This window comes from Centrocercus urophasianus, unplaced genomic scaffold (genome assembly GCF_019232065.1).
Source record: "Centrocercus urophasianus isolate 14NV4802_14NV808 unplaced genomic scaffold, USGS_Curo_1.0 seq_16, whole genome shotgun sequence".
Classification (NCBI taxonomy): domain Eukaryota; kingdom Metazoa; phylum Chordata; class Aves; order Galliformes; family Phasianidae; genus Centrocercus; species Centrocercus urophasianus.
In genome coordinates this window covers 45,417,830-45,557,301 of record NW_024884711.1, presented here as the reverse complement: position 1 = coordinate 45,557,301, position 139,472 = coordinate 45,417,830, and the positions used below count along the sequence as shown (strand labels likewise).

The 139,472-nt window shown below is 45.3% G+C and overlaps 1 protein-coding gene across 1 annotated transcript; it reads left to right on the top strand.

The window, feature by feature from the left end:
* The first annotated feature begins 31,258 nt into the window (after positions 1-31,258).
* Positions 31,259-83,081, top strand: WNT9A (Wnt family member 9A). The gene is made up of 4 exons (XM_042817317.1): positions 31,259-31,355; positions 65,331-65,590; positions 70,407-70,669; positions 82,475-83,081. Exons 1-4 carry the CDS (start codon positions 31,261-31,263, stop codon positions 82,946-82,948), a joined length of 1,092 nt encoding a protein of 363 aa, XP_042673251.1. The 5' UTR covers positions 31,259-31,260; the 3' UTR covers positions 82,949-83,081.
* Positions 83,082-139,472: the final 56,391 nt, after the last annotated feature.

Below are 139,472 nucleotides of genomic sequence, written 5' to 3'. Positions count from 1 at the left end.
AAAATAAAAAAAAAGAAAAGAAATAGGGCATTTCCCCCCTCCCAAACACACACACACACCCCAACCACGCACCCCCCTTCCCCACCACTCCAACCAACCCGAGATCCCACAGCTCCAGCGAAGATCTCTGCTCCAAAATCCTCTTCTTCCACGCAAATCCCAACGGGGTCCATCCACACCATCCCCGTTGCTGCAGTCCCAGCCTGGACTTTGCCACCGCTCCGCCGCAAACGACTTCATCCACCAGATCCACCCCACGGGGCTGCAGTCATTGATCTCTTCTTTCTTTTTGTTTGTTTGTTTGTTTGCTTGCTTGCTTTTTTAATTTCCATTTCTCTCTCTCTCTCTACGCATCGCCAACCGTTTCTGTCCTTGCGGGGGGGGGGGGAAGGGGGTGAGTTGGGTTCTGATACCCCTCATGTTTTCATTGGGGGTGGAAAGAAGGAGAAAGCCATCGTTGGGAATATGATTATAAAGACGTAGCTGCTCCGGCCGGGGTGTGCGCTTCGATTTGCTGCTCCTCTGGGACACATTGTTGGAAGCTGGCGGTGTCCGTCAGTGAGTGTCACCCAGCTGACAGCCGTTCCCCTTCCCCGGGGTCGTTTGAAAGGGGTTGGAGAGGAGCAAGCAGGAGGATGGAGGCACGCTGGATGGGCTTCGGGATGTTTTGTCCCCGGCATAACGACAAGGATCCCATTTTCCGCGACGTCTTTGGGGTCCGCGGTTGGGTTTTATTATTATTTTTTTTCCTTTAATATCTATATTTTTATTGCTATTATTTTTTAATTTCTTTGCTTGACGAGGTTACACTTTATCTGTGGATCAGAACATCTCTGTGGCTCACATGGAACAAAGAGAGGTACGGTTTTAATGACTCGGTTGGAGGAAGGCTCACAGCCGTGCCTTTGCTCAAATCAAAATGCGCTTTCTTTCTCATTAAGGATTGCATACCTATTTTCCCTTCGCAAGGAATATTTATATTTACACACAGAAAGCTTTATATGCATATATATAAAGACGTGTTTGTGTTTAGCTAGATGGAGAGATAGACTCATTCTAGTGAAATTACACCAGAAACGCAGTTCATACGGGGATATTTAAATCATTGGGAATTTGGCAGGGGTCGGGCCCTGATTATTTTCTTTAGGCTTGGATGACAAGTGATTGCAAATGGGAGCGCTGGCAAGTGTGCTGAGATCTAATCGCCCCGTGTAGCCGAGCTGCAGCCGATCCGAGCTTGCTGCTTCCAGAGGAGGGACCCATGCTCTCCCATTAAATCCCTGCAGCGTCGGTGCTGCTGGGTGCACTGGGGGTGATGGGATCTGGGGAGGGAGAAGGGAGTTTGGTCGCATAAGGTAGGGCGAGGAAGAAAGGAGGACGGTGGTGGTGGTGGCGGCGTGTGTGGAAAAATCATCTTAAGGACTTTCCCTCTGTATTAGAGAAAATCCCATCCAATTATAGCATTACTGGAAAGAACCAAACGCTGAGGCTTTCAAAGGAGGGGATTTCTCTGTCTTTTCAAGTGAAATTGCTCATACTGCAGACGGAACACACACACACACACACATACACACACACACACAGACCCCCAGACACCAGCCCTGGCGTGGGGGTCCCTGGTGAGGTGCAAACGAGGAGGAAGGGTCCGACATGCATCCCTCGCAGGGGTCGAGTTAATCTCCCCTCCTTTTGTTCCTGGGGAGAGACTTAAACATCCCCCAGAGCCTCTGCCCCTCCCACCTGGAAGCACCAAGCAACTTCACCTGAAGGGACACATTCAGCCACTCTCCCTTTTCCCTCTCAGCCCCGCAGCTGCTGGCGGGGCAGGATGGAGATAATCCACTTTGTCATAGGCACACACACACATACACAAAGCAGGATCACACTGATTCCTTTGGCAGGCAGCGCTGCCACTTGCTCTGACACCAACTGCTTTCAATCGTGCTGATAAAAAGGCAGTTGGGTGTATGATAGCTATTCTCTGAGCTGGGAACTACCCTAGGTTCATTAGCTTTTATCAGCAGTACTGTTGAATTAGTGCCCTTTAAGGGACAAATTGTGTTTGAGCTAGGAAAAAGGCTGCCAAGGGCTGCCGGGGTTCAGGACTTCTTGCATTTGATCGCTGAAATCAGCAGCATTTTCTTCCAAGAATGGTTTTTAGGGCCTGATGTCAAACCTTGGCTGAACTCTGCCATGCTTGTCCATTGGGTTCCATCCCATCCACATCTCTTCCAAATATTCAGACCAGCATTTGGAGACATGTTTCAGGGTTGGCAGGATCTGGCTTCCAGTGGGTTTGATGGTTGGACTAGGTGACCTCAGAGATCTTTTCCAACCTTAATGATTCCATGATTCTATGATTCTGTGCCTGCAGCATTGCCTTGGCTTCTTTGCTCTTGGCACTGCTTATGGAGAAGTTCTGAGTTGTGGATCTTCAGGGGTGGGCACAAAATCACAGTCCTGGTGGGGAGACAACCTGCCATGGTGCCCAGCAGGGTGATCACCAGATTTGTTTGCTGACTTCCCAGGCTGCAGCTGTCCAAACCCTGCTGCCAAACCCTTGGCTGCTTCTATGGCCAGTGGAGCAAAGGAAACCTGAGCAACACAGCTGACTGAAGGCTGTAGCCCATGGGAGGTAGGTTGGACTGCATTTGGTGTTGTACATCTCTCTATTTTGGATTTCATTTCCAGTTGGTGTTCAGTCTCCAGATGGTTGAAGTTCAGTGAGGTAACTATAGGCTATTGCTTCTTCTCCGGGCTCTGAGATTCTCAGCTCTGTAGGATGCAAGTTGTCCCCAGCTACACATGGACAGCGTACATCTGACAGTGCCTAAAATCTCTGACCCCTCTGTCCAGGTTCTTCTGTGCCAGCGGCAGACTGGGATTTTGGTTGCTCCTGGTTTCGCATCAAAGCATTTCTGTACTAAGTAGATGACACTGCTGCCCTCTGACCACAGAACTCATAGGAAAATGAAGGAAAGTTGAAAGCATGAGATCCAGAACCAAAGGTGGGAAGAGTTAAGACATAAGGCCTGCTTTTCTATTTAATAGAAGCAGAGCACCCAGAGAGCTGCAGAGCTGCTAGACCTGCTGCAGAGCAGAATGATGGATGTTCCTTCCCTATGGCCTTTTATACACTGGAGCTTCTGCCACCTCACCTTTGGTGAAGGAAACAGCTATCTGAGGGGAGGGTTCCTTTCTCCTGCTGTGTGTGCTTGCAGCTCTACCTGCTGGCACTGTTAGCTGCTTTAGATGGGCAGTAGGTGGTAGGACCAAGCCTTGAGCTGGCAATGGGGCTGTGCTGTTGCTCTTGCCACCAGTCCATGCCCAGTTGCTGTGCCTGAGATCGTCACTTTGTCAGGACAGGAGACCTCTCCATCTAGGGCCTATCTAACAGCACGGCTTGGGGTGAAACCAGAAGCTCCTTGACATCTTTCCCTGCTCCCTTCCTGCACCCCTGCCCTTCCTGTCCCTTTCCCCCATCACCTGCATGCCCGTGACCTGCAGGAGGTAGGAGAAAGCCTCTCACCGTGTGGCTCTGGCCCACCTAGTGGTACAGCAAGAGAACAGACCTGAGAACAGCCCAAATATGTAAACAGTGCTGCAGCACCAGGGCTTTGTTTCCTTTGCTCACTGCTCAAGAGCCCGGAAAGCCCCAGATGCTGAGGGGCTTGTCTCTGTGGTGGGCTGTCTGAAGGAAGGTAAGGTTATGGCCTTGGAGGATGAATGTTGGGTGCTATTTCTTCTCCAGCCTCACACATTCAGTTCTCTGAAGGCTCAGTGCTCCAGAACAGTGTCACTTATCAGCCAGGTCCTTGTCACCTGCACACAGAACAGCACAGGGTCGGTGGGATGCCAACCTGCCTGGCTCTGCCCCATTGAAGAGTAGGTACAGAGCAGGCAGGGAAAATATCCTCTGGGAGTGATGGTAACAACTGGTCACTGTCTATTAAACCCACTGACTTCGTCACTTTCCATCATCTTCTGCAGATTCCCCGTGGATGGTGGCAAGAGAAATGCTTGGTAGGTCCTGACAGCCAGGAAGGCTTTTTGTGAGGCTCTTCCTCATGAGGAATGTGGTCTGGGGAAAAAACAATTTGATTTGAAGGCAAGCTGACCCTTTGAAGGCAACCTTAACTCATGGGGGATGTAAGGAGCAATCCTGTGAGAACTCTAGAAACATTTCCAGTTAGGGACTAAAGGATCTGGTCGGTGGAAATCTTCCCTTGAGGACTAGAATTCAATAAACATATACCTAACCTGAGCTGTGTGTGTGCAATGTGTGTTTACTCATGTCAAATTTCTCTAGGTCAGATTCAGATTAAAAAAAACCCTGTTAATTATCAGTGGAAGCAGATTATCTCCAAGAGCTCGAACCTACTATTATATATACAAATAATCTTCTATAGGGCGATGCAGGCTTAGATGGTAGTAACTGAACACAATGAAATTCTTCTGAGGGAGTAGTAATTAATTTCTATTAACCACTTCAAAGGTCAGAACATTTTAGGGTCTCGGGGGTGGATGGTCCTGCATCCCTTTCTGGGGACATCCAGATGGTGACATCCATCGCCCCAAATCTCAACATCCAAAAAGGGCACTGCAACATGTGAATACTACAAATGCAAAGGGAGCTCTTGGCTGTGGAAGTGAAATTCCCCCAGTGAGTATAATCAAATGGCCTTAGGGAGTCCTTGTGTCCTGCAGCCACCACTCATTACACATAGAGATAGCCCAAGTAGCCTACCTGCCCAGTTCTAGAAAGTTAAAGCCAAGCAATTTGATTCTCACCATTAATTGTCAGTACTGCAACAAGCATAGAACAATAAAATCTTCAAGGTTGGAAAAGACCACTAAATCCCCAAGTCCCACCCCATCTCACCATGCCCACTGACCACAAGCCTCAGCACCACATCTCCATGGTTCCTGAACTCCTCCAGGGATGGTGACCCCACCACCTCCCTGGGCAGCTGTTCCACTGCATCTTTCAGAGCCAAAATTGTTCCTGATGCCCAACCAGAACCTCCCCTGGTGCAACCTGAGGCCATTCCTCTTGTCCTGTTGCTGTTACCCAGAATCAGATGCAGATCTCCTTTCAGGGAGATGTAGGGAGAAATAAAGTCTCCCCTGAGCATCCTCTTCTCCAGACTAAACCACCCCAGAATTTCAATAATACAGCTCATAGGAGGAGCTGTGGGGACTTAGGGGACTTTGGGGAAAAAAATCCCACTAAAATCACCCTCAGGATAAGGGCTGGCTTTAAAATTATAGTATCTTTACTTTGCTCCGTGCAATTCCTCTTTACAGAAGACAGTTTTGGGGATATACACTTGAATAAGAAAAAAAATAAGGATTTCAAGAATTGGTGAAACAGAAAGATCAGCAATAGAATCAGTTATTTACTGAAGCATTCAATCAGTGATGCTGCAGTTTTCTAATCGCCTTCTTACAAACCATTCAAGCAACCTCTTTTAAAAGGGCCTGGCACACTTCTCACTCCTCCTGCAGGTGAAAATAAAAGAAATTCAAATTGGAAACAGAGTTTTAACCCTCTGTGAATGCGCTCCTGATGCCACTCTTTCAAACGCAACGATCCTATCTATCGCCCTGGATGAGCATTAGGATTTAGCCTTCTGCTTGCAAATCAATGCTCATCTTAAACAGGGATTACTCCGTGCTGCTGACAAGTACAAGACTGGAAAACTACCCAGACTGGAGTGACTCCTCCTTGAGCATGGAGTAAGGCTAATTAAGGTATATTAAAAGCCGTAAGTAGAGTGCAATGTGAAAGCCTGGGAGCATCTCCTCTAACGCTCAGTATTGCAACGGTGCCCAGGTGGGAAGTTTCCAAACTCCTTTGTAATGTGCTTTAAAAATGAAGAGCATCAAGGCCGTTAGATTGCCTACTGGTTTGATGTCAGATTTATTTTCAGGCAGCTCACTGTGAAATACCACGACGGCAAAGCTGTTAAGGAAACGATCAGCTGTGTTGCAGTGGGTACTGCCAGCTCTGTGCAGTGTGAGAGGGGGGGGAGAGTGGAGAGAGGCTGAGGTTTGGAGTTGTGGATGCAAAGCTTGATGATCCTTGAGGTCCCTTCCAACCTGCTCTCATAGGAAAAGAGTGGGCAGGGGGTTGCCTGGTGTTTCTGCATTAGGAGACACTGGTGCCGCAAGAGAAAGCCTTGTTGCCAATCAGTGGGAAGGAAAGACAATCCCGAGCTCAGGGAAGGAAGAAGAATAGGCAGATTTGGATGAGCAGGTTAAAAAAAAAAAAAAAAAAAAAGCACAAAAAAACCCCACCAAGGTGCTAAAACTTCAGCCAAGGGAGGTGTTGACAAGGGCTCTGAATTGGGAAATAAACAGAAAGGAGCTCTCCCTTGCAGAGCTTGAATGACAAAGAGAGAAAAACAGTGCCTGGAGAGTGTCTCTTACCATTTTCATCACAAAAGCTGATGGTGGGGGGGAGGTTTTAATACGGCAACCAGTCTGACTTTCTCTCTCTTTCTCTCCCTCCTTTCTTTTTTTTCCTCCCTCTTATAAACAGAGAGGACAAGAGGTCATATCCCCAGGCTTTAAAGAGACATTTCTTCCCCTTCGAGGGAGGGTGGATGTTCTTTCAGCCTGTTTACAAATTAGTCCAAGATATGATGTCTTAATGCAGTTGCTGGGTGGCCACCTGTCCCGGACTTTCTTCTGGTGACTTTACTTATCGTGCAGGAGTGACACCTGCAGATGGTTTCTTGTCCAACTCCAAGGTCACTTGGCAAAATGGGGAAAACACTGGGACTTGAGGTTATGGTGAGATGCTTGTGCCTGTTTTGCTCTATCACAAGTGTTATTGAGGACTGAAGACAGGTGCAATACATGTGGGATGGTTTTGGTGAGGAATGGCTGTGATCTGATCTGGAGTTGTGCATTGAGTGCTGTAAGGATAGAAGGACAACTCTACATGAGGCTGCATTGCTCTACTTTGCTCTCAGCCTTCCATTTGCAGATCAAGCCTGGGCTCTTCCATTCTTCATGCCACTTTAAATGTCATTTCCAAGCTCTGGACATGAAGTGACATGGCCTACACAGCAAGTACCTCAGTGGGAGATGGTCCTATAGCCATGCTTCTTGTCCCCTCTGTCTTCCTCCTTCCTACATGGGCTCTTGGCTGGCAAGTAAATGTTGAGTTCGTATTGCAGCCCGTTTCTCCCAGGGGGAAAGGAGGGGAAACGCAGTAATAAGGTCTTTCTTCCTTACCTGTACACTTATTTTCATACAACTTAATCTCTCTGAAACTTTTATCTTTCTGCCAAATTTGGCTGGGATTGGCTGAGGGGTTCAGAAGTTGGAGGGGAGGAAATGAGCGGATAGAGACGTACAACATAATCAGCTAAACCAAGTTTCCCAAGGAAACCAGACTTCAAATGCAATGCAGCCCTTTACAAGTCTTGCAAGAGCACTTGCAAACCCCAGTCATGAGCCAGAACCCCCCAGTGCCAGGCACTGTATGAACATATTCCTTAACACAATCCTTTCCTCGGGCCACTGCTCAGGAGTTTAAAACAAGAACTTGAAGGCACGTAAGGTTGGCAAGCACCAACTTTTCAATATGAATGTAGAGCAACTCCCTTAATGTGGGTTGCATTTGGCTGGATTCAGCAAGACTGCAGAGCTGGACTCTGCTGGAGTTGATTTTTTCATGGGAATGGCAAGGAAATCTCAGGGCTTGGAGAACTCTGCCTCCTAACAGCCCTACTTGGCTTCGATCCTACCTAAAAATCCCATTGGCTCTGCAGAGTAAGAAGGGTATGGAAACTGCAGGGCTTGGCCCCATTGGCAGCTGTGCAAATTTTTTTTTCCAAGAAAAAGGGTTTATATTCTTCCTCTGCAATCAAGTCAGGTAGAGAAAGTGCTTAGGTCTTCATGGGGGACTGGATCACCTGTATGCCATTGCCCTGCTGGTGTTGCACCATGAATGAGCTGATCCAGCATCTGGAAATACATCTTTATCTGCTAGCACATGCTCCAATCTGGAGGCTGCAGTGCACTACATATTCTTTCTCTTTTTAGGGAGCTGTGGAGCTCCTATGGCTCCTCATGGCCCTGACTTTAGGCAGCACTTCCCAGGGACCAGTGGACAGGAGGGCAGAGGTACCCTAGGGCTGTGTTCCCATGGTAGGTAATATCTCTTCTATTTTAGGGAGATTTGTGTTGATTCAGAAACTCTTCTGGAAGTATTTGGCTCATCACTTCCCAACCCTGCAGTTCCCAGCAAAGGGATGTCTCTGCTCCCAGCCCTGGGACATGGTGGCAATGCTGCCTTTCATAAGCACCTGCTTGAGCACTGGGACCTTCAACTGCCACCTAGGAAAGCCCTGCAGATGATTCCAGTCCTCTCTAGTGATGCTTCCTCCTTCTCTCCCTCCATGTACTCCTCAGAGCTAAAGCTGCACAAGTCTGAGCCTGTACATGCAGCACACATTGAGTGATGACTCTCCACACACCAGTAGTCAGCTCTTTCTGCCTCTGTTTCCTCCTCCCAGAACTTGCAAGGTTTTAAGGAATCAAACACATTTGGGATCATGAGTTTCCTCCTAGTTTTAACTTTAGAAATAGATGTTCTGCACTGTCTCAAAGCATGGCAAAGTCTGGAGCTCCCTAGGATAGAAGGGACAATGAGTTTTAGGGTGGTTGACACAACAGTGTTCTCATCTCAGCTAAGCGACTGGAAAATGCCCTGAAGCAAAGGACCCAATGACCTTGTTTAAAACTGGCAAGGGTACTTCCCAGTGTAAGGTTACAGTTGAAGAATGGATGTAAGCAGCTTTTTAAGTGAGATGTGGATGACAAGAGAATGGTAATACCCTCCTCTCATAATGGTAGGGAAGAAGAGGAAAGGTCTCTTGGATCTGTGTGTCACAAACATAGCATTGCCTTGGATGGTTGGAGGAAATATTCTCCCATGAGCTTTGCACCATCAAACACCACATCTCTTCATTTGAACCTACGTTGACTGATAGCCATTTTAATGCTGTTGTCCATCATGAGGAACGTGGTGGAGCAGTGCCAGCTCTGCTCAGTCCTTGCTGTTAATCACTGTTGGCATCCTTGAAGAGATGCAACTCCATGTCTCTTTCCTGGGACTGAGGACAACAACCAGCAAAGCATAAAAAAGACCTCTCCAGCATTTTCAAGCTTTCTTCATCATCTTGTATGTGAAATAGCAGCCTGTCACCTCCTTTAGACTGCAGGGTTACTGCAACACCACAGACCATGACATATGGGCTAGATTTCTCAGGGTCCAGGTACCATGGAGGAACCATTGAAAGGCTCAGCCCAGAAGAAAAAAAAAAAACAAAATTAGGAAGAAAGAGCTGAACTCTGCTGAAGGAGATGGAAAATGAAAAGATGAGAAGAACAGGGAAGAGGAAAGGTAGAGGCATCTGGGCTGGAAGAAAAAGATCATTTCCTGTTAAAGGAGGTGAAGAAAGGAAGAGCTGTCCACGTCAAGCATTTTGGTTAGAGCATTGTTTATGGATGTGGCATCAAAGTGGTACAAATGTAGTGATGGTTTAGGCTGAGCAGGGCTTGATGGGCATCAGACAAATGGGACAAGTAGCCTTCAGGCTTGTTGCTTGTTTCCATGTGATGCCACTGAAGAACATACACTGATGGTCACCATCCATGGGCTGCCACCAATCTGAGTGCCCCTGATGGACAAAAACCAGAGAACCACAACAATATAAAACAAAACAAAAGGCAACACAATAAAATAACAGAGAAGGGGAGTCAATATATCTAGAAAGATAGTGAAAATAGGGCTTGGAGTTCTCATGTCCTAACAGCCCTCTATCAAAATTAAAGAAAGAGTGTGAGAGAGAGAGAAGAAGAGGAACAGATCAAAAATATCTGGGATTCCATTCCAAAAGGATTCCATTGCTGAGAGGTGATGAGTAAGAGATGCTCAACATGATGAACAGGATAGGAATCAGTCAGGGAGCTCTAATTTGTCCTAAGTCATGATATCATGATACCAAAACAACAGAATAAAAGCCACATAATTGAAGCCAGTAAAAGAAGACTTAAATGGAGATGAACTTGCTAATAAATTTCTTTTTTTGCCCCACTTACTCACCGTGCCAACATACAACCATCCATGGACCAGAAGGGATAGTTGTGGAATATCAGTGAATGAAAAATCCCCATCACAAATGATCTCTCACTGTCCTACACCTGTCTGGCATGTCAGCCTTGCATGCAGTTAGAAGATCCACAAAAACAAATCAGCCATTCTCTTTTATGTTTTGTTTTTAACGATAATATTTTATTCCCTGTTTGGATTTGGATACAAAGAAGTGTCACCTTAGTTTTGAGACCCACTTTGTGAAGCACATTTTCTCCTTCTTGGTAGAATCATAGAATCACCAAGGTTGGATGACCTTCAAGGTCATCCAGTCCAACCATTCACCTACCACCAATATTTCCCCAGTAAACCACATCCCTTAGTACAACATATAAATGTTTCTTCAACACCTTCAGGGATGGTGATTCCACCACCTCCTTGGATATTCCATTCCAGTGCCTGACCACTCTTTCCTAGAAGAAAATGTTCCTAATATCTAACCTGAGGGCAGACTCCTGAAGCCACCACGACAGCCTTACTCTGTGTGAAAGTGAAAGGTTGTTATTCAAAACAACCATTTAGAATCTGATGACTTTTTAAAACCTGGACTCTGAGTTTTTCTTAATGGTTCTCAGTGACAGTGACAACTGAGATCAACAAGGAATGTCATAGAGATGTAGAGATCTTGTAGAGATGGAAAGAGATGAGGCAGCCATCGGGTGGAAGACTGAGGCCTGAGGGACATGCACAGCCTCCACCCATGCTCTGTGTTCAAACAGAAAGACAAAATGTTGTGTTCAGGTATGGCTCTGACTCTTCAAAGATATCAGAGTGGTGGTTAACCAGAGAGAGAAAGGTTCCTCTATGTCCCAAGGCCTGGATTCTCCAAGATATTCCTGTCTAACCCAAAGACTTTCTACCTCAGGAGGTAAATAAAGTGGTGAGAATGCAACTGTTTGGCCAACCATGATTGATCAGATTAGTTATCTGCTTCATTTAATAGCCAGCTACAAACTGTGCCCAATTAAATGCTCTCCTTGGGGATGACTGTGTGGGAGATCATCCACTTACATGCAGACATAACAGGATGCTTTCTGCCCTGGAATGACAATGCTTTACACTGCTCATATATAGAAATGTGTAATTCATTTTGGTATTGAAATAAAGTATTGGCTGCTTCCTTCCTTCAGTGCTTTGCAGAGATCTGCTGGTAAATGGTGTACTGCTAGAAATCCCCTTATAGGCATCAGAAATGCAACTGCATCTCACACAGAGGCTGGAACAGCACTGCAAACTTTTAGCTGATAATTCCCAACAGCTGGTCCAGAATGTGACTATAAATCTGGCATTTACAGAGTAAAAGGAGAGCATTTACTGTAAAGTAAAATGCTCTGCAACCTCCCTTGCTCTTAGTGTAAGACAACGTTTGGGGGATCCCCAGTGTGGGTGTTGGTCAGCACCAGCCATGGTGCCCTCCACAGTTTTGCATGCAATTCCTGCACTGCAGAAAGAGAGCTAAGAGGTCAGACCTCTGTACAGAGGGTTTGGATCCACGTGTCCCCGGAATGGTTGAGCCCCACATCTCCTGCGCCACAGAGAATCCAAAGGAGCTCAGTCTCACGAGGCAGCGATTCCAGTAGGTTTCCAGTCACCATCCATCCCTGCAGCTCACCTTTGCTTCAAGGCACTGCGATTTATTTCTTATCATCCTCAGATGCCCCTCACATCGCTAGGTCTGCGGAATGCAAACAGCCACTGCCACCTAGTGCCCACGGGAGAGCTCACAGCTCCAGGAAAATGTCTTTGGGGACAATAGCGAAGGCTGTAGGAACGGAGGGGACCCGTCAGCCGCAAAGCCCCTACACCCGTGTAGGTACTTGCGATGTTAGGTTAGGTTTGCATCGGGAGAAAGTATCATTGCCCATTGATTTTCTTCTTCTCGGGCAGGTAGAAAGGGAATATGAGCTCCGGTAAAGTGCTCAGAAATAACTGTAGATGTTTGTACGATAGGCACATGGAACCAGCTGGAGATGTCTTATCTACAGACAGATGTTCTGCTGCATTTGGACACCTCTTGCCTTTTCAGCTCCTACTGTTGTCCTTTTGGATCAAACTTTCTCTGGACAGTGCTGGTGGTAGGTGGAAAGTTGGAGTAGATGATCTTAGAAGTCTTTTCCAACCTTAATGATCCAATGATTCTGTGCTTCCATGACCCACAGGCAATTCACCTAGCTGCATCCAACATCATCACTCAGCAGACTGTTAAAGTCGTTAAATTAATTGATTATTATGTCTTCTTTAGTGTAAGGGGAGCCCACTGCCTGGGAGGGCTCTGATTTAAAGGGTCTGCTTCCCAGCAATTCATCCTAGCATCTCGTGATGAGTTGCTTTAGGATGGTCTCAAGCCATTTCTCATACCCCAAGTTTCAGCCTCACTCTTAAAACAGTGGATAAACAAAATGGGACTGAAGTTACTACTGCAGTCCGGATCATTCATGGTGACATTTGAAGAGGGTCTGTGTTATCTATGTTGTACTGTCTCTGAGAAGCCAAAAATAGAGCTCATACAGCACACCACAATCACTTCATACTGCAATGAGGAGGAAAAGGGGGAGATTTTCAGGTCTCCCAGGTAGGGTCTACTTTTATATAGAACCTAGCCAAAAAAAAAAAACCCGACTTTAATACGAAGCATAAGTGTGGTGGCAATACAAACCGTGTTGGAACGCCTTCTAGAGGCTCTCTCCGTGTCTGAATTGATCTTGAAAATTGCTGCTAAACACGGGCGGGTCCCCAGCAGGGCACTGCTCGTCTGCTGGAACTGGTTGGGAAAGATTTCATCTGCCAGAAGATGGCACTGCTTCTCCATGGAGCATCGCATGGGAACAGGTGCATCCCCATAGGACGCAGCGCACGCTCTTCTGCCTGGCATAAAACCCATCCCCAGCGTGCTCCTAAGGGCCTCGTGGGCTGCTGGCTTGTTGTGTAGCTTTATCCAGCTTCTAAACGTCCACATCTTCTGCATAACAAAGGCCTCACATCCCAGATTCCCACATCCCAAGGTGGACTAAAGGACAAGCGATGCTGGGTTGAGGTGCTGTGCCAAGCAGACTCTGGAGGAGAGGAGCAACTTTCCTTGCCTGGCTGATGACTGACAGCTATGTTGCCAGCATTCCAAATTGCCATGCTCTGTTCCTCCCATTCTCAGCTCTTGCCAAATCCACCCAGGACTCTCTGCCTCCATGGCTAGGCAGTGGAGTGCTATGGGGTGCAGGTGACTCTACTGGGATGGCTGGGATGGCTTTAACCCCATCTTCCTCACTCCAGCTCCTCAAGGCCATGGAATTCCTCACCTCATGGATGTGCTGAAAAGCTGTCTCCTAGTCTTAGTCTTACTCTTACTGCTATTCTATTTCCTGCACCGTTTCACTGCCTCATCTCAATGCTCTGCCATACAGAAAAGCACTGAAATAATTGTATTACATCTAACAAGGCAATTTTTTTTTTTTTTAATGATGATTTCTCTTTGTCTCTACACTTGTAACCATTGAAGTTGTACAGTACAGATGTGTTCATTCCAGCAAATGGTGGGACCGTGTTTGGAGGAGCCCACACAACCATGGAAAAAGCAGGAGACTGAGGACTGTTATAGAATGGAATCATAGAACGGCCTGGGTTGAAAAGGACCACAATGCTGATCTAGTTTCAACCTCCCTGCTGTGTGCATCCATCAGTGGATGGGTATTTCCATATTATATCATCGTGTTTCATGATCTCTGTGTTGAGATCTCCCTTACAGCCAACAGATGGGGCCATTGCCACACCTACTGCCTTCAGCCTAGCAGAGCAAGTCCAACGAGTGCTCACCGGAAGGTGGTTCCTGAGCTCCTGGGATGAAGGCTTCCCATGGCTGTGGTGATGGAATGCTGTCTTGGGGAAAGCTCTATGTCTGGGGCCACCTTCAGCCCTTAGCAAAAGACCAGAAGACGTGCAGGAGAAAGTCTCCTATTATTCCACTTCTTTTCCATAGTAAAAGCCTGTTGGATATCCCAATAAAGCCTGGAGAACTGGTTCCTCAGAGGAGGCCTGGGGCTTTCCCTATCTTTCAAAGCAGGGGACCCCAGGGATGAACAGCACTGAGCTTTTCCCAGCGTCTTCCACACCCACCAGTGCTGAAGGCAAATCTGTCCATCCACTGTTTCCCTGAACTCTCCACATTCAGTGATACAGGCCTGAGAAAATGGAGCTATTAATAATGCAGTGACTCAAAGCACTTTGAAGAGGTCATCAGCTGCTCTTCCCCTGTCTACCAGTGAATCACGGGACTCCCAGAGCAGCTTTTAGCAGCAGCAGTAGATCCATCAGAATGGTGGAAAATCCCCACATCTGGGGGGAAAATGGAGAAACGCCACTCTGAGAGGAAGACAGGAATTCCTCTTTGGTTCCAGTTTCAGCAGTCGTTTTCACTCCCGTGTGCACTGAAACCTCAGCATGTAAAAGACAGAAACAAAGACACCCACGGCAGAGTTTTCCTGCTGATTAATTGTCCTTGGACATGATGCAATAATCAATTTGAAGAGAGTGATGCTCTGACTTACTTTGGCCTGCTGGCTACCATTTGGTGAGTGGGTTTCGTTCTCTGAACCTTAGAATTATTACTTATGCCCTGTGAAAAAAGGCATTGAAGAATAGCCCAGTCAGCTCAATTTCAATGCAGTACCACTAGTTCTGTATTTTCACAAGGCTATTGCTAGTCACACTTGTCAATTTCTGTTTCCAGCCTTGTGCTCATTAATGGTATCACTCTTTTTGTTCAGAAATTCCCACATCAGAAAGGAAAGTTCAGCTGGTTGAGATGGTCCAGGATGTCTCCATTGCCTACAATGTGGTGAGATGGTGTTGCTCACGAGCTAAGACCAGCCTTGCACAGGAAGCCATTCATCAACAGCAGGACTTGAAAACAGTTCTGAATTGCTCACTCGTTTACCTCTCACTAATGGCATTTTCAAAATGATGTTAGAGAATCACAGAATCACAGAAACACCAAGGTTGGAAAAGACCTACAAAATCATCCAATCCAACCATCCACCCATTGCTCAGACCTGCACACATACATCATTTACATACAACGTGCACCTATTATGCATTGCATAATGCCATGTAAACATCTGCAGTGCACAGATTTAGTTAAATGTTCAGATGAAGGATCATCCTTTCCTAGAGAATAAACAGCATTTGTTCCCCCAGAACAGGGAAAAGTGAGATTTCAACATAGCCATTCCAAGATCTGAGGGTAGAACTGTTCCTGGATGCCCAAAATAAGAAGAAACCTTTCCTTTCTCTGAATGTTCAAGTCTTGGGTTTTCCAGGGAGAAAATACCCATTGTTTTCACTGTAACTGAGAGACCCCGTCCAGCCTTTTCCTGCCTTCCTTGTGGTGTATGGAAACCCTGCCTAACACTATTTGAGCTGGGCCAAGCTGCACACTAATCAGAGCCACAAAGTACATCTCAGGTTGGAAAGGACCTCAGGAGGTGTCTGGCTGAGTGAGGGGTGATGAAAGATGTTGCTGGGGGGACAGATGTTATGGGGAGATGGATGGGATGGATGGATGGGAAACATTTGTTCAGCGTGGAGCTGGGACACAGAAAAAATGTAGAGCTGGAGGAAAGAGAGTCCCTGGGCTGATAAAAAGCTTAACAAGGGGATTAAGAAAGGCTTATGCAAGCTGACCACGGTGATCTTTGTATTTTCTGTTGATGATGCTGTTTACCTGGCTCCAGCTCACATTAACGATCAACACTGTGCTTAAGAAGCACAAAATCTCCCAGCAGATAACTGCTGATGGTCTGTGATGCTCCAAGTTTTGTTGTGTCTTTCCCATACAAACCACAAGCATGAGGGCATGGTCATGTAGTGGCCAAGTGGTTCTGAGAACCATTTGGTCTCACTCTTGATTGGTGCTGTAGGTGTGCTCTGTCATTCCTTTGACCATAGATGAAATCAGTATCTTCCATGTGCAAAACATCTGAATGTGACAAAACTGTATTTCTTTTCCCCTCCTGGAGCTCCCAAAAACTCCTCATTTCTCCATAGCTCCCTGAACTTGCATGAGGATCTGCCTTGGGAGTGCTGTGCTGTGGCTGCTCGTAAATCAGGGGTGCAATGGCATATTTGAGAGTGGATGCTTCATTGGTTAGTCCTTGAACTATGGCCTAATACGTGTGAATGCTGACAATGATTTACAGGCCAGGAGTGGTTTGCATGCTCACACACACACGGTTACAGGTGCCAAAATGCCCTTGTGTGCTGACAGCTATGTACTCCCCTCCATCCCCAGGGGGTCCTGGCATGGGACAGGCAGGTCCTGTCTCTTTGATCTGGTGCCACCAGCTGTGCAAGGTGAGGGGAAAGAGCAGAGCCCTTCAACCGTCTTCTAAACCCACTTTCAGGTTTAGCAGCAGGACAGAGGAAGTGATGGCAGGTAGGTGATGGTGAATCTGCTGTAGGAGGAACCTGGGGTGAACCCTGCACCCCAGAGAGAGGCCACCACATCACATGTGAACTCCCACAGTCATTTAGAGATGTTGTGTTTTGTCCTGAATTCATGTTTTCTCAACAACCTGAGGCCTGAGCAATACCTCTGACACTACATAGAACAGACAAGAGCAGGTTTCTCTTAGTTTAAAGACAAGCAGAATGGTGCAAAGCATATCCAGACATCTGCATGGCATCCCCACTCCAGACAGGTTGGCTGCCCCAAACTGACCAGATCTACATCATTAAATGTGGTTTAAAACCACATTTCCCCCAGAAATGGGTTAGAAAGTATAAAGTAATTCCAGCACTTACATACTGATGAACATACATATCTCATCCTTAGATACACACATAAATTAATTTCATGCAAAAATGAAAAACTTGGACAAATGTTTCAAAGCAAACCACCCAGTGTGTGACTTGTGTACATGTCCAGTGTTGTGTGATTCTGAATAACATAAAGAAATAGGACAACATGTCCAGAGTCTACAGTGCACACAGCAGAATGTTTTCCTACTAGCTTCTCTTAGGAAACTGACATTAATCCACAAAAAAAAAACAGAAGGTGGACAGTAAAAATAAACTGGAGAAATAGTGATCAGAATTACCTTAGCATCCTTGGCATACATGGAAGGATGCAAATGCAGAACCACAAACAATATTTTAGTGGCTCTTTTGAAGGTCAAAATTTGCTTTGCGTGGGGGTATCAGACAGTGGTGTGCAAACTAATCCATCCCTTGAAAGCTAGTGGGCCCCATAAAGATCCCCCCAAAATGCTATGCTGAATCCAGTAAATTCAAGTAAGATGAAGTAAAGCAGTCACTTATTGTCTGCCAAGCATATCTGACTGATTGCTCGTGTCCTTGGTGGAAATGCCATGGTAGCTGAGCCCCTTTCTCTGACACTGGTCCATGCTGCTCTCCCTGGCATGAGCAAGAGACTCAGAGATATGAGCATGTGCATGGGCAAACCACCCTGCAGTCCTCACTGATCAGATCTCCATGGATCTAGAGTTCAGTAATGGGAGTTCAGATATTGTTCAGATAGAGACCACAGAGCTTGGTCCATTTGCCTTAATGTGAATATCTAGTGCTATTTGAGGCACCCTGAGGCATTCAGGACATCCCTATGAACCTGGCCTTTGGAAACCTGCTTTCGGATGGAGTGGCAACTGGAGGTTATTATAGGAGATCCCACAGGGCATTTTAGATGGCATTACAGACTTGTGTTAAGCAACTGAATTGTGCCTCCAGATGTAGACAGCAAAAAAAAAAAACCCAAAACAAAACAATAGAATGTTCTTCAGTGTACAGCCAAACCCAACCTTTACTGCTTCTACAAGACAGAGGTTCATCCAAAAGCATCCCGTGATCAGCAGAGCTTTAACTGGCAGTGGCAAATGTCAAAAGAACAGCCAAGCTGGTGAATATCTGGTGACTGGGAGATGAAGGTGGGTCTCCATCTCAGCATGATTTTCCTGGATGAGAGCTCTGTGACCAGCAGTCTCCTGGCCAGCTATGAATGAGCAGCCCTGGGCTCTTGCCAGGCTTGCCTCTGGCCATATAGAGTTCATGCAAAGCACTTAGGAAGTTTTAATATAAAACTGCTTGCTATGGGAGAGTGATTGACATTCAGAAGGGGAATCACCGAAAATCAGTGTCTGGATAGCTTGACCCAAGTTATTTCTACAGCAATCACATTGGGAAGAGAAATGACATTGTATAGAAACGCATGTTTGAACTCTGCTGCTTTTCTTTAGCTGAAAAACACTTTGGGTCTGGAAGAAAAAGAAGTGTGGTTGGTGAGAGACCTGGTCATTTGCATCGCACTGCAATGTTCTGTGTTGGGCATTCTGGGGGGAGTTTTTCCTTTTCTCCTTTTCTCTTTTCAGTAAAATATTCTTTGTTCAACTGATTTATTCACCTCGGCAAGCAGGGGAATTTTGGCTCTCTGGGCACCAGAACGCTTAGTTGGATGTCCTGAAGTCCCTGGCTGGGGAGGCCCAGACTGGTGTTCTATAAGTGAGCCATTCCCACTGCAGCCTGGTCAGTGCTGCTCCTGGGTCTGCAGACAGGTCACACTAATGTTTAACTTCAGCCTGTGTTACTGCATTCAGAGCTCTTTGTTTCCTCACATCTAGATGAGCTTATTCTTTCCCTTTCTCAGCAGTGGATACACTGACCCCATCTCCTTCCTTGTCTTACAAGTCCATTCCTTCCATTGCCCTTCACAGGGCTTTATTTGAGACCCCTCTTCAACTCAGTTGCTGTCTCCTCTCTAGAGGAGTCATGCTGTTGGATAGGTGACCTTTAAATGTCCCTTTCAACTCAAACGATTCCATGATTTTATACTCCCATGAGTATAGAAAGCCTGAGACAGGTCAAGGCTTATTTTTGCTAGGAAGAAAGCACAGATTCCTGCCTTACAATGAGTAGAGCGTCCTGAGTTTTCATATATATTAATAGCACAAATCCTGGAATATAGGATGTAGGGCTCTGCTTCATGGCAGCTGAGCAAAACCAGAGTGCAGGTCTGTGTCTTTGTTACATTTAATTTTATGGAATTGACTATTTTAGCAAAGCCAAAAGGCTCATCTGCATCAGCAAGGCTGTGGGCTGTGTCCCACAGACTGCCCTCAACATGGAGATACTGGTGGCACAAGGACAAGTGGAAGAAGTTCTATGTGAAACCAGGGCAAAAAGATCCACGCCAGCTTAGGCCAGAAGTCTGAATCTATTTCCTTGCTGAGAAAATACAGGCTGCCCCCTGTTTTAAGACCATTTTGTCTCTGGAGACAGGGACTAACTTCTACTGCTGATCCTCTAACCTCATGGCCATGACCTCTCCCCGTCATCCATCACAGTGTTCGTTGACAACAGAAGAAGCTGGCGAGGCTGAAGAGTTGGTGCCTCTTCAGTTGGGAAGCAGACCTCGACTTCAAAGCCACCCATCCATGACCTGGAAGGCTGGAAGCACTTCCCAAGTGACAAGTATCCGCTGGGAGGAACAAACACTCAAAGTGTTTGTAGACCATTCTCCTATTACCTCTTACCACCCTAGATGATGACACAAAGTCAAGGCGGCTGTTCCTAAGTGGACTTGAAGTGCATTGAGTGTATTGAGTCATAAGCATTTCAAGGCTGCTGTGGGGAGCCCTTTGTCTGGTCTGTGAGCTGCTTTTGTTTGAGATGTGACTATTTTCATCTAGGAGTAAAATGCTTACCCAGTCTTAGGTTGCCTGGTTGTGTGATTTACGATATACAAAAGTCACTGCATCCTACCGAGGGAGATGAGAATGTATTAATGGAATTTACAGAGAGCATAACCCCAGCATACCAAAGGTTGGTGATTCCTTCCATCCCTTTTTAGAGACACCTGTCTTGGGATGACACTGGTCATGCTCTGGTAGTGACCACCTGGAGAAAGTGGGGCTGGATGTTCAGTTTAGACCAGACATAGAATTAACCCTCATCACACTGGAGTAGCTTAGACTAAAATCCCCATTACTCTCAACAAGCTAAAGTGCCCATTTATCAATGCTACATAAAAAGAGATTTTTTTTTTAGGTCAAGACATAATTATGTAGTTTGATTGACTGAATGTAGTAAGTCAGAAAACTGGACCCAGAAGCTCCTGCTTCAACCTTGGCAACATCTACCTTCTCATCTGGATGACTCCAGTGCTCCTAAGACTCAAAGAATTCACTGTTTTAAAGACGTCAAAGCAAAAGACACCTTCCAAATGACACCAGCAAATCAAAGATATTTGTGAGTAGAATTTGGCTACCTGACTCTGAGGTCCCAACAGTCTTTGCTGGGTCTGTGCAGACAGTGCATAGATACAATGCAGGGGTGAGATGTGTGAATTTGGAATCCAGAAGTATGGAGCCGGATGGTGCCTGTGCAAAAGGAATGAGAGGTACCAGTGAGACTCTGAAATCCTACATGTTGTTGGCTTTCAGCCTGACTTGGTGCATAAAAGATGCTGGAGTGAATTGGAGTGAATTGTGCACGGCAACATGCAGTCATTTCTGTGATATCTGGCAGTCATTTAATAGCTGCCAAATGTTCTGGGATTGATCCCATTTTATGTGGATCTGTGTCTGTGTGCCTGTTCGTGCACACATTTTTACATGTGCACACACAAATGGTTTTATGTGGACATAGATACATATTTATGCATGTCACTGCTCCAGATGTTTCCAACGGTTTGGAGCTTAGCATTCCTTCTCTCTGCTGTTCTCCCAGCACCAAACACTTTCCCTGCTCACAGCTGGGAAGCCTGTCACATGAACTGTAGGTACAGAGCATTATCTGCATGGGTTTACTCGCTGAACAATGCAAGTAGATGATTAACCATTAAAGCAACAGAATTTGCTGACCCATTAACCACAGAGGAAGGCTCTCTGATTTGCTGAACAATGGGTCCTATACAGAAAGCACCCTGACTTGTCCATCTTGCCAGTGCCGTGCGGATATTGCAATGGAATAGCTCGGTTTGGACTCTCATGTGGCCAATCGTACTCCCAAGGCCAGTGCTCCCAACATTTTCATTGTGTTGACCTTGGAAAGGAATCCTGCCCAAATCCATGCTCTGTATCAAACCCCAGGAGGCTTAAAAGCCTTCACCTTTTCTATGCCATCTGTCTGCATGTTGCTTTGCTGGGGATGCAGAAATGCGATGCCTGAGCTCCGTAGTCACAGTGGCTATGCCATAGATTTGCTCAGTGGGAGGCATTGGTGAAGCACCCTTCATTTCTTGCATGGGGCAGAATTAACCGTTCCTTTCTAGCCCATCAGTGCTAATTAAACCCTGCATTGTGTGCCTTGCCTTTATATGCATTCCTAGTCCAACCTCTCCTTTTGTTTTCACTGTATGGATTATCCAGTACTAATTGCCTATCATTTTCCTTGGGGATGCTGCTGGAAATTCAGGGTACTAAATTCTCCACTTCTCTACATTCTAAAGAGAAGGAAAAATTCTGATGTGGTGGTATGATGAGGGAATCTGATCCATCAGGATGTCAAAGTCATTATGAGATACAGATACCAAACACTGTGACATTTTTCTTCGGGATGCTACAAGGCATTGGAATGGGTGGATGTTCTGCAAGCTGTACATTTGTCAAATGAGAGACCTCTGTGTGTCTCAGGGTTCTAGGGAATAGTGAAACAGAAAGTTCCTCACTGCATGTATTATGTAGATCTCCAATAGCTGTATTGGAAGCCTAATCTATTTCTGATGGGGATGTCTACACTGCAGACATCTACACAAAACTCAGTGAATCTCATTCGAGGACAGAATGGAAATCATATTGCACAAATATATATCAACTGGCAGATCTGGGGCCAGTTCTGGAGGCCTGTTTATCATGATAGTGTCCCACAGTCAGTGGTAGCTGAATGCCTAAATATGAGGGCATCACACAGTTCAGCCCTGAGCCATGGCAACGGCTGTATTTGGAGACCACCCCAGCTGCACCAGCGAGCTCAGTACTGATATTCACATTTTCCCCAGAAGTGAGTTACCTATTGAGAGCTGGCATTTTTATTCTGTCTGCTACTTTAGATGGAAAGAAGTGGTAAAGGATTTCAGAGATGTGGTAGGCTGGAATAAGGTTAGCAAGAGCCTGAGCAGCAGCTGGCAAATTGCAAAATGATTATTTCATCATGTGCAGGGAGGTATTAAATACTGAACAAGCAGGCAGAGAGCCGGAGTAGCAACTGACAGATAGCATAGCATACATGATCCTTTACCTAGACAGTCCTAACCCTAGGAACATTAAAGTCTTTACAAGCAACCTGGGTGTCCAAGCTCCCTCTACAATGAAAACACTCAGTGCAGTCAACGAGGTGGGATTCAAGTGTCCAGACATGGTCATCTAGTGCTGTTTGAGATGCCCTGCAGCTGCAGAAGACACAGATCCCCCTTCATTCCTACATCATTCCTTCCAGACCCACCTGGATGCCTGAGGTTCAGAACCAATAGGTTCTGTGTTTTGCCCAACACCCATCCAGGAACATCATGGCTGACCAGACCCATGACAACCATTCTGACTTCTGAGCTTGACTTCTCTTTCCAAATGCTCCCATTGCTCATGGGAGTGGAGACTCTCTGATGGGAAACTTTTTCCAACTGGGAGCTCAGGAGCCAAAATCTGTCACTCTTCTCATGCCCAACTCCAATTGAAGACCAGACAGACAACAGCCTTCAAGACCACGACATTTCAGTTCCCTTAATAAATCATAAACCTGCTTCACTAATCTTTAAAATAAGACTAAACATCATCAAGGAAAACCCTTTTATTAGCATGAAATGTCCAAAAAGTGAAATACCATGACCAAAATCACCCTTCGTCTAAAAATAAAAGCAAAGAGAGAATTTCTGCAGTGTTGGAAAATACCCGACACAGGTTCAATGGGTGGGCTTGATACTGTGACTACAAAAATATTTTGCTCAGTTTGTTTCTGGCTGTTTTGCAGCTGATGGGTTGCCAGATCTCTCATGGCTGGATTCCTTCTGCTTCAGCACTCAAGAAGATGGGTTTGCTGGCTAACCTGCTGGCATGAATAGGTGGCCTACAGGTGGACTCAGGAAATGACCCCCAGTAAATATCCTAGTGATATTCCACTGTTCTGAGCCATCTCAACTCAAGCACAAGTAGTGAGTGGTTTTGGATCACGCTCTTGGCACCTCTCCACAAAACTCAAGCAGCCTCGGCATGACGTGAAGAGAGGAGAAGAAAGGGATCCTGAACCCCAAAAAAGAGAATTGGAAAGTGGGGACAGAAGTAAGTCCAGAGACTATTGCAGGGAAAAGGAAAAGGAAAAAGAAAAGGAAAAGGAAAAGGAAAAGGAAAAGGAAAAGGAAAAGGAAAAGGAAAAGGAAAAGGAAAAGAAGAAAGAGAAAGAAAAGGAAATATATACTATCACACTATCCAGATCTACTCTTCCTCCACTGTTGTTGGGTCTTGTTCTTTGCCATGTTAAAAAATGGACTAGCATCCTGTATCCCTTCACAGGGAAGGCAGTGGAGAGAGCTGGATCCAAATGAGCTTCTCCAGCCCCATCCACCCACACATGCTCTGTTCTTTCCTTCCTTCCCATGACCACTCACTGACACTCAACACATACCATCTCATCTCCAGCCACATCTGGCCCCATGCATAAGGGCAGTCCAGGAAAAGCAGATGCTATGGCTTGTCAGAGGAAAAAAAAAAACAAAAACAAATGAGATGGTGACAAGAAACTAGGAACAAATAAAAGGATGATGATGATGATGATGACGATGATGATGATAAAACACGGGCAGTAGCTATTTAGAGGAACTTGAAATATCTCATTGTGGATGGCAACGTGACAGGTATGGTTAGAAAGCAGTGGGCACCACATGTTACAAAACTTCAGCTGAAAATGCTCCAGGATTCCATGGGATTTCCTCTCAGGAGGGGGCACACATTTCTCTACACCTCCCTCTGAGGATAAAACAGTGATTACTGCCAGGACACACAAACAAGGTCCTATTGGGCTCCAAAAATGCAGTTCTTCTCCCTTCTCTCTCTCTCACCTGTTTTTCTTTCTCCTTTCCCTTTTTTCCCCCCACATTATCGTATCTCTCCCTTTCCCTCTCAGGACTCTTGCACAGTTAATATATGTTCAAGGTCAAAGACCCTTGACTTGTGCATATCCCTGGTCATTGCCATCCATCCCTACAATACAGTGGTTAGGTGTGTGACCTTAAAGATAGAGGAACAGGTTATCCCAGGGCAACTGTCACCCTAAGGATGAGATAAACAGAAAGCTTTACAGGAGCAGAGCTAATGAGGTTTCCTATGGATCTATAAGCAGTTTCCTGAACTCTGCCCTCACAGTAACCCACTGAACCATGGGTTCCCCTGAGGCCTCTTCTTGTGCAATCACAACCCCAAGTTTTCCAATTTCCCATCTCCTGCCCCTACCACCTCTAGCATCTCCCCAACCAGCTCACCCCCACGGCCAGGGGTTTATCAGGGATGACACTGCATGCACCACTTTTACCCAATCTGATACTGGTAGGACAAGGGGGAATGGTTTTAAAGTAAAAGAGGGGATATCTGGAATGGATAGGAACATCCAGAAGGTGATCAAGGCCAGGTTGAATGGAGCCCTGGGCAACCTAATCTAGTGGGTGACAACCCTGCTCGTGGCAGAGATTGAGGCTGGATGGGCTGTAAGGTCCCTTCCAAATCATTTTCTGCTTCTATGATTCTATGCACAGCGTTATCAGCAAGCTAAAAAGAGCTGCTGAGCTCAGCCAGGGGACTTTTCTTCCACTCTGCATGGATTCAGGTCTCTCTCTTCTATCTGGCAGTTGATTTTCCTAAGGAAGAAAACTATCAGTAAACACCCTCAAGTGTTGGCTGGTAACTCACTGTGTTTTACAGCATATCACAGAATCACAGAATGGCCAGGGTTGGAAGGGACCTCAAGGATCAGGAATTCCAACCCCCCTGCCACATGCAGAGCCACCAACCTCCCCATTTAATGTGAAAAGAATCCCTGCTTGCCTGACACTATTCCTTCAGGCCTAAAGAATACCTCCTGCAGCTTTGTCTAACAAAAACATTCATTCCTAGTATGTCTGATTGACATCAAGACAACAGGGCTTTACTTCACACTGGGACTAATTGCATTCAAAGTCACTCTGGCCCAGACTATGAAGTCCCTGACTCTCCACAAAATCACACCAGGAAGGTGCCCATGTTAAGGATAAGTTGTTTGGGTTTACTCAGAGGGATTTACATTGATGTTACCAACACATTATCAGATTGGTACAGGCTGCCCAGGGAGCAGTCACTGTTCCTGGAGGAGTTCAGGAACCGTAGAGATGTGGCACTGAGGGATGTGGTCAGTGGGCATGGTGGAGTGGGTTGGGGTTGGACTTGGGGATCTCAGAGGCCTTTTCTAACCTTTATGATTCTATGACTCACTTCATGCAATGCTCATAGACCACTAGGAGAAAGTATTCAGTCCCTCCATATAGAAAAGCCATGAGCTTGGTGCTGCCTTTAGCTGAACTCACCAACAGTAGCTTCAAATTAGGGAAAAAGAGGTGAATGTTCCCAAAGATCACCCTTCTTGCATAAGATGCAGCTTTTTTTTTTTCTCTTGGTGGCACAACAGGGCAAGATAATCATAGAATCATAGCATGTCCCCAGTCAGAAGGGATCCGTGAGGACCATGCGTCCTGGCTCCACACAGGACTACCCAAAAATCAGACCGTGTGTATGAGAGCTAAAAAATAAATAAAAATACAAATTAAAAAAAGGAGCTGGTCCTACTGTGGAGTGACCTTGGACCAGATGACCTCCTGAGGCCCCATATTTTATGAGATTGCCTATCGAGAGCTGGCAATGCTCAGAAAAGAACTGCATGAGCCTGTCACCTTGGGCCAGGAATAAGTGCTCACGCTTAGAATCATAAAATCATAGAATGGATGTTGGAAGGGACCTTCAAGACCATCTAGCTTCAACCCCCCCTGCTATAGGTAGGGATACCTCCCTCTAGATCAGGTTGCTCAAAAGCCCCATCCAGTGGACTATAGCTGCCATCTAACAGGTGCTTGGGGACCTGGTGGCTAAACCTCATTTTAAAATGGATTCTGTGATCAGTTAAGAGAAGGGATCTCTGAGGGGAATGAGGGTTAGAGAATCCTATTGCCTGTTGAGATTTGGTAAGGGGCTCTGCTTGGGATCTGTCCCAGGACAGCTTTCTGCTCTGGCCTGATTCTGTATGCTTCCACCAGATCAGCTCATTTTGGGGCAGAACCGGAGAGGAATGAGCAAAAACTCAGCAGGCATAGATCAATGGGCTATGGCTTGGTCTACCCTGGACCCCATGGCAGATGGATCTCAGGGGACAAAGCTGGTGGCCCCACCTCCTATAACATGGGGATACACAGACTTACAGCATTGCTGTGTCCCTGCATCTCTGCCCTCCTTAGGAAGCTATGGCATGATAGGCTCTTCTTTGCTTTTGCCTTCAGTAGCTCCAAAGCAACATACTGGAGTTGGTTTAGAGCCTTTTCTTCTCTTGAAGAGCTGGGGACACACCAGACAGGATCTATCAGGTCCAGCTTCTCCTTGCTTGCAGTGATTTGCACTACCCAGAGCACGGAGGGATGCTCTCAAACTGGTTCCCAATGGAAACAATGGGCATATTTGAACCACATCTCTGCCCTCTGAAAAAAAGCTGGCCCTGGGGGGCTGGGTGATGGCAGGTACAACAAAACAAAGTGCAATAAGCAAACACAAAGCAACGCAACACAACACAACAAACACAACAGAGCAACACAACAGACACAATACAACAAAACAACACGAACAACAAGCATAAAGCAACACAACACAACTCAATGAACACAAGACAACAAACACAAAGCAACACAACAACACAATAAATACAATAAAACACAATAGAACAAAGCAAACACAAAGCAACACATCGCAACAAACGCAAAGCAACACAACAACACAACTCAGCAAACACAACACAGTACAACACAACAAACACAACACAGTAAGGCACAACACAACAAACACAATACAAAAAACACAACGCAATGCAACAAATACAACAAACACAAGTCAGTGCATTGCTCAAGTTCAGGGCTGTCCCCAGGGTGATGCCAGCTGCCCAGTGGAAAAGAAGTGAGATCCTGGGTCTGAGCCCACGTGTGATCACTCAGAGTGAGGAAACACCCTGGAAATCCACGTGATGGTGAAAATAGAGCAACTGGAAATTGCATGGTGTGGTCCCAGGGATAGTGGAATAACCAAAAACCCGTGGGCAGGCGGTGAGCCCGGCTCTTGTCTGTTATTTCAGACCGTATCCGGATGGCAGATAAATGCCAGGCCCACTTCTAATTAAGGAAACTGAGGAAGGAAACACAGCTGAAGGCTTCTCACAGAGCCCGGTGAGGTCCCCACCTCTTGCTGCCTTGCTTGAGTTACTCTGGTCTGGAAGGAGGTGCCAACTATCTGGTGGGGAACCCATGCAGAACTGGCAGCAAGGGATGAATGAGATGACCTCATGGGTATTTTCCTTCCTTCTATGACTCAACCACCCCACTGAGCTGGAGGCACCACGCTGGAGAGCTTCGATTCATGCAGCAAAACCTGGGAGTGCTGTTCAAACGTCCTTGCTTCTTGCAGTGTGGAGGATGGACAGGGAAAAGCACGCAGAGCCATAGGGAGGGGAACGCCAAGCCATAGAGGAAGCCAAGTTTCCTTCTAAAATCCTAGCAAGGATGGTGGTAAGGTCTCTTCTGGGGTAGGGAAGCCTCTGGAGCAACAGGAACAATCTGAGCCACTCAAGAGCTGAGTCATGGAGCAGGAAAACCTGAAGTCACCCTGCAGATGCCCTGTGCTCTGATGTGCCCAGGAAGACTGGTGGGGAGGCCACGGTTGCCTTGGCTGCCTGAGGAAGTCCTGGTGGCTGTCACAGGGCAGTGTCACCCATGGGATGGGAGGCAGGGTTGGCACCAATGGTGAGACATCAAGCCCCAGTGTTGGAATCTGGATCCTGCCAGCCAGATGGAGGGGTTAGAATCATAAAATGGCTTGGATTGGAAGGGACTTCAAAAATCATCCACTTCCAACCCCCTGCCATGGGCTGTTTGCCCCCCACCAGATCACGGTGCCCAGCACCCATCCAAACCTGGCCCTGAGAACAGGGATGGGGCATTTAGCTTGGAGAAGAGAAGGCTCTGGAGAGACCTCATTGTGGCCTTCCAGTACTTGAAGGGAGCGTATAAACAGGAGAGGGAACAGCTGTTTGTGGGGGTGGATGGTGACAGGACAAGGGGGAATGGTTTTAAAGTGAGACAGGGGAGGTTTAGGTTGGATATGAGGAGGAAGTTTTTCAGCCAGAGGGTGGTGAGGCACTGGCACAGGTTGCCCAAGGAGGCTGTGGATGCCCCATCCCTGCAGGCATTCAAGGCCAGGCTGGATGTGGCTCTGGGCAGCCTGGGCTGCTGGTTGGTGACCCTGCACACAGCAGGGGGTTGGAACTGGATGAGCACTGTGTTCCTTTGCAACCCAGGCCATTCTATGATTCTATGATCCACAGCTCTCTGGCAGCAGTGCCAGTGTCTCACTGCCCCCTGAGTAATGAATTCCCCTAACTTCCAACAGAAATCTCCCCTCTTTGAATTTAAAACTATTTCCCCTTGTCCCATCACTGCCAGATCCTGTAAAAACTCAGTCTCCTTCAGTTCCATAAACTCTTTTAAAAATGTATATCTCCTGCTGATCCCAGCACAAAAACAGCAACGGTGACCACCACGTTGCCCAGCATTCTCATTGTGCCCAGTATCTTGTTTCGACCCTAAAGAAGTCCTTACCACGTTGCCAACAGCACTGTTTTCTGCTGTCCTGTGAAACTGTCACTAAAACCATCAGACTTGGCTGCTTCCCTCCATCCTGGAAATACAACGCTGAAACATCAAATGCATCCCGGCTGTGCTGATGTGGCACTGCCCTCTGCTGTCGGTGGTTCTGCGGACACCCACCATACTGAGCTGAAGCACCGGCTCTTTTTTCCCCCTGGGAACCACTGCAGGTCCTGGAAAACCATCACACAGTCCTGGAAGGATGCTGCACCCAGCACTGGTGCGTGGTCTCCCAGCAATGCATCCACGACGACTTCAGCATCCTTAGCCTTCCCCTTTCTGCTGAAAGCAGAAGTGAGGACTATTTTCAGTGCTGTCTCACATCGGAAAGTGTCACACATGTCCTGGTGCATCGCCCCGACCTGCTGTGGGCAGAGGAAATGAGTAAGGCCAAGAGCTGCTCTGCCATTCCAGGAACCATCCCTACACCTCTGCCTGAAGAACCGGAGTTTCCTTCCCCTCTCCCCACGCGGGCACCCCAGCTTCTGAGGGATGTGCACGAAGGGTGACTCTTACACTTTTCCAGCAGGGAAACACTCAGGCAAGGCCTCCTGATGCTAAATATACAACCACGCTCATCCTCCCCTCCTATGTTGCTGTTACCATGTCCTATGTACTTATGCTGGAGAAGCTAAGGTGGGATCACAGAGACACCCAACTGTGACCCCATATCTGGTCACTTTCTCCCAAACTCTTCTTGAGGAAAGGCCTCTAGATGGGGCTTTAATGCAGTATTGCTGTCTGCTGAGCCTGAAAGCCATTTCCCATCCAGAACCTGCACAAAGGTGCAGGGGCCACTTTACCTTGAGCATCGCAATGAGGGGACTGAGATACCCCCTTGCCCTATGGCACTGTGCAGATCCAACAAAGCAATGCTCCTGCCAGCATGGCTTGCACCCACTGGGGTGCTGAGCTGCACTGGAACACCTCAAATCCAGCACACGGATGTGCAGTGTGTGGTGTGATGCATTACAGGCTGCTCCTGGAGGTTATCCGAGGGTCTGCCAGCACCTGAGTATCACCTGCTGGGCACAGCTCTGCTCAGGGTTTCGTGGCCCCATGCCCATCACTGTGGGGACATGGGGTGGCTCAGCAGTGTGACACACACACACACGCACACGCTGGGGAGGAAACCCTTTTTGTTCTCAGCTGCTGCCAGGTGCTCTAAGTGTGAGCTGAGCATGACGGTGAGAGTGACGTCGAGAGCAGCAGCAGTTCCAAGGGCTGACATTTCGGGTATTAACTGCTTCCCAACCACGTTGCTCACCCTTTGCATGCCCCAGTTGGCTTCTGTGCACAGATAACCTTGCAGGTTTGCTTAGCCCTTGTATTTATTGCCCTCGCACAAGTGTCTAGAGCTTGCATGAGCATCTTTGCACAGATGGCCAGCCTTGTGTACTGATCCCTTACACCTGGCCTGACCTTTGCAGGACTACTGCTCAGCCCTTGCACACCTGGCTCTTGCACGGCTGTCTGGCACTCTCACACTGAACCCTTGCACAACTGCCCAGATGCGACACACACAGCCCTTGCACAAGGCTCTGCCATAGCAGCCCAGTGTTGGCACATCTGTTCCTTGCACACCTACCAACTGCCCACCCCTTGCACAACTGGAACTTGCTCACCTGCTCTGCCCTGTCCCACCTGCCCTTTGCACACCCGACCCTTGCACAACCTCCCACCTCTTGCACGCTTGCCTCTTGCACACCCATCGCTTACCCACCCCACTCACAGCACACCCATCCCTTGCACGACTGCTCACCCCTTGCACACCAGCCCAGATGTGGCACTCTCAGCCCTTGCACACCCACCCCTTTGCAACAACACCCCACTCGCAGCCCCCCAACCCCACACATCGCAGGGACACCCAACCCTTCCCCTCCCCGCCTTCCTCCCGCCCCTAGAAGCAAAGTGGGCGTGTCCTCACAGCTCCCTCCGCCTCAAGCCACGCCCCTTCACAACCAAACCACGCCCCCTGCCTTCAGGCCACGCCCTCACACCCCCTTGGCCCGGTCCCTCCGTCCCCATGGCCACGCCCCTCTCTCTTGGCCCCGCCCCTCCCCGCCCCGCCGCCGGCCGGCCGCGCTCCTCCGGCCGCGCTATAAGAGGCGGCGCGGGCGGCGGGGCTGCAGCGGGCGCGGCGGGGGAACGAGATGAGCAGCGCCGGAGCCGCTGCAAGATGCTGGATGGACACGTCCTGCTGGGATGGCTCTCCTCCTGCGCGCTTCTAGGGCTGCTAGCCTGCACCCCGCGGCCCTCCGCCGCCTACTTCGGGTAGGTGCCCGGCGGCCGAAGTCTGCACCCCTCGCTCTCTTTTTATTATTATTATTTTTTTAAATGATTATTATTTTTGCAAAAGGCTGTTTTGCACCTTGCTCGTCCCGAGGATGCTGCTTGCTGCCGGGAAGTGCCGCGCATCCCTTCCACCCGCGCTGACAGCGTTCCCCGTAGCGGCTCTGAGCCCTTCCGCCTCATCCCCCCATCCCCTCTCGCTGCCCCCGGGTCGCACCTCGTTCCAACCGACCCCTGCGTGGTCGGCACGGAAGCAGCACTCGCTCTGTAGCGGGGCAGGCGGCTCTTCCTGAACTCTGCTTAGAACTGAGAAAACCTCCAAAAAACTAATTTTTTTTTTTCCCCCTCTGCTTTAAACTTCTCCTTCCTTTCGCTTTGAGCACAGGTGCTGGCAGACCCGTTGGTCCCACCGTCGCTCCTTTGGGGCTAGTAACTTTTTATTTTTTTTAATTTACCGGGGGACGCACGCTGTTGCTTTCAGCCTGCTGTCCCCATCCTGCCCCCGATGTTTGCTCCCCTAAAAGCCGGAGGATCTCCCCGCTTTGGGCGCGGAGCCGCCGCTGCCCGCAGCGCTCACCTGTGCGCGGCCCGGCGGCCGGCAGGGGGCGCCATAACTCCGCGCCCGCTGCGCGCTGCGCAGGTGGATCCGCACCCCGGGCTGCGTTGGGAGAGTCCGTAAACCCTTATAAAACCCTATAAAAACTCCTTAATCCCTTCGTTTTACTGCTTTGCAAAGGTTGACCTCTTCCCCATCCCCCTCCTAGCAGAGGGTCTGCTGGCTTTTAGCGTGCTGTCTGCCCCTCTTTGCTTTTTTGGGTTGTCTGCAGGGTGTGTCTTAAAGTTCCTACCCCAAATGGTGGTGGTACTCCGTAATGGTTGGAGTGTGGGATGTGAGCGGTTCGTTAACCCTGTTTTCCCTGGAAAAACGGTGCTGCTCGCTTTTCTTTAGGATGTTGCGTTGTGACCGCTGGTAGGAGCCACTGGACCGGCCCCAGGGAATGTCTTGAGGTTTTCCCCCCACTTCTTTCCAGTAAAACAAATCCCGGTGTCGAAGCTTGTCCATTGCTTGTGGTCTGGCAGACTTTTCCAAACAGTGCTACTTCACATCTTCTCTTTCCAACTCGAGAACTGCTTAACTTCCTGCCACTGGGGCTGCATTTGCAAGGAAACCGCCTGTTCTGTGCGTGCAGGTTTTTGGGAAAAGCCCTTTCCCCCACCACAGCTCATGTATCTGCCGGAGACCACCAGCACAGCACAGTTGTACTGTGCCTCAGGGACTGATGGGGCTCGTAAGGAGCTTGGCTGTAACTTTCCCATTAATCCAAGCAGTGCTGGTATCTGCTGTAGTGCAGCAGGTAACTCCTTGCAGTCACTTTGCTCCTAGGATTTTGCTTCTTGGCCTCGTGGGGCTGGTGTAGGTTTGAACTTGAGAGTGCAGTGTGTTGCAGGGTCTGATGCCCTGACTGTGCTGGGTAGTTCCCCAGGCCTCAGGACAGCTGCTGTTTCTGGTTTGAGACTCCCTCGCTGGCAATAAGGAGGGGAGAGGAGATGCTGCCAGATGTGTGCTTGGCCAGATGGGCTCTGAGGCTGCTGCGGTGCAGGAAAGTTTGCTTATGCAAAGCGTGCTGCTCTCTGCTCCTCTGCTGTGCCTCAGAGCAGCATCTGCTGCTGATCTTTGTCCACCCCAGAGATCCTCCTTGTTGAGGATGCAAGGGAATACCCCTGGTGGAGTTTGGTGCTTCTGCAGGTGCCGTGTGGTCATTGGCATTCAAACTTCTGGCTGTGCTGCTGCTGCTTAGAGAAGTGGCTGTGTGCATGGAAGATCTGCTCCAGGTGTTTATTCCAATGTGAATCTTCCCATATTTCTTTCTTCCTTAAAAAAGTGATATGAGGCTTGCATGCCCCTTTGTTTGTGTAGGGACTGGAATAGTGAAGTGGGCTTAATGATCCCAGCCCCCTTTCCAGGCATGGGAAGAGATGCACCATCCAGAGTGTCACCAGAGCCACCATGATGCTCACAACTCGCTGCTCCAGGTGTCAGCATCCCTGGCAGTGGGCAGATGTCACATTGTGGCTGCTTGGTTCTGTAGTCTGACAGGGCACAGGGATGAGCTGTAGGTGATCTCTTCCCTTCCCCATCCTCAGTGTCTTCTTTCAGGGAAAGAATTCAGTATCTCCAAATGTGTGGCCTGCTAGAGAATTAGCACACAGGGACAGAAATTGGGCATGGCTACATGATAAGGAGATTGTGTCAATGTGAAGTTATGCCTGTCTACGATGCTGAGGGCAGATGTGCTGTAGCTGGAGGCTGCCTGGTTGGGGTGTGCTGGAGGATGAATCAAGCCTCGAGTACAGCAAAGCTATAGTGCTGCTGATGCTCAAAGAGCAAAGTGAGTCCCTGTAGGTGCCTGTTTAGTAGGGACCCGTTAGCCCAAACTCTGGGAAAGCAGCAGGAAGGGACTGGCTTTGGGCATGTGATGTAGCATCTCTGAAGTCTTATCTGATCCTGTAGAGGAGAAAGCATGTCTGGAAAACTACACAGGAGCTGCCTTGTGCAGGTTTAAAGTTGCTCATTGAGATGCCTGATGGTAGGGGTGCATTTCAGGATAGGAGCATGTGTGGGATGTGCTGTCTATGCTGACCCTGTAGGGAAAGCAGTGCCTGGAGAGGAGCCCACCTGAGATCTGCTTGTTTCAGTGCACTGCCTGCTTCAGTGTTCAGCCTTCTCCTCTGCAGCTGGGCTGCCTTAAAGCTAATTTCCACCACAGTACAGCAGGCTGATGGGGATTGCTTGGAGCAGCCCCAGACTGCTGGGATCCCTGGGAAAGCATTGCATTTCACTTTCCTCCCCTTCCTGCTTCTCTTGTGCTGGGTGTGGGTCCCTCCCTTTATGGGCTGGGGGCGGTGGGCTTTGGAGGTGGCAGATGACAAGATCAGCTGTGCTGGGGTGACAGGAGGGTTGATTGACTTCATCCCGGTGCGTGTGCAGGATGGAGAGCTGGAAAGGAGCTTGCTGCCTTCCTGAGCTGTCTGCTCCGTGGCTCTGAGCTTGCAACCTGTTGGGGCCATAAATCAAATCCCTTCTATTTCTTTCTGGGTGTTCTGATTTACAGCCTGGCTCCATTTTGTTATACTTTTTTCTTTTTCTTTTTTTTCTTTTTTTTTTTCCTCCTTTTTTAGCTGGAAGTGTTGCTTTCTGCAGCTTGGAGTTTGCTCTGCTTTCCTCTGGCCCCAGAAGGAGCTGGGCAGCTCTGCCCCCTCTGCAAACACTTGTCAAGACGGTAGTAATGTTACCAGTGGCTCATGCTTACATAGTGTTTATATTGACAGATTGCAATGTTCTTCATAAATGTAACTGATCCGTATGCTGCACGCAGGCAACAGGAACCCTGAAATGCTTGCGTGGGGGAGAGGGAGGGAGGGGAGCATAGCTTGCCCTAATTTACCAATGCATTGCTACTGAGTGGGTTCTGTGCTGCACGGTGGGGTTTTTAGTGCAGGAAGTGTGCAGTGCTGTTGCTGCCTATAGTGGGTGCAGGACTGATGCCTGGGTGCTGCTAGGGACAGGGAGTGTCTTCTGGAGAGTGTTTAAGGGAGCTGGGATTGTTTGGTCTGGAAAAGAGGAGGCTAAGGGGAAGGGGGAGGAGGGGGAGAGGGTCCTCATTGCTCTCTGCAGCTCCCTGAAAGGTGGCTGTAGTGAGGTAGGGGTTGGCCTCTGCTCCCAGGTAACAGCAACAGGATGAGAGGTGATGGCCTTAAGTTGCACTGGGGAGGATGAGGTTGGGTGTTATGGAAAACTTCTTAGAATGGTGATGCATTGGCACAGGCTGCCCAGGAGGGTGGTGTGGTCACTGTCCATGGAGGTGTTGGAGAACATGGAGGTATGGCACTGGGGGGGGAACGCGGTTGGTAGACAACATGGGTGGGCAGTTGAACTTAGTGACCTTTTCCAACCTGAATGATTTGAAGTAGGACGTGCCTTCAGTTCACAACCAAAGCCCATGAATAATGAACTGGATGGATTTCCACGTACTGGTGACTATCCTGATGGAATGGCTTTTGGGGGTGTGAGCTCGCATGAGCTTCTCAATAGGGTCACTGCTGAGAAGCTATTAGAGCCGTGACCCACATGCAAGTGCATGGCACCAGCTGGAATGCCACCTCCAATTAAATGAAGCCTGTGGGTGCTGCCTCAGCCTGCTGACACAGAATATAGGCATTGGAAAGGACCTCTGGAGATCACCGGTCCGATCCCCTGTTAAAGCAGCTTGCTACTGTAGATTGCACAGGAAAGCATCCAGATGGGCCTTGAATATCTCCAGAGAAGGAGGTACTCACATGGCTGTCGCATGCCAGGAATTTCCCTACCTGTCACTTGATGGTGGTGTGGGGCCACGCACCCACCCTGCAGCTCTGAGTGCTATGAATTCCTGGGAAGCCACCCGGAGCCAGACTGCTGTGCTGTGCTTTCCAGACATGCTGGCTGTCCCTGACGTGGCTGAGACGGAGCAGCTGGTTCACAGCACAGCTCAACAACAAAACCTGGGCTGGGGCAGGGAGAGAGGAATGCAGCTGTCAGACACAGCTGGAGCGCGGGGAGGCTGGAGGGCCATCCCACCCCATTGGAAGGAGTTAGTTTGGTTTTTCTGAGATGGTGGCGTTGGATTTGAAGTGCTGAATTTCTGGTTTTGTTGGTTTTCTGGTTTTGAACTTCTGGCTTGTAGAGAGGGTAGGCTTGGCTGTTTTCCCTGCTCCTTTAGAGCCGTGTGAATTGTCATAGAATCATGAAGGTTGGGAGAGAATTCTAAGATCTCCAAGTCCAGCTTCAACCCATTCCTACCATACCCACTGGCCGTGTCCCTCAGTGGTGATTCCACCACTCCCTGGGCAGCCTGTGCTGATGCATTGCTGCTCTTTCAGAAAAGAAGTTGTTCCAACTACCCAACCTGAAACTTGTTTCTTTGAGGATGGAATCCTCATGCCCAGAAGAAATGTTTGCATTGTAGATACTTGAAAGTGGTGCTGGGACCACTGGAAAGGGATATAAGGGTGATAACAAGCCCAGCAGTGTGCAGCATGATTCTACATTATAGGAGGGAACCTGGAAGCTCCCTGCAGTGCAAGCAGAGAATGGAGCAGAACACAGGTTTAGTAGTATTGGTCTCATGCATTGGATTCATCCTGTTTGAGATGAGAGGATAACCTTAGCTTCCCTTCTCTTGAAGGATGTACCAGGCCATTTTCTGAACTGAGCATAGGGTAAGTGCTGTACATAGCCCCACTGCCCACATACTGCCTATTTTGGCTGGGACACTAATGTTACAGATGACTCTTGGGGGAGAAGATGGCTCGGTAAGGATTAAATGTGCAATTGGCAGAGCAGGAGGCAGCCATTGCCTTCTCCTAGTGTGCCTGCTGATGCAGAACTGGAAACCAGGGATCTATAGGACTCTGGTCGCTTGGTGAAAGGCCTGGTCAATGATTAACTTGCGTTCTTGAAGCTGCTAACGACAATAAAAGGGAGTCCAGCCCCACAACCCCAACACGAAAATCCCATGAGAGTTTAATAATTAAAGGCCTCGTGCTTTATCGCAGGGTAATGAGAATTGCCTTAAGGCTTATTCAGTGGCAGGTAATTGAATTAAGTTGTGGCATTGGCAAGGGGGAAGGTTAAGTGAAGGTGTGGGAGATGGCATGGGGAATCCAATGGGATGCTCCTTGGCTTGACTCTTGATTTGAATCTGTCTGGGCTGGGCTTTGTCAGGTTTTGCTTTTTTTTTTTGTCTGTTTAATCCTCTCTGCTTACTGATATAATTATCTTTTAGAGAAGATGACTATCTGAGGGATGCTCCTCCCATTCAAGTAGATGATGGTAATGTTTTCATGGTGTTTTTCTAATTGAAATGCTGATAATTAATGGCTCCTTGATTATTATTTTTATTTATGTTGGAGAAGCAAAAGCAGAAGACATGCTGAAGTAAGGTATCTGTGTGTGGAGAGGTCTGAGCACCAGAGGTGGTACTGAACTGCAGTGCTCCCACTGCACAAGGTGGTTTCTGGTGCAGAGCTGCAGGGGGCTGGTGGGACCCAGAAAGCTCAGCTCACAAAGTGGGAGCATCTTCTGACTGTGCTGTCTCCCACTTGCATCCCTGTGAATTCCTCTTCTTAAGAGGAGTTTTAGGTTGGAGGGAAGCTTTGTAGCTTGAGGAGCATTTGAAGAGTTCTCATTGGAGTATCCTTATGGAAGAAGCATCTTGAGTGTTGATCAGTAGGGCAGACTACCAGAGGTGTGAGGAATTCTCCTGTGAGAAGGTCCATGTGGATCCTTTGCTCGGATTACATGGGGCACCATGGTACCTTGAGCATGTGGATTAGATCTCAGATCACTTGAGGTCTATAGAGTACTAATGGGACTGCTCCACCCCAATGTTTGGTGTATTTGATGAGAGAGGACTTGAAACACAGCAACATCTTTCATCTGCTGAATGTGAAGGCTCTTCATTCCCAGCCATACAGCTGCAGCTATCTCCTGGAGCCAGCACTATGGGTAGGATGGCACTTGGGGAGTTCATGTTAACCCTTATTATTAACCCTTATTCCCAGCCCCTGAAAGGCAGCAACTTGTCAGACTCCCAGGGTCTTCCCAAGGATGTGTGGTGTAGAAGCAATCCAAGAGCTCTGATGTTCCTGGCTTCTGGGTGCACTGTGCCAGGCCTCTGGCTCCCCATTATAAGAAACAGCCTTTACTGTGCAGCCAGAGAAGCTCTCCAGGGGCTTGTGGCATATTAATGCCATTGGTTTCTCCATCTGAGCAGCTCTTAAGCAGAAGAGAGCAGCAGCTTGAGCTGGGAAATGCTGATGGAGGACTGCTGTAGGACCTGGAGCAATGCTGGCTGACCTGGGGAGGGGCTACAAATGATGGTGCTGGGTGGAAAGGGTTAAAACCCTTTGGGACCTTTCTTTTTTTTGATACTTGGTTTCAAGTTTTCCCCTTCTTTCTCCCAGTTTAACCGTGGATTTTAAGGTTCCCTCACATCGTGGCTGTAAAGTGCTAATGAGCCTTATCTCTTAAGATACTGTCATAAAATACACTCATGAAGTTTATCAGCTCGGTAAGCTTTACATTTTATTGTAATGTGTGTTTGCAGTGTGCTAAGTGGAACAGGGAGTATTTTGTGACTACATGGTCAAACACAGCAGGTAGGGGATTTGCTTTAGCTGATAGAGTTCTTTGCAACAGAACAAAATATCAGAGTAGGTTTTCTTTTTTCCTCTTTTCTGTTTCTAATGGATCAAACAGCTCCTGAATGTGCTGCGTGGTCTTCAGTCTGTCTGTGACCTTAAATCCTTCTTCTGTAGGATGGGAGTATTTGCTGGTTGAGCTGCTGAAGGTGGGTGATGGGTTTAAAAAACAAAAACAAAAACACCTTAGACTCTTCCTTTGGGAAGAAAATAGAGCAAAGCAGCACTTTGATGCACCCTCTGTAGAACATGCAAACTCAACAGTATCCCACATTAATGTGAGTCTGTGCTGGCATGGAGTGTGCAGCTCATGTTGATGAGATGCCATGAAGCATGGGAGCTGGTATGAATTTTATGAGCAGATTCATGTGGCCTAGCTCATTATAATAGCATTAATTGGATAGCCAGACAATTTTCACAATGGCAGTAAAAGTTTCCTTTCTTGGAAAACCTGCTCAGAGTGCTCCAGGGACTGAAGTAGCATAGTGGGCCATATGATGTGCATATCAGGAGGTAGTTTCTTGTGTTGCTGTATGGCAACATGTGATTTCCTTTAGAAGTGCATGATGTACTGAGATGCACACAGGAATCTCTGAGCTTAGCTTAAAACCATGTCAAATGGCCCTCTTGGTGCTGAGAGAAATGGGCAGGTGCTGAGCCAGGGCCTTGATCTGCTGCTGGGGAAACCTCTGAGACCAAACTGCAGAGCACCCAGAGCAGGTAGGGTGAAGAGCTTCTGTTTCCAAGGCTGTGTCCTTCTGGGGAAGGTCAGCTCATGAATTAAGGAACTGTCTCCTCTTTGCTTAATTCTGCTGGACTATCAGGATGGAGGAAAAACACATTCTGAGATAAGTGATGGTGTTTCTTGAGTGGCCTCTACATGTGATGTGTGATCAGGTGAGATGGGTTTCCCAGATGAATTAAATTGCCTTTACACTTGGTGTCTATGGTTGATACTGGATTTCTAGTTTCTGTTTCTTGAACACCTCAAGCTCTTGTCAATGAACTGGTTCCAATTCTTCTCTGAAAGCATCAGCTTTGGCTTTTGTGGATTCTTCCATATCTTCAAAAACATACCTGCCTCATTCTCCTCTCAAAGTGAGTGGTTACCCTTTAAATTGCACCTCCAAGTGTTCTAGGCTCCCTGCTGCCATCAGTCAGCTGTAGGTGACAGCTTCTCCATCCCTGCACACTGGGGGCACGCTGCTATGGGTCTGTGGGAGTGCACTGGTGCTCGCTGGCTGACCCCTCTTGTAGCCATGGCTTTGGTTAGTGTTACAGGAGTGCCTGCTCCGAAGTGATGTGTATGGCCTGGCATGTTGCTCATGACTTGTTTGCTGCCATCTTTGGTAGGCTCCCCAATTCGTTACTGAGAAATGGTGCTGATGGGCTGCTCCCAGCTAATTCCCAGCATAGATCTTGCTCTGTACTCAGCCCTGCTGAGCTGGGTGCATTGTGTGGCTTTGTTATGTTCTGCTCAGACCTTTAAATATCCTCATTGTAATTTCTCTCTCTGATTATGTATATTTTTTTAATTGGTACACTTAGGCTTGGTATTGCAATAGAAGTCAGGCAGTCCTGGGGGACACTTCTGTTCCAAATTGGAGAAGCTGGTTCTGCTTCTGTAAATATCAGGTTGGATATTAGGAAAAACTCAGAAAGAGGCAGCATTGGCACAGGCTGCCCAGGGAGGTGGTGGACTTACTGTTCCCAGAGGTGTTTAAAAGCTGTGGAGGTGTGGTGCTGAGGGACAGAGTGGGCATGGTAGGTTGGGGGTGGACTTGAGGATCTCAGAGGTCTTTTCAAACCTTAATGGTTCTGTGAAATCTTGCTTGAGTTTCATAGTCTTCTGATTGCATGGGCACAAGTCATGTTTTGTATGGACTCTGTTTCAAGGCCAGGCTGGATGTGGCTCTGGGCAGCCTGGTTTGCTGGTTGGTGACCCTGCACATAGCAGGTGGGTTGAAACTAGATGAACATTGTGGTCCTTTTCAACCCAGGCCATTCTATGATGATTCTATGACCCTAAGCAATGGGAAGCTTGGGTGAGGGCATAGCAAAGTACTTGGCAAGCAAAAAAGAAAAAAAAAAAAGTGCTTCCACTTAACTTATGAGCTTGGCTAAGCTTAGAGGCCTCTGTGTTGACAATTCTTAGCTCAGTTCTCAGATATAAGCACCTCAAGCAACCAGATAAGAGGAAGCTGAGGTACCTCTTTGTTTCCTCAGCAGTGACTTCTAGCATCCCTCCTAAGATATATGGGTGTCTGCATCACTGTAGCTCTGTATGGCCCTGCATCTTGGAGCAGCCTAATGTGCTGAGCTGCTTCCTCATATGTGACCAACTGGGAAACAGCTGAGTGTTGCTGCGTTTAGAATGCCCCCAATGTGGACAGATCCTTTTTACACTAGCTTAGTGGTGTTGGATATGCAGACCTCTCCCAGAGCCATTGATGGCAGTGGGGTGGCACAGCTCAAAGCTCAGCTTTCAGGCTGCTGCAGCCCCACAGCCTTTGGGGGCTGCCCATCTCCTCCAAGAAATCCAATCCTGAAGCCCAAACCCCTCTGGGGACAGTTGACCAAAACTGATACTTTATTTAACAGAACTGACTTGTTTTGCTTAATCTTGACAAAATTCTTTCCTTGCCCTAATCCTCTCCCAGTGTAAGGTGAGATCTTGAAATACCTGGCAAACTAATAGCACAGCTCTTTCTGCATCTTTAGGCCTTTCTGTAAGCAAGAGTGGGAGGGGGGCAGGGGTGTTCTCAGCCCCTGCCAAGGATAGAACTTCTGCTGGGAGCTAGGAGGGAGCTATTTCCCTGTCTTTGGTTAGCAAGCTCATCTGACAGGACAGAGATGAAGCAGCTGCTTGAGCTGAATAACCAAAGGATCTAACCAAAGAGCCAACGCTTCCTATGGCTTATTAGCATGGCTGTGTTGCATCCCTGGTGGCTGTATCTATCTTCTGACTTGTCTATGTTGACTCAGGAAAATCCAGAGACTTAGCATGAGTTTGGGGGGCAGGTGCTGACCTCACCAGCCCCTGTAATGGGTGCTGTGAGGCTTGCTGGGCTGCTATGCATGATGGTGTGCTTCATCTGCTGCTGGACAGACCCCAGCATGGGACAGATGGTAGCCTTATCCAAACTGGTGCTTCTGTGGGTCTGCTTACACTGTTACCTTCCAGGTAACCCAAATTAAGCATTTCCAACTGGTCTCTGATCCATCTGGACTTATTCAGAGACACTGGGCAACTTACTACTCTATGGATGATGTCTGTGCTCCCATCACATGCATGGTTTTGGGAATGTGTCTAAAGCTCAGGGTATTTCAGCTTGTATATCAGGACTTACTGAAGGAAGAGTCTCTGAACAGAGTCAGCGACTTGGTGTGTGTCTCTTGGGTAGCTGGGCTGTTCTCAGGGCATCTGAAGGCTCTTGGGCTATAGATGATGCCTTTGGTAGGACATGAAGTAATGGCCTTAAGTTGCTCTGGGCTGGGGGGTGTGGGTCAGGTTGGGTATTAGGAAAAAATTCTCTTCAGAAAGAGTGGTCAGGCATTGGATCAGCTGACCTGGGAGGTGGTGGGGTCACCATCCCTGGAGATGCTCAAGAACCATGGAGATGTAGCACTGAGGGAGATGGTCTAGAGTAGTCACAGACATGGTTTGATGGTTGGATAAGATGACCTTAAGGGGCTTTCCAACCTTAATGATTCTGTGATAAAGAACACTGGTGTTTGAGTGCCTAATGAAGCAGAACGTTCTGATGAGACTGAGGGTACTCCTGAGCAGCTTTGCAGCAGTTATTGCATGCTCCTATTGCAGCTTTGAAGGAGGTGCCATGAAAAATGTATGGAGAATCCACTGTTTGCTTGGTGACCTGAATTTCTAAGAAGCAGGAAAACCCTGAGCTTCAGCCTGAAAGATCTGTCTCTGAAACAAGCCTTGTAGCTGAGGCTTCATTTTAGGAGTGAAGTTGCACCCACTGTCTTCTCTGGGGGATGCATGGCTGGATTTTGTGCAACTGCAGCCCTTGCGTAGAGCACCAGCAATGCGTTGCTCTTACTACTGTCAGCTGCTTGAACGCCTCTGTTTGTGTATCTAAAACTTGAAGGCTGGCAAAGAAAGAAATCTGACCAGTGCAATGGAAACCTTCAATTCCCCGCAGTCCCAGGAGGAGCGGAGCAGCTCCAGGCTGGGGTGAGGAATGAACTCTGTTCGTACACTGCCTCGCCTCTCCAGGAGGAGCAGCAGCCAGGAAAAATATCAACAGTTCCATTAAAAAGTCTGCTGGTTTGCTGAAGTAGTGAAATAAACATACCTGGAGGCATAACAGCTTGAACCACACAGGAAACATTAACTAGAACGAACACACGCAGGCTTGCTCCCTCTCCCCCTGTGTATCTACCCGATAAAAACACTGTGCGTCCATGGCAATGTGTAAATCAAACAGCAGCTGGGGGGATTATTCTTAGCTGGGGGAAGAACGGGTTGGGATCAACCAGGGGCTCATTGCTTTCCTAGAAAGGCAAAATTTGTATGGATACTGGGCTGGTTCTTCTGCCTGCAGCAGCAAAGAGGTTCTGTGGGACAGTTGTCCCTTCTCACCTTTTCTGATTCTGCTGGGGGGCTGAAGTCATTTTGCTCCAAGCCGTTGAAAATCTGGGGGTGTGAAGTGTCTCCTGAGGGGAGTGAGGTGGATGTGATGGGAAGGCAGCAACCTGTAGCTGTTAGTAATGGGGAGGAGATGGGTTTGATCCTCCCCTGAGCCCATCATGTCCTTTCTGATGGGACAGGGGGTGGGATGGCCACCGTTAGTGAGCTCTGAGCATGGCCTGGATGAGCGGTGCCAAAACATCTTGGAGCACTAGCCCAGTTCCTTCAGCTGCCTGTAAAAACAGCATCCCTTTGGCCATACCCTGCATATGTGGCACGCAGAGAAAATACATGTGGAAAATGCCTCTGCTTGCAACCAGATGGCACCTGTCAAGCACAAGTAGACATTTCTATTACAGTAGCCTTGTTTGAGTGTCTTGGAGCACTCCCAGCCTTTGCAAAGCAAAATAGCGTGGCTCTAGCTGTCCTCCCAGAGGCAGATTGATGTGGTTATTGCATGCTCCAGACAGTCCGTGCTCCCCGGCCTCATCTGCACAGCCACTTAGCACAACTAATCCGAACTGACTTTTAAAGTGGATTAGTTCAATTACTCTTAACTAGCCCCGGTGGAAACGCTCTCCTTGGGGATTAAAGAGCCTTAATTCACTTTAACACACTTGATTTCAGTGCAAATCAGGCTAAACTGAATTAAGAGCACTTCAGAGCCCAGTGCAGAGGCCGTCCTTTAGAGCTGATGTGGTTTAACCACCCCACTTTGCATTCCTGTGCTGAATTCATTCCTATTAGCCTTTCTGGAGTGTCCCCTTACAGATGGTGAATACAGTCAGCCTCTCAGAGTCAGAGCTGCATGCACATTGCCAGGCTGATGTGTGAACCAGCTCCTGTGCTGTGTTAGTGCCTCAGAGTGCCTGGACGGAGTGCTGTAGAGGTGTTTGTCCTTTCCTTTGTGTTTTTCCCATTCCAGGCTTTGCTTTTTGAAATTTGAATAGCTGACCTCTTTGCCTTTTCACATAAATGCAGGGCAGTGGGTCGCATGGGTTTTCCTCTGCTGGATAGAATGGCAGTGCTTCACCAGCAGCATGTTTCCCCTTGAAGATGAGCTGTGGTGGCAGAAGTGCTCAATCTCTGTTTCCTTAAACCTTGAAAGAAAAATTGCCTTTATAACTATGGGAGGTAATTATTGCTTTGGAGAGAGTTGAGTAGGATGGGGGTTTTCTCATGGCTTTTACCCATTGTGCAGGGAAGCAGAGGGGAATCCTGCCAGTGCTGATTAGGGCTAAGATCCATGAACAGCAGAGGGAAGCATCATCATTTTTTTTTTTCCATCATCCTGACCCTAAATGTCTTAGCTCTGATTCCCAAAGGGAAGGATGGAGGCATGCTGCTGCCCCAATGAAGCACATAACATTCTGGATGTTGCTGCTTTGCTGTCAGTGCTAATGTGTCCCTGTGCTGCTCTTCAGACTCCAGCTGTCTTCAAGCTTGGCTGTGAGGTGCATGCAATGAGAACGTGGGTATTTGCTGATGTAGTCCTGCATTACGTTCAGTTTCTTTGACTCGATTTCCTGCAGCAGCGATGTGAAGCTGTGGTCCTCTGTCTGTTTTGGTGGTTATATCTAGTGGATTCAGCACTATGGGATGCTGAGTCATGGAGTTGTTTGAGTTGGAAGGGGCTTAAGGGCCATCTAGTCCAACTCCAGTGCAGTGTACAAGGACATCTCTGAGCACCTCGATCGAGCTGTAGTTGTGCTTTAAGGTGCATTAACCTCACCTTTAGCATCTCTTAAGATTTTTCTGGTGTCTATTGCTCTGGGAGGTACTGAAAAAGATGTAACTACTGACTATAAGTCCCTTTTGGCATAAGCAGCAAACTTGCTGACTCCATTTCTGAGAGAATACCTAGGCCTTGTTGAAAGGAGATGTGTCAACAAGGTGCCAGTCTTCACTTGGAGGTGATGCTGCCTTTGTAGAATCATTCAAGTTGGAGGAGACCTCTAAGATCACCAAGTCCAACCCATCCCATGTATGTCAGAGCTGTATCTGCTCTTTTCTTCAACGTCTCTGGGGCAGTGATTTGACTGCTTCCTGGAGCAGCATTAAGTGATTTAATAAATTAAGCAATTGTGCTTGAGACTGCAACTTCTTCCATTGGGCAGAATGGCAAAGGATCTGCAGGAGCTGGCTCTTCAAGTGGGTTTTCAGTAGGGGGGGAGAAATATCTGTAGTCTCTTTGCTGTGATTTTGTGGTTTAAGAGATGCTGTGCTGTGGCACCCATGGGGTCTGTAGGGTTCCCTTGGTTTGGCTGCAGGCTGAGGGGGTTGACAGTGTCTTTCTGCTCCTGTGACTTGAATGGAGGACTGGAGTATATTTGCTTCTGGTGTGTTCAACCTTAGAAATGAGCTTAACAATATCAAAATTGGGAGCAACAGTCAAGCGGTGAATTATTGCTGAGGGGATTTTGTGGCTTTTTGTGATTTCGTGTTGTTGATTCAACCTCAGAGGTTGAATTCTTGCTATAACCAGCTCAGGAGGTGGAGGAGCGAATGAAGGATCTGAACAGGACTAAATCTCTGCCTACGATGCCTGGGTTATCCAACAGACTTATTTGCAGGCTGAGCTCTTCTTCTGCTAAGTGATAGCAGGGGCAGCACCTAATCTTTGAGTTGGAAGGGATCCTTTAGGGTCATCTGGTCTGACTCCCTGCAGTAAACAGGGGCACCCTCAGCTCATTAAGGCGCTCATCCAGGTTCTGGATTCATTGCTCAGCTTGTCTGGGTTTCTCTGAGTGGCATCTCGTCCCTAGGTCTTGTTGTCTGCACCACACAGCTTGGTGTCATCTGCAGTCTTCTCAGGTACTCAGAAACACCTGCTTAACAGAAAGATGGTGTTCTCTTTATACGTCCTGCTTAATGGATCCAGGCTGGCACATTCCTGAGCCCTTCCTGCCCTGTTTTAAGCTGCTTCTGGGCACCCTGTGGGCCCCCGCACTTAGATGCCTGTAATTTGGTAAGGATTTGTCCATTCTAATGGCTTCTTTCCCACCTCACCCTTTAAAGCTGTTCAAAGTCCTAATTGTGATACGCAAAATTTCAAAAGAATTGCGGCCGATATATTTTAATATTCTTATGGGTGAGCGGCCCCCGGCTTAACGTGATAAACTTGGACAGCTTTTCTTACTAAGGAAAATAGAAAGCCTTCCAAATCAAGAAAATTATGTAAGCAAATCCGATGAGTGCGCTCTAAAATTAAACCTGCCTTGCAAGCTCTGGGGCCTTCAGTGTGAAACCAATGAGGACTATTTTGGGGAGGCTGCAAAACCCTGCTGGGGCATGTCCAATGGTGTCCTGAAATTCTCTCCCTCCATCCATCCATTTGCCCATTTGATGTGACCAGACATCTGTAGGAACTTATAGGGACCATCCTTGTTCTGGGACTAGCTCTCCAACATTGTAATTGAGCCGTGCAAACTGTACCAGCACCAAAAGCACTGACTAGCTTGTTCCCTGCTATCCTGCCATGCAGCATCATGCTCAGAACTGTGAGATTAGATGTAGTTTTAGGTTGGTGTGGCTATGCTGAGGTGGAGCAAAGCAACCTCTCATCTGTGATATCTGGTGCGTGGAGTTACCAAGCTGCAAATGATAAGGGAAAATGGGGAGATTGAGATTAGATAGAAGGAAAAAGTATTTCATGGTAAGAGTGGTGAGGCAGTGGCACAGATTTCCCAGAGAGGTAGTGGATGTCCATCCCTGGAGATGTTCAAGGTCAGGAGATGGGGCTCTAAGCAGCTGATGGAGCTGTGGCTGTCCCTGTTTGTTGCAGAGGAGTTGGACTGGATGACTTGTCTGGTCTCTTCCAACTCAAATAATTCTGTGATTCTAATGCCAGATTCCCTTCCAGTCTAGGGTTGAGAGATCTCTTCTCTGTGTGGTCGCTAACACAGTATCTCCCACCACAGCAGGGGCTGTTTGACCTCCTTCCTACCGTTTGTGCTGAGGTGGCTTTGAGCTTTTGCTAGGCTGGAGTGATCTCACGGGGTTCACAGCACTTTTGGCTGCAGCCAGATGTAAACACCTGGAAAGCTTTAGCGGGGAGCAACCCTCACGTTATGCTTGGTTCTTGTTACGCCCCATAGATCTGTCAACTCAGCTGCTAAAGGTATTTCCATCTGGGGAAAAATCTCCCCTAATTCTGTTTTACTCTGTTATTTGCAGACCGATGACAGGTTTCTAGCAAACACAAAGCACTTGTTAGCGTTGCTATCCTTTCCCTTTGCCCGAGTCGTTCGTTCTTTCTTGGCCCCTGGTCCTCCTGGGCTCTTGCAGCCAGGAGACACTGACATCCTAAATGTGCAAAATACAAGACGGATAAACATCTTAATCTCACGGATGCTTCAATCTAAATGTTTTCTGAGGCCCTCCTTCCAGGAGGATTAGCTGGTAACAGCGTCTGAAAGGTCGCAGTCTTCCTTCTGCTTGCTGTGCTGCTCGAGGAGCTGAACGTGTGTGAAAGATTCAGCAAAGGCCTGGGATGCCATTGCCATTATCTGAGGCTCCAGGGAGCATCTGTGCGTCCTTAGGCTTTGGGCATTCCTCTTGGAGCTCTGCCTGCCTCTATTAGCCATTGTGATAGCGTTGCCTGGAGCGCCCAAATGTGACATGTATCAACTGGCATTTTGGCTGCACTACGTGTAAGATTTTTCCAGCGTTGGTTTATATCTTACCCTCTCCCCCTCCTTCCCCCCCCCCCAAGTGTGCGCATATTACTGTTATGATTTATTTTCAGGCTGTAACCTGGGTTTTATTGCTTGAAATACTTTGGAAACTTGGAGGGGTTTTTTAATTAGTTACAAACCCTCTGTAACTTGGAGGAAAATTCCAGTGTGAAGAATGCTTTTGATTCACAAAGAAATTATGTTGCAGAGCTCAGGTAGAAAGGCTTCCTCTCATCTTTGTGTTATTTGGGATTAACTTTCCTTCCTAAGGCACCATTTCCATTGATAAAGATGACTTTGCTTCTTGCCAGCTCTGAAGTAGTTCAGAGTTTGTTACTGATGTAGAATCACAGAATGGCCTGGGTTGCAAAGAAGCACAGTGCTCATCCAGTTCCAACCTCTGCTGTGTGCAGGGTCACCAACCAGCAGCCCAGGCTGCCCAGAGCCACATCCAGCCTGGCCTTGAATGCCTGCAGGGATGGGGCATCCACAGCCTCCTTGGGCAACCTGTTCCAGTGTCTCACCACCCTCTGGGTGAAAAACTTCCTCCTAATATCTAACCTAAACCTCCCCTGTCTTAATTTAAAACCATTCCCCCTTGTCCTGTCACTATCCATCCTCATAAACAGCCGTTCCCCCTCATGTTTATATGTTCCAAATATCTTTTCCTAAAAGCTGTGTTGGAAATCATGAGTGTTGGAAACTGTCAACTGCTTGAACTCTCAGAGATTACACAAATAGGCATAAGCTTCACAAAATTAAAAGTCTTCTTGAGGATGTGGTAGTAAGTCTTTTGCTGTGACAGGTTATTTCTGTTGAATGCTTACCCAAGTTACATGCTGTCAGGGCATTGCAACCACTGCTATTTCAGGGCTGGAGAGGAGTAAGCTAGAGGGATTTCCTTCTCTACCACTGAGAACATCAGTGTCACTCTGGGGATTGTGGTGTGGAGAGAGCTGGCGAAACCAACGAGATCCTGCTCCTCTTGCTCCTGTGATCCAGCCTGCAGGACTGCAAGTGGCCACATTTGCTGGTTTTCAAGAAGCGAGGTGTGAGACATTTGGGTTTGCATCCCTTGAGAAGCCAGATGGGAATGCTGGATGTTCCCATAACCTGGCAGAGGGCTTGGCAGGAGACGTGCTCTTGCAGGGATGATAGCTGGGAGAAGGATGGTTTTCTTGACCCCAGGCCAATTGGAAAGTCTCAAGTGCAGATGAAGAAAGGGGGAAGGGAACCTGATACTGTCTCCCAGAGAAGGACAATCTGAGAGAAGAACACAGCCAAGTTTCATCGCAGTGCTATTGGGTTTCAGCTTGCAATTTAAATAGCAACGCTGTTTTTCAGTGATTTGCTTTAATTTTCTGGGAAGTCTTACATTTGTAGAAAAAAAACAAGAGTATATTATCTCAGTGCGTGCATCTTTTTTAACTTTCAATAGAAAATCTCCTTATTATTTCCCTTCAAACATAACTCTTACTAAATTGGAGTGCACAAAAAGTGGAGTTGGTGGTTCAGCTTGCTTTGGAATTTTGTGTTGTACATGCTTTGTAGTGCTGAGCAGACAGCTCATGTCCCACTTCCTTGTGCTTTATGAAAGTCTGGTGGGGAGACTTCTTCATAGGCAAATTGCTTCTTTGCTTGGAATACGAGTCTTTGCTCTTACTTCAACATCACTACTAAATTTATGGGATTTTGAGGTGTATCTAAATGTCTTTACAACACTTCAAAACCAGATTCTACCAATCTTTCTTTTTCGAACCCATTGACTCCAATTCTGTTAGGTTTTGTTTACTTAAGTCCTACATCATCCGGGGGAGGATGAGTCAATCTCTAAAGCTGCTGTAAGAGATGGGCTGTGGGAGTTGTGAAGTGAACCCACATGCATTTCAAAGACAGATGGGAGCTCCATTTCGGGCTGGAGCTGCTGCTCTGGTTGAGAGTAGCTCTAATGAGCATCTGTTGGTAGAAAAGACTACAGGGGGGAATCTCACTGTTTGGTGCTACAGTCATGTTGGGACATGAAGGGCTAATCTGAAAAGGAAGATACGGGCTGTTCATGCAGCCTTGGAGCAAAACTATATTACTTAAGGCTTCTTAATTTGTCTTCGCCTGTTTGTAGTGTTTCCATATTAGACAAATTCCTCTGGCACTAAAATGTTATCACAAATGCCTCAAAATTGGTTTTGTGTACGTCACACGTCTCCCAAAGGTACTGGCAGGAATCTCTGGCTTTGCTTGTCCCTTGCAGTGCTGACAAGAGCATGTGGAAGCTGAGTAATCTTGGTCATAGCCTTTGTGCATGCATACTGCAACAGAGCTTTTTTTTTGTGATTGCGTGCTAGTATTATTCTGTAATGATCTGGCAATTACTAAGTATTTCATTACTGTTCCCATTAACCATGTAGCCACAAGGCTTATTGAAAACATGTTGTCCAGATTCTGTACTCAGCTGAAAACATATTTGGTTCCTTGTGAGTGCTTAAAGGTGCTGAGACAAAGCTTGCAAGCAATTGAGAGAACACTTACCTTGAGCATCCTGTCTGATGCTGAAGTCAGCTTTGTTTCCATTATTTATGAGTACTTAGAAGTATTATGGCTCATTCCACGTTTAACTGTCATTACAAAAACCACAGACTCAAACTGGAAAGTGAGGTGTGCTAGTGATCTGTGAAAGGCTGTAAAAGCTGACTGAATTTGCCTTGTATAGTGCCTTGCTTGAATGAGTTTTAATTTTCCTAGGTAATACTCATCACAGTTGGTTCTTCTCATGGTCTCCTGCCTTCTTTCTGGAGGGAATCATTCTTTCTGGAAGGAATGAAGTAAGGTGGTAGTTTGGAAGAGGATATCTAACACTGGGCTGCTTTGCAGTATGTGGTCACATGGCATTTTGAGATAAAAACTGATTTATAATGCATGCATGCAATTATGCTGATATTTCCTGGTCCTAGAGTGGCTGAATTGGAAGTCACTTGCATATGAAGACTTTTGTCACTTTTGCTTCCAGCTCTCAAGATAGTTTCCAAGGAATAATTTAAATCCAGGACTTTCAAATCTCCATCTCTATTCCACTGGTGCACTCAAAAGCATTCTGCACTCAAGAGGCATTTAAGGTTATGGATTGTAATTACTTTAAATGAGATGTTATCTAAATGTGTTTGTGAATCTGGGCAAAACTAGTCGTCTAGTTCTGGGCTGAGAGGTCTATCTTGTATTTTCAGGCTACACAAACAATTCACTGATGGACTATCAACCTGGATCATTTTGTAGAGATGACTGGAAGAGGTACACTGCTTTTGGTTTTGTTTCTTCCCTGGTAGTTAACTTTCATATGTGTAGATTTATGGGACATCTCTCAGGGCTGCTGAACTAGGCACTGTTTCTCATGTCAGTCATAGCGTTTCTCCCTTCAGATGTCTGCAGGCAATAGGAAGGAGTTGAGTAGGAATAACATTTTGTAGCTCAGCGTTTGGTAGGACGTTGATGTCAAGCATGGTCAACTTGCAAATTAAAGGACTTACTCTTTCGGCTTGCTATTTCTGAGGTCCTGCTTCACAAGCAGTGCTTGTACCTCAAGGCCTGCTGGACTCCTCCAAGTTTCATGAAGCATACATCTCATGGGGAACAGTTCCCTGCAAAATAAATATGGATGCAACTTTGGCATCCGACAGTGCTGTGTCTTTACATCCAGGCTTGGTGAGTTCTGTTCCTCCAAAAAGGAGCTTGAAATCTATCAAAAGGCTGTGAAGAACAGCTTTCACATTTAGTGAGGATTGGGCTCGCGACGTGACATAATATCCAGGAACACAAGAGCTGATTCAATTCTTAATCTTGGTGTAACAAAACCACCTCGTGGTTTCTGTATTTGGGTTGATCTAAATTGGGATGGCAGCAGTTCCTGAATCCAACAGCTTTGGTCTATTTTAGGTGGTGAAAATCTGCCATTGGCACTATGTAAGGCATTTATAAGTAACAAGCTAATTATGTAAAATGTACACTGTCCACTTGTTAAGATCTTCTTAAAGTTTCATAATCTAATCAGAATTTGCTATGTATAACACTTGGCTTGTTGTCCTCTCCCCTGCCTTTTTAATACAACTTAGTTGGGTGGATGGATGATCAATACAGGAAGGAAATGCTTTCCATAATACTGGTTCATTGAGTGTGACCCACATACCTTTTCTAATACAGTGCATGAAGGATTTTTTTTTTCCCATTCATGAGCACAAATGCATTGCTCTGAAGATGGATGGTGTGCTATCTCATCTACAAAACAGCAGAGAGAAAACTGTGGGCCACCCTGGGTTTTAGTATTTTGGTTAATTTGACTCTTTATTCGTATAAACTATAGTATAATAAAAGGATGTATATGCTGTGGTCATAAAGTTTGGAGGTTGGAACTAGATGATCTCAAAGACCCGTTATAACCTAATTCTACAGTAAATATTGTGATGGCTTTTCTTGAAGTGTAGGCTGAGGTAGATCTGAGTGAGGTTCATGCTGATGTTCTGTAGTTCTATTAACTCCTGGAAATTAGGAGAAATTTATTCTCAGGTGGGGTCTCTGTCCCTGGAGGTGTTCAAGAACTGTGGAGATGTGGCACTGAGGGACATGGCCAGTGGACGTGGTGGGATGGGTTGGGGTTGGATATGGGAATCTTAGAGGTCTTCTCCAACCTTCATGATTCTATAACAAAGCAAGCGAAGATTCTCCAATAGCATGAGTCTGTTAAAGATATCTTGTCTGTCTGTATCATCATATGTATTCATCATATGTGGTTAGCAATGCCCTTGCAGGTGGCATGTGAGACAAACAAAGGTAGTGACATCGGTTGGCTTCATTGAAACTCATCCCACATGTGGGTTACCTCAGCAAGAACACTGTCTTCTGTGCTAGTGATTTATTCCTGTTGGAGTAGTTTGACACTTTGGCCAGAGCCAGTTTGTTTAGCTGGAGACCTGACCCTCAAAGTCTCATCTGGAGCTTGTAAAACCTCAGGGCTGCAAAGCTTCTTCAGGAAGACAATCACGAGACAACTTTTGTCTTGGAATGACCTTCATGTGAGAGCCTTCGAGTATCTTCCTGTCTAGTTCTGTAAGGAACCATGCTCTGTGCTCCCAGTTCATCCCCACAATCCCTGCTGAGGCTCAGAGCGTACTGTCTCATCAGCACAACGGGGCTCTCATGCATCCTGCCTTCTCCAGTGCCCAGAAAGTTTGTTTTTTCACCTGTTTAGTTTTTAAACCTTCCACGAGGATAATGTGACATTAGAGTGGAAAAGCTATCACTGCTGTGCAGGGGAGGAATTGCAGAGCCATAAACTGCTCCCAAAATAGAGCAGATGATGTGTCAAACCGCCCAACCATCTAAATGCTCCACGAGCTGACCTCCATGCGACATAAAATAGGGGCTGGGTGAAATGTTTTGAGGGAAGGGAGAGATGCAAACCCCTTCAGCCTTAACCTGCACTTGTTGCTAGAAGTTGTCATTTATTCAGAAGTTGTTTAGGAAAATGTCAAGGCAGCAGCTGAGACTTCAGGTCTTAAGCATGAAAACAGGGTTTGAGGAACGAGGAGGAAGAAAGACAACAGGAGTGTGAGCTCTGTGTTCACTGTGCTTTCATCAAAATCTTCTTTAGCCTTTCAGCCCGCCAGCTTTTGAGATTTTGGTGTTTGGTGAATAATCTGTATTTCATTGCTGTGCTGCTGGGTGTGTGTGCACGTAGGGCTATCCTCAGGCAGCAAGGGAAGCTGCTGTGTTAGCTATGAGGAGCTTCTTCCTCTGCTGCCAATCTCTGTGGTCTGGGCAAGGACAGCTCCATAACTGAGGCATCTGTTGAGAACAGAGAGGGCAGTGTTTGGGATGGACAGCACGATTTATATGACAGACGGACCAGGGAGGAGGAGGAGATGGGGAGGGGGAATGAAGAAGCCAAGTCCTGTTGCGTGATTTGCACCAGGGAGCTGTTAAATTTGGGAGATAAGGCTTAACAAAAGGCTGGCTGAGGTGTTAGAGAGACAAATGGGCAATTCATTACAAAGTCAGATGCGTTCCCTGGCAGGAGTGGGTGGAAGAGACTGACACTAACACATGCTGGCCGTGCTGGCGCTGGGGCCGTGCGAGGCATGCCCATGTCCTGGAGTGCTGGGGGTGCCCGTGGGTGGAGGGCTGCGTGGGGCTGAGGAGGTGAGGTGGGCAAAGTGAGCATGGCAGCACGAGCAGAAGTGAGGGAGGTGGTTGTCTCCCTCTGCTGTGCCCTCTTGGGGCTCTCAGCATGAGGAAGATGCTGAGTTGTTGGAGAGAGTCCAGAGGAGGGCCGTGAGGTTGCTCAGAGGGCTGGAGCACCTGTTTTTATGAAGGCAGGCTGAGAGAGTTGGGCTTGTTGAGCCTGGAGAAGAGTGGACTCGGAGAAGACCTGATTGTGGCCTTCCAGTACCCAAGGGAAGCTTATAAGCAAGGGGAGAGCAACTTCTTACTCAGACCAATAGCAATAGGACAAGGGGGGAATGGTTTTAATCTAAATCTCTCTTTTTAGTTTGGATATGAGTAGGACGTTCTTTACTCAGAGGATGGTGAGGCACTGGCACTGCTGCCCAGAGAGCTATGGGTACCCCATTGTTGGAGGAGCTGAAGGCAGGGCTGGATGGGACCCTTGGAAGCCTAAGCTCGTGGGGGTGTTGGAACTGGATGGGCTTTATATTCCCTTCCAACCCAAACTGCTCTCTGATGCTGTGGGCTGAAATGAAGATTTCTTCATCCAAATGTGGACTAAGGAGAAATGGGACAAATGGTATAGCCTGTGTGGTTTGGGCAGTCAGTGATGTAAAGGCTTCCTGAAGCAGGAGGCTGCATTTGAGTCCTCGTGTTTAATCATCCACCTGGGTGATTAATCCCTTTTGGAATCTATACATTTAAATTTTTGGGTTTCACAGTAGCTGGTGATAGAGAGTCTTGAAGTTTAATAATATAGTGTTAGGGGGAAGGGAAGGAAGGGGGATATTAGGGTCTGAACATCCTGCATTTATTTTTAATGCTGTTCTGGCCTGAGTCAGCATGTTGGATTCCTATAAGTGAGTGTTCCCCAGACCTGGACAAGTCTGTACAGGGTGTCAGTAGGCTTCATGCAGAAGATTAAGTGTTGGACAGCCAGAAGTACGGACAGGAGTTGTTCCAGGCACTGGAACTGCCTGCGTAAAGAAGTGCCCTTACCCTGCTTGTGGTGCTTTTTGAAGTTTCCATAAAGAACATAAAGGAACACCAGTGCAAAAAGCATGATTGGAAAACGTCCGTAGGGTTTTCTTTCTAGTCTTCACTCTTCACATTTTGAATTCTATATATCGTTTGCTAAGGGCAACTCTCTCCAGACAAGGGAAGATACCAAGAAATCCATGAACTTTGGATTTCTTTGCTTAGAATGAGAGCAGAACTGCAGCTTCAGTTTTATATCACAGATGAATTTCTGCCTCTTGGAATTTGATCTCTATGGTAGGAGCAGATGAAACAGGGCTTGCTTGTAGTTTAACTCTTTGTTGCAAGAATATTGTACAAATGCTGTATTGCATTGTGTGATCTATTATGTGGCTTTCTGGTCCTCAACCCTATCAGAACTGATTCAAAAGCAAGGCAAGGGCAGGGATGCTTGTTTATGTTCTTGTGAATGTGATCTATGTTTTAGGTTATGGAGAGGTGTTAGGCCCAATTTTGGATTCAAATGAACCGCTCTAATTCAGGGAGGGAGTGGAGTTGCTTTTATACTGCAGCAAGGACCTGAGATCCTAATAGGGTAAATAAAACAAGGCTTTTATTTTCTTCTCCAGCCTCATTACTTCATTTTCTTCCGTCGCATTGCTCCGCATTCACTGTTTCTCTGCGCTGAAACTCGCAGCTACAGGCTGTGCAAGATCTGATAGGATGCATGTCAATAAATACAAAAACGTTAAGCACAAAGACAAAATAAAAAGCCATCAATAGCCAGAATAGTGAGCAGCCGGGGACAGCGGGTGAGTAATTCCTGGCACCAGCTGGGAAGGGTGAAGCTTAATGCCGTCTTAAATCGGCAGCGAAAGCCCCTGCTGCTGCCTGGCCCATGCATTCCACTGGCACCGCAGTTCACCGGCTGGTTTTAAGTTGGGTTAAAAATCCTCCATAAATCTGGCTGATTGCTGTTTCATTCTTCAGAGGATGAAGAGGAGAGGAAACAACCTTCCCTTCCTCTTCTCTCCCTGCCTCTGCCCGCTTGCAGGCAAAATAGGTTGTTTGCAGTGGAATTTGGTTACAGGCAGCTCTTGGTATTAAACTACCTGGGAGCTCCCACCTAGTATTGAATTATGAAAAAACAAGTTATTCCCCCTCCAAAAAAAAAAAAACAAAAACAAAAACCAAAAACCAACAGCAGGGTTTTCTGGAGGTCGTTGGGGAACTATTGGGTCCTTCACGGCATGAGCTGTATATATTACAAAGGAATTATAGAATTATAAAGATTGGAAAAGACCTCTAAGATTCCAAAGTCCAGCCTTGCCCACTGACTGTGTTCCTCAGTGCCACATCTCCATGACTCCGGAACACCTCCAGGGATGGTGGCTCTACCACTCTGCCTTACTGCTCTTTCTCAGAAGGGATTATTCTCGATGCCCAACCTGAACATCCCTCGTGCAATTTCAGGCCATCACGTCTTGCCTTTTCCCTGGAGGAAGGGTCACGTCACTCCCATATACAAGAAGGGGAGCAGGGAGGACCCGGGGAACTACAGGCCGGTGAGTCTCACCTCCGTGCCTGGGAAGATCATGGAACGGATCCTCCTGGACAACATGCTCGATCACATAAAGAATGAGAATGTGATCCGAGACAGCCAGCATGGCTTCACCAAAGGAAGGTCATGCCTAACTAATCTTGTGGCCTTCTATGATGGAGTGACGGCATTGGTGGACGAAGGGAAGGCGACTGATGTCATTTACCTGGACCTGAGCAAGGCCTTTGACATGGTCCCCCACCACATCCTCATCTCCAAATTGGAGGGAAGTGGATTTGATGGGTGGACGACCCGATGGGTAAGAAACTGGTTGAAAGGCCGCAGACAGAGGGTGGTGGTCAATGGCTCTATGTCCAGGTGGAGGCCGGTAACAAGTGGTGTCCCCCAAGGGTCTGTCTTGGGACCGGTGCTCTTTAACATCTTTATTAATGACATCGATGAGGGAATTGAGTGCACCCTCAGCAAGTTTGCTGACGACACCAAGCTGAGTGGTGCGGTTGATACGGTGGAAGGAAGGGATGCCATTCAGAGGGACCTCGACAGGCTGGAGGGCTGGGCTCGGGTGAACCTAATGAGGTTCAACACGGCAAAGTGCAAGGTTTTGCATTTGGGCCGGAAGAACCCCAGGCACCCGTACAGGCTGGGAGGAGTGGTCCTTGAGAGCAGCTCGGCAGAGAAGGACCTGGGGGTCCTGATGGACGAGAGACTGAACATGAGCCAGCAGTGCGCTCTGGCAGCTCGAAAGGCAAATGGGATCCTGGGCTCCATCAGGAGAGGGGTGGTCAGCAGGGACAGGGAGGTGATCGTCCCTCTCTACTCGGCTCTTGTGAGGCCCCATCTGGAGTACTGTGTCCAGGTGTGGAGCCCTCAGTACAAGAAAGACATTGAGATTTTGGAAAGGGTCCAGAGGAGGGCGACTAAGATGATCAGGGGGCTGGAGCACCTCCCCTATGAGGACAGGCTGAGGGAGTTGGGCTTGTTCAGCCTGGAGAAGAGAAGGCTGCGGGGTGACCTCATTGCAGCCTATCAATACCTGAAGGGAACCTACACCCATGAGGGGAGTAAACTCTTCAAAAGGGCTGACAACAGCAGGACTAGGGGAAATGGATCGAAGTTGAAGGAGGGAAGATTTAGGTTGGATGTTAGGGGGAAGTTCTATACAAGGAGAGTGGTTAGGCCCTGGAACGGGCTGCCCAGGGAGGTTGTGGATGCCCCGTCCTTGGATGTGTTTAAGGCCAGGTTGGACAGGGTCCTGGGCAACCTGATCTGAATGTGTGTGTTTGGTGGCCCTGCTAGGCAGGGGGGTTGGAACTACATGATCCTTGAGGTCCCTTCCAACCCGGGTGATTCTGTGATTCCCAGCTAACAGTGATACAGCACCAACCCCCATCTTGTTATACCTTCCTTTCATGTGATTGCAGGGAGCAATAAGGTCTCCCTTGAGCTTCCTCTTTTCAGCTCAGAGAGAGCTGAGAAGCTGCTCCCCATCAAACTTGCGCTCCAGACTCTCGCAGCTCCGTTGCCCTTCTATGGACACTCCAGGGCTTCAGTGTCTTGCAGTGAATGGCCCAACACTGAACACAGCACTTGAGATGCAGCCTCACCAGTGCCAGAACAGGGGGTGATCACCTGCTCCTGCTGGCTGTGCTATTGCTGACACAAGCCAGGATGCTGCTGGCCTTCTTGGCCACCTGGGCACGCTGCTGGCTCATGTTCAGCCAGCTGTCAGCCAACACCCCAGATCCTTTTTCTCTGTGCAGCTTTCCAGCCTCTCTGCCCTAAGCCTGCAGCATTGCATGAGGCTATTGGGACCAAAGTGCAGGACTTGACACTTGGTCGTGTTAAAGCTCATACAACCTTAGTCTGTCCAGATCCCTCTGAAGGGCCATCCTTGCTCAGGCAGATCAACACTTCCTCCCAGCTTGGTGTCATCTGCAAACTAACTGAGGGTGCACTCAATTCTCCTCGTCCAGAGCATCAGTAATATTGCAGAGGCTCCTAGGGCTGGTCCTGGTCCGAGCCTTGTCCCTGTCATCTCTGTCCTGGTGAATCTCAGCTCTGATATTTGCCAAAAATAAAAGTGCAAGGACTGGAAACTTCCTGAATGAGGTTTGTTGTAGGGAGGGGGAAGAAGGGTTGGGGTATTGCGGCTTTGTGGTTCAGGCACACCACTGTGGGTTGGAAGAGCAAAGCTCGGTTCCTTCCTCTGCTCTTGGGCTTCTCTGTGATTGCTTATGCCCTCCTTGCTGGGAGGGAGAAGGGAAGGCATCTCTTCCTTCCTCCAGGGTAATGCTGTCATTCAGAACTTGTACGGCCTTTCTGCTTCGCATGAGTGGGAAATGCTGCAGCTGAAGTATTTGCTTGTGGTGTTTCTGGTTGCCACAGTGCAAAAATAGCTATTCCTCATGGCACCTTGGTCCTGTGGGCCTGGTGAAGGAATGTGCCATAGCATCCCCAGCCCTCCACAGCTCCGTATCTGAATGGAGTCACGTATTCCCTGCACGTTCATTGAACTTTTTTTTGCCTTCCTTAGCTAGACATTCATATGCCATGCACCAATTTTTTTTTTGTTTTAGGGGGGGGGGGGGTGAGGAAGGAGGGGGGGTAATTTGTGCAGGAGAAACTGCAGACATGATTTGGCATGAAGTTATATGAAAAATTATTTATATGCATAGCAAGCATTCTGTGCTTGGGAAGCAACCACCCCATATCTTGCCCCATTCACAGAAGAATCCCAAAGAGAACTTAAAGCTAGGGTCCAGCTCTTTCCTCAGCTGGGACATCTACCCTGTTGAGGTTTCCTCTTGCTTGGTCTGCTGCATTCAGCGGCCTGGGTGAAGTCCTCTGACTTCTGTGTGAACTTCAGCTGAAGCAAAAATGAGAAACTCAGATGTAAATAATATCTGTGGTAACACCTGGGTCTGAAAAGTGCTTAATGATTTTTGGGATCAAAGAGTGGTTGCTGCAAATGTTAGAAGCATTCAGGAGGGCTGTGCTGGACAAGAAAAGCTAGAGATCTGCAGCAGCAGATGCTTTCTTGGAGAAGCAGTTGTTTAGTCTTTTCCCTGGATGACTCAATAGGCCCTGAGAGCCTGGCAGGTGTGTGTAGCAGGATGCTTACAGGTCTGCTCCTCTGTCCCCTTATCCAGGATGGCAAGAGGGCCCAGAGAGAACGTTCTCACTGTGTGGATCTGATGAGGCAATCTGAGCACACTTCGTGAGTGATGAAGACTCACACCTCCTTTCCTGGAAAGTAGGATCTACTGGTTTGGAAATTCTCTTTGTTCTGTAGTTTGTCTCCTCTTTATTGTCTGAACTCCTATGTTCAGGAGAACCAGGCACCTGGAGGTGTTTTCTTCTGCCAGGATCACAATCAAAGGAGATGGCTGCTTCCATCTCCATACGGTGAGGTTGCAGAGCTCTGCTGCTGATGGCATGTGTTGCTGGAAGTGTGTGATGTTGGTAATTGTCTGTGTGGTGGGATATGTGCTATTTCTGAAGGAGGAAAGCAATGTTTGAGAAGTTGCCATGCGTGCTGTGGTACTGAGAAGAAGATAAGGATCAAAATAGCAATTGAGGCACGCTTGTCATGAGAATAGCTGTGTTCACAACCTGGGTTTCCGAATGTTTGTTGTTTCTTCAATGGTCTCCAACAGCAAGGCACCATTGTTTGTGGAGAATGGTGTGGGGAGGAGAAAAGGAGAGGTGCACACACACAGAGTGGTGAGGAGGTTGGAAATAGCTTGGAAGGAAAAGGATTAGCATGTGCATAAAGGAATTCGATCTGTGGATGGTGAGAAGAAATCTTGAAAAGTGTCAGGATTAGGGAAGCTGATGATCAGGCTGAGCTAAAAGAAGCAAATACTTCTATGATCAGTCGATCTTTGTGATGGAATATAATTCATTCTGAGGTGTAGCAGCTGAAAAATCACAGAAACACCAAGGTTGGAAAAGATCTACAAGATCATCCAATCCAACCATCCATCCATCACCAATAGTTTTCTCTAAAACACAACATCCAAATGTTCGTTGAACACCTCCAGGGTCAGTGACTCCACCACCTGCTTGGGCAGCCCATTCCAATGCCTGACCACTCTTTCAGAAAAGTAGTATAAAATCCTTGGATCCAAGGAGAATACCTTGAGTGTTTTTTTTGTTTTTGTTTTGTTTTTTTTTTGAAGGGTTCCATGGGATATGGGATTTCTGTGTGTGTGTACTTCAACCAGTGTAGGAAACCTGCACTGTAGCTTGGAGAATTGCAGTGGATTTTGAAACTAGTGTGTATGGGTTTTGATTCTGTAATCTAAAGATGAGGTGGCAGTGGATGTGAATGTATGAACGCAGGTAAGCACTGTATGTTGCAGCAAAAATGCTTAGCTCTGACTTTGGTGCACAGGAAAATGTTGAGCTATGGTGCAGGCATTGTGGAACTGTAAAAACAAACAAACAAAAAAAATCAAACAGACCCACACAAGCTAGAATGAGATATTTGACTGAAGAGTTGATTCTTCGGTGATCAACCACTCTTAGTTTGCCTGGACTTCTGACCTCTTGCTCTTCAAGCAGCCATTGGCCTTTGTGGGATGGGGAGGGAGCATGGTAGGCCAACTCAGGAAAGCTTTGTTGTAGTGTGGAATAATGGCAGTGGGAGAGAGAATGGGGGTTTGTAGGTTGGTGGGTAGAAGAAGCAGCAATACGTGCCTGGAGTCCTGCATAACTCAGTCTGGCTCCTTGAGTTGTAGAGTCATCAATTTTGGAATTGCAGTGAAGAGGATTAATGCATGCTACTTCTCAGCTTCTCAAAACCTACTCCCGTATTGTTAGAAGAAAAGAAAGAGATGATAGAGTAGAACAAGGATCGGAAGAGGTGCAATACCGCAGGAAAAACATTCAAGGAAGAACTGAAAATAAAATCAACTGGGGCCTTGTACAGATGTACCGAAGATAAATCTCCTGGCAGAGAAGGAAGCTGCAGGGTAGGAATGCAATATTTCAGCAGGGCTGTCATTCCGGGCGGGTATAGCAGAGGCGTTTCCTCGCAGCTCACCTTGGCTCATGTTGCTGGCGGCAATTGCAGAGGAAACTCTTGAGCGTGTCAAAAATAAGAGTGCTCTCACAGATCTGTGCAGGCTCCGTGTCTCTGATTTGTCTCCCTCAAATTCCCACCAGGGAAGACCCCGTAACGTAAGAGAAAATACAGGGATACGTATAAAAGAATGAGCTGGTGCAATGAAGAGCCTTCCAAAATGAACTGAAAATAGGATCTTTGGAGAAGGGCAGTGAGTCCTAATAAAGTGCATGACCAAAGCAGATGAATGCCACCAGCAGTATTAGTGCAAACCCAGTAGTTCTTGCAGTTTACAGCTGGGATAATAAACTTCTGGTTTCTGGACTTCAAAGCAGTGAGGGATTGAACTGGAAGGAGTTTGGAAGGAGAATGATGTTGGCAAAGTTCCCCTGAGCTGAGTGATGTGGGACTGGGCAACGAGGTCCTTCCTGAGGTATGGATGGATTGTGCAGGCATGCTCAGAGCAGAAGGCAGGTGAGGTGCACAGAAAAAGAGTACCAAATCTCAATTTTACCCTGCAGCCCTCACGGAGACCAAAGTTAACTTACACAGAGTTAAAGCTTCCTGGGTTGTGAGCAATTGGCTGTTTGGTCTCTCTCCAGGTTCCTGGTGGACAAACATACCTTCATCTGATGCTCAGCCTTCTCAATCCAATGCAATAGAGCAGAGTGCTGGCTATCTTTCTAACAACAGAAGTTGTAGACTGGATGAGCAATAAAAAATATATTAAATAAACAAATAGCCCCTTTTTCCCCCATCCTGAACGATTTTCTTGGAAGGAACAGCTCAGCCTTTGTGAGGAGCTGAGAAAGCATCCAACGCTGACACCGTTGCCTTACGGGACCTCACTCAGCCTAGGTTGCATAAAAGGGCTTTATGGGATTACAAAGGTTCCATGCAGTGGCAGCTCCGAGGCAGTGTTTCAGGTGGGGCCACCAGCTCTGCCTGTGCTTGTTTACTACTGATGTGTGGCTTCTTTCTCACCCATTTGGTTTTTGATGTCTGTTTTCTGTGGTGGATGAGGACTGAAGGTAGCATGCTCCTCAGTGCAGAATTGGGTCAGGAAGCAGGCTGAGCAGGTGGGAGAAGTGCTCTGCTATCCATCGTGTTGGTGTGGTGTCTCTATGTTGTCCCAGGCAAGGGTGAAGAGGGAGTTTGGAAGTGGAGATGCTGGCGCAATGTTTGCAGCTTATATGGTGTTGCCTGCGTTATCCTGTTTATCAAAACTGATGAACTTTCACCCAAGCCTCTGCACTGTGCTTCTGCACAGTGAAAATGGCATATTGTCAGCAACATCCCATTTAATGTTTCCATTTCCTATTGTTTTCCATGGCTTTCCACCTGCAAATCAAAAGCAGGAGTCAGAGCCCTGTCCTCTGGCTTTGTGCAGCACAATGAATCCTGTTTTCTACCTTCTCCTTGTTCCAGACTCTTCATTTTGTTATTTGGCTGACTCTTACTGGGACCCCTGACAGTGCTGCTCAGAGAGCTGTGGCTGCCCCATCTCTGGAGGTGCCCAAAGCCAGGTTGGCAGCATGATCTGATGGGAGACAACCCTGCCCATAGCAGGGGAGTTGGAACTGGATGATCTCTCAGGTCTGTTCCAATTCGCAGCCTTCATGTGATTGTTTTTAAGAAATCAATGACTTGAAGTATTTCAAAGGCAAACATCAAATGGGAAGAATGTAAAGGGGCTCCAAACTGCTGGTTGCTGTGCAAAACCTTGCCTGTAGGATCAGCTCCTGTATCACTCCCCGTGTCTTCTACATGATACATGGAGCTTGTGCTTTCCAGGACATTTTGCTCACCAGTACCAGCTCAGTTGGAAAGGTGAAAGAGAGGTAGAAAATGGGTTATGTCTTCTCTTCTCTGCCAGCAGAGGATATATATCCCTTACACCAACTAGGAAAGCTTGTAGGATTGAACCTTTGGGGGAAAAGAATTGATGAGGGCCAGGAATGAATATCTTGGAGATTTTGTTACAGGCATTTACTACTGCAAAGCTTGGATCGAGCCACCTCTCTCATAAGCATAAGTGGTTAATGAGGCCACCAGGGCCAGGTGATGTCCCAAGTCCTTGGGCAGCACTCAAGCCTGAGTCCACACAGTGCAGAGCAAAAATGTGAGGGTTAATATTTGTCAGTGCCTTTATCTTTCTAGGAACAGATTTTTTGGGGGGAAAAAACTTTTTTGGGGGGAAATTTGCATAGGTCACACTCCTTTGTCGTCTTTCCCACAAATCACTTTGACTCTTCATTTTTTTGGTTTCTATCTTGATTTTATGTTAAATCACCTCATTAAACGATCAGGAATAATTGTCAGCTGTACCACACGTTGCTTGGCTGTGGCTCAGGTCAGTGCCAGCTGTTTATGGGAGGTTTGGGAATCAAGGCACCATAGGTGCATGGCTCGTGGGATTGCCTTCCTGGCAGGATGCATCCTGTTAATTATAGACGATTCCTCATTGGAAAAGGAACATCAAGCTGCTGTTCTTGAGGGTTTTTAAGCATTTCCGTGGTCACTCAGTGTTTGGTGAAGGTGATGAGTGTGTGCTCTGCTCCCATGCCTGCCACCTTGTTTCTCCTGATGGGTCTTGGTCTATGCTCGCTGCACATGCCCATCTGCACAGGGCTGCATTGCATACAGCATGTTTTAATTCTGGCTTTAAGCACTTCTTCCTTCCATTTTGGCTGGGGAAATGTGTCTTCAGGTTCTTCAGAAACCTTTTTTAGTTATCCCCATTGACTGCATGCACTGGCATCTGGCCGGAATAGGGCAGAGCCAGGAGAGTGGGGTGCAGACAGCCCAGCCAGCAACCCACTGCTGAGCCCAGCAGATGTTCCTGCAGCCTTCCTGCTCCCCAGGGCCGATGCCAGCCTGGTCCTTTTCCAGCAGCTCGTCACTTGACACCGGGAACAGTACGCTGGCTTCTTTTGTTGCACATTTGGAAACCTTGTGCAGGGGAGAAGAGAAGGACACGTCTTTCTGAATTTCTTCAGGTCATTTTGTAGGCGTTGAGCTCATGCTTCCTTGTTAAAACCTTTTGGCATCGTCGTCTCTCAAAGTGTATCCTGCTTGCAAGCCTCGATCCGTGACTGAATTTTGTGTAGGGATCTCTCCTGTTCTTCTGCTTAGGGTGGAGTGGCTGTACGTGCTCTCTTGGTGTGTCTCCTGGGGTCTGGTGGGACAAGTCACCTTCCCAAGCTGGTTCTGGCTCTGCTTGATGCCCTGAAATGACTATTTTCTTTTTTAGTGCACAAGAGAGTAGCTGCAGTGTTCTTGCCTTCTTGCTAGTTTCCTGAATTCATGCACTTATGTACCTTCTGTAATTTTTTCCCTATTTCAGTTTTAAATGAACTGTCCTTTGGCAATTTTGAGTTTGACAGACTTGGCGATTGCCAAGGTCTTTCATCCAAACAAGCTCCGTGGAGAAAATAAATCCATGTATTGCTTCTTACCTCCCTGTCGAGCATAGACTGCAGAGAGCCTTGCTGTAAAATCTCTTCTCTCCCACTGCATCCCAGTGGGTGCTCAGCTCGTTCTCACCCTTTACCCCTCTGTTCCTCTGCAGGCTGACGGGCAACGAACCCCTGACCATCCTCCCTCTGACCTCAGAAATGGAGGAAGCCGCCGTCAAAGCCCACTACAAAGTCTGTGACCGCCTGAAGCTGGAGAAGAAGCAGCGCAGGATGTGCCGGCGGGACCCCGGCGTGGCAGAGACCCTGATGGAGGCCATCAGCATGAGTGCACTGGAGTGCCAGTACCAGTTTCGCTTTGAGCGTTGGAATTGCACCCTGGAGGGCCGCTACCGGGCCAGCTTGCTAAAGAGAGGTAAGTGGGATGGGGGTTTGCTTGGGGCTGCTGGTACCTCCTGCGCTGGTGGGCTTCCCTGCCATTTTGCACAGCAGTCATCCTCATGTCATTGGAGAGTGCTCTCCTCAGGGCTCTAAAAAGAGCTTCATAGAATCATACGATGGTTTGAGTTGGAAGGGACCTGAAAGATCATCCTGTTCCAACCCCTCTGCCATGGAACAGGTTCCCTCCCACCTGATCAGGCTGCCCAGGGCCCCATCCAACCTGGCCTTGAGCACCTCCAGGGATGAGGCATCCACACCCTCTCTCAGCAGCAGTGCCAGGGCCTCACCGCCCTCTAAATAAAGAATTTCTTCCTAGCATCTAACCTAAATTTCCCCTCTTTTAGTTTAAATTCATTCCCCCTTGTTCTATCACAATTAAACCATGTAAAATTTCAGTTCCCCTCCTGCTAATAAGCTCCCTTTGGGTTCGGGAAGGCTGCAAATAGATCTCCCTGGAGCCTTCTCTTCTCCAAACTAAATAAGCCTAACCTTTGTGGAAGGTAAAGACAAAGCCAGGCATAGCTCATCTGTTCAGTCTGTGGCTGTGATTGATGTGCTCGTATCAAAGGAACCTCTGCCTGCCTCCCATCACTGACCACAGCTCCTCTGTGTGGAGGCTGGAGATGTTTGTTCATACGTCTGCAGCCAGAAGCTCTGTGTGCTCCTCGCTTCTGCTGGAAGTTGAGCCATTGCTGTAGGAGAAGAGAAGAGATTTAAGGTCCCAAAGCTGTGTTGTCTTTTTTTTTTTTTTTTTATTATGTTTTAAAAACTATTTTATTTCTCCCATTCAAGAAAGAAAGTGGGAAAATGCTTTGGTAAAGGAATAAAGACAAAATGGTGGTGGTGGGGGGGTCATGATGCAAGGCACAAACTCAATGCTTCCATGCCCTGCTCTGCTCTACCTGTGCAAAAGCTCCCTGGCTGTGAGCAGTGAGTGATGCCCACACTGCTTCCTGGTGGAGATGACCAGAAGCTGATGAAGGGTATTAGAGGAGCAGGTGGTGTGTTCTGTCTGTTTCCTTTGCACTGCCTTTTGTAGCCCAGCTCTCTTGCAGCCTCTCAATGAAATCATACAATGGAATCAGAATAGCTTGGATTGGAAGGAACCTCAAAAATCATTGAGTTCCAATTCTTCTGCCAAAGTCCAGTTCTTATTGCTGGACTGAAGCTAACCATGCAGTAGGCCCACTTCACAGGTGGCTTCCCTGGAACTCGAGGGCTTCAGTGACTCCCAGAAAGTCTCGCCTTCAGTGACTGGACCTAGAGACCCAGAGTCTGACATGCTCAAAGATGAATATGGAGCTCTGCAGTGCTCCCTCGTTCCCTAAGAAATGGGAAGGAGCCATCCAGAAGCTCTAGGGCTCAACTAATGCACTGTCACCGACTGCGATGGAAACAAGGAGCGTCCTTATGAAACCCAAGAGGTGCAGCCAGAGCTGCAAGACGTTTAAAAATATCTCTGCATGCCAGAGGAGTCCCTGGATTAGTGGCGCCTTGGGAAACCCAAGCACTTTCTCATGCTGACACCTGGAGGCCACAGCTTGCTCCTTCAGATGTGCCCTCAGCGAGGGGAAGGGGTATTCCAGAGCAGCCTGGAATTTTGCTGCTGGAAAACCCTGCTGCAAACCATCCCAGCTCCTTGTCAGGACACCATTTAATAAATGGTAGCACTGAGGGTTGCAGAGCTCGGCCTGCTGTCTCATTCTTCCATGCTTTATGCCCCTGCAGCATCTCAGCCCGCCACCGATGCTGTAAATCCTTCAGGTGTTGTTCCCAGAGCACAGCTCACAGCCCTGTAAATCTTTCTCCTCCTCTCCAGGAGCTGCTGGTTCCTGGTTCAGCATTGCAACGAGCGATACCCCCAGGGCAAAGGGGTATGGCTATAACCCACTATGACACGGCTATTCCAATATATCAGTGGGGGAATGTTTTCTTTTTTCCTCCAGAACTTCACAGAGAGGAAAATAAAGAAAAAAACAAAAACAAAAAACAACAACATAACCACAAATGTTTTACTTAAGAAAACTTTCTCCCTCCATTGTTCCTCTCGGTCCTCAGCACAGCCCAGCTGCTGGTTTGCAGTTTGGGCTGATGCGGCCCGTTTCTTAAAATAACAGGAGATTGTTCAAGGGACTCGTTATCCTGTTCGGATTCTCGTGAACGATTTTGGAAAGGGCTGAAAGGGGATAGCTGCGGATGGCAGGCTGTCGATGCACCAGAATGCCTGCATTGATTTAAAGCTCATTATCTTGTTACAGCATATCTCGGTGCAATCAAATAGTGCACGGCGGAGATGGCTTTAAATCTGGCCAGAGCCAAATGTCACATGGACTTGCTTGGGAGCTGCCTGAGCTGCCTGTGGGCGAGATGATACCCGCGCTGATGGGCACTGGGCATCTGTGGGCTTTCGGTGATGGAGAAGGGGAGGAGGAGAGCTGAGGCTGATGAGGGGATTGGCAGAGGGAAGCCTGGCTCCGTGTCAAACCCAGTATGCAGTGTGGTGGCAGGTTGCACGGTCAGCGCTCCCAACTGGGAGGCCTTGGTGCGGATTGTGGATCCGTGTTAGCTGCTAACTCAGGCTGACGCCTGGCTCTTTGCTGCTAATTGCAGCAGCTCAGGCTCACAACGCCTGGCTCTTTGCACTGCTCCATCAGGGACTTTCTGCTAGTGTGCTGCTACCTCTCCATTTTGCAGCATGAGCAGTAGTGGTAGTGGAAGGAGAGCAGTTCTACAACTTGCAAGCACAGAAGCTTGGTAGCATCACTCTTAGGCATTCCTAGCACCTAGCTGAGAAAAAGTTGAATCAGCCAATAAAAGATGGGAGCTGCATAGATGGTGTTTTCTGCCCAGAGTTTGATGGTCCTCAAATCCACAGGTTTTTGTGGTTTGAATTAAATAAACAATTCCTTAACTGCCCTCACTGAGACAGTTTGTGATGCTGAAGATGTTTCTGGTGTGCTGGAGGACATGGTGTAACTTCAAGGGGGAAAACGAATGGGAGAAAAAAAAATTTGCTTTCTCAAAGCTAATCACTCTTTTCTGTGTCCCCAGCAAGTGTGGGGTCAATCCTGTTTTATTTCAGTCTTCCTCCCTGAGAGGGAAAGGGTTTCTGCTCTTTTCCAGGTGAACAGTAGGAGTGCTGGACAATTTCTAACGCAATGTGTTTTGAGCCAAAACAGGACCTCTTTCTCCAGGACTGGACTTTCCTTTTTCTTCTGCTGAAGTTCTACCCTGTGCATCCAATTGTTCTATGGGAAGGCAGGCTCTGGGGGTGGGCCAGGATAGTGCCCCATGAGCCCACTTGGACTATCATGATCCTCCCAAGGACCAGTTCCAAAAATGACCTGGCAGTGTCTCTGCATGTCCTTGGTTGACACACTAGTTTACAGATATATCCACTACTGTCACCATCCACTTGTGTTATTTTTGAGTGGGGGATTTCTTGAGTTAGATCCAAAGCTGTTCTGGAATTGCATCTCAAATATGCAGTCGTTTACTGCTTCCATAGACGGAGAATGAGGAGCTATAAATACTGACATGTTTGCTTTTTTATTTCTGTCTTTTATCATTTGTATTGAAATCATGGGTCTCTTTTGGCCTCAGTTTACCCACTGGGGGGAGGCAGATGCTGTTGCAAGTGAGCATGGAGGTATAAGAAAATGGTTGTACATGAAAAGTTTGAGGTCCAAATGCTTCTTCAGGTCTGTGAGGTACTGCCTTGGGTGACAGGCTGATTACTCATTGCTTTCCATCCCCTGTGTGCCTTTTGTTAACAATTTTGTTGGACCTGATTAAATCGTGGTGATTTTTTTTTTTCTGGGAGGAGAGGAAAGCCTTCATGATTTCCACCCCAGTCATCAAACTGGAAATCTGTGCTAGGTTCCTTCCGTTTGGTGGCCCCTTAGTAGCAGTACTGCCATACCATGATGATGACACCATCATGGACTGTCCAGATCTTGCTTACCTACTCCTATTTTCAAGCAGAGATTGCAGAGCGACAACCACGTAACGACAAATGTGTGGTTTTGTTTATAATCCTGGTTTGTGCCACCTCATTTGTCCCCCTCTTCTCTGCCCTTATGAGGTACAGCTGGAGCACTGTGTCTGGGCACAGGGCTCCCAGTCCAGGAAGGAAAAACACAGCTGTTGGAGCAGGTCCAGAGGAGAGCCAGGAAGATGCTCAGAGGGCTGGAGCATCTTTGCTAAGCAGAAAGATTGAGGGAGTTGGGCTTATTTAGTTTGAAGACAAGATGACTCTGGGGAGACCTCAGTGCAGCCTTCTTGAACTCGAGGAGAGCTTATTAGCAGAAGGGGAACTGAAATTTTACACGGTTTAATAGTGATAGAACAAGGGGGAATGAACTTAAAGAGGGGAAATTTAGGTTAGATGCTAGGAAGAAATTCTTCAGAGGATGGTGAGGCCCTGGCACTGCTGAGAAGGGTGTGGATGCACCATCCCTTGAGATGTTCAGGTCCAGGTGGGATGGGGCCTTGGGCAGCCTGACCTGGTGGGGGGCAACCAGCCCATGGCAGTGGGGTGCTGGATGGGGGTTTGTGCCTGGGTGAACTTTCAGGTCCCTTCCAACCTTAGCCATTCTATGATCCATCATTCCCTGTTCTCTACCATGTAGAGAATCACCTTGTCTTCTCTACTATCAGTGATACAGAGCATGGCATTGCTCAAACCTTGTCATGATTTTCACTTCAGTTGCCGTAGTTCCTCGGTTCCTTTCTTTGAAATAAAATCCTTGCTCCAGCCACAATGATAGCGGCCTCTTTTTTCCTTCCAGGTTTCAAGGAGACGGCCTTCCTCTACGCCATTTCCTCTGCAGGGCTGACACACGCTATGGCCAAAGCGTGCAGCGCGGGCCGGATGGAGCGCTGCACCTGCGACGAGGCTCCTGACCTGGAGAACCGCGAGGCTTGGCAGTGGGGTGGCTGCGGTGACAACCTGAAATACAGCAACAAGTTTGTCAAGGAGTTCTTGGGGAGGAAGCCCAACAAGGACCTGAGAGCCAGGGTGGATTTCCACAATAACCTCGTGGGCATGAAGGTGAGTCGTTGGATGCAAAATGTGCGGTGCCTTCCTTCTGCAGGAAGTGTGAAGTCTGATTAGGTCTATGCCCTGTTTTGATCACTGTGCTTCAAATGACTGGCGAGGGACCAGAAGGAAAGAAAAGGAACTTTCCAGATCTGGAAAATGAGACGAGGAGAAAGATTGCTGGCTTTCCACAGGGAGAAGTGGGTCTTATAAGGGGATGGCAAGACAGGTCATCTAAATTTGTACCAAGTTATGATGGGCAGGAAAGGATTTACTCTGCAGTACTGCAGGTGGAGATTGAGAGATGCTTTCCTTGAAGCAGTGCTGCAGATCATGGATAGCATAGCATCTCCATAGGCAAGTTTCTTTAAAACTTGGTGGACAAATATTTGCTGGGAAACCAGGGCAGAGCTATTCCTCTCTGACTGATTCCAGTCCTAAAAATCCCTTTGACCTTCCACCCAGAGATGCTGTGTTTGCAGCTGAGAGAACTCAGGTGTGCAGTCTGTTTTGTTTTGTTTCTTTCCTCCTATCCTTATGCTGGAGGGTTTCCTGCTCTTTTAACCCATGCTAATCCCCATGAGGCTTTGCCCTGAGTGTTGTAAAGGAGAAATTGTGTGCTGGCTCATCCCAACAAGAGATGGGAAAGAAAGGGGCTTTCCACTTTCTCCCATCAATTACTTGGAGGTACCTAACCTAGAGCTGCTTGCACATGAAAATCGCTCAGATTGGCCAGCACAGGTGCCTAGGATCAGTGTTTCATTGCAACGACCTCATAGAGGAACATACTGTAAGGCTATAAATAGCTTTCAAGCCTTGTTATTGTCCGTGTGATTGGATGGAGGGTTGAGGCTGAGATGGGGACCTGGGTCTCCAGTTTCCCAGGCAAACGCTGCCCAGCCAGTTGTGCATTCTAGGAATCACCACCCCAGCTCAGTTGTTCCTGTGCATATGCATTAAATGCCATTCATTGCAATGGAGTTGGGGCACTGAATGCCCCAAGAATGCCACTAGTGCGTGCTGGCCAGCAAAAAGTCTCCCCCTGTCCCCACCACCAGATGCTCCCAGACAGCGCTGAGATCAGGGTTAGAAATATCCTGGATTTACTTGGTGTCTGGCTTTGGCTGACAGCTTTTCTGCCTCTGGATTAAGAGGCTCAGTGCCTCTGAACTCCTGTTGCAGCTCTTTGGCGTGTGAAACAGGCTCTGCGGAGTGATGAAATCTGTTTTAATCCTTGTGTTTGATTGTTTCTGAGGGCATATCCTGTAGGAAAGACTCTTTGGGCTTGGCTGTGCAGCAACTGGAACAGAGTATGGGGAAGGTGGTCCGTGAGGGCTGTGATTTCACGCTGTTGAGAGCTATGAGGTCTCTGCTCTACTCCTTTTCCAGATTCACATAATAGAGTCTCATCAGAAACCACACGAATGAAATTTTAGGTGCCATGGGAATGCTTTTGTAAATCCATCTCCCCCCTAGCACTGCTGGGACTGATGAACTTTCCCAAGGGATTTGATCTAACTCCCAGTGTTCTCCATCCCACTACTGCAGGGAGGATCACAGAATCACAGAATCACAGAATCACCCGGGTTGGAAGGGACCTCAAGGATCATGTAGTTCCAACCCCCCTGCCTAGCAGGGCCACCAAACACACACATTCAGATCAGGTTGCCCAGGACCCTGTCCAACCTGGCCTTAAACACATCCAAGGACGGGGCATCCACAACCTCCCTGGGCAGCCCGTTCCAGGGCCTAACCACTCTCCTTGTATAGAACTTCCCCCTAACATCCAACCTAAATCTTCCCTCCTTCAACTTCGATCCATTTCCCCTAGTCCTGCTGTTGTCAGCCCTTTTGAAGAGTTTACTCCCCTCGTGGGTGTAGGTTCCCTTCAGGTATTGATAGGCTGCAATGAGGTCACCCCGCAGCCTTCTCTTCTCCAGGCTGAACAAGCCCAACTCCCTCAGCCTGTCCTCATAGGGGAGGTGCTCCAGCCCCCTGATCATCTTAGTCGCTCACATGTGACCACATGATGCCCACATGATGCCCACATGGAGCCGAGACCCAGTCTTGGATTTTGGTTAGGCATACCTGGTTGTCAGCTCTGCTCTCCACTCTCCATGTGGTTTTAAGCTAAAGGAACTCCAAGGATGAACTGAAGAGAGGGAATCTCTTCATGATGCCTGAGTTTCTTCCTGATCCCACTGGGATTTAGATCCCAGGGCAATGGGAGATGTCAGTGAGTCTCTTGCATCCTCTGCCTCCACTTTACTTGGCACAGTCAGGCCCTGGTCTTTGGCAGTGGTTTCTAAGCACTAATGTAATATCTGCAGCTAAACAGCTGAGTAACAGTTGTGACGGTTGTCCAGACACTGAGAGCCCTCATGGCGATCCAAGTCAAAGACCTTTGCTGCAGGTCAGTGATCCAGCATTCCTATTTTTGTCCACCCACGCCGTGCTGTCAAGCTGGTATTGCTGCCTGACGGCTTTGCCTTGCCTATTTGCAGTGGCAGTTGAAATGATTTCTGCTTACGTTTCTAGGGTAGTTGTACCTTAGTGTGGTTGAGAGGCAAGCCAAGCAGCTCACCAGGCTCACAGCTGCACTGAGAAGCCAGGCAGAGAACAAGGGAATTTCGCTTTCAGGAAGAAGCTTTTATCAGGGTGTTGGTTAATGATCAGGAAGAACATATGTCTGTGTAGTCAAGATATGTGGATCTAAAGCATTGGCACAGCGTGGTGTCATTGAGATGACAATCAGAGATGTTTGGAGTTGGGATGGGAGTTGAGAGTTGCCCAGCATGCAGTACTAGGCTGAATTATTGGCATTTTCCTTGATAAAGACACTGAGTTAAATATGAAACTCAACATCTGTCCTCAACTCTTTTTTCTCCAATGAAGTTGCCCATCAGCTGACTGCATTCTTACAGACTTTCCAACTCTTGCATATCTGGAGATACTCACCTCGTGACTACGAGGGTCTAAACTACTTTGAAGCAATCTAGTTTGTTTATTTGGGTAATAGATCATATTCTTTTGATTTGATGTGAATCCAAAGCCACACAGAAGAAGGGTAAATATCTTTGCTTTGTGCTGTTTGGGAACAGAGTGCAATTAAATAAGAAAGATAGCCTTCCAGCCTCTAATGTCTTCACTGTCCCCACGAGAAATGATGATTTCAGGCAGGAACCTGAGGCACAGAGTGCCTTTTCCCAGGTTATTTAGGAAGCTGATGATGGAGCAGGAGGTAGAGACAAGCACTCGTGAGTTTCTGCTCAGCACCCACTGTTTTTCCTCAAACCAAACCTCAGATTTTATGTCTCGTGAAACCATACAGGCGTGAACTGAAACCTTGGCTGTGCTACAGACTGTTTGGGCTTGTGCTGGGCATTGGACAAGGAGACTTTCTTTTCCAGTACTTTTCTACAGGGCTTGCAGCTGTGCCTGCCCACGCTGGTGTAGGTACAGTGTATGCATGGGGGTATGTGTGTTTGATGGTGGTAGAGGAATATCTATCAAAGATATAGCACAAGCTTGGTGGTCTCTCAGTGATTCGTAGCAACATATAACCCTTCCCATCTAATTACTCCCAACCATGACAAATTGTATAAATAGTCCCTTGAGACCCAGCAAAAAAAAAAAGAGACTTGTGCTTAATAGACTTATTTGGCAACAAACACTATTCCCTCCTGGTCGAGACGGCAGTTTCTCCATGGTGTCACACTAGCAAACAATTTGCATCTTTCTGGAAGGGTGACATTATCCTATCCCGCCTAGTTTTAGTGTCTCTTGGTAGAAGTTCTCATTTAATTATTATTTTACTTCTGTTTTTAACAACCTTGATGGGCCAGCCATAATTTTGCCACCACCAATGAAATAATCACTGAACATGTTGTGCCCATGATGGCTTACAAAGTTATATGATATGACCTCAAGTGCTAATGAAAGGGCGAGCTTGTCTAGCGCAAGGATGAGGTAATTAGACCAAGACTTCTCCAGCCTTCTCTTTATTGAAAAGTAGGAGCTCTGAATAGACCACTTATTAAAAAAGCAATTTCCCTTCCTTTGCAAAATCTACTCTCGCTCATTCAGCTATTCTTTCCGAGAGGTCTTGGGTGGAGAGGATGTGTGCTGGGGGGGAGTGAAGTGTGTGTGTCAAGGGGATGGGGGTGATGGAGGGGAGAGAAGTCAACTGCATTAAAGCTCCGCTGCCAGCAGTGAAGTTTCTTGGTTATATTAAATGAAGCACAGGAAGCCTTGCTGAGGCTCTTCTCTATATCCTCCCCCCCCTCCCCCCTTGTACACACAAGTGCAGCCCTCTTTTGTAACCCATTAATGAAAAGTTGGAATATTAGAGCACTCAATTAGTTCCACTGGGTTCGAGTAAGTGATGTTTTAATTAAATTTGCCCAGTTTCTCAGCAAAGTATCATTAAACATGACTTTCCAACTCCCTCTCTGGAGCGTTGCTAAGTTTCTTAATCCCAGGAGTGCTGACCTCTTCCAGAGGTATGTCTGGTCAAGCATGTCTTGCAGATCCAAGGGGCACTATTAAAGACGGCTGCTATTATCCAAGGGAAAAAAAAAAAAAAAATTGTCATGTTCTCATTCCCTTTTTCCTTTATACTTTCAGAAGGAGGGACACAAGCAAGCCTTTGCCCTCAGGACCCTAAAGTCAGGGGTTTAACCAAAGGCTTCTTGGGATCTGCGGGTGTTCAGTGCAAAACTATGTGAGGATGGAAAAGGGGAACGAGAAAATTCTTCCCTTAAAAGTCTCATTTTGGGCAATATCTCCCTTTAAAATTGTTTCCCTTCATGAAGCTTCCTTTATTGTTTTTACACAATACTGACCTGCATGTTTCAGTCTTGGAAACAGTTTTGGAAGCATCTTTGTCGCCCTTGTTGCTGCAGGGCTCCAGACCTGTCCTGAGGCTTGTTACACCTGCATCTCTGAAACCATGTGGGATGTTTTGCAGAGGTTGGTGGGAGGTGCATGGACTTTGCTTTTGGCTTGCTTGTTTGGAAGTCCATGCAAGGAATGGCTTTTCTTCTAAGACAGTGTTGGCAGAGACCTCAAGGGTTGAGCGTGCCTCCTGCTCTGGAGATAGACTCTGTGTATCAGGTGGATGTTTGCCCTGCTATCATCTGTCTGAGGAACTTCATGAAGTATCACATAACGTGTTATCAGAGAGCACCACCCTCTTCATTGCTGTATCTCCATTTTACAGAGGGGAAACTGAGACCCAGAAAGATTAAGTGACTCTCTAAAGGTCACACACAAGTGTAGCTTGGCACCCTGGTCTCCCATTGCAGAGACAGTGTTTGCAAGCACCTCCAACCCTATCTTGTATGGTTCCCACCGTAAAGCATGATTCCAGTCAACCTCTGGAGTTTGTTGAACAGGTACTTTCAATTGTAATCTCACAGTTTTCCAGTACCCTCAGAAATAGTGTTGTAATTGTTCCTTTTGATGAGGCAAATCCATCTGAACTTACTAACACAGCAGGGGGGTTGAAACTGGATGAGCATTGTGGTCCTTTTCAACCCAGGCCTTTCTATGATTCTGTGATTCTTTCAGGTAGAGATTGGCTCAGCCAAAGCCATTCTAAGGCTTTGGGATCAACACTCTGGAGGAAAGCATTTGCTGTGTTCCATAAGCAATGGCAGTTGGTTGTTTATGCAGAATTTTCTCAGCAGGTGAAATAAGAATGCAGCTGGGGAAAGAATTAACGTGCTCAAGTTGAAGAAGAGTTATGTTATTGTATGTTTCTTATATGTTTGTGCTTTAACTGGTATTTCACTAACACTGGAGTGAGAAGAGTGGTGGCAAGGGACACAAATTCTGAAAAAGCAGTTTGAGGACAGGCTCAGAAAAAGGGCTTTTTTTGAAACAAGATAAAAGGTGAAAGAAGAGGAAGGAAGGAAAAAAAGGAAAAAAAAAAAAAAGTATGCTAGCAATCTGTGAAACTCTTGTACTTCACCCAATGGTAAGATCATTGGAAAGCGACAAGGGCACTGAGAAGAAATGGGGATGGTGGCTGTGGTCCAAAACAAACACCAATATTTGAGCCGAGACAATAACTAATCCTGTTTAAATTGAAGGAGGATACGTGTGTCGAGGATGGAGGCACCTCAAAGCGCTGTCGGAGGGCAGGCTTTTTCCCTGGGCACACTGTAACCCCGTGGAGGTTCATCAGCTCCCTCCTCTCCCCCAAACCATGGCGAATGGGTTGGAGCCCCGCAGCCGCAGCCCAGCCATGACGCGGTTCTAACCCAGGAATTCCCACGGCCGCGTCCCGGCTTCGCACTGCTGCTGCCCAGACGAGAGTTGTCTGAAAACCACTGCCTGAGCCCCGTGACCCAGCTGGGAATGAATGGCAATCTGTCCTCGGCGTTTCAGCTAAAACACTGAGAAATTGTGTGTTGCAGCATGTCTGAGACTGATCATTACAGGGGCACTTAGTCTGACCTTCGTAGCAAACCATTGTTGTGAGGAAGGATTACATGTTGCATAGCAATGCTCTGCTGTGATCCCTTTTCCCTATGGCTCTTATAAAGGCATTTGGGCAGGCGGTCCTGCGGTGCTATCTAATTTCCTCAGAGCAACAAGCACCAATAAAGACAGTCCAGTCTTGCTGTATCATAATTGTTTTCCTCATTGTGCTTTTGTCAGTATTTGCTATTCTCACGACAAGATCAATGGGGGTTTTTGTTCCCAAGTCAAACAAACTGATTTGCTTACAGAGCTTTATTTTCCTCCCAAACTGCCATCCTATTTGTGGGACTACCAGAGCAGGTGCTTGCTCAGAGTGGGAGGACATAATTTCAATGTGTGATGCTGTCCTGTCCCACTGGTTGTATTTATTCAAGTTCATTTTCATAGTGGAGTATTTCTAGAGCATATAAAACGATAAGGATTTAAATGTCCCAGGGTGTTGTTCCTCCTTTCTGAGCTGCTGTGACTCTGCTGATGTGCGGTTGCCGTGGTGTTTAAGACATGGCATGACATGTTTGGCACTTTGGATTTAAGCTGATACATACATGTGACAAGCATGCACACGGCTGCTCAGCATTGCATAGATGAAACATGGTTGCTTAATAAGTGGTGATGTTGTGTGTGTTGTAGGAGAGGCTGATGTCTCTGTAGGATGGAGGCAGATGGGCTCTGAACTGTGTGGCTGACTCAAACAGAGAAGAGGAGCTACCTTGATTCATAGAATCATTATGGTTGGAAAAGACAGCTATGATCATCTCATCCAACCATCAACCCATCACCACCATGCCCACTCAGCCATGTCACTAAGCTTGTGTTAGTCTTTTTCTGCCTTCTGCATCCTAGACTTTTTTTGGTGGCAAGGGTGAACTAACTGAGACAGGGGAGGTTTAGGTTGGATATTAGGAGGAAGTTTTTCCACACAGAGAGTGGTGATGCACTGGAACAGGTTGCCCAAGGAGGCTGTGGATGCCCCATCCATGGAGGCATTCAAGGCCAGGCTGGATGTGGCTCTGGGCAGCCTGGGCTGCTGGTCGGCAGCACATAGGAGGGGGGTTGAACCTAGATGAGCATTGTGGTCCTTTGCAACCCAGGCCATTCTATGATTCTGTGAAATTATTCTAGCCTGGAAATCCCTCCAGGTTTGAAAGCATGGTGTAGACATTCACCCACCTGTCCTAGTGCTCCAGTGTTGCTGTGAGCAAAGTGATGGCATTTCACAAGGTTGAAGTGTCCTGTAAGTAGGAGCTGGATTTAAGTGTTTCTGATAGGACCATTCAACAAGAGGTGGAGAGTCTTTGGAAGCTGGGGAATGAGATAGGAAATAGAAAGGCTTTGCCAAGATTCATTTTGGCTGGTGGGTGGCAAGGTGCTTGTAGGCAGCAGTTCTCCATCACACATCGCCTTGAGGAGCTGGATTGTGACTGACAGCAGCAGAGGAGGCAGTCTGGGAAAGATATTTTTCTAGGATTTTCACTATAACTGCCTCGTAACATTCTTGAGCCCTTCCCTGCCCTTCATGGAGAAGCTTTATGGGATGGTTGGGATGCACCACGCTTGCACAGTGGCCATATGAAAATCCACATGCTGGATTTTGTGAGCTGGTGCATTCATGAGAATAGAGACAATGAAAACTTTTTATACTTGGGTCCATCAGTGCATGACACCCACGTTCTTCCAGCCACAAGTCGATGAAGAGCTAGGAGTGGGCCAGGAAAAATAAAAGAATGGACTTATTCATTAGGGGATTTGTTCATTGCTATTTAAGTCCAAAGACTTTCCTAAATATATGCACCTAGTAAAATTTGAGATGCCCTGGCAGATATGTCTGGAGAGGCAGCTGGTGGCAAAGTACAATGTTTTACAGTGCCTAAAGTAACATTAGATACAAATTTTTAGACACCTGAATTGTACTCTGAGGATGAGATTCTGCTAACACGTTCTCATATCTAAGTTTATGTGCTTCCCTGAGAGCAGAGTTCCAGAGCTCCTGTTAGTGAGCAGAAATGTGGTCAGCACAGCCGTGGGAACCTGAAGAGATGTTCAGCTGAGCCCGTGAAGGTGTCTGCTGCCCTTTAGGCTGCCCTGCCTGCCTTGGCTCCAGTGGATCGGCTGGGAGTTGAGAGATGTTTCTCAAATGTAGGCCGGATATCTGCTTTGGTGAGGTCAACCCTGGTTGGATGTTGTGATTTAGATGTCTAAACCAACGTGCCTAAACCGACATGCCTATTCCTACTTGAAGGTCTCAGGCCACCTGCTAGCTGCTGCTCCATTGGAATGTGGATTTCCAGCACGTATCGTGCCACACTTGCCAGCCCCATGTGCTGCCTTGGGTACCTGTTGGTATTCGTGCCTTGAGTGCCAGCTCTCTCACTAAGCTTTGGAGAGGTGTCTCTTGACAAGAATAACCCTGTGTTTGAGTTCCCACCCTTCATTTCATGTCTGCACCTTGTTCACCCAGCTTTAAATCCAGCCAAGGGCTGTGGGTACCAGCTGAGCCAAGTCTTCTTGGTTGCTTGCTTTCCCATCTCTACACAATGGCATTCATCTCTTTTTCCAGGTGGAGCAGATGCACATGGGTGCTGGGGGTGGCAAGAGGGTTGAGAACAGCCTGAACAGAAGAATAAGTGCAGTGTGTAGCCCTTCTGCAAGTATCTCAGCAATGTTGCCCATTTTGCTGATGGCTTGGGCGTGAAATCAGGTATAGGAGCTTTGTTTCACATGAGCTCAGCTCTCATTTCTGGACAACCAGTGCAATGTGACTTTATGTGAGGGAAAACATGGATGAGGATTGCTGTTTTGTTGTGTTTTTTTTTTTTCTTTCTTTCTTTCTTTTCTTGGTGTTGAAATGTGTTCTGTACGCTCTTGTCTAACATTGTGGGATTTCTTGCAGAGTTGGCTAGACGCTTTGGCACGCAAAGCGTGACAAGCCCCTAACCAAGCTGGCCCAGCTGAGTACTATAAGCAATAACACATCTCTCTCTGTAACCCATCACTTGTTTGAATGCTACTGTGTATTATTGGATTGCATTTGAAAAGGTCTTGGCTGTCACAGGAATGAAGTGTGACCATTGGCCAGGCTTTGCTGAAGGACGTATTATGCATAGTGTCTTTCTAAAAATGTCTCTGTAATATCAGGATTGGGCCAGACCCCAGCTCTGAGTCCATGACCTATTGCACATTTGTACATGGTGCTCAGCAGGACTCATGTAGCCAAATAATTAAGAACCGCATGGTCAGGAAATGGATTGGAGCCAGTCCTCTGCTGTCATGAGGCCTTAATGTAGGCAGATGCCATAATGGGCTGAGGGGGAAATTTTTTTCTTCTTTAGAAACCATAGATGCCCCATTGTAGGGCATTTCTCAGCAGTACCTCGACAGGAGGCAGCTCTATAAAACAGACTCTGTTCTAGGTGGCTATTTTAAGGGATGGTTATCCTTCAGCCATTTAAAGTCAAAATGTGAACGATTTTGGTGGGAGGGAGATCTATAAATATCTGTTTATAATCTGTGGGCAAAATACAGGTTATCTGTGACAGTCCTAACATACCTGCTGTCATGTTGCCCATGGGCTAGTCCTAGGAGTAAACCCTTCTCTGGGGAAGGTCAGGGAAAGCATTCATGGAATAACCCAAATTGGAAGGGACCCATAAGAATTGTTGAGTCCGACACCATCCAGATGCCACTTAGAAGAAGATGGATATGCTGTTTATTGCCAACAAGTATCTTTATTGCAGCCTAATTTGAAAAGGGTACTTGTTTAGCATCATCGGGCATATGGACATATGGTCTTCTGTGGCACCTAGGAAGCTGGTACCATCTCTTTTTGAGCTGAGTAATGAATGAGTAACTCCCTGCATTCATCTCTTCCCTTCCTGATACTGTGCTTACTTCCCATGCTGCTGCTTCTGTTGAAAATGACCTATTTCCCTCCTCTCCCCTCCACATACCATAGTTCCACAGGTTCTTCCTTTTGTATTTATGCTTTGTGCTAGCTCTGTGCAAGATGTCCCCATGCAAGGTCTGGGCATCTTCCTATATGTAGAATGGCTTATGTTTTGGAAGCAAGTCCCACATGCTTTGTGATATCTTGAACAAATTATTTTCCTCCTATAGAGATCTGTGAGATAATTCTTTATATATATATATATGTTTTTTTTTTTTTTAAAGTACAAATATATTAAGAAAGAATTTGAAACTAAACCATGCCCTTAATAGTTGCAGACAAGAGGTGTGAGCAGACAGAATTCAACGTAGCAGTACTGATGTGGAGGGTCCACTTCATTTTCCAGAGATTTAATACTTTTCTTTTCTCCACTGTGAGTTTGAAGACCTCAGCACTAAGTGCTTTAATTCTTTTATTGTATTATTACTTTTTTTTTTTTTTTTTTTTTTAATGCTTGATGTGGGGCAGCTTCTGTGTATACAGGATCGGGTAGGTAGTACAACCTTTAGTGCATGAGGTCTGTTCTCATAGCCAGGACTGAAAGTTTAACACCCCCTTACCTCTCTACTGGGTGTCTGCCCCATATTCTTTACAGACATTGTGCAGAAATGGAGGCTCTGCTCCCCCAGCCCTCCCTGAGGCCACCAGCCCTGTCATAGTCCCTGCTGGGAATATATGATGGGGACGCCTCACTGCAACCTAGGTCTTATGTGTTGCCCTTGAAACTGGCTGTGTGAGAAGCCAAATTCCTCTTCCTAGCAGTTACGTGAAGATTTTCCTTGCTGATGAAGTGAACTGGGTGGGATGCTATGCCTTGCTGTTGCTCGTAACAGCTTAAGTGCATTTCCACTGAGCCTGTGATGCTAATTCAGAGCTACATGGGTTTAAGGTGGTGATGTGTGCTGTGCGCACAACACACACACATTCTGGAGTGCCATTGCCTCTCTGTGGGGTTTCCAGCAGCACTCTCATCATTTTCTTGGTGAAAGCAACTCACCTTTGCTACAGTTTAACTCCTGATCTTAACTCCTTGTTCCTATTAAAATGTCTAAATAGGCATTAAAATACATATTAATCCCTGACTGTGTAAGATGAATGTCAGTACTGAACAGTCTTTGAATGCTTTAGTATTAACTATCATTAACTAGCCATGTAAAGCAGTATTCTGGCAGGTGTCATTACTGGAAACTTGAGACCCTTCTCAAGAGTGTAGAGTGTTTTCTGTCTTCTTCCAGCAGATGGTTTTTGTGTTGTCATCCTTCCTATGTTCCAGAAGTCTTCTTCTAACAAACGTGGTTTTTTTTCTCTGTTTGTTTTTTTTTGCTCTATGCTTTGATTTCTCTCCCCCTTAACTGATTTTCTTTTGGGGATGTGTGTGTCTGCAGGTCATCAAAGCTGGTGTGGAGACAACCTGTAAGTGCCACGGTGTGTCTGGGTCCTGCACTGTCCGAACGTGCTGGAGGCAGCTCTCTCCATTCCACGAAATAGGGAAGCAGCTGAAGCAGAAGTACGAGACGTCGCTCAAAGTGGGCAGCACTACCAACGAGGCCACGGGGGAAGGAGACATTTCCCCACCCAAGAAATCCATCCCCGGTCACAGTGATCAAATCCCAAGGACTACGGATCTTGTCTACATTGACGATTCCCCAAGCTTTTGTCTGATGAGCAGATACTCGCCCGGGACTTCGGGAAGGAAATGTTACAAAGACAAGAACTGTGACAGCATCTGCTGTGGGCGAGGGCACAATACGCAGAGCCGGGTGGTCACTCGGCCGTGCCAGTGCCAGGTCCGTTGGTGCTGCTACGTGGAATGCAAGCAATGCACCCAGAGAGAGGAGGTTTACACCTGTAAAGACTGACACATCTTCTGCCCGATGGCGACCCTCGGCGGCGGGCGATCACGATCTATGAGAACTACATATGGAGACAAACAGGGTTTGATTGACCTTCTGGGATCTGAAAGCTATGTTGAGACATAAGCACTTTGTAGGGTACAGGTGACCCAGCTGTGTTGCTGTTTTGTTTTTCTTTTTTTTCCTGTAGACTGAATTCTAATGAGGTCCAACCATGTGGAAATAAGTGCCTGTCACACTGGGGCTAGACACCAGTTGACCTTTACCTTCGTCGTCCATGCAGTTGGATGGATCATTTCTCCTTGGAACATCATGATTGTTTCATCAGTCCTCCATAAACTTCTGAGCTGATTAATTCTTTCTGGAATAATTAACCTATATTGCTTTATTCCTGAAGCTTACCCAGCTGCTTAGAGAGCTGGACAGATTAAAAAAAAAAAAAAAAAAAAAAAAAAAAGATCTTTCTGCTTTGAATGCAAAGGTATGAAGACACAAGAAGTGATCATTTTTTCCCTCTTCTAAAGCTGAGGAGAAGGAAGGGTGCAGTAAGCAAAAACAGCCCTTGTAGAGGTTGTTCCTCTAATGACACTTCTGCACATCCAGCAAACAAGGCTCTGACAAAGAGGCCCACTTGGATGGTAAGCTTTTTAATGACAGCTCCATATCCACGTGCTTTAATCACTAAATACAGTCGGGTCCACCATGTTGCAGATGGCAATATATCCAAGAAAGAGGTTGGGAAGACATTATGATACCAGATGTGCCTGTCCCCTTCAGTCCTTCAGTCGTCTTATTTTTTTTTCATACAGTTTCTTCAAATGCAGTTCCTTCAGCACTATCACTGTCTTAATTTTTATTTAAAAACAAACAAACAAACAAACCACTAGATAATTTTATTTTCCCTTTGTGCATGACATTTTTCTCTCCTCTTCCCACCTCTTAATGATTGAATTCACCCTGTGGAAATTGCTTCAGAAATCTAAACTGGAACTTTTTAGTCTTATGTCAGCTGAATTTGGACATATATTTTTGAGGAGGACAAGAGAAATTCCAGTGCATCTTGGAACGCAGCAATGTCTTGCATTGTATAGCAGCTGTTTTGGACTGGATCGGACCGTTGGAGGATTTGACTTTTCTTTTACTAGGTCATCATTCCATTTACTCTTAACTACAGCGGTGGTACATGACACAAGCTGTATAACCCTATGACCTTAAGATTTGTTTTAACCACTAGATTGAGAACTGTATTTTAAAAATACAGTTGCTAAATGGTAACCAACTGTTGGATTTAGAACATCTTATCAACGCAAAGACAACCCAGCAAGTGGCCAGAGAAGCCAGAAGTCAACTGCAGAGGTAGATTGCTCTGATGCTGTGAAATAGATGACAATCTTCAGCAGTTCTTTTTCCCTTTGAAGAGGATATTTTCAATCCAGGACTTGATGCAATAATATCTGTTAGTCATATAAAAGTGCTTCTGGGATTGGAAGTGGCTGATGAATGCCTCAACAAAGCTTTCTGAGGAAACACTGGAGAGCGGAGGGCATTGTATTGTATTTTTATATCAGCTTTTGATTGTCCAGTAGTAGCAATTTCCACCCATTTTATACTGACCATTGATCTGGTTCTCAAAAGAGGAAAGCTGGTGGAGTTTTTCAAGTAGCAGTAGAGGTTGGCCAAGCAAAAAGAGAGCAGTTTTTCAAGATGGACCATTATTTTTCAAGGCATTGTGTTGTTTTCTTTTTTTTTTAAAAAAACTTTCTTTTTTCTTTTTTTTTTCTTTTTTTCTTTCCCCAAACAATAGCCACTAATATTTAAGCTGTTTATGTGCATCTACTGGGAGGAAAAAAGGTTATTTTTTTTTTTCTTGGTAACAGATAACTGCAGCCCAACCTGACTTATTGGCATCAAATCTAGAGGTAGGGAACTCGGGAGGGACAGGAGGTTACTTTTAGTAGTGCTGTGGTCCTGCAAAGTAAAGCATAGTGGCTCTTTTTTTGATATTTGTTTATTTGCTGTACAAATCTGGAGATTGTGGTAGTGCTGTAGAAGGAGTAATCCACACGAGGAGTGGTGCACACACAGTATTTGTCCCTTCCACCACGACAGATGCCTGGTGGAGCATCCGAGGAAGGTCTCACGGCTTCTGGGAGATGCACCTCTTTGAAAGTCACTCGCAAGCAGTTTATCTAATGGTTTAAAAAACAAACTGACTAGAAACCTATTACTCAGTGTCTGCATGCGAGTATGTATCTACGCTCATGCAGACACATAAATAAATATATAAAGATTGAACGAACATTTATTTATTTTAAAGCCCTTCAGAAGGACCTTCTTATGGTTTCAATGTGGTATTATGTTAAATTCTTTCTCCCTCTCTCTCGCACGCACACACACATATGTGCATATGTGCAAACTCTTCGTTTCGTTTTGTTTTTGTGTGTGTGTATGTGTGTGCTAGGATAGCTCTTCCCCTCCAAAGTAAGGCTGGATCCAAACCTGCCCAAAACATGAGGGTTTGTGGATCTGAATTACTATTTCTGGCCCAGTTCTTTTTTTTACATATTTGTTCTTTGTTAAATATTGGGCCACAACTTATGTGCATTATTATTATTATTATTAATTATTATTATTATTATTGTTGTATTTAAACCGTGGGCCTCATTTTCCTTCTTTTCACTGGTGTCTCTGTCTCCGTTGACCTCGCTGGAGTAACTCCACATTGCACTGGTGTGAGAGGAGAATGAGTCCCTAGATGCAGAAGAGAGGGTAGAGCTGGCATGGATATCATTGTAGAGAAAATACCTGTGTCTGTGGGGTAGGGTAGCATGGTGTGTTAGGGGGGAGAGAGATGGGTGGGCAATGAGCAGGCTGCCAAAGCTAGACTAGAAGAACGAGGCAAAGAGTGAATGAACTACTGAGTGAAAGAGCTCTTCTGTGTATTATAATTCACGCACTGAAGCCTGGATGCTTTCTGTAAGTATTTAAAAACAAAAACAAAAAAAAACAAAAACACCCTAAAAACAAACAAACAAATAAAAAAAAAAAAAAGCATTAAAAAAAAAAAAACCAAACACACAAAAACAAACAAATTGTATTTATGTTAATGTGGATATATTACTTGCCTGTTGTATATTGTAAATAGCGAGGTTTATTCTCCTGTGGTTAAAAAGAAATAATTATAAATGACTAAATAGTAGCGAGGCACATGTGTTAAATGTATAGGCAGTGTATAAAATGTACTAACACTCTGAAATCAGGAGAACTTGTCTTCTTGGCCTTTTGACCTAGGGTGGTAAAACATACGTGGGTTATTCCTCTTCTCCCCTCACCTTGTTGTGTGTGTTCCTTGGGTGGCACGGGGGGATGTTTAACTCCAGCATTTTCCGATGTTTGCCTTATCTTTGAAGAAAGAATTTGGGGAAAAAAGCTTGTTTTGGAAGAATCCCATGGAGCTTGAGTGGCATTGAGGCATGAGCAGGTAGAAGGAATATTGGTAAACCTGCTCAAAACTCTTTTGAGATCTTAGTCTGGGTTTTCTGCAGGAAACCCTGAAGGCCTCTGTCAGACACTGACTGCTTCCTTTGGGCTACAGCTGTTTCATATTGGATTTTTCCAGAGAGGCTAATTCTACCCCCACACCATTGGATCTCCAGTGCAATTCAATGAAATTGCTCATATTTGCAAAACTACTATAGGAGTCGATTTGGGAATCTTTCATGATATCACTTCATAAAAACGAAACAAAACCACAAACGAGTGCAAAGCAACTTTTTCTCTTCTTCCCCCCTCTCTGCCCCTGAGAAACAGATTTTTGCAGTAAATGTAACTGGAGAAGGATAGATGGGTGTAGGGGAGGTCTGTGGCTTCTGATCTCCTTTCACCTCCTATCCCCCAAAAGTGTCAAAGTGTTGGTTCTCCTGATCTGATCCAGCAAGACTTGCAAGATCAGTTTTGGGGTGGGGGAGGGGAGGGGGGTGCAACCATTATTTATATAACTTTTTTATTATTTTTTTTTTTTTAAAGAGAAGTTAGCTGATGGAAGAATATTTTTATTGAATAGTGCATTTAGTTATGTCAGAAATATAAATATATATATATATAATATTTTTGTAAACAAGGCAAACTGAAAACGTTTGCTGTTTTATATTAGAATTTTCTATTAAAAGAAATAAAAAAAAAAAACCCCACACAAATAATTGTTGCACCCGTCATCTGTTTTTTAACAAGCTTCTATTCTTTTGACTGACTCATATATATTGGATGTGGAGATGTGCAAAACGAATCCTCAACGTTACATTCTCATTGTCTTCCAGCTCCCAAAAGACTTCATTTGGTGAAATGAGACATGTTTAAAGGGGATTTTTTTTTATGGACACTGAAAATGAATAATGGAGATGAACAGAATCGAAAAAAAAACCAACAAAAAACCCTACCCTGAAACCTCAAGCTTTTGATTTTTAGTTGTGCTTATTGGTCTTGGCATAGCTTTGGAGGGAGGAAATCCTATTTGCAGTAACTAAATATTTGCCATTGATCTCAGTTGGTCTGGGAAGGATGCATTCTGCAAGGGTAGCTGGAGAGAAAGCACCTGAGTGAGTGGGAAGTTCAAAAGGAGAGGACCAAATTCAAGGCTTGATCTAACAGAAGTGATTTGCATCAATTTGAATGTAAAACTGGGGAGCTGGAGCAGTTCAGGAAGCCTGTTGTTCAACTTTAGAAGCAAGGGATGAGCTATGGAGCATCTGTTTTCCAGAGATGGTTTGGAGATCCAGGGAGTGGAGAAACAATTTCTGAGGATTATTCATGGTTGTCCAGCTCATCCACTTCTGCCTTCCTTCATCCCAGGTCTTGAATTTCTTTGTTAATAATTTTTCAGCTGCCCTACTATAGCCGATGTATGAGAAGAAATTAGGTCGGTTTGGCCATAGTAGGGTTGGGTGAGAATCCAGATGAAGGGACAGATTTCTCAAGGGTACTTTCATGGTGTAGATGCTTCTTAAGGTAATTTTCTGGCAGATTATAGTGCCTGTGAAAAATTCCTTGGTTGCTGTTGCAGTAAAATTAGATCTATGCTGTACTTGCTAAAACAGGTGCAGTGAAGCTCTGCGTTCCCATCTTTTTGCTGCTGCATGCACATCTGGTAGGCAGAGTCTGGCTTCCAGGGTCGGCTTGTTCCAGCCATTGTTTTTAAGCATGCTAACTAGGTGATGACTTTTGGAGAGCAGTATTTTCCTGCAAAATGAATAATGCATTTTATGACCATTGCTGTCTGTGTAACTCAGAGGAGGCTCAATAGGGCACAGGATCAGGGCTGTAAAAGTCTGGTCATTGCTAAAGCAATCTAGCTTAGTTCCGTAAATATTATTAATGATAACCTTTTCAATTCCATTGCTACTAAGGAAGGCTGGATTTGACCAAGCTTTTTACAGATTCCAGGAAAGAGAATGTGTCTAAACAAAAAGCAGTGAGTCTCTAAAGTTTGTGGGAGGGAAGGAAAAGAAAATGCATATTGCAAACATCTTTTAGCTCCGGCATCATGGTGGGTTTCCTGTAACTGTTTCTTTACAGTCAGTGAGTGAAGAGAGTGAAAGTGAAGACCATAAACGATCCAGACACATGAAAACTCAGCAGGCTAGCAGGGGATATATCTGAACAAGACATCTTGTCATTTGCTGTTGGGTGTTTTCAGAAATGGACAAACCCCTGCTCATCAGCATGTGACAAGGGGACCTGATGGAACACCCTCACCAAATTTTCCCATTCATCTTGGGCTTGCTCAGGACAGTCAGGAGAGGTGCTGACACACTTGGTGTAGTGGGATGTTTGCAACTGGACTGAAATCATCCCCCTTTACTGAAGGAAGTTGTTGAAAGCTTGCCCTGGCTCTGTCTGCAGTCAGTGTAGGCAACTCAAGAAGGTGTTTTGGCCAATGTGAAGGTGCCAGTTTCTCCCAGCTGACAACAGGATAAACAGGGATAAAATGTAGAGATGTGGAGGTGAACTCAGGACTAAGCAAGGTCATACTTGGAAAACCCTGTTAAGCTCCCCTTAGGCATGAACCCATTGAAGGAGCAATTGCCAAATCAGATGGGAATTTTGCCTTGTTCTACCCCTCCCCAGTCTCCAGGCCATTGAGACTTGAATGTAAAGTCTAGGATTTGTTTTGCACACTTGGGATGGAATTTCCTTTTAAAGGGAGGTGGGAATACTAACATGAAGGATTAGTATTTTTCTTTTTTTTTTTTTTTTTTTTTCCATTGTCTTATGGGAGCCTAAGTTATTTTTCTCTACCTCATATGTACAGCTTGTAGGTATAAATCTGATTCTGAGTGACTGTTAAGAATGTATTTAAGTTATTTAACATCTTTGTATAACAAAAAAGCCAGAACAAATGAAACAATAAATGTATTTTAAATTATACTTGAAGCGTGCTCCTCTTTCTTCACACTTGTTGAAAACAGTCTAATTTCTGTGGTTGTTAGAGACTTGTGCCTCTTTCAGCATTATACCTAACCTCTTGTCTTGGAACCAACCCATATATGTGGCTAATGCAAGTCCTGAAATTCTGGAAAGCCTAGCAGAGAGTCAAGAGTGATGCCCTAGAGAGCAGGATGGTGTACTTCCAGCGCGAGGTCCAAGTATGCTCTGGAAAAAAATTAAATGGTCACTGTTAATTGGTTGAATAGTGAACATCCTCGTTGATGTGAGCTCATTATGGTCTGCCCCTCCTCAAAAGCCTTAGGGCTTTCAGGGGAAGGAGTGCTGACAGTCTTTATAGGAGGAAGTGTTCTCCTTTTCTGTAAGGAAAACAGGTCATTTCTAAGCCCAGCCTTGGGGATGATCAACCTTGTCAAGTGAGCTCTGAGGTCTGTCCATCTTGGGTCTTTGATTTTGACCTCCAATCAAAGCCTCCAATCAAACTTGTGTGTTAAAATGGCCTATAAAAGGGCAATGGTGCTACTGAAGGTGCACTGGAAGATCTTAAAAACTCCAGATTGTGTCTCCAAAGTGCTTGACAAAGTCTGAGTTACCCGGTTCTGTTGTTTGTCCTGTGTGCACACAAATTCTTGCATTTATTTTACCTACCTTATACCAATCTCATTTTCCACGGTGGTGCAGCACTCACATACAGGCCTTTAACCCTACAAAATGGCTCCTCAATACTTTTACACTCAGTGTTGTCTGTCCTCAGAGATGATGACTTCTTCAATCTAGTACTTCACTTGTGTTGGCATACAATGCACTTTATTGCGCTCTTTCTCACAGCTTACTAACTACAGCATCCACTGAAGGAGAGGTTAATTAAATCAGTGAGATAACCCTCTGTAACCAGTGGGCCTTCCGTTTTTTTTTGTTCTGCATTGCTTTGCCTGTTTAAAGCTTCAGCTGAAAGCTTTCAATGCAACAGCATTTGTAATAACCAAATCCTGCAGGTTGCCCAGAGAGCTGTAGATGTCCCATCCCTGGAGGTGCTCAAGGACAGGTTGGATGAGGCCTTGGGCATCCTGATTTGGTGGAGGTAACCAGCCCATGGCAGGGTGTTGGAACTGGGTGGGCTTTTAGGTTGCTTCCAAGCCAATCATTCTATGATTCTATGAAATGTGATGTTCCCCTTGTTGAAAAAGGCACTGTGAAATCTGAGTGTTTTTGCATGCACCACCATCCTAGAGCAGCTGACATCCCATAGGATGGACTGCAGAGACCTGAACAATGCTTTTTGCTTTAAACACATGGTTTAGTAGGAGCTATTGGGAATAGGTGAACGGTTGGACTGGGTGATCTTTTAGGTCTTTTCCAACCTTGGTGATTCTATGATTCTATGATTCTATGAAACTTGACGCCTAATATGGAGATTGATCTGCCTAAATGCAGATATTTACAGTATATCTGGAGGAATATGGGCTGGTCACCTTTGTGCCTCTTTTACTCAGTGAACAGTGTACCTTTGCAGCCAGTGGAGCTGGGAGCACAATTCCTCTTTTCTCAGACACCACTGGCCACCTTACATTGATCCAACTCTATCTCATCGATAGAGAGCTCAAACATCAACTCTCACACACTCTCAGGAGGAATGCCTCTACAGCACTTCCATCCATCTGGGTGACTGGAAGTAATAGGACTGGAGATGGGAGATCCATGAAACTACCTTCAGTCTACTGCCCATCAAACCCTGCAGTAGACCTCCCTGGCTCCTTGGTCTTCCTGTTTGATCTTGCATTACACTTCCTGCCAGTTGGGTAGTGAGAAATCTCAGGCTTGAAACCTCACAGCCAGCCTCCGCCAGACCCTTAAAGAGCTGCTAATGTGAGTCGTAAAGCCACAGTAGCCTAGGATGTAGCAGCGTTTTGACAGCTGTTCCCACAGAGGAAGTGGGTGAAGCTAGAATGCATATTGTAAGAATATGGGATTAAAAATAATAATAATAAAAAAAAAGTATCAAATGAGAAACTACACCTCCAGAAAAATAAAATGGGTTTCCTTTCCTCTTCTCTCCCATTACTTTCCTTAAGGCCATTGCTAGGTCTTCACAAGAAGGTGGTTTCAGCATTTGTGGATGCACTGAGAAGCAGGGAAGCATGAGAACTAAGGAAAATCCAGCATAGATCAAAAATGTTTTCAGCTTAGACTGAAATTCCTCACAATGAGGGTGGTGAGGCAAGGGTGCAGGCTGCCCAGGGAAGCTGGAAGTGCTGGTAGTGCTCAAGGCCAAGTTGGATGGGGATTGGGCAAGCTGCTCTGGTGGAAGGTGTCCCTTCCAACTGAAAGTATTATGTGATTCTATGATGATTCTGCAATTCTAGGTGCACATGTGAGGGATGTGCACAGAGGGATGTGCTTTCTATGGAATTCTATGTGCTGCCAAGTTAGGAAACTGATGTGCTGAACAGAGATGAATAGAGGAGAGCATTTGTATTTGTGAGCAAAAAAAAAAAAAAAAAAACAAAAACCAGCATGGGGAGAAAGAAAAAAAAATAAAAATGAGGAGTCAAATTTTATACAGAGCTTCCCATAAAACAGGCGTGTATGATAAAAATCTATCTTACATGGACAATAAGGAAATGAATCTAATCGCCAAGAGAAGAGATGGCATAGTCAGGTCACCAGCATCAGTGATGTAATTCAAGGTCCACATGGACTTCTCAATCCTAACGGTCCTAATAGAGTTATTTAGAATAATGGAATGATAGAATCATTAAGGCTGGAAAAGACAACTAAAATCATCAAGTCCAGCATCAGCCCACCGCCACCATGCCCAACAACTGCATCCCTCAATGCCACATCTCCATAGTTCTGGAACACCTCCACGGATGGTGTGACTCCACCACCTCCCTGGGTAGCCTTTAAGTGATGGGAAGCAGGCAGGAGAAAACAGCATGGTTCATCAAGCAACATCAAGATGTCCTGTTCATTGCAGGGTAGTTGGACTAGATGACCTTTAATGGTCCCTTCCAACTCAAATGATTCCATCATTTTGTGTTTCTTCATTGATTCACTTCAAGCCTGGCTTGTACTGAAGCCGTATCCTCCATTCCTTCTAATTGCCAGTCTTGCAGGAGAAATCAAGGCTTGCTGGAGATTATGTTAAACATATGACTCCCTCGTGTGCTGCTGGCTATAGTACTGATGTGCTGCAGCCAGGGTAATAGAGGGGATAGCTGTCAGATGCAAAATAAAGCATTTCCCTTATGACCTGGTTTATAAAGGTGATCAGAAAAGCAGAGGAGCCATTTCACTTTCTATGTGCTCTCCCAGGTCATCTATGCTACTGCTTCCAGGAATCATATTGTCAGTGCAGTGAGCAGGACAGACTTTCTGGCTACACCTTCATGAGTTAATTCAACTTAGCCCTGAAGCTGATGCCACCTGGCATAAAACAGTCCCCATCTAACCTATTAAATGATCTGGCCTTCCAGAACAAGGTGGCTCTGTTCAAAATGCCTCTTGGGAACAGTCCTTGGACTACACTAACATTTGATCCATGCCCATAAATTGCTTGGGTGTGTGCTTTTAACTTAACTAAAAGCAGGCTGGGAAATGTCTCATATTTTAACAATATACCCAACCAAGTTCCAGCACCCAGGAATGTTTTTTACCGTTCCCTTTCTCCACTGACTGTTCACATCTTGTGTTATCTGTATATGTGTGCATATTCATACACCCTCTACATTTCATGGCTGTCAGCAGTGACTATAAAAATGCCAAACCCAGGGACTGATATAAAACTTTCCTGAGTTAATAGGAAAACTGCAATGAGCTCTGATCAGAGTTTGAAATCCCTCATCCACGTAACTTGGTGGGGTAGGCAATATCAGAACTGCAGTCTGGAATCTGTAGTTTGGATGATTTTCAGTCTTTTCTTTGATAATGAACCACTGATAGAGAATCTCAGATGGAAGCCTCTATGCTGAGCGGCTCCTGAATGAAGAGCCTGCCCCAGCAATGCTCTTATTTATGGCCTTCTCATCTTCCCCAGGCACACTGGATACAAGGTGCTAATTGCAAGGGCACTCATCATAAATTATCGCCCATTTCTCCCCCTCACTTGTATGGAAGTATCCCTCAAGGGATTATGCTCATTAAAGCAGGACCAAATTCTATGCGAGCAATGCCCCAGCATGACTGGGCAGCCTGCTGGGAGGGGGAATAAAAAGAAAACAGAGGTGCTCGGGCACTAAGGTGTAAATATGAGGGAGCTCTAACCCTGGGGAATCCTCCAGCATGTGTTAGGAAAATCTGGCCACTAACCCTACTTGATTGACTTGGAAGGCCAGAAGACTTTACTCGTCTGAGATTTCTTTCTCTTTTTTAAGGATTAAAGATGAAAAAAAATGAACTTAGTTACTTCTAACAGGGAAACATATGGGAAAAAAATGCATAAAGAAGACATCTGAAACACTAGTGGGAGGTCTTTATGTGGTGGGGTATCTTGGCTGACTGGCAAAGTAACCCAGCCTTAGGCTGGTCTTCTATGAGGCTTTCCGTGTTGAACAGAGTTCTCTTCTTGAACACCTTCAGGGACAGTGACTCCACCTCCTCCCTGTGCCAATGCATCTTCACTCATTTCCAAACATACTGACTGATTCCTGAGTTAAGGGAAAGAGCGTGGCTCTTGCTCTGATGCTTTTGGTTGGAAATGCCATCTATGCTGTCCTCTGCCCTCTGAGAGGGTGAGATGCGTATTTTGTGTTGCATCTTTGGGACCTTGTTGCTGCTCACATTGCTCCTCTCCCTTCCCAAAGTGATCAAGTGGGTGGAGGACACCAAGCCACAGTGAAATGCCTGCGGATCCTGTTGGGTGGAGGTTAGATTAGGACATCTGCTTTGCTGGCCTTCATCCACCTTTAGCTTAATATATACTTGGGCAATTTATAGAATAAGTGGGATACCAGTTGGACACAGCCTTTTTCAGAAGGATCAGCAGCATGACTCTGCCTCCTCCATTTTTCCTCCCTTCTTTGTACTGTGTTTTCTCTCAATGCTTTCATGAAAGTGTTTCTGAAGTCAGCATTAGCACACTATAGCTTCTATAATTTCCTATGAAGACTTAGCTTCTCACACCCTCATGTTTTTCATACCAGTGATCTCAGCTCCTGGCATGTCTAAGCCAGGCCTGGTACTTGTAAGCTAGAGAAAGATCCCTGAAGGACACAAGGAGCCTTCCACAGAGTGTTTTCAGAAAGTATATCCAACAATATTTGTAATCAGCTTTATGTTAAAAATCAAAGTATTACCTGCTTGGGACTTCTGCCTCTTAATTATCTGTCAGCCAATCTCTGAGCTTCTTGCCAGTTGACAATTTTTTGATGTTTAGAAATCAGATATTTAACATTTTGAAAAATCAAATGCTTTTTTTTTTTTTTTTTGGACATCTTAAAAGATGAAGATTCCAGCATTTGAAGAAGAGCTGTAATTAATTCCTGCACCAAGATGACTAATGCTGTGCACTTGATCTTGTGCTACTGAGATTTTCTCTTCTTTCTTCTCACACTCCTTTTCTTTCTCATTTCTTTTTCTATCCTTCTCTCAGAAGATAACATAGCTAAATATCAACCCAGTGATATGGCAATTGCTGTTATGACTGTTGTAGCTGAAAAAGAGAAGGCTCAAAAGAGATCTCATTGTAGACTTAAAGGGAGCTTATAAGCAGGAGGGAAACTGACTTTTACAGTCAAAAAAGGAGAGATTTAGATTAGATGCACTGAGAGCATGCTGAGGTATTGGCACAGACCGCCCAGAAAAACTCCCCATCCCTGGAAGTGTTCAAGGCTGTGTTGGATGGGGCTCTGGGCAGAATGATCTGGTACCCAATCTAGTGGTTGGCAACCCTGCCCATGGCACGGGTGTTGATCCTTGTGGTCTTTTCCAACCCAAGCCATCCTATGATTCTATGAAATCTGTGGACATGAGCTGTATTTTGGACCATAAGGTGACCAAATCCTGGAGCAATCTTGATTGAGATTGGCATTTGACTCATTTAATGGCTTTGAAGGATCTTAAACTATTCATACTACTTGAGGATGCCTCTATCAGTATCTTGTCTTTCTATAAGAAGATATCTACAAGATGCTTCTGACTTGGCAAGAGGAGGCAAGCCAATGCCATGCAAAATGGGGGGCACTTATGCAAACTGTCAGCCCCACAACCTGAGCCCGCTGTCCCTTAAATCCAGCCAGGTGCCCACAGCACCAAGCCCAAGTGTTTTTTTGCCACCAGGTGGAGCTGGGAGAGAGCTCCTTGGAACAGCCAGCTGACAGCACCCTACGATGATTACTCAATCCTTGTGGCTAACCAAAAAAGTGGATTTTTTTGTTTGGTTGTTTGCATGTTATTCTACTCCCTGCCCCGGAAATTCATGTCTCTTGAAATTTCCTCCTGAAAATCAAAAAAAAAAGGAGGGATGGGCTGGCATTTCATTTTCAAAAAATGAGCTCCCGCTGCGATGGGAAATCTGGCCAGACCTCGTGATGGCTGACCATCGGCTGGAAGGAATGGTTGATGCAATGCAGTTCTTGCTGTTTATATTGAGCACAACCGCTAATTCAGCTCTGTGCTTCTCCTCGTGGTCACCTTGCTGGTTAAGATGGCTCGGTCAGATTTGCTGGGAGCAAGGCTGGGTCCAGGTTGGCCTTATGAAGTGTCTACCTGCTTCCCTTGTAGCTACTCGGGTGATGGCTGCAGCGATGCTGGCTGGTTCTGTTATTTCTGCCCTGAGCTGCAATGCATGGAAGCGCTCTGCTGACGCATTTCTCCCATCTACAAGAGGCTCTTAAGTGCAGTAGACACTGAGGCGGTTTCTTCCACTTACCAGCTTACAGGAGCCACTCAAAGCTCCCTGCTGTGCCTCTCTCTTCTTTAGTCTCTCCTCTCCCTGCCACAGTGCTTGGATCTGAGTTCATAGTGATGGTCAAACACAGACCCAATTTACAGCTGTGGACATCCTCAGTACCTCATTTCCTCATTCACTGTATTAAACTGCTGCTTTGTGCCTTGTGCCCTGGTGTTGAGGAACCTTAATGAGTCTTGTGTTAATTATCAGCAGAGGAGATCTGCTTCACCAGTTTTGCCAGGTCTCTGGACGAAGCCAGCTCACATCTGTCTGCCCCAGCAACAAACAGGGGAGATCAAATGGTAACAGGCTGTGAGCCCAAAGCTCCGTGGCTGGGTGAACACAGAACTGAATCTAAGTGAGTATCTACTGCCCTGAACAAGGCTCATCAGATGAGTCATTTCTGCTGTAGCATGGCAGTTTGCAGCTGAGAAAGGATCTGATTTGCCTGAAGCAGGTCATAGTGTGTCCACTGTTTTGTATGTCCCTTTTGGGGTTCACTGGGTGAGTGAAGACAAGGCTGGAGTACTGTTTGCATTTAGGAACATGATAGAAGAACCATCAACCTTAGGTCAAGGTTCTTCATGGCCAGGAGCTGGAAAAGCTTAGGCTGAAACCTAACAAGAGTTCAGGGCAGGAAGATGTCTGTCTTTTTAAAGTAAAATTCAATAAACGAGGGAAAAGAGATAGCAAATGGAAAAACAAAGAAAAAGTGTGGTCCTGGTATGGAGCAGAGGCCAGGAAATACATTAGTTGGGGTTGAAAAAGGGGAACAAAGCAGGCATTGCTGATGCAAGGTCAGATATTGGAGAATGTAGGTGGATCCACTCTTCTGGTATCCACATTCTGCTCAGCCAGACCTCCACTCCCGTCTGGGTAAAGCTGTGTGTTCATCAGCTGATGGAGAAATGACGCACAATCAATTGCTTGGGCGAGAGCTATGCAGGTCCTGGGTCATGCAGTGGCCTGTTTTCAGGCAGGGGTTACCTCACTCTGGCCAAACACCATCTGTGTCTTCCAGCAGGGTCCAGCAGCCCACCTGCTACGCATTTGCTTCTCCGTTGTTTACTTTGGGCGCAGTATGGGATAACAGCATAGGTGATTTCTTGGCTGAGCTGGTTCCTGTGCGATGTCTGCTCCTCCAGCAGGCAGACTGCTTTTGTAACACATGGGATGAGACAAAGTGACTTGGTGGCTCATTTTTATTTTTATTTTTAAACTGGACTGATTGTAAGTACTCTTGCCTTCATCCTAGAGAGAATGTTCCCCTCCCTCTGTCTTCAATTGCGATTTTTATTCCACCAGGATTTACTTTCCTTTTTCTGATGTTTTTGAGTCCTGTTGAACTTTTGTGCTCAGTTCACAGGCTCATTTGCTTCCTTCCAGCTCGCAGTGCTAAGAGCTGAAAAAAGGAACCTCTGGGACAGAGATGGGCTCTAAGGAATGGCTTTGGGGGCTCGGAGGGCTTTGTCTCTGGGCAGCAAACAGTTTTCCTGTTTCATGCATCATGGTCTTATCTCATGACCACAATCAAGGATACCAATTTTGCCATAATAAAAGAGCTCACCTTTGATTCCAACTAAAATTTTTTGGGGGGACTGTCTCTTCTGGTTGCACAGAAGGTGGTGCTGCCTTCACCAAAAATAACCAGCGTGATTTTATGTGAGCTGGAAGCAAGACCTCTGCCTCACGTGTTCAGAATGGTGCAATGGACTCACCACAATTTTTTGTTTCACCCAGCTGCGCCATTCCTTCCTCAGCCTGGTTTATTTCTTTTCCATACAGTCGGCATCCTTCACGTTGCTGCTGGAAAGGCTTTGCAAGCTTTGCAAGCTAGCATGGAGGTAGCATAGGTTATAAAACACACGTTACCGAATGCTATGCAAACAAGTGAGGTCACCGTGTTTAGTAAATCTGTTTTTCCCCCAGCTGAGGATAATACCTTGTTCTCTCAGAACACTGGAAAGTCTAACTCCTACCTCCCCCTCCCTCTTCTTTCACTCATTTTTATTTCCCTCTCTAGGTTGCCCTCATGAGTATCCGACCTATTTATCCACTGCTTATTATTGTTGTTAGGGAACAGGCAGCGATTGACATCTTGGTGAGCAGTCTCTCACTGCCTTTTTCTCGGTTCCAGCAAAGACACTGAAGACTGCTCATGTTGCCTTACTTTCACTGGCATTTTCCAGAGCTGGAGACACCTCATCTTACCTGTTAGAGTCCTTCTGAATCAAGCAGCTGATGGTACAAACAGCTTCCCTCTGCAAACAGTTATTAATCAGTGCTGGTGGCTTTGGTGGAGAGGGGTGTGCAGTAAGCCTTTAATTTGGGAGTGGTGTGGATTGGGGTCTAGTTGAGAAGTGTATATATATATCTATAGGGTATACGGTATATGCCCATGTGACCTCAAGAGTAGAGGGATGGGATCCAGGACCTGATTCCATTTCTGTCAGTGCTCCATGGGAAATCATAGAATCACAGAATCACCAAGGTTGGAAAAGACCTCCAAGATCATCCAGTCCAACCATCCACCTACCACCACCATTTCCCCACTAAACCACGTCCCTCAGTACAACATCTAAATGTTTCTTCAACATCTCCAGGGTCGGTAACTCCACCACCTCCCCGGGCAGCCCATTCCAGCACCTGACCACTCTTTCCTGGAAGAAATTGTTCCTAATATCCAACCTGAAATATTTCTTTTGATTTTTTTTTTTTCCTATGTTTGTGAATTCACCGCAAGCATTTAAGTTCAAGAGTAACTTGAGCTGTGCATTGAAACTTCCTTAAATTTAAGGAACATTTAGATTCTTAAGTGTATAAAAAAGTTTGGAGAATCCAAAGATACAAGAATTAAAGTTCTGAGAAAAGAAAAAGAACCAACTTTTTAAATTTTGCCTTAGGTCCTGAACTGCCTCCTGTTACACTGATGGAAATAACTGAAATTCCTTCAGTTTAAAAAGAATCCTTCAGATACATTATGATCACCTTCTATGAAGTTCATCTCCCGAGAAAGGAATAGTTGAGTGGTTCAAATTCTTGGAGAGCACAAACTGAAAGCACCGTTCCTGATCTTGGTGTTGCACCGACCTGTCAGAGAGCTGATGGGAAATGTTCTGCAGGAATGATGTCCTGTTGGAAAAAGCCAATTTGATAAAAATGAAATGGTTTGCAAATGTTATTTCTGATAGTCTTCCATTTAAAAAAGTTGGAATTTCAGACCCTATTTTCTTCATTTTATTTTATTTTTTTATTTTGGGTGCTGTAGTGACTCAGCTGCATACAAGCAAGAAAAACTGCAGTTGGTATGAAAATTTTCTTCCTTGAGATGAACATTTTCATCAGCTGCACGTGTCCTTCTTTTCTCAAAATCTGAGAAAATTCTTTTCTCAAAATTGTGTTTAGCAGGAAATAATGAAAATATTTTGCTTTCCTTTGCATTCAGATGGGAAAGGTATTTGTGAACAAGGGGTTTGCCACAGAATGGAAAATCCAAGTCTTCTCCAGCTACGTTGCTAGCAGGTAACAGACACTCTGTGGTGCCTTTTAAAAAGGATAGGGGAGCAGAGTATGGAATAGACTTTCCAGGAACACGGTAGAACCCCCCGTTGCTTGAGGAATGCTGAAGCTGATTTGACAAAGCCCTGGAGAGTATGTTCTTGAGGGCAATTTGGTATTGGCAGGCAAGTGGACGAGTTGACTTAAGACATTCTTTATGCTTCCATTAAGGGAGGACAAAATGTTTATTTTGGTTTCAGGGTTTAATAGGTTTGGAGATATTTCAAGCTACTGGAGGCTTCAAAATCAAACTATTCAGCCCGGAGACTTCTGCATTTATTTCTATTTATTTATTTATTTATTTATTTATTTTCCTGGGGACCAAGACCAATCCAAGCAGTAACAAACCTGTACTTATCTACACAAAACCTTTCTCACGTTACATGTTGACTTTTGGGCAGAAAGCACTTTTCCACCTGGTGACTGAGCATTTGTAAGATGGTGTTTTTTTCCCTTCTGCAAGCTCGCTATCGAATCACCTCCAATCTTCAGCAGAACCTACATTAATAAAACAAGTTTAACTGGGGAGGAACTGAATTTCTCAAATGGTCGTTAATTTGTTTGTTGTTTTCTGCAGTAGGGATAGTGTCTCATGGCTTCCTCTTCTTCATTTCCATTGGCAGTTGACATTTCCCAGGGGTTTTGCAGGCAGCAGTCAAGTATTTTCAGTATGTGAAGACTTTCTTGCCTTTTAATTTTCCAACTGCATGTCAAGAAGCCAAAGTTCTTGGAAACGTCGACTCAAAGGGGAAACAGGTGATGTGAACTCGCCATGAGTAAGGCTGAAGGGTGGCTGCAGAAATATGGCATTCCAAGTGCTTTATGTATAAATGTGGATCTGTTGGAACATGAAATGACCCTGTTGCACTATATTTTTCTTCCTCCCTCTTTTTTTTTTTTTTCTTCTTTTTTTTTAACTTCCTTTCCTGACTCTTTTAATTGTATGTGTCCTTTTCATTGCCCAGTGGGTTGTATGTTTTGGATGTGGAGGCACCTCCTGCTCTCATGTGACGGGATACAAGGAAGGGTCCACCAAGAGCATTAAGAGAGCAGATAAAACCTCGGGAAATCTCTGAATCCAAGTGTGAGTCATCAGAAGAGTTGATTTGAAGGGACAGCTGTACTAACATTGACTAAGATGCCTATTAAAAATATTGGCAGTCAAAGAAGGATCAGTCTGTATTTGATCATCCATTTTGGAAATTAGCAAAACAATCCACAGAGATTCTGAATAATATTTTCATGTCAAGATAAGGACTTCTCATTTGTAAAGTTCTTTCTTTCTTTCTCTCTTTCTCTCTTTCTCTCTTTCTTTCTCTTTCTTTCTTTCTTTCTTTCTTTCTTTCTTTCTTTCTTTCTTTCTCTCTCTCTCTCTTTCTTTCTCTCTCTCTCTTTCTCTCTTTCTCTCTTTCTTTCTCTCTCTCTCTCTCTCTTTCTCTCTTTCTCTCTCTCTCTCTTTCTCTCTTTCTTTCTTTCTCTCTCTCTTTCTCTCTTTCTCTCTTTCTTTCTCTCTTTCACATTTTCTTTTTCTTTCACATTTTATCATTTCCTCTCAATTTCACTCAGGAAATCATAGAAACACAAAATACTCCTTCTTTGGTGGGACTGATATTTGAAACAAAACAAGAAGGCTAAGGTACATTTTGTAAGCCTAATTATGGTTTTCCCCCATGATCAGTTAGTCTTTTTATTAACCTGTGACAAACTGCCTGAGGGTTCTGGGAAACGAGCAGTTAATTCCATATCCTCTGGGGCTCAGTTTGTGGGTGGTTTAGTGCCAGGGTAACACACAGGGCCTTTAGAGCAGTTGTAGCCTTTCTGGGAAAATCCTCAGGGAAGGAGACCTCTTTCCCAGGTTAGTCAATGGACACTGCAAGTTATGCTTCATCTCCAAAGAGCCTCATGTCCACGTGTGGCTTTAGTACCAGCTCACAAGGTTTGTGCCTGTTGTACATGGCAGTCCTCAGCCTACAAGTATTCTACCCATCAGTACAGAGTCCCAGAAGGTGTCCAATCATTTGAAACATTATTGGAGCTCAGGGATCTGAAATTTCTCTTGAAAACAGAGGAGTTGGATGCTTTCCTGTGCTCATTTCAAGGTGGGATGAGCTTGGTCTCTCCCATTCCCAAAGATGGACAGAAATGAAGGGCAGAGAATCAGGATGACTTTAGTGAGGAAGAAGCCTCAGCCAGATGCCTGGGACCAGAGTGTGCTTCAGGGGAAGGTTTTTTGTGAGTTTCATGTAAATCCATTTATTGATATATACTTTCCACTTTCCCCTTTAATTCATCACCCCTGCCACAGTCGAGGTGCAGCAGTGTGGGGGCTTTGCTGGGTGTCATTGCAAAGCCCCCACACTGCTGCCTGGAGGTGTCAGGACTGGATTCGGTATGGAAACCAGGCCTTGGGACATAGTGATGTAGTGTTGCTGTATGGCCCCCACTTCTGCACCTATTCACTGTGTTCAGGACTTGTTTAAATGCTGCTATTTGTTTGAATACAAATGAACTTTTTGACCCAAACAAAATATTTCTGATGGGGAAATCATCTTTTACTGAAGATTCAACCATAGGTAAATAGTTGTTGCCAGAGTGCAAAATCTTCTCTTTTAGTTTCGTGGAAACATAGTCCCATTTTCTCTTGAATTGAAAGACTTGAAAGAGAATGTATGTATTTGTCTTTTGACTGCATAAGCCATTCTTGACATTAAAACAAACAAACAAATTAAGAAATAAACTACTGTGATACAGACTGAGCTCTGATCTGTGCCCAGAATGCTCAGCAGAACTTGGGCCACAATCACAACCTTTCTTCCAGCTCTGTGCCACCAAGACTTGGCCTGCATGGCTGTGTGAGCCTCTGCCTTAAGTGGAAACAAAGTGCAAATATAAATAGCACGATCAGGAAACTGGTTTTCTTTCAAGTGCCATAAGTATGCTGCTGTTTTTTGTGCTTTCATGTTTATTCTTACTCTGCATGAAGACAAATCTGAGCCTCCTCTGAGAATTTGCCATGAAGTAACAGTGAAATGAAGGTCCATGACATAACTGCACAAGAACAGATGACTTCAAGACAGGCTGAGGACATACAGAAACCTGAGCACATCCCTCCCATACCCAAAATGAAGTAGAGCTCCACAGGCAGCATCTGCTGGAGGGAGGATAGAAGGATGCATTGAGCTCTCTTTGGAGCCTTCTGTCTTCCAGACTGAACAAGTCCAGCAACCTCAACATGCTTTCAAGGCAGAGGTTCTCCAGCTCTCTAATCATCTTTGTGGCCTTTCTCTGAACCTACTCCAACAGCTCAACATCCCTCCTGTGCTGGGGGACCAGGCCTGGATGCAGTACTCCGGATGGGGCCTCATAAGGGGTAAGCAGAGGAGGACAATCTCTCCCTCTCCCCACTGCCACCCCTCCATTGATGCAGCCCAGGGTACAGTTGGCCTTAAGGGCTGCAAGTGCACACTGCTCATGTTCAGATTTGTCCACCAGGACCCCCAACTCCTTGTCTGCAGGGCTGCTCTCAAGGAGTTCTTCTCCCAGTCTGTATGCATACTTAGGATTGCCAGCACCTTGCACTTGGCCTTGTTGAACCTCATTAGGGTTCAACATACGGGCCAACCTTCTGTCTTTGTCGGGGTCCTTCTGGATGACATCCCTTCCTTCCGTTGTATCAACTGCACCACTCAGCTTAGCCTGCAAACTTGCTGAGGACTGAGTGCATTGAGTGCATGTGGCACTGGATGTCATTCAGGTCTGTTGTGCTCTCTCATCAAAATCTGTTTTCCCATAGCATTTATGCTGACAATCTACTAGCAAAAATTTTAGATACCATCTCTAATTATGGACATGGTTAATTGGCATGATGGTGGTAGGCTGATATTTGGACTTGATGACCTTAAAGGTCTTTTCTAACCTTCATGATTTTATAAAGGCCGTGGCACATTGGCCTAATCTAATGGAATCAAGTGAAAACCTACTGCCTCCCAAGCCAGAGCCCACCCAGTGAGAAGCAGGCCGGTGGGTTGACTAAATTCAGATTATTCTGTCCAGCAGACTATGTTCTTAATGCATTAAACATCTCTGTGTTTTGTGGTTGCCTTCTTAAGAAAGAGTATCATTAAAATAAGAAATTTTTGAACGGGTGCATATTTTCATCTTTTGATTCAGCGTAATTCTTCTTCCCTCTTTCTGCAAAGAGAAAAGTAAATTTTGTCTGCCTGATATTTCTTTGGCTGAACATGATTCAGCACTGCTGGTGCTCTAAATCAACGCAATAAAAACAATCATGTACTTCTAAGACATTCACTGGTCCAAACCGTGTGTACTACATACATATATATTTTTCCTAAGGTTTGGCTCTGACATCACTGAAACACTTCATCAAAATATCAGAGCTAATGTCAGGAATAAACCAGCATTGTTAGTTCCTCCTTTCATCCGAAGCCAAACACCTGCAGCTCTCCACAGGCCTCAAAGAAGACCTCGCTGCCTTAAAGTGCCCACTGGCTCCTCCTCCCATGTTGTGCCAGTGAAGGAAGCGGATTCATTAGCAGGAAAAGCTCAAGTCACCAATTCCAGGATAGCTGCAAAGAAAATTAAAAAAAAAAAAAAAAAGTAAAAAAAAAAAGTAAAAAAAAAGAAGGCGGCCAGATCCACAGATGATGTCAATTAGCAGAGCTCTGTCAGTGTCAGAATCTATCCTGATTTACAGTAGCTGAAGATTTGGCTAAGAGCTTCCAGCTGAGGCTCCAGTTGCTACGCAAGGATTGATGCTAGTGCTAGTCTTTCACATGAAAACCTACACATGGTTTCCTGGGTTCATTTTCTCCATGCCTAGCAGGTTATTGTGGTGAGTTCTGCTGTTCTGCACTGGGGTTTGCTCAGCAGGATGCAATGTGCTCATTTCTGCCAGGACACCCAAGCTGCTATGTGCTGCTTCCCCGGGTGGGGTGGTGGTGGTGGTGCAATGGATTTTCCTCTTGGGATACTGATAAGGAGCATGGGAACTCCACCAGGAAGGCAGGGAACTTCAGATATCTGTGCCCTTAGTGAGGCCAAGTGCAGTGTATTTGTGCTCTGTATCTGCTGTCTTTATAGCCTTCTTTCATGCTTCTGCAGCTCTGCACCAGTTAAAAGTTCTGGAAGGCAGAGTTTTCCAGCTTAGGTACAACATTTAATACCACGTCCATTTGTTTTAAGGATTAACCTAGTATCTAGACCTAGTGCCAGAATGCAGTACATCAGATCTGATAGCAGTTAATATTAGTGCAGAGCCTGTTCTTTCTGCACCTATGTAGCTAGAGATGATGAATTCTGTGCAGTTAAATTTCAGATCCAGTCTCTGCATATGGATATCGGGGAGAACGTATCAACTCCTTGTCTGAAGAGTTGGCTTTGGTAGATCACTGAAAGTTCCTGGGAATTAACCAGCTTGAAGTTTCAAGAGATCTCACGGAGTGGCTGTGACTGGCTGAAAAAAACAAAGACTAAAACTGGCCTTCCAGCTAACCGTTTATTTTCCCAGAGAAATCCCTTATTAATTTTTATGGTGCATAAATACCAGAAAACCAGACACCATTAATTAGTGACTGATTTTAGTCTTCATATTCAACTCAGTTCAGTCCAAGCCAAATTTTTTTCATGGTTTAGAGAAAAGTACATGTGTGGGTAGATTGTTGTTTCTTTAGTTTTCCTGTGCCTTTGACACATTCCTGTAGGCTTTTTCTTTCTTTTTTTTTAATTATTTTTATTTTTTTTTTTAAATGATGACATTTTCTAAGAGGATTCTAGTCGAATCACCTGTATTTCCCCACTGAACCACGTTCCTCAGTACAACATCCAATTGTTTCTTCAACACCTCCAGGGATGGTAACTCCACCACCTCCCTGGGCAGCCCATTCCAGCATCTGACCACTCTTTCCTAGAAGAAATTGTTCCTAATAACCAACCTGAATCTCCCCTGGCACAAATTGAGGCCATTCCCTCTAGTCCTATTGCTAGTTACATGGAGAAGAGGCAGACCCCCATCTTGCCACAGTCTCCTTTCAGGTAGAAACAGGTTCTCATTCTGACAGGTCATATGAACTCCATGCTTCTCCTTGGAGTCAGCCTTCATCTCTCACACTCCACAGGGGCTGTTAGCCAGAGACAAATATTACATTGGTTTCTCTGTAACAAGCTCATTTCATCATGGGAGACAGGGATTCTCTTGATCACGTGGTGGCTGGAGAAGGCATGTCTGGAAGACATGGTGACTGCCAATGGCTAATCTACAGTTTATCTCTCTGCTGTCAGTTGCTGATGGATTTTTTTTTTTTTTTTTGCTCATGTGGAGTTTCACTTAAGGCTTATACCATCAAAACAAAACGTAACCAAAAAAGCCTCTAGATAAATGCACCAAGTGCATGATACCCAAATTTCTTGGACCTGAGGGGATGTGAATTCAGTGAGTTATTGGCCATTGGAATGAGAAGGGGTGATATTTCTGAGTGCTGTATCTGACAGTAAATCATGCAGAAGTCCAGCTTTTAATTGCTTTGAAAGTTGAAAGCATGCCTTGGGTATTATGTTAACCCTTCTGTTGCCACGGTGTGTTCTGGCACTTCATGTAGATCTAGAGTCCAATCAGCTGAAGAGCACAGCAGCAATAAAAAAGTAGTGTTTCCTGAGGCCAGAAGAAATGTAGAAAGGCCATTCAGTAAAAGCCGAGTGCCCAGCTCAGTAAAGAGGGAGAAAATTCAGGCTTAAAGATCTGATCCCAGTTTGTTTTGAAAGCCCTAGAGAGTAGATCTAACGAGCAGGGTCACACAATAGGGACATAGCTGTGCAATGCTGCTGTAACAAGGCATATCAACATATGTGGAGACCAAATCTTGGGTTTATTTCTAGGTCTTACTGCAAGTCCAGCATTTCTGTTCCAATTTCCAAAATTCCATAAAAATAACTTGCCTTTCAAGGTATTTTCTGCATCCTCTTCTCTCAGGTTTGGTGACAGTTTAGATTGGTTACACCTAATGCTGTTTTTAGGTGTGAAATTCATGACAATCTCTCTGCTCATCTGGAACAGATTTGCTTCATTTATTGAGAGGGTATCAGTGTTATGTGACTGATTCCAGCTGAGATAGAAATCTGTTATGCTGTTCACTGGTAGATGGTGGCTAATGACTGACAGTACTTAAATTATATTTTTTTCCTCCTAAATAATCAATTCCTCCTTCTTTCCTTGGAGTGAATGCTTCCCTTGAAGTTCTATTTTCTATATGAGTGTGGATGGTTAACTTGGAGAAATAGCTAAAGCTACTGCTGAAGGTTGCAAAAACGTCTTCACCCACAAAAGGAGGAGGCAGAAAGGAAGTGGAGTGACACATCTACTGCTCTACTGTCATTCACCCAGCTATGTTTCTTTTTCTCAATTTGTTGACATAATTAGTTATCAATAGGAGAGCCAACTCCTGAAGCCACTATAAATCAGAGCAAAAAACCAAAGTGAACTCAAAGTGCCTTATGCAGGGGTACTGCAAGCTCATTTGAACAAGAAAGCAGAGTGAAAACTGGAGATTGGTGTGTTTAGACCACAGAGCTGGGAAAATGGAGTTGACTGAATGTAGGTTGGTGAGAAATAGTGTGAAAATTACATGTCTTCCAGACTTGAGCACAGCTGTAGAGTACCCAAGGGTATGTGCTGCTCTGGGTTTCTGCTATTCTTGGCTCTCTTAGTACCTTTTAAGTGGCAGATGACATCTTGAGAGTCTCCATACATGACATGATCCGTGTGCTCCGTAAAAGCTCCACGCAGGATTAACGTGCCGTTTGCTTCGGAGAAAATCTTTGGGTCTTGGAGAGACTGAAACTCACTGTCATTCAGGGCAATTCACTCACAGAAGTTGCACACAGAAATTTCAGAGCCCTGGCAATGGCTTGTGCGTGTTCAGCTTGACCTTCCATATGTAGTACTTGTGGTATTAGAGCAGGCGAGCAGATTGCACGAGGAGTGCTCTAAGTGGGTTGGTTATTCCGGGGGGATAACAGAGGTGAGTGGCCTCTCTGGGAACAGCCTGCTTTTCAGCTATATATGCCAGTGATGAATAGTATGTGTGTGGGCACGGGGATCTTCAAAGAGGCTGGTTTATAACCCGGCGTCTTTGCTGCTAATACTGCACTCATTTTTCGATGTTTGTCTGAAATCTCTGTTGACATTGCAGTTTAACTTAAGGCAGACTGGCTTGTGGCTGAGGAGATCTAGGTGCAAGTCTCGAGTGGGTTTCTGGACAAGCCACATTAACCTACCCATGCCTCAGCTTTCCTCTCAGAAGTGAAATGTTTTGGTTCTAAACAAAACACTTTTTCCCCTACATGTTTTTTTCCTTTAGATTTTGTTTTCAAAGGGAAAAATTCTAAAAGGTTTTTTTTTTTTTTTCTGGTTCTAGTTCCTGTTGGAAAACATTTATTTTTTTTTTTTTTCGTGGAAAACATAAATTCTCCCATAAAGTGTTCTGAACTCTACCAAAGGAAAGTGCGATGTAAGATCTATTATCCTTGTGGTGTGTTTGGGGTCAGGACGCATTTGTTGGTCACGTAACCCAGTGTGCTCTCCTGGAAATGGAGTGCTGATATGAGAGAAACCCTCAAGTTTTTGGGGGGGCATATTTCAACTTTTTAACATTTCTAACCTCTTCTTAAATGATATTTTCAGCTCCTTTTTTTTTTTTTTTTTTCTTCTAAATGTTTCCAAAGGAAGGAATCCCAAACCCATTCCTCAAGATGTTTTTCTCTATGTGGAAGTACCACACACAGCTCTTATTACCCTCCTTTACCTCTTCCCCTCCCCACGCTTCATCCTCTCTCCTATATCCCTCCCAAACACTTGGGTTTGGCTTTCTCCTGAAGCCAGTTTGGTTTTCCTTCAAGAAGCCTTTCCACAGCTCTTGTTGCAAACCACAGATTAGCAAGGCAATGAGCTTCTCCAACCCCTCTTTTCTCCTTGCTGGCTGCTGTGAATCCAGGAGGAGGGGGGGGGGGGGGGGAAGAACAAGCTTGTCTTTGGAATAACAAACATACTTTTCCTGCCTAAGCTAAGAAGTAGAATGTTCAGATCCTGAACCAGAATTCCATCAGGTCAGGTCAGGATCCCTGGAAGTTCATCCAATGATGATGATTTGCACGATGATGATTTGCACCATTTAAAGAGCTGTGCAACTGAGTCCCATAATGCTAACCTCTTCTATCTGTCCCTTGATGGATTCACTGGCTGGTTCAGAGCATAACCTGCAATCTGGAGAGGATCATTTAGTTTTAAAGGGAACTGGGAATTTAATTGTCTTTTGGTTTTGACGATGCCGTCAGCAAAGCCTTGGTGTGTGTCTTGCAAAAGGGAGTGAACTCAAAGCTAGTCAGGGCTAATTTGCTTTGGTTTATTTTGTTTAATTCACATGAGTGTAAACCAAGAGAATAACAGTTTATAAGTGAGGTTTCTGTGTAGAGGAGCAAGAATGTGATCAAGGAATGTGAACTCAGAGCAATTTTACAGCAGTCAGTGGTGACTGCTATGTAGGTGATTGCACCCAGCTCCCAAGTCCCAGGACAGAACCTCAATTTTCTCACTTGTCCTCAGACTTCAGGGGGAGTTGGGACTCTGAGATGCTTGGAGCTTTCATGGGACTTCATTAATGAAATCTAATTATTAGTTGTCTGGGTTTATAGGTGAGTATGTATCAGTGAATCTGCAGAGAGGCAGCCTGGGAGGAACACAAAATATGTGGGATCTGACTTTGTCTTTGAGAGAATTCTGCAATTAAAAAGCACTCTAAACTTCACCAAGGAGCTAATTCCATTCCTTACTCTCTCTGCCCCGGATTGATTTGAATGTCACAAATCATTCCACCCTGTACATGCCAGAGAAGGAAATTTTCATCCTAAAACATTCCTTTTCTTTTTGAACAAAGTGTTATGAAAATGAATTCCCATGAGTTATTTACATCTCTCTTCCTAAGAAAGTATTTTTTCAAGGTAAAACCTCTTAGAGGTTCAATAGATATCTAAGTCCTGTCAAACTTTGAGCACTGTTCATTGGTTTGTCACTCCTGCTCATAAAAAAACACCAATGAAAACAAAGCAATTCACATTGTTCCAGGACCCCACTCTGCACTACTGGAGAATGAGGAAAGACTGTGCTGAAGGTACCATTTTTTCAAGTTTGTGTTCTTTGTTTTGGTGCACACCAAAACCTTGAGATGTACTCCAAATCACAACTAAGGAGATTAACATCCATATGAAGGTATTTTCAAATGCTGCCCCTTCTTTTTTCTCTCTTTTTTTTTTTTTTTTTTTTTTTTTTCCATTCTAATTTATAGATTGGTTAGGGTTCTTTTTATCCCTGTCATGTTGAGATTCCTTTTGTTTCCACTTTACTGTGTGAATGCACAGCAGTACTATGAAAAAAAAAAGACCTATACTGATGACATTATGGCTCAGATATGTCACTGCATGATGTCAGATCCCAACATCCTTACAACATAGAGAAGTAAAATATCTGAGCAGTGAGATCACTGGGCCTGGCCTAGGGCTACAACAAGCACTGTCACCTGTTGAGATAGACTGGGTGTTGAATCCTGCTGGCTGCTGTAACGTGGACAGAGGGAGAACCTCACCTGTCTCATGGCGTTATCCATCATCCCATTGGTGACAGGGTGGAGCAGTTTTGGTCATTCTACTTTAGTCCAGAGTGGAGCACTGTTAAGAGCTTTTATGAAGTCCTGTTGCTTCCCCGGTGCCTACTTCTCAAAAATATCCTTACCCACCACACTGCTGTGTGCTCCCTGGCTCTGGTGGGGACCACAATTGCCCTGACCCCACTGCTTGTGTGATAAATGCTTTATGACAGCCATGAGTAGAGAACTGTTGGCAGAGCATGGCGAGTGATACGAAGGAGGGAGACTGAAATCATCTGTTCGATAAATAATTCTAGAGATCCTCTGCACTTCAGAGTTTTCTGTATATCCTCAAAAAAAAAAAAAAAAAAAAAGGCACTTGAATCTATTTTGTCTCCTTTTTGCCCTCTGTCTCATCACCTCCCTTGCAGTGAGCTCTGTTTCATTTGGAGTGAATGCATTTTGCACAGTGGGTGATATCTTCTTTTCTACTCCTCCTTTCCTCATTTTTCAGGCCGCCCTGGAATGTAGGATTAGACCTTGTAATACAGCATTAGGTGCCTCAAAGGTCAATATCCTGCCTCCCAAACTCACTTTTAGGCTCTCAGGCTTTGCTAATAAAAGACCCCATGTCCCTCCCTTGTTCCCAAAAGAAAGGATTTAGGAAGCAGATCAGGGTTTTGTCAAGGGTGAGAAAGGAGGAGGGAAATAATAATGATAAATAAAGTAAATACAGGCCAAGCCCTGTCCTGCTCAGGAGCCCTTTTGCATTTGAGACACCCAGCAATTATTAGCTAATCCATTTGGCAAATGCAAGATGGTGCATAGAGCAATTCTTCCCAGCTCATGGTTTTTTGTATGTGTGTATGGGAGGGAATGTTTGCTGATGGAATTAAGGGACTAGCAAAGAAAATACCCTCCTTGTTTCCTTCAAGACAGCAGAATAGCTGGACAAAGCCAGTGACTGTAGCCTTGGGAGATGGATGCCTGGGAAGGCTGGAGGAGGAGCAGTGCTGCTGGGGAGAATGCCTGTGTGCACCTTGGTCCTGTGTTGGCCAACTCCACGTCAGACGATGGCAATCCTCTGCCATTTCAACCACTGCTGGAGACAGCTCAAGGCATAAAGCAGAAGGCTAAGTAAGAAAACGAGTTGTGGTGTAGAGCAGGAAGGTGAAAAAGCCTAAGAGGATACGCTGCTGAATCCAGGGGTATCTCACAGACTTGATTCTGGAGGGCTCTGGACTGGCAAGAATAAATCTTACGTAGGAAGGTGATCCTACACTGCTGAGATCCATTTTCCTATTCCCTGGGAGTACTGAGAAGGCTCAGGCTCTCCAGGGCACCCAGGAGCAATGTGCAGGATCAGACTCATACTGCTGCAGCTCATGGCCCCCAGGAGTTGCCCTCATTGCTCCTTCACACTGCTCTGCTGCTTCATCCAGGAAAGGATTCCTATCTTAGGACTGAGGACTACAGTTACACGTGCTCTTTGGAAGGCACGTTTCATTCACAGGTCTGAGCCATATGTTAAAATGAAGCAGACTGAATTTGGACCTAGCATGCTGGTCTGAATTGCTGGAAATACAGCCCTGAGTTCTTTTCTTTTGTTCTTTCTTTTTACTTTATTTTTCTTCCCTTAAAGTCCATGTAGATGCTTTCAAAGTGCTTTTGTGTCCTCCCTGTACCATCAGTAGATTACATTGTCTAGGGAGACAGTCAGCTGAGCCTTTCAGGAAGCCAAATTGATGCACAGCACAGAAGATAAGAAGGAGAGGAGGCTATTGAATATAGTTCTACTCCATGGACAGTATGATAGACTGGCCTGCGGCTCTTGTTTTCTCATTCAATCTGTTTCCCCAAGCACCAATCCATAGCAAACTTCTTGGGAAACATTTTCAAACTTTGATGGGATATTTTACTCTTAACCTGGCAGACACTTAGAGAGTGACTGCCTGTAAACCCAAGAGTTTTTCTGGAATAAAATGACATTTTCTCATTAAACGGAAGCAATCATACAGCACTTTGAAACCAATGTGTGTTTTACCAGCAAATTCCCAAACAAACAGGAGGAAGGTTGGTCTGCCTGTCTTGTTAACTGCCACTGAGTCTGAGTAGGATTGACATGTTCTAATGGGAAGTTAAGATTCTGCCAGGTCAGAGATTGATTACGGAGGAAAACTCCAATAAATGGTATAGATAGCACATAATCATAACTATGTCTGTTCTGGTTCTTTCATGAGCAGCTTTGTAAAATGGGTCTTTCTTCCTATTCTGATAGCCTTCATGCCTGTTTGAATATTTGAACTCCTATAGTATTCTAAGAAAAATGGATGTATGTGATCAGCATCTCTCTGAATAGGTCCTGCAGTCTCTAAGACTGAGTAATTCTAGTGTTTGGAAAAACCTTAAACTGTTATTTCAATCTCTTTTCTTATTTCTTTTCCTGTTTACATTATTTTAACATAGATAATATTCCCTGAGATTATCACTATGTTCAACACTGATTTAGAATCATTAAAGCTGGAAAAGACCTCCAAGATCACCCAGTCTAACCATACACCTACCACAATATGGCCCGCTAAACCATGTCCAAAATTTCCAGAGCTTTGCAAGTGACAGGTAAATAAATTAGTAGGTAAGTCAGTACATTTAGAAGTGCCTGAGATGTTAGCACTGTTTCTTGCAGACTCTCACCTATCAGTGCTGTGAGTTTATGTGGAGAGTGCATTTCTCCATGTGAATGATCCATAGCCACATACAGTTTACTCATGTTTTGTCCCAGCTAACTAACTAAGACAGTTTTACATTAACCTTAGATTGGGTTGGAATATTTAAGTGTTTTTGTTTGGTTGGTTGCTTTTTTGTTTGTTTGTTTTACTTATTTTAATTCTCAGATTTCCACAGTCCTCATCAGGAATCTGCTGGGAGTGCCCCGCTGGTTATTAGAAACAACTTAGCACCCGGCTCAGCAACTTCAGTAAACTGCAGTGATCTGGAGAGAGGGGGTGGGGGGACAGCATTCCTCTTACCCAGCCATGGGAAGTGCCATAAAAAGTAGGGAGGGTTTGAAATGAAAGTCCCTGATTGATGGTGCTCACGAGGGCCATATACCTAGAATTACTCCAGTGTTCATAAACTTAGGACATTCCACTCAACAGCTTGGAGGAAAGGTGTCCCTTTGACACCTTGGCTGTCCTCCAGCTTAAACTCCAGAAAGACCTCACACAGGGCCACAAAGAAGGCAAATGAACACGAAATAACTCGAGTTTGAAGCCACGGCATGTCAAGACCCAAAGGAATGAGAGAATAGTTATTAGTCTGAGAGAACTACTTGTTTCCATGAATGTCATGTACAGTGTACACTGTTGAGTTTGATGCTATTCTTAATGTGAGACTGTAGTCCTGGATTGAAGGCCTGAAGAATTTAAACCCTCTGATTAGCCACAAGACTAATTGACCATTAGCAACAGCAAAGAGGCACTCTTCTATTTTCTCATGTCATGGGGGATTCTGTGGGTGATATATTGTTATTCTTAGTTTCTTATACCATTGCCTGTCAGCTTGGATTCCCTGGCAAAATCCTGTCAGAGTTGCTACTAATTGAGCTAGTTATAAATAAAAAATTACTACTTATCTATTGGGAGCAGAAGTTTGCTCTGCATATGTTGTTCCACTAGGTTTTGGATTTAACTTAAGACAGCTATGTGTTACTGACTGGTTTTCTCCTTGGGAATTTACTAGCTCATATGATAGCATGCTCTGAATATACGTACAAATAACTCAGCTGTGATGGACAAAGGTGGCTTTCCAGATGAAGGAGACTTGGCAGGTTAATGATAGTTGTGTGCACCAGTTCATACTAATCTGCTCATATTTTGCTCAGGATGAGCCAAATAAGCCAAGCAGTCTTTTCTTCTGATGCTGTACCTTGGGTAGGATACAGCATCAGGATTCTGCAAATGGAACAGAACAGTGGGAGAAAGGATGAAAGAGAAGGCATCATGTTGGGGCCCGATGACATACATCCCTGGGTCCTGAAGAAACTGGCTGATGTGGTTGCCAAGCTGCTCTCCATCTTATTCAAAAAGTTGTGGTTATTAGGTGAAATCCCCAGTGACTGGAAAAAGGGAAACATTGCTCCCATTTTTAAGAAAAGCAGAAATGAAAACACAGAGATCTACTGGCTGGTGAGGCTCACCTCCATATCAGGGAAGATTATAGAGCAGATCCTCCTGGAAGTCATGTTAAGGCACATGCAAGATGAGGAGGTAATCTGTGACAGCCAGCACGGCTTCACCAAGGGCAAATTGTGCCTGAACAATGTGATGGAGTAACGGTATCTCTAGACAAAAGAAAAGCAATAGAAATCATCTACCTGGATTCTGCAAGACCTTTGATATGGTGCCACATCACATCCTTATCTCTAAACTGGAAGGTCAGGGATTTGAAAGGTGGACTGTTCAAATTCATAAGGAATTGACTGACTGGTTGCAAACACTGTTGTGGTCAAAGTCTCCATGTCCAGGTGGAGGCCAGATGCTGAGTTGTGTCCCCTAGGGGTCTGTCCTGGGGCCAGTCTATTTTGGCTGTGATGGTCAAAGGCTTTAGTATGCTAGTGGTGAGTGATGTGAAACGGATTTGTGGTCTCATTCTATTTCTCAGTACATGCAAGGGCTGTGTCATCCTTAACAGCTGGCACTGATTGTCAGGATATTCAGCAGAGAAGGCCAACTGTGGTCTGGGTAAGGCGTTAATTAATGGTCTTTGCAAAGACAGATGCAGTGGTTGGGAATTGGGAAGAAGTAAGATGCTCTGACCCTGATTAAGTGTGGGTTTGTGGATAAAGCCATCTCCATTTCTGAACCTCTAGGAAAACCAAGGCAAACCAAATAAAACAACACAAAGCAAAGCCATGGGGAAAGTCACTGCTTCAAAAAATAAAAAATAATGATAAAAAAAAAAGAATATATGATTTACCATCAGTTTGAAAATGCATTCCAAGAAAAGGCAGTTGTTAACCCAGAATCATTAGAAACAGAACTTTTGTGTACTCATTATGCCTTAGCTCAGACTGTGTTACGTTCACTGATACCCAAGGACACTCAGAATTTTTAGTCTTAGGTGAAGCTCATTGAAGTCAATGAACAGTTCTTCTGTGACTCCAAAGCCACAGACAAAGGCAGCTTTATCTACTTAGGATCCCTGTGCAAGAAACCACCTCCTGTCTAAAGCTCTAAGACTTGAGTGTCAGCACAGAGAAAATGGAAAAAGATGTGTACTGTCTTGTGCTATCTTTTTTACACTCATGTCAATGACTAGCTATCTTTCCTTTCACTTTCCCTCATACCTCCTTCCTAACATCTGACATTTTTTTCACAACTTTGGAGCAAGAGAAACCAACATCTGCCCTTGAAAAAATGCTTCCAAATGCCCATCTCATCTAGGGGCTGGAGGCAGATCTGATGTAAGTGCCATGGGCTGAAATAAATTCTCATGCAACGAGCATCCTGTTCCATTCTATCCACCTGGAATAGGGAATGAACTCAGGCTGCTCAGGTTGTGGTTGGTTATTGGGACAAATTCAAGACTTAGATGACCTGTCTACATTGCATTGCATTGTAAGAGCCTTAAGTGGAACAAGGGAGGCTCAGGTTGGATATTAGGAAAAAATTCTCATAAAGAGTGGCAATACATTGGCAGAGGCTGCATAGGGAGGCAGTGAGTCACTGTCCCTGAGGCTTTCAAGAAGAGGGTTGATGTGGCGCTGAGGGACATGGTTTGGTGGGGATGGTGGGGATGGGTTGGCTGGACAAGGTGATCACAGTGGTCTTTTCCAACCTTAATGCTTCTCTGATCTTGGAGGGCTTTCTGATTAACCTACTGCCTTGTAAGGGCAGAGTTTGACAGTATCTTTTCTTTGGCTCAGATTTTCCCAGGGGTTGTTCCAATGATGAAATAAAAAGAGGTAAGTGTTAGTAATGTGCCCCCTCGATCATTTGATCTACAATAATGATGGAGAATGTGCTGGAGAGATTTTCAGTTTCTGAACTGGCATCATGCCTATCTGATAAATCAGTTGTCTTTCCTCAGCTCCCACCTCTCCCCAAAAAATGTTGTCTATGATTATAAAGGTCTTCATTAAAGCAATCAGCTTGCGTGTTGTGGCACAGAGTGCTCTGACAGCTCTGCAGCACACCAGTTCTCCACACTTTGTGGCAACAAACACATCTAGCAACTTGGGCAAGAGCACTAAAATGCCAGAATTTTCATTGACTTCTTTCCCAGCATTTCAGATTTCAGGAATTATTAGTCTGCTGCTTGCACTTTTATTATGAGCCTGCCGCACTGGGTGCCAAAAGCTTCCATTTAGTGATTTCCAGTGGAAGGCAAGGAGACGGCTTGACTCGAAAGATCAAAACCAAATCTAGGATTTGGTCCAATATAGAATCATATCTATTTTGAGAATTTGATTTCTAGTTTTAATTAAGGAAGTCTTTGGAGCATTGAATGGCCCTGTGGCTTTGTGGCAAGCACAGGAGGCTCTTGATTAATGGGTCGGAGACCTGACCCCCAGCTCTCTGGTGTGGTAGTGATGGGGATTCTTTTGGAGAGTAGTCATCTGTGTGTCCTGGGGGAGCTGGTCTTACAGCCTGGCTTTGAACACCAGTGGTTACTGGGGGAAAATGGTTTCTGCAATGATGATGGAGGAGGGAGGTTGTCAAGGCTGTTGTGACTTGCACGGGAACAGGACAGCGATTTATCAGAGTTTTAGGGGAAGGAATGGTTGATAGGGATCCTTTGTGTGGTTAAATACCAGCTGGGCTTTGCCTCAAAGGGGGTGGTATTCCACTTGGGAGGGAACCCAGCAGCATTAGTAATGTCGCATGACATTATGCACAAATTATCTGCTGCTGGTATGAACAGTCCTGCAATCACTGATAGCAACGTGCTGCTGTATTTGGAAATGAACTTACTCATGCCTCCTGGCTCCCCCTCACCCCCTGTCCTTATACCGCATTGGGCCAGAAGCCAGGGTCGTGCCACTGCCATGTAGGGATGGTCTAAGTGAGAAGCAGCTTGCAGAGCAGCTGAGGATGTGATGTGAGAGCAATAGCCCTTGGAAGCAGTGCTGAAGGAGGGAGGGAGGCAGAAGTGCTGCTGCAGTGCTTCTGTCTGTGTGTCAGCTGTGCCTGGGGTGGACGCTCAGGGCAGCCAGCTGTTGCTCTGCTTGAGAACGCACCCTCCTTCCCCTCCAGATGTTCCTGCTCACCAGCACGAACAAACCCACTCCCTGCTTTCCAAATGGATTGGTATGCCCCCATGGCAGCATCCAGCCCCCAGGGCCCCTTTTCCAGGGTAGCAGTAGGGAAATGAACCGGGTGCATGTTTTATTGAATAATTTACATCTATATAATAATATGATCAGGTCTCAAATAATGAGCTCAGATTTTTTCCCCCTTATTCCTGCTTTCCAGGGAATGCTGGCAGGTTTGGCTCTGTGGGTCATACCACAAAAATCTCACTCCTTCAGAAGATGGCTAATGCATGAAGGAGCTTTCCACTAGGCTGATGTATCACACATGCTTTATATATCAGTGTGGCTTTCTTTAGCTGAGACAAAAGGATCAAAGACATAGGGACGGGTTGTGGGTTCCAGACATGGAGAGGAGGGAGCCGTATCATGACTAGAAAGGCCCAGACACAGCCAGATGTATGAAATGATATTTATGATCTGTGCTTAAAAACTGCCTCTTTAGCTTGTGGAGCAGTTGGTGTCACTTTCAGCTGACATTCATACAACAGAAATGCCTACAGCGTGGACAGGAGCAGGAAATACGAATTGCAGATAAAGGGCTGGTGGATGCAGGACAAGGAAATCTGTGTTGTGTGGTCCAGGTCCCCTGCTTACAGATTTATGCCATTTTATCTACTGGATGTTGAGGTGGGTATTAATCCCAGAGCTGAAATGCTGTTGGGGATGGGAGTAGAAGAAATGTTTTTAGCTAAACTGTTACATACAAGGGCCTGTGATGTAGGTTTCCATCTTTCAGCCAATTAATATCTGAGGTCTGACATTGTTTTACTCTCTGAGGGTGTCATGCCAGTGGTGTATCCTCCAAAGCAATAGAAAGAAGCATGTCTGTAGGAGGACCTAGCCAATAGCAGTCATTTCACAATTAATTGCAAGTGTCAAATATATGTATTTTTCCAAACATAACTCACAAGGCTTTCCATGCTTGTTAACTACTTGTTAGGAAGATGCAAGGTGCCTTATCTTTGACTGTCTTTTACTAGGAAATATTAACACTCACTCAGTTAAGGTTTCTCATACTAAGACCAGGATTTTGAGTCAGTCCAATACATTGAATCTGAGAAAAAACAGACCTATAACCTGCTTTCAGCTAAACTGGTGGCAAATGGTGACTGTTCCACTTCACATGCCCACCTCTGCCACTGTCCTCCAGTGAAGAAAGGCTTCTGAGTGGCCTCTCAGAAAACTGAAACAGCTTTTTGTTTTTAAATGATGGAATATGAGGTGGGGATGAAAGACCCAGCAGTGCACATGGTGACTCTCAAGTCAGCAATGATGTCAACAGGATTTGGAACAAGATGCTTCATTTCCTTTCAGTGTGGTTGCTTAGTATCATCCAATCTCACTGCAAAGTGACTTTTAGATGAGAGTTGATCCCTTTGCATATCTTTGCATTGCAAAGGGAAGGATTGGATGGATGCACCAACCCTCTGATGGCTAATGCCCTTCTGGACTGCTCTCCCCTAGATGGCAAAGGCATTGCCACCTCCAAAACTGCCACCAAAATCAACCATGACTGAGTGCCCTGAGGGAACAAAGACCAGGCTAAGCCACAGACAGCCCTCAGGGCATCTCTCTCTTGCTTAGATTGGGCACTACCAATGGGCCCCAGGGCTGCTCTGGGGTTTCTTCTTTCGGGGCCTGTTCATTCCATGTCCCTTAGAGCAACAGCCTCCTTCCATGCCGCATACCCATAGTCCTATTTTATGGTTGAGATGGAATACGAGAGGACAACACACAGTCGAAATAATCCTGCAAGTCTCTTGACCTGTGGAAACTGCTGCTGCCTTCTGCTGCAGAACTACCTCTTCCTCTTCCCAACACAAATTTTACTGTTCCTTGATGATCCATTTTCATTGCAAGTATTGCTGGAGAGTGCAACACACATTTTTATTTGCTCTACCACTGCCCGGATTGGCAGGAGATGTTGCTAGGCAGTCATTGTGAGTGTTTGTGTACACTCAGCACTGTATTACCAGGAAGATTTGGGGAAAAACCCATCCCGGCAATGATGCTGTCACCACCACACAATGACTCCTTGGGTATTTTTCCATGGGTGGAAATTGCCTCTCTTTGCAATCACTGATCTGATATTTTTAAAAAGTGCTGAGATTTTTGTTGTCCTTATAGCCTATCAAACAGTGGAAAGCTGATGTGATGTCAGCAAGGGAAAGAGGCAGCCTTGCTTGGAGTGAAGGAGCCCTGCCATCAAGTTCTGCATCAACCTAACGAATGCATTCACTACATCACCTAGGGACAGGGAGTGGGCATGGGTTAGACTTATTCCTGTTGTCTGTGTCAAAATCAGCAAAAGATGCACAAGTAGCACCTCTCCTGGATGCTTTCAAGGTGAGAGAGACTGAGCCCTCTCCAGACCTGACTCAACCATGGCTTTGCAAGGGTATCTCACTGGGTGATGAAAATCATCAAATTGCTGCCTTTAGAGGTCTACTGAGGTTGGGTCTGCGGGATCTCAGAGTGGGAAGGGATTCTTAAAATAGAGGCTCCAGGATCCCAGGCAGAACGACTGAGTGTGGGAGAGGTTCAAGGGAAGTCTTAACCAGCGGGAGGGCAGAACAACAGGCCTGGTGCTGTATCCTGATCTTGCTTCAATAGATTTACAGCTGGTTCCTTTCCTGGAATGAAAAGATTAGAATCACTGGAGCTGCGTGTGCGTCGTCCAGCGAGGAGAACTAGGTATGCAGCAGCTGTAAAAATAAAAAGCCCTCTCAGGCCGTCATAGTAAAAAGGTTTGGAAAATGTTGAAAGTGGGGTGGGGTGGGAAAATCCTCAAATTTCCTCCTCCTTTTTTTTTTTTTTTTTTTTTTTTTTTTTTTTAAAAAACCAGCATGTTATTTTGGAACCTGATTTGAAAGAAATGAAAGAGATTTTTGTGTTTTTTTTTTTTTTTTTGGAGGGAGGTGGGGAGGGAGAAACTTAGGAGAAAACATGTTTCAAAACCTCCTTGAAATCTCTAAAAAGTTGTGATTGATTCCTTCTAGTTTGTCCAGTTGCTGCCTTTCCCAAGAGCGCTACTGAGTTTAGAGCTCCTGGCTGCAAGAAATCATGGATACGAAAGCTGATGAGAGGAATTTCAGAGCAATTTTACAGGTGCTCTGACAGCTCAGCATATTTTCTTGCTTCAGAACTTGAACTGAAAACTTATATACCTGCAGGTGACCAGAGATAAACCTGTGACACTAAACTTGTAATTTTGACTTCAGCATCACAGAATCACAGACTGGTTGCTGTGGAGATCATCTGGTCTAACCTACTCAAGCAGGTTCCATAGAGCTCAATATCCAGGATTGTGTCCAGGAGGCTTTTGAATATCTCCAGGGAAGGAGACTCCACATTCTCTTTGGGCAGCCTGTTCCAGTGCTCCATCACCCTCACAGTATTTTTTCTTCATGTTCGGTCAGACCTTCCTGTGTTTCAGTTTGTGCTGCTAGCTTCTCATCCTATCACTGGGTATCACTGAGAAGAAACTGACCTCATCCTCATTACACCCTCCAGATACTTCTATACATCGACCAGATACTTCCCAGCCTTCTCTTCTCCATACTGATTGTGCCCAGCTCCCTCAGTCTCTCCTTGTAGGAGAGATGCTCCAGGTCCTCAGTCAGTCACCCTTCACTGGACTCTGTCCAATGATTCCATATCTCTGTAGAACTGGGGAGCCCAGAACTAGACCCAGTCCTCCAGATGAGGCCTCCACAGAGGGTGAAGATTACCCACAGAGGGTAAGTACCTCCCTTAATCTGCTGGCAATGCTCTTCCTAATGCACCCCTGGGTACCATTGGCCTTTTTGGCTACAAGGACATTTTGCTGGCTCATGGTCACCTTGTTGTCCAGCAGGACAACTAGGTTCTTTCCCACAAAACTGCTTTCCAGCAGGTAAGCCCCCAGTCTGTACTGGTGTACAGGGTTATTCCTCCCCAAAGAGCCTATTTTGGGGCTCATTGGCTTTCACTTCGTTTTTCTCTTTGTTTACCTGTAGGTATGTCTTTTACTTTGGGTGGCCATGAAAAGTGCTCTTTGCTTCTGAGCTCTGTGAGGCTCCATGCGGGCAGGAGGGAATCACAGCATGTTTCTCATTTTGTTTCCCTCCTCCTCTCTATCCTGTTTGAATTCTGGTCACAAGACTACCATTCTGGCTCGGACTAGTGATCATGGAATGGCCTGGGTTGAAAAGGACCTCAAAGATCATCTAATTTCAACCAGATCCAGAATTGTTCTGAATCTCAATCAGTGGCAAGTGCCTTCTGCTCCATAAAAAAAAAGCACAAGAAACTTCTAATGGACAATTAAGAAAAGCTGTCATTGAAAAGTTTCCTCTTGGCTTGCATTAGAAGAGTTCAGTTTATTCTCTAAAGCATGAGAAGTTTCCATGCTCTCCCAATAGTGCATTTTAATATTCCTTATTAAGTTCATTACAAGATCATTATTGATCAATATATATTTTAATTACGTAAGGATGACATTAGACTTTGCAGAATTATTTCTTGTGGAAAGATGTTTTTTCCCTTAATATCTTTCCACAGCCCCTCAAAGAATTTGTTGAGCAACCCTTGAGATTAGAGGCTGTTCTGGACTTGGTCCTAGAAAACACGCCAAGTATGATAAATAAAATAAAACATCTGGAGCTCTAGGCATCAGAATATCATCAGATATCCACTGGTTCTGAGGGAATGTTATGTATGAAAGGTAATAATCTGAAGTATTGGGCTTTTCATAAAACATAACTCTCTGAAAGAATGTAGAACGAGACAGAAAGTAATGTTGATCAGAGTTGATTGTCTAGAAAATTTACTATGGAAAATCATGAGGACTGTAATGAATAGTTGGATCGCTTTAACAAGTGTCTGTGCCAATAAAATCTAAACATATATTTAAAAAACAAAGATAACAGAAGTCAATCTTGCTAAGCAGAGATGCAAGGAACAATGTGAAGGATAAACACTGTTTAAAAGGGAAAAAAAGGCAAATAAGGTTCTAATTAGTGGGAGGGACTGAAAAGATTACACAAAGAAGATAAAAGCAAGGAAACCTAATTGGAAACACAGCAGTGTAGTGTCAAACAATCCAAAGTATGTTATCTAGCACAAATGAGTTCTCAGCTCTTTTCGTAGGCAAGTTGTGAGTAAAAAGGTTGATACTCTTGAGGTTATGAGACAGGAAGAAAGAAAAGAAAAAAACATTAGTCACAACTCAAATGCCTGTTTCCCAAATTGAGTAAAAGTCATGTGCACTCTATCCACCATGGATATCTGTAGATATCCACTGTGGACTTCTTAGTTTGGAGTCAAAAAGCATTGGTGGGTCCTCTCACTCCCCAGAAAGAAAATGGAGAGGTAGGTGTTTCTTACAGCTTTCTAATGGGTAAAGAGAGACCACATGTTCACTTAATCATGGTCTCTCTTAATAGACATCTAATCAAAACTTTTGACATTCTTTTGGGTAATCAACTCTGTATCCAAACTCTAAGGAATGATGGAGGACAAAAAGAGCAGGAAATCACTCCCCCAGGTTTATGATGTCTACATGTACCTTATATTCTGCAGCCAAGGACTGATGTATGAACTTTTGGTTTTGATGTTCAAACTGAAGAAAAGAGCAATCTTCAGCTCCATGCGGAATTGCCCTCCTTGGTATCCTTGCTGTCAACCTCAGAACTAAATGCACAATAAGAGTGACACTTTTTTCCCCCAAACCTACCTCTTTATACTTAAAGACGGCCTTGCAGGCTGCAAGTGCACATTGCTGGCTCACGTGCAATTTTTCATTCACCAGAACCTCTAGGTCCTTCTCCACGGGGCTGCTCTCAAGGAGTTCTTCTCCCAGTCTGTACTCATATCTGAGATTGCCAGGTGCAACACCCTGAACTTGGCCTTGTTGCACCTCATTAGCTTCACATGGGTCACTTTTCAAGCCTGGTTCCAGGTCCCTCTGGATGGCATCTCTTTCCTCTGTTTTATCAACTGCACGACTCAGCTTGGTGTCATCAGCAAACTTGCTGAGGGTGCACTCGATCCCACTTGACCTGTCTGTCCCACAATCTGTCTTTCATCACTTTCTCTCTTCCTGGGTTATGATTTTCTTGAATTGATACTCTGTGTGATGCTCAGCACAGTTCTGTGAACACATTAATGAGTGGTTGGTTACGTGGGGTTCAGCAATCTTGGCAGAAGAGCTGCTTTGGTTGGGTGCCTGGGTCAGACAGCAGCAGTCCATAGTCTTTGAAGTGACATACACACCATTTGAAAGTGACTTTCTAACAGGCAGATCACATTTACAGATGATTTCCTGCAGTTTTGCCATGGATGCTGGGCAGTGATTACCGAATTCACCCCTTTACTGAGAGCACAGAGGTGCCTCTTTGTAATTGTATAAATTTGGCAGCTCTCTTCCAACCAGCAGAAAAACAGGCAGTGCCAACCCATCTAGAATTTAAAACACAGACATATTTGTGGTCATTCTTACTTCGTATTTTGTAGGGGTTTGCTCAGCATTGTTGGCCTTCTGAATTTCTGGCAGAGAGTGACAGTGCTCTGATCCTTCCTGCTAATAAAATGTATATCTGTCTGTTCCTCCAGTATTTTGAACCCTTAACCAAGATCACTGCTTAGCCATAACAGTGAATCCAGAGAATTCTTTATTGGTGACAAAGGGAAACTGTCTGCAAGTCCATATCACGTTTGTAGAAATGACAATTAATGGAATTTTCTGCCAAGAAAATCCCAAGAAACAAGCTGGTGACAAAGGAAAGAAGTTCCCTGGAAGTGACTGAATAAAACCTTTACCAAGGAGTGAAGAAACAATATTTAATGAGAACTACTGCTTTGAGAAAGTGTGTTTGGTTTCTGCATTGTATGTGAAGAGCTGAGATACTGCTGAGGCCACTGTAAATGGCAGAAATGAGCCCTTTATGGGAGTTTTTGTGGGACCTTCAAATGGCCAGAGATTTGATTTCTAAGGTTTTGATTTCCAGAGCTTGTTGGGCTTTAAACTGGAACTATGAGATTGTGTCAGATCTTTCAGATCTGCCGATAAAGACTTTTCTACATAAACAAATGGGGAACACAGAGAGATCTCCTATCCACCGTGTCCTTTCAGAAAACCTTTTTCTCCTTAAAGTTATTCTCAGTCCAAGAACTTGTAAAGGATCTTCGGGTAGCATTAACCTCCATACGTACTTCGAGTCTTTGGGAAAAGTCTCTTCCTGTTTACTTTGGGTTTTTAAGTGTCAGTGCATAATGAAAACCTGACAGCAATGTTCACTGCACCTTTGCACTGCACCTCAATATGCAAGTATATTTTGCAGTCAGGAGAAATGCATGGGCTCTTGACTGCCCGCAGTGTGTGCCTGACAACATAAGTGACCTGATCACTCAAGCATTGACCAAGAAAGCAAAAAGCCAATGGCAAAACACAGTTCCCTCTAAATAAGGACAGGAAAGATGGCTTCAGAAAATGAATGCTGCCTCATGTTAGCATGTGGTAAAGTTTTGAGGTTATTGCCAGTGGCCAAATATTTAAAAAAAAATGGTCTACCATATGTTCTCCTTATAAATTTTAAGGAGAGGATCATGCTGTGGTTGAGGTTTGCATTTCAGATATGTTGTGATAGAGTAGGAGAAAAATTTGGAGCAGCAAAGGTCAGAAATTGTGATGCAGACATAGTTGGAAAGTTTTGAGGCTGAACTAAGGTTATGAAGGTAGAAATGGGGTTAGACAATTGCAGCAGCACAAGTCTAGCACAGTGAGTGGAGTGACTCATCCATGCACTTCCTTGCAGGAATTGAGATGGGGTTTGTCCCAGTGGGGTTCAACCTAGCCAAGTATGATCACTGGAGTGATCATAGCAGCCTGCTTGGTAGGCTTCTTGACCAAATTGTTGCATGTGTGGGACTCTGACTCCCATGGTGATGTAAATGTGCTGTTCCTCTCTCTTCTCTATTTTCAAGGCAACGTTTTTCCTGAATGCAACAGCAGACCATAGGAAAATTCAGGTCAGGATTGCAGATCATCTTGTCTATCTTTAAGGTGAAAGCAGGGTCAGAGATGAGGACAACTCACTGCTAGCATGAAAGCTGAGAAGAGCACTCACTTCAATCTCCATAGTTGAGAAGGGACAATGAACCTTCATACGTGAAGGACAGCTTGTTATAAATCAACAAGGATGACATTTTGGCTTCCTTCCCTAACCTTGTGATAACTGATGACATCAATCTGACAACACCTCTCTTCTGTATTCTCAAGGTCTCCATTGGCACTGCATTATTTTTATGGCTTCTATCCTTTCAGTACACCACGTGTCTAGGATCCTCATTTTGCAAGTACTGGAATTGGATGGGATAGAAAGGAAAGATTGGATATTGGAATCAATTTCTTCTCTGGAAGAGTGGCAATGTATTGGAATGGGAGGTGGTGGGCTCACTGTCCCTGCAGGTGTTCCAGAACCTTGGAGATGTGGCACTGAGAGATGTGAGCAGCGAATATGGTGGGGTGGGCTGACTTGGGGATCTCAGAGGTGTTTTCCAACCTTCATGATTCTATGATTCCATGATTCTATGAAAGTGTAGGGCTCATTTCAGCCGATACTGGCAATCTAAAATCTGATATATTGTCAAAGCTGGATAAATGATTCTATTAATCTTTGGACATTCTGGATTTTAAGATGTTTCACATCTGATCTAGCTTTTTTTTGTTGTTGTTATTATTATTATTATGTTCTCCACTCTGATTTTGTTTAGATGTGGAAGATCGATAAATATCCCAGCAAATAGCATTTCTGCAAGGTTAGGGTGCATGGATCCACATATCCATTAAAAGTGTCTGCAAGGCACTGTTCCCAGACAGTAGACAGGGGGTGGGATTTCTCTCATCTTAACAGCAGATGTCTGAAAATTATTTAAGTCTGTGCTAGTTTTCCCTTTGTAGTGAAGGGAGCCTCCAGACGCTCGTTTACTCCTTGGCCTTCAGGATCAATTTCATTAAATTCTTCTTTTTCTTCTTCTTCTTCTTCAAAAAAAAAAAGGGTAAAACAAATAAAAAACAGACAAATTGGTCCTCCTGTGCACTGTGCATCAGGACAGGTAGAATTTGAAGACTTCCAGCTGTTACTGTCTCTGAGGATGTCAGGTATTTTCTAAGCCCATTTTACCTCACTCTTCTCACCAGAAACTCTCTTAACCCCAGCTCTTTGCAGCTGATTTACAGACCCTGCAAGTCAAAATGCAAAGCCAGGTGCTTTAAATGCACTCTGCAAGAGAGTGTTAAGTTACAATAACTTACTAGCACTGGCATTATCTCACATAGGAGAAAAAGAAAAATTATGCTGATCCAATTCTATACATCTTGGCAAGAGATGGGAAGAGCAGTGCAGGGTTTCTAGGAAAGCACAAGGAAAGTCACTGTATAGAAAGCTGATCTGACAAATTTTACTTTTTTTTTTTTTTTTCCCCTTCCTCTCTAGCATTATTTTTTTCCTGGATTCACACAAAACCACAGAGGACAGGAGGGAATTACTTCAGTGTCTGCCACAGTGCACAGAAGTGAATCCTGGTCCAAGAAGAAGCTCTTTGCAGATGGTCTTATATATGCTGAGCATTTCTGTGGCCTTCAGTTAAATGAGTCCTGAAGTACAATGAGCACAAGACATGCTTTTCTGAAGGATCAGCCTTGCAGAAAGCTAGACTGCAGATCCATGCATCACTCTGCTATGACCTGAAAAATGGCACCAAGCCTCTGGATAACCCTTGTAAATGTAATCAGATTGGAACAGCTCTGATTGACCGGGATGTGGGAGCCCCACTCCCACCTGCTTCTGCCTCTCAGGTTCTTCTCTTCCTATAATATATCTGGACCTCATCCAGCTGTGCATGGCCTTAGTCATAGAACCATAGAGTCATTAAGGTTGGAAAAGACCTCTGAGATCCCCAAGTTCAACCTCAACCCACCCCCACCAAGCCTACTCACCGTGTCTCCAAATGCCACATCTCCACAGCTCTGAAACACCTCCAGGGATGGTGACCCCATCACATCCCTGGGCAGCTGTGCCACTGCATTACCACTCCTGAGGAGAAAGAGACCTGGCTAGTTCTGGCTAACCAAGAGCACTTGCTCCATTCTCTCCTCCTGTTTCCCAAAGGGTTTGGCTGCACACTAGTAAAGAAGGCTAGAGTTCTGGTTGGGTGTAAACAAGCAAAGCTTTAACTCTTTTTTTCTCCATGCTGGATGCTGTTGCTTTGACATTTCCTCTGGGATGGGCAGCTGCAAACTGTGATTTTCTGGAGCAGGTGAAAGCAAAGGGAACCAGGATTTCTCAGAGCTTTGGTTCCTTCCACCATCAAAATGGAAACTAGTGGATAAATCTTTTATGGATATTTGATAATGAATAATTAAGTAAATGCTGATGTTCAGAATTGAAGATTGCTTTAAGAAAATGTTAGGGGTGAGCAATGTCTTAGGGCTGTGAAGTCTTTCATAACTTTAGTTCAGTAGCAAGGTGCAAATAAAGCTCTGGGGAGCCTGTAGAGGAAAGTCCAGCATGGGCACAGGTTTAGGAACACTGAAGTGGGATGGAGACTCACTCTCTCATTACCTGCACAGAATGCTTGGGTAAGATTACTGCTAACTTATCTAATTTGTACTAGATAAGCAGGCATATCTACTGCTGAAATAACATTCTCTTGTTTAATATAAAACAAGACATGCACCTCTTTGCTGCTTTGAACAACCTGGCTTTCTATTTCTGAAATACACCATGTTTTCACCGGAGATACATAATTTTGGGTAATTATTTAGCTTATTGAATTCAAATTTTATCTGTTTTATTTTATTTAACTGCTTTCTCTAATGTTTCCTACCATACCTAAAGTAAATCTAAGCATGCACGTCTATTATTTTCATTCACGTTCTCTTACATCACTGCTTACACTGATTTCTTACATAATTTTAATGATACGTTCATATACAGTCTTCCTAAATTAGTTAAGATGAACAGAAAGATTTACAATCTTCTCTGAGAAATTTGGCAGAAACTTAAAGGTACAATCTACTTCGAGGATCTCTAAGAACAAAAATCAGTGTATGTTTTTAGCATCAAATAGAGATGACCCAACTCTTGCTGTGATAGAGCCCTCTCATGAGTTCAGCATTCAGAATAGCTGTTAGGTGGGAAACTGGTGGCAAATTGCTCTGAGCACTCATTAGTCTGAACAGTTCAGGAGATAGTGTAACCTATATGAAAAAAAAAAGCCTATATTGGGCAGGGTTTGGGAAGAGCAAAAACAAAACACCTTGAGTCCTGCATGCTTGAGAATGTGACTTTTCCCCACTGTAGTTCTGCTGAGAATGTTATGGTTTAAGTAATCCTCTAACACAAGAGAATTCTCTAACACTATGTTGGCAGCAGCAGAGGAAATCTCCCAGATCTTCCTGAAGGGGCTTGGAAATGTTTTCACAAAATAAGAGATGCATCTCTTCTGTTTCAGTATATGGAAAAGAGAAAGGTTCTGCTGCAGAAGTTTCACAGATTTAATATGAATTCATTGTTTGGCAAAAAAAACCCCGCTCAAGTGACCTCGTTTTCCTGGGGACACTGGACAGAGGATTGTGAATGGTTTACTGAGTTGCCTTGCAGTCAGCTAGACTGTGGGGACTTGACCACAAGCCCATTGCAATGAGAAGTACAAATTTATTTAGCCAACTTCAGAGACATTTCACTGACATCACTACTATAGAGAAAAGGCAGAGAGTTCCCTGAGCAGAGGTGTTCAGTACCTTCCAAGCTCTCAGGCTGAGACATCCCCATAAAGATATAGCAGAAAGGTCTAGTGGAAGATTCATGGTCCTAATTTCATGGAGCACCTGAAAACATCTCACATAGCATTGGATGGCTATATTTAAGCAAAATGAACAAAGGCCCGTAATCACCTTGGCCAACTCAGATGGAACGGGGATGACTTTCCATCTGGAAAGCTTGAAAGGCCTCCAGCATACACCGATGAGGGTATGATCATGCCCTTAATCCAACTGCCATCCCAGCTGGGAAAAGGAAGCAGTAACCTCTACATTTACTTACTTGCATATTCCAAATAAGAGCACCAAGACCAAGTGGGTACAACCAAAATGTGCAAATCCAAACAATGTATGAGATTTTGTCTCAAAATTTTTTGTATGGTTTTTTTTTTTGTTTTTTTTTTTTTTTTTTAATGCATCCCACTCACTGAAAGACCAGTAATTATGAGGAAATCTCAGGTTTGTTTTTAAAAAGAAAATAAAGTAATAATCCTCAGAAGAAACCTTAACAAGTCAAAATGGAAAAATTTCCAGTACGAGAAGGCAAATGAGCCTACATTTATTTTTGTAAAAGTCTGATGAATTTTAAGTCGATAATATACTTGGGATGGGAGGTAGAAGGCAGAGAGAGGGCTGACTCATGTTTTTTAAATGCTCGGGGTTAGCACCAGTGTGTTTGGCAAATTCTTATGTGTACTTAATATGTGTGAAGGAAATTATAATTGGTCCATAGATGATTTGTTAACTAAAAATAGGGCTAAAGCTGTAAAAATATTTGTAACATAAAATTTAACCAACTCTTCATCATTCTTTAGTGCTTTTCTCAAAACACGTCGCTAACTATGGGGTCTCTAAACACCTCTCCATGGTAATTTATTTGAGGGCTGATGGCAAAGCTGAAGATGCATTTCAGCAAGTTGGACGAGATCTGCAGAGGCAGTTAAACCATGTGAGGACCTACCAAGCTAACAGGGCAACTCCTTCTTAATCACAATACTAGATTGCCTCACTGATTTCAATGTCTTTCTCCTGCCTGTGGGGTTAGAAGCTTGTTGGGATTCTGCATTCATAAGTTAAGGAGCAGTGGCTCAGCATTTTGGACATTTGAACATTCTGTCCTTGGTGGCTGAACATGTCTCCAAAGTAGGGAACCGATCTCATGTTTTTCTGAGCACCGTATTTTCTTTCCAGCTCTAATTTTACATAATCTTCCTACCAGTGAGATTCTCTCAGCTACTTTTTCTTTTGAGACAACAGCAAAAACCTTCTAGGATACACATTTTCTGTGCGCCCTACAGGAACGTTCCCAGGTGACTTTGCCATTAAAGAGGAACCCCATGTGAGCCCATGCGGTGGTCCCTCTCATCACATGTCATGTCATCTTATATGCAGGGAAAGTCTCAGTCTGCCTACGGAACAGACTGAAAGTCCAGTTGAAGTCAATGGAAATAATCTTCCCTTGACCCTCATGAGCTCTGGCTCCTGTCCAGGCTCATGATGTTCACACCTCCTTAACTCAGCCTCTGGCACTTGAGTAACATAAAGCTGGTTTGGAGGAAAATGTCAGGTAACGCAGTGTTACAGCCACCCTGGAGGAGACGAGATGGTTGGATTTTCCCAGCTCTGCTGCTCTCTGGTTCAGAGCAGAGTTTATGAAGTGCTCCTCCTCTGAATGCATCCAAACTGATGCTGTGCCTGCAACCAGAGACCGCAGAACTTGAGCTGCTGCTGACACCTCGCCAGTGACCTCAGCGTTGCTCGCCTCTCTCCTCTCCACAAGCTCTGCTCCTTCCCACTCACCCCCTCTTGCTCTTCTCCCCACCCCCATGACAGCACCGTGGCTGGCTCCAAAAATCTGTCAGTTCCTATCCCTGAAATTATAGGCAACATTTTGCAAAATGGTGGAGGCCTGCTCAGTGTTATTTCCCCATCACTCCTCACTTGCCCTTCAGTAATACATGAATGAACTTGGAAAAATCCCATGATTCCTTCTTTCCTCTTTCTGCCTTCCCATCTTATCTCTCTTATTCTGCACTGCACCACTGTGCTCCCAACCTTCCTCCCTTCCAGTCCTTGTCAAACAGCAAGAGCAGATCGGTGGCCACTCACCACATAATCACATAGTCACATAATCTTATAAGTCATGTAATCTTAAACTTTTTTCACAGTACACATTTGGAAATGGAATCCATGTATATGTAGAATGTTACTTTCACAGCAAGATTTGCATCTTGTTGCACAAGCTTTGGAGAGCCTGAGAGGAAAACCATCAGGGAATGGAGGCGAACTGTAAGCTTTCCATTAATTAATTTTTTAATTTCAATTTCTACTCCAGCTCTTCTCATTCAGCTACGCATTTTCTCCTTAAGGAACCGAGTTCTGCTCTTGACAGATGCGGGGTGGAATTATGGACCACTACTTTACTGGATATGAAATCTTAAATGGACCCATTAGATGCTTTGTTATGATCCTTGGGTTACATCAATTTTTCTATGTCGTAATATATAGATAAGCTGTGATAAACTTCTGCATATACTGATAAAGTCTCTTACTTTTCAGAATTGATTGGTGCATAGAAACTAACTCCTGGAAATCTTCCCTTTCTGTGCTAACTCTTAAATAACACCCAAATGTGACTTGAGAGTCTGTCAGGTGATCTGGACAAATATCAGAGAAATTGGCCCAATATATCCAATACTGCATGAAGTATGGGCTGATATTGGTCCATACACAGTGGACAACATTGACAAATAAGTAGCATGGACAATCAAATATCAGCATCTAATGACAGCCCTGTGAATCTTAATCATGTTTGTAGTGGAATTTTGAGGTATTTGTAGATGAAAGTAAATCTTATGGAAATGGCAGCTCCCTCCATGAAAGCTGTGCCTTCCTAACATTCAGTGCTAACTAAACAGACCTGAATTTAAGGCTTTAAACTGAGAACAAATGCTCAGTTCATTAAACAAAAAATGTCCAAGTGACAATGAAGTCTAACATTTGGCCCTTTTTTTTTTTCTTTTTTTTTTTTTTTTTTTTTTCAAAAGCCAAAGTCACCCTTTTTTTCCCATTTTTGTTTTTTTTATATCAAAAAAAAAAAAAAAAAAAAAAAAAAAAAAGATGTTGTCTTTTTCTTTAGGAAAGAAACATCACTCAGCCATCAGTATCAACAATTTCAAGTGTGGTTCAATAAGTGCATGGCGATGGTCTGTGTTCCTCTATATAACAGGTATGCAGAGATGGACTTCTTTTGCTATATCAAGGTAAAAGGACAGCCTGAACTGGAGGTTCTTCGTGTTTTATGTTGGTGGTGCATTGCCTCCCACTATGACAGCATGATTCATCCAGGCTTTGGCTATCAAGATTCCCCTGGATGGTTGGGCAGCTGGTGGTTGAATTAAAAATAAAGACTGTGATGGCATTCTGAAGGGAGACCCATCTCTCCTAGGAGATTAGCAGACAAACTACTGTCAGCTATGCTACTGGAATACAGGAGTGATGCCTTTCTCTGGAAAGAAAACAGAACAGCAAACACCCTGGATATATGTTTTTTTTTTCCTCTTTCCTTCCAACTCTGTCAGCGTGTGAGTGCCAAATCCGTGCCAATTCAGGTCACTGCACACAGCAGCACAGAAAAGGAACAGAACAAAAACCCTGGGGAATTCATCACGATGGAGCAGCCCAGGCTTCAGTAGCTGCAGCAGCAGGTGGGCAGCGTTAACAGGGCTTGGCTGTCTTCAGCTGTTTTGAACATTTGCTACTAGAAAGAGATGTTCAGAGGTCATGTCTGTGTTAGGAGGGACACTGTTTCTGGTCTGGGATATTAGTCATTAATTAAGAGCAGGTGTTGGTTGTCTAGACAACTATGTGGGCTAGCCGGAAAGAAGTGGATTTTCAGGTGATTACTAGCAAAGGGTTGGAAATTAACCACTTAACAATCTTCATTCTATTTTGTTTTACCATGAAATATTAATTTTTTTTCTCAGGAAGTCTATTATTTTATAAATAAAGAAGATCATCTGCAGGATATGCCATGATTCTTCATCATGAAATGAAAATCAGGCCAGAACCTTGTAAGATCTCACACCGCTTGTGTTTTCAGAGAGAAATGTCCCCTGTCCATCAGTATCAATAACGTGTGTCTCAGTGGATGCAGTCTGGATAAGTACATATAAATGTGCATATGTATATCCACAATTTGCTCTGGAATATTCTGAGTTTGCAACTCTTAGGAAGACACTTCATGACAATGTTTTTTAACTGTGTATGGCAATTTTTGAGTTCCTGGTTTTTACTTTGTTGAACCTCTTTATCCATCTGGTTCCTGAAGACAGATTTGTTTGGAATCTGGTCCCATTAAACCTTAGTGGGTAACTTAGGTAAAAGAGGAAGGTAATAAAAGTTAGAAGTGAAAGAGGTAAAAATTGCACACACAACAGTCCTGCAAAGGCTATATTCAGTTATGTTAGGAGGGTGAATGACGTGACCCTCTGAACTTCCTTCCATTCCTGCATCTTTAGGGGACACTACCTGAGCATCCATCTGCCTTTAACTAGAAGGATTGATTTGAAATTGATTTCCCATTTCTAACCCACCACTGAACCCACCTTTAAAGATCTAGTATTGGATAATGCTCTAGTCACAACATTGCTTATTACACACCCTAAGTGCATTGCCTTTGGTTTTTTAGACATAGACTTCTCAGCTGACTCATAGATAACAGGTGCAGGAGATAAGCATCACCTACACTGCACCAAGGAATGGATCATTGTGCTCCAGATCATTTTCTGATGTAGAAATAAGTTGTAAGATGCACTGGGTTACATTAATGACAGCACTGTGGTTTAATTGTGTCTCAAATTAAAATTGTCCCTAATGGCATTTACGTATTCTTTTAATGAATTCATAAGAGATATAAGAATCCTTCGGTAGGAGAGGTAGTTTAGGGGTCTGTTACTTGGTTCTGACATTTTGTTGCCTTGATTTAGCCAGAGATCCCACCCCATCAAGTAGTACCACCAGGAGGTGATATCGCTTATCTATGGAGGAAGGGGGAAATTTAGGCTGTGAGAGATTATCATCTTGTTGGCATAAATTGTTGCTCAACAGATGTGCAACTGAGAGCACCTGGAAATCTATTTCAGACTTATTGTTGAATTTAGGACAGGTGAGTAACTCATCGTACCATGGTTTAATGGCATTGTATTTGATTTGTGTCTTCTAATCTGACATGTGTGAAAGGCAACAATAGGGTCCTTTCTGCTGCCTAGCTAGAAGACACTTCCAACTGAGGAATAATACACATCAGAGCTACTAGCAAAGACCATGAACTACAATAACATGATTGTGAGAGCAGGAGGAAGCACCAAAATCTTATGACCCTCTACAAAATCCAAGATGGGTTCTGCATGGAAGAGGTTGAAGTTTCCAATTCAGATTTCTAAGTCTAAGTTGTCCTTAGTTTGGGCATCCTGGAAGACAGTCTCAGAGCTCTCAAAACCTTGGAGATACCAACCTCTGTGTAGCAGGAGAGCATGTCTGAGATCCACCGCACAAAGTTTCTGGCATCTGGAGAAGATGAACAGGGAAAACAGATATTTGAGCTGGGCAAGTATGGTTGTTCCTTAGTCATATCCTTGTTTCTTTTTTGTACTTCATCATATCTATACACGTAAGTGTATCTCATTTATCTGGATGTTCAAACATCAACTACATGAACGCTGATAGAGGGGGGAAAAAAGAAAGAGAAAGAACTATTTTCTTAATATTAGCTATTATTTCTGTTCTTTTGCAGTCAATGTGAAATTTTGTTCTGTAATTAAGGATCATACTTGACTTCAGTAATATTTTACTTAAGCATATGCTTAACATACAGTATATTTTCAGATTCTGTGCTGAACAAAGGCTTTAATTTCAGCTTTTTTTGTTGTTTTTTTGCTTTCCTTTCACCCTTTCTCATCCCTTTACTCATCTGCTACTTCTAATCTAGGCTTGCCTTGTATAAATAAATCCCAAATTGACGTCATTTGTCTGTGGTATGGAACACTGTTTATGTTGAATCAGGTTTACTGTTTTGTTAGCATGGACGGCAACCTGAATGGTCCAGGTGCAGAAGCCTGAAGCTTAGTGGCTTGAAACAAACACGTGGATTGATCCAGTCAGCTTCTTACATTAATTAACTGTACTTCTTAACTGTTCTCCTTCTTTTCTGTTCACCTCCCTCACCTCCAGCTCCTTTGGTAAATGAAAACACAATCTTGATTCATTCAGTATAGCTTTGCTTTCAGTCTGACACAGAACTGAAGTAGGTTTTGCTTGGCAAAGCAAAGTATTGCTAAGGTTGCTGAAAACAGTGTGTAATTGCTACGTGATTTTTCCCCTCTTTTGTTTCTTGCCTTCATTGATGAAATCAACATAGATCTGTAAATGAGGTGTGTCTAATTTGAACTACTGAGTGCTTTATTGGTGATAGATTTGCTGTAACTATTTCCTGAAGATATTTGTTTTCTTTTCCCCACTTATGCTGAGAGTTGGGCCATTATTCTTCAATAGAAAGGCCATTTAAAAAGTCCAGCTGAAACAGCTCTAGTCTTTACTAACTTATATATTTGTTTAAGGGACTTATACAGAAGAAAAATACCAAAAATAACCTCTGAAAATACAAGTCCTCAATCAGAACTTGGTTGTTTGGGCTGCATTAACAGCTTTGCCACAGATTTCCTCAGTTTACTTGTGAAATGGTGCAAAACATAAAACCACTCCCTTTGTCTTATTTCTCAGTGCTGGCCATTCTGCATAGCAGATTTAAATTACAATGCACAATAACTATCTGTAACTGAGTGTCATTTAAGGGTCCTTTTAAAATGCCAGAGTAGTTATACATTTATATATATGTATTTAATAATCAAGCCTTTAATCTCTCAGTGCCTTGATCTGTAAGGATTGCGATAATGCTTGCTTTGTCTCTAAGCTCTTTGATGCAGCCTGGTTCCAAATCCATTATTTTAGGGAGGGCTTTGCTGAGAGAGAACCTTGTTCTTTGTGAGACCTACTTCCACTTTTGACTCAAATTGTGACATTGCAAAACGATGCACTTGCCTATAAGGTAGGGCTAAAACAACTGCTGTCCCATTCAGTGTCCAAAAATGAATGGGTTCCTCTTAGAAACTGGCTATTCAGTACTATATATTATTGGTGAAGTTTGGGTTTTTGCCCCTGGCTAACTTTCTGAAAGCTGTTCAGCCCCTGATCTGACAGTAGAACAATGACTGTCGCCTTTGACTTTTCTGTGACACTCATATTTCACAACAGCAAAGCAGTTCCTTTCAACCCTTTAGCATTTGTGAACATAGTAAGAAATTTCTAATGCTAAAATATAACCTGAGCTGAAAATTTCTCTCTGATAACTTGGGTCTCTTTGTGACCATGCACTTGATCTTCTACGGAATTTACAGGAGGAGGAATCCGCAGTGGAGAGACAAAGGTTTGGTTCTTAGAGGTTGTCACTCTATAGGATTAAAAAAAGAGTAAAAGTAATAGTAACTAAAATGTTACACCTTCACCTTTTGTAAATATGACTAATGGGATAGAACTCAGCTTTCCTTGGAGAGGAGAGGACCTGATATCTTGCGTGGGTCCAGATGCCTTCCCCTTTCAATGAGGCTGCTGGGGGTGGCTCAGTTCAGGGATGCATCAGTGCATTTTGAGCACTAATAGAATTTGATGAATTAAATTCTCCTCTGATACGTAATTCCCTGAGGTGGCTTTGTAATGACCAGGTATCTGCCCTCCTCAGAGTCATTTGGGCCTCGAAGGACATCACATGCTTTCTAAACCAGGTCTTATTCCCCATTACCCAATCCCCACTTAATTTTGAGGGGTTGGTTCACCAGCCAACTTGCAGTCTTCCTCTGCATCATTATTCATGAAGATCTTTGCAGGCATCTTAGGGTATGTCCTAATTGCAGATTCAAGGAAAGACAGCGTCATATAGAAGGTGTAGAGCACAGTGACTGGATCTTGGAGCTGGCTCAGTATTGGCAATGATGATAGCAGTACAGTGCAGCTGAAATGAATGGGATTTGGTCACTCAAGGATGGAAAAATCACAAGCTTATTTTTAAAACCTTGACCTGAAAGTCATGGTGGCAAGCAAGATGCTAAACATCACTTTGTGGTGCAGATGATAGAAGTTTGGCTTGTGGGCATGACTAGAATTCTAGTAGCCTGATGCAAAACCCAAATGAATCTGCTAAAGCAGACTCAGTAACTATTTGACCCCAGACAAATTTATATCTCCCTGGGTTAATGACTCAAGGGAACAGTCTTTTCTGTTGCTCAGGCTTTCTAACTCCTTGTGATTTACCTTCCTCACTGGGATGTTCCCAAGCCAGCTCTAACTCCACCCAGATTCCTGCTGACCGTGATCCATTTTCTTCTGGTGCTTAGCAGTTTTTCTGGAGAGAGTCTCTGTAGGACAGTCTTTGTGCTGTAAGCTGATCCAGCCGTCAGGATGGAGGGTTGAGCCTGCCTGAAGAATTTGGAAGAAGGGTTTCTAAACTTCTCAATGCATAAACCATGTGAGCATATGGTCATAAATCCTATAAGCTTGAGCACTTAGTGGTGATATGATAGCAGATGATGGACTCTCTGGATAATGCTGCTGTAATGTAAGGTGAATGCAGCAGGGAGAGACTGGAGCCTCAGGGTCAGCTTCACAAGCTTTGCTCTCTTAGGCAATGTGGCAAATGTCCACCGTACACACAGACAGCTCCAGAATGCAGCAATACCTCTGGGCAACTGATTAGTGAACTCACTGACAGAGTGCCCAGAGCAATTTCTGGGAGAAGAGCCCTCGTTGTCTTGCAACGCAGCTGAAAGATTCCCCCTTGCTCTCCCCTTCCATCCCTTGAAGACAGGGAGCATCTGTTGAGTCATCTCATCCTTTCCCTGAAGCATGCCTTGTGTTAAGGTTCTGGCATTCATGTCAGGCACCATGTATTCCATGTGAACATCAGGCCCCCAGAATACCATGCCAACAAAAAGATATTAATGAGGATTTTTCTGATTTGCTTCTCTCTGATTACAAGCTGATTGTGGTGTTTCCTACTGGGGCTTACTGAGTAGCGCCGCCCCCTGCCTCCCCTCTCGTATGTCCTGGGGATGAAGAGGCTAATCCTTTACATTAACCAGCCCATTAACTATTGTGCCTGTAAAAACACCCAGCCTGTCACAATTACTCCTGGCCCTGTTCCCTCCTGCCCATCAACTTGATCGAAGATAATGTGTAACGGGATAGCGTGGCGCTGCATGCTGTTGACACTAGGAAGAAAGATCCCAGGGCTGAAGTGCCACTCAGGTTACAGATGAGCTGGAAAATCCACCCACTCATGAGGGTGGTGACAGCTTTGTATACAAACTCTTGCTGCCCGCGATACTGAGATTGTGGAGGCTGAAAGTCTGCAAGTGCTTGAAGGGCAGGACTTTGACGAGAGCCAACAGGGAGCAGGGTTGGGAGAATGTCTGTGGAGGTCAGTTGGGTCATCTCTTTTTTAAACTTTCATGCTTTAGCGTAAGTTATCAGCTTAAGATGAATCAAATGAGGAAATCTGCTTACTGTGCAGCTCAAATTTTTGTCGTTCAGAACAAAGGGAGACCAAGAAGTTGAGTGTACAACTGCGTTGCTGTGGCCATGGGTTGTTCGTGTGTGCTTGCACACATCAGGATGTGCTTGGTTGAATTTCTGCAGACTCCGACTGAGATGCCTGGCAGTGTGCTGCAGTACCTGAGGCACTGAACCCAAACCATGTGGCATCAACAGAGACAGACCCAGGAACCTGGTTTTGTCCTCTTGATTCTGATACCAGCATTACTCAC

Excerpts from the sequence above, each read along its gene's own strand:
- WNT9A (XM_042817317.1), top strand. The coding sequence starts at position 31,261 with ATGCTGGATGGACACGTCCTGCTGGGATGGCTCTCCTCCTGCGCGCTT. Across the intron at positions 65,591-70,406 it reads GGCCAGCTTGCTAAAGAGAG|GTTTCAAGGAGACGGCCTTC; the intron begins GTAAGTGGGATG and ends TTTTCCTTCCAG. Across the intron at positions 70,670-82,474 it reads ATAACCTCGTGGGCATGAAG|GTCATCAAAGCTGGTGTGGA; the intron begins GTGAGTCGTTGG and ends GTGTGTCTGCAG.